The following is a 144,179-nucleotide window of genomic DNA, read 5'->3' on the forward strand; positions in this document are numbered from 1 at the left end:
AACCTCCTGAGTTTGTACTTTTTTCATTAAATACGCTTTTATTTCCTGTCACTACTTAAGCCCCATTCACACTGCCCTTTCAATGCAGGAATCATGCGCCAATGCTCCACCTCGCCCTCTGTGAAAATTACAGATGCAGAGAGGGGTAACAGTTTTGCTCCGGCTCTGATCCGCCTCCAGAGGTAGTATCAGAACCACAGCAGAGGTGAGACATAGTCCGTGTGAATGGAAAAGCCGGCAGCGCATAACGGGTGTGTTTGTCTGGTGGTGTTCACATTCTGACAACTAAACAGATCCTTCACTCATCAAATAAAAGAGAAATGTCCCACACTTCAACACACAAAGCAACGTTACAGGACCAAACAACAGTAATGTGGTAACTGGTAGTGTCTTTGGCAACTTATATGAGGAAAAAAAATACTGCATCCATACGTGGAAAAGCCTCTGTCATCCTGTCTGTCCTACTGACTCTTCATCACATTTCTGCCTGAAAAACAGAGTCTGTCTACGGCAGCAGAGCTTGGCAGCTCCTGCAGTTGAATGGCGGTGATTATGTGACGCGATTTAGAGCAAAAAACTTTAACTCACCATGTCTGTCACCTTCCACTATTGTGTTGTTGTAGTTACTGTCTCTGAAAACTTGTATTGAAAAAAAATCCCCGCAACTGTGAGCCCTCCTGACCAATACTTACTAAAACATAACTGTCACTTTCCAGGATGCATGGTGGGCGAGCCTTCTTTGCGGCGATAATGCAGAATCTGTATATATAACTATAAAAAGCTAATTATTCCTATTTATTTAGTCTTGCATAGATTCAGAGCGTCACACCAGACTGTTTATAATTCTTGATATTTTAAAAGATTACTCATTTGGTATGTTTGTCAAACTCCTTCAGAGTGCAGGACAGGACGAGGAGTCAAGGGCAGGGTATGTAGTTGCCAAGTCATAAGGAGTGTATTAACGCAGATTTTAGAGTCAGTCAGTTCTCATTATTATTTTTTTATTCTTTACATCTTCATCATTCCAAGGATTTGTCAAAAACACAGAGCCAGTGGTTCAACCACACTGAACGAGGGTCCCTGTGAACCCTGTGAAAACAATATATTATGCTATATTTGATATATACTTTGCTGTTTGTTTACTGTGTAAATTAACACAGCCTTGTCAAGCTAAACATAATGAGAGCTATAACAAGGGTGAGGAAGATGTGGTAAGGTACAGCTGAATACGTATAATATTGTTTGGTGGACATCTATTTACTTTGGCTTTCATTATCTCCTTGATCTTCTTATTCTTGGTATCCTCCTTTCTTCAGTCTTACCCTAAGTAGGGATTATAAAATTAGGGTGAGATTTGAACATAACTGTACAGTGGTTCCCATACATAGATTTATTTGTGGCAGCCCCCCACAATATCAGTATTGACCACCATGAAACTTAAAATACATTAAAAGTACAATAACAGGCTGAGTACCAATTTCTGGAGGAGGAAGTTGCAATGGTTCTGAGAAGCAGTGACACCAGGGGAATCACTTTTGAAACTGAAACATGTTTTTCAGTGGTATCTCCCTGGTTGCTTCATCAAATGGTCTCAGTGCATCGATGGAGAGACTGATGACAGACCATTCTTCCCCACTTCAGCAAAGTGAGCTCTTTCCTAGGAGACAGAAGACTGTGATAACTGCCTCCTTTTGCTCAGGTAATCTCCCCCACATGTAGAATACAGAGTTCCACCTTGTCTCAACTGCTTGAATTAGTTTTTTTTCTCTGCTGCTTCTGAATTTCTTTGAGCTTGTCTGCAGCTTTAGTGCTATGGTGAAAGAAAGCAACAATAGCACTGCTTTTCTGCTGAATCTCCAGCAAGTCAGGGTGAGCCTTGAAAGAGTCTTTCACCACCAAATTCAAAGTGTGTGCAAAACATGGGTAGTGTGTCCAACCTGCTTTGCACACAGCAGCAACCATGTTGGCGCCATTATCAGTTATTACAGCCAGAATCTTGTCCGTTATGCCCCATTCTTCCACGATTCTGGTTAATTGTGAACAAATATTGTCTGCAGTGTGTTGTCCACGAACAGAGCACGTTTCTAGCACATATGCCAGCATTTGCTAGTTTTCATCTATGATGTGGCATGAGACAGTTAAATATGCCTCTGTGGCTCTTGATGTCCACATGTCAGTTGTAAGCACAACATTGTCCACACCACTCAATGCCTTTCTGACCTTAGAGCAGCAGTCTTCATAAAGAGCTGGTAGTTTCCCCTCCATTAAAGATTTTCTGCTTGGAATTTTGTACCGTGGGTCAAGTGTCCTCACAAAATTCCTAAAGCCGTCATCTTCCACCATGGAAAGAGGGTGCAGGTCCTTCACAATCATTTCTGCCAGGCTCCTCGTAATCTCCACTGCTCTTGTGGAATCAGCTAAGTGAAATAATAAAATAATTAAGTCTGTAGCACTACTTGTAGTTTAAATATAGTAATCATAAAGTATCCCTTTCACAGTTAACACAAAAGAGTAATTATATTCAATCAAATCTGAGCCATATTATATTCAGTATATTTGTTTCAATTCCAGTAAATGTATTCATTTAAATAACACGTTTCAATGGGATAAATGTATTATATCAAGGTCTTAGCATAATTTATACTTTTTGAGTTGGCTAAAGTAACAAATGACCAGTTGCACTTTGAAAATTAATATTAACTAATGCTGAAGCTGACTAAAATATTACTTTCACCTTTTAAATCTACATGAATATTCTCTGCCAGACTGAAAGGCCTCTGCAAATGACCTCTGCCCCTGGGTTGTGGGTCTGGGTCTGTCGGGGCCAGGGGGTGGGAGATTTCTCTCCTACTCTCTCCGTTTCTGTAGCGTTTTCAAATGCGTGTACAAATTTGTTGTGTTACCACTGTATCTTAGAGCCTTTTTACAAATTATACAGCTCGCCGTTGTTTCATTTTCGGCCTGAAAATATAGCCACATAGCCTGTTCCTCTCTGACATTCTTCTGCTCCGTCTCCGTGCTGCTTGTGTGTGTGCTGCTGGCCGGGCCTGGCTGGCTGAGCCTGCTTGCTTGCTTGTTTGCCTGGCGCCGCTGAGTCACGTGACAATACAACCAGGGCCGTTTCTGTCTTATTGAGGGCCTATGCAAGATGCTGTTTGGGGGCCCCTATTTTGTCAAACTACGATGGATAGATTCCTAACCCTTTTAGGTGATCCACAAAGATGCAACAATCTATTACATTTTAAGAGGAAAACAGGCTAGAGTTGTGAAAACCTCTCTCAAATTAAAATCAAACATCTTAAGTTGACCCACCCAAGCAAGTTGAACTAATAGAAAATGATAATACAAGGTAAACAATGGGGATCCTCTATATGTCAATAAATGCTCCTGCCCCCGCCCATCCTCACTACATTCTACAGGAGCACCATAGAGAGCATCCTGACCAGCTGCATCTCCATGTGGTGTGGAAGCTGCAAAGCCTCTGACTGGAAGAATGTGAGGAGAGTGGTGAGGACAGCGGAGAAGATCATTGGGACTTCTCTCCCCTCCATTCAGGACATTGCTCCCAAGTGCTGCATGTCCCGAGTTGGGAATATTATCAGAGACTCCTCCCACCATCACCATGGACTGTTTTCCGTGCTGGCCTCTGGAAAGAGGTTCTGCAGCATTCGGTGCAGGACCACAAGGCTCTATAACAACTTTTCCCCCCATGTCATCAGACTGCTGAACTCTAAGTGAAAATTGTATTTCTTAAGTCAACTATGTCACTATCAATAATTTGCACTTTTTAGTATGTTTCTGTTTTTGATATTTATTTTCTTATTTTGGTATTTTTAATATACTTTCACTTTAATTCTATGCTGAGCCTCTGAAACGAAATTTCGTTCTGTGTTCATTTGTTGCTCACAGAATGACAATAAAATCTGTCTAAGTCTCTATCTGTCTAAATGAAACTGATGCAGTGTTCCTCAAAAATGTTTATTTTAAATTGTAAAAAAGAAGGTTTTTAAACATTAAATGTATACATGATATCAAAGAATAAAATAATATAATATATAAAATAATTCCTGGTGGTGAAGATGGCCGTGCTGCTTCCTGGTCCACGGTCAAAATATATATATATATATATATATATATATATATATATATATATTTCAGAGTTGCTCCTGCAAAGACAAAACTCCTTAGGTTACCAAGCAAAATAGATCCTAAGCAAATATTCATACTATATAATTGAGTTATGTTGCACTAATGCAGAAATTCTGTTTTTATATTAAACATTGCAATATACAGTACAGTGTCCCTTTAAAGCATGCACCCAATTTCAAAGTTGTCACTTTTAAGCAGTTTTCGACACATTGTACTTGTTAGAGTAATAAAATGAAGATAGATGACTGATGAGCACTATATGATATTGAAGGAATATTTTTGTGTATATTTCGCAGGGTATTACAAAGTGGACTACTTGTGCCTAACTGATGATATGGTCTTTACCTATATTCTGTGGGCAGAACTAACGGTCATATATAGTATAGTTTACTTTAAATTTACTTTAATTTGTGTTATTATGATTCTTTTGATTAAAACAAAGTAATACATCAAAAACATAACTAAACTATAGGAATTTAGGCAAATTTGTTCAAATTATATTGTCACAATAAATATTCTAATAAATGTGGTAAAGTAAGACTGCAACTAACTCAGTAGAGTTAACAATAATCCACTCAGAGCAATAATCCACTGCCACAATAGTCCATAATAATCCAGAGATCAAGAAAGTGTGCTTAGGGCGTAGATTCAAATAATTTAAAGGTCCCATATTATGAAAAACACGTTTTCTCTGGTCTCTACATATATAAACTGGTCCTCCCTGAGCCTACCAACTCCCAGAATGAGGAAAGCAAACGAGTCCTGCATGGTCTCTGCAGCCCACCCACTGGTAAAACGGGGCTCCTACAGGCTGTTCAGATTCAGCTCCTGTCCTTACGTAACAGGAGTGATTTGCATAGGCCGGGCTCCTCTGCGTGAAAACATTCCCCCTCTCCCTGCAAATAACAGAGAGGGGGGCGTTCATCCCCGAGGTGATGTTCGGTGTGTCCAGCGGTAAAGCCGGGCATACACTGTGGGTTATTTAAATCCTTTGATTCAGCTCCATGTCAAACTGCACGACTAGATCGCAGAGTTCAAAAGTTCGCAGCCCACGAATCATGTTCTCACACTATACGGCCCGATGCTCTGATGCGACTTGACTGCTCACACTATACGTCCATATACCACATGTCGGACTTTTGTATCCGGAACTGCAACGTCAAAAAGAAGTAGAAGGAGAAGAGGAACCCGGAAGTGGGAGAGGCAGCACCGAAGATGCTCAATAAAAACAAGCGCGCTGCCCTGGCAATTTGTGCCATTCTGTGTGGAGATAAATCTAAAAAGAAATGGCGACGGCGAACAGCTAAATTGCACTTTAGACCAATACTACCTACACATAACTTTTGACACTCCTGCTTTGTTTTGACGTAACTTCAGAGATTGCGCATGCTCTGTGCGAGAGGCAAATCGGCTCGTGGCACTGCTTCTACTGTGCGATACCTTCACGAGGAGCGACCAGGATTTCAAACAAGTTTGATTTTCTTGCGAGCACACGATTTGTGACCGGGAGCTCGTCGTGAGGTGTTAATCTCTCCTCGTTACCCCACGTATACTGCACGAAGCACGACACACGATTGAGCCGAAATTCGAAATTCGAAAAATCGTCACACAAGTGGCAAATTGGCTCAAAATGAGCCGACAATCACACAGTGTATGCCCGGCTTTAGATAGCAGTGTTTCGCAATGTCGTCGCTCAGAGCTAGACACGCAAATTGCTCTGTTGTTGGTTGTAAAAATCAACATAAGTGCCTATATTCTGTCCCAGCTACAGAAGAACAGAAGAGACAGTGGTTACGTTTCATTTTTAACGACAACGTGCCGGCTACGGTTCCTGTAAGTTTGTTTGTGTGTGCACCCGAGCCACAGGTAAGTGCAGCCACGTTTTGATAGTATTTACAGTTGCCTACGAGTATGGTGAAGTCAGCTTGAAATTGGCTAACTAGTTAGCTCCGCTTCGGTCCGCTATGCAATGGCGTTTGAAGCGAGTTTAATGTTAATAATATTAGGAGGGAGCTTGGTTGTCACAGTAAAAAGTCTGGAAACGTGCAGACTGGAGACAGAGACTATGCGAACAGTGTCCAAGAGTTTGGAGACTGTGTTGGAGACAAACACAGCTTTCGCTAGCTGTTTTTAGATGTTACCTGTTGCAGGTCAGTGGGGGATGGGAGCCGGGTGGTTGTGTTGGGGAGTGGGGAGTCTCTTATGTAATGGTGGACAACTGACAAATTCCTGAGTGTTGGCTTAGTAAGCTTATACAACCAGTTGAACGACAGCATCTCGGCGAGCCATAGCGTTACATCCACCGTAAACATTAGCGCATGCTACCGCTAGCGTAAGCGGCATCCTCTCCCTGAGAGGGGCGTGTAGCAGGCAAGGCAGGCATTGACAAATGGAGCTCATTAGCATTTAAAGGTGCAGGCACAGAAACAAATGGTAATATGACATATTACCCTCCCCCAAAACTGTGGCAGGCTGTGGCATGTTGTGGAACTGTGTAGCAACTGTTATATTAAGATATTTTTATAATTGTATTTCATATTAGATATTGTAATATAGCTTGTGTTAATAGTACCCTTTGTGCTATTGTTACATTCTGTCAGTCCAGCTGTTGCAAAGACACCCTGTCACCTTGTGGCAGGCTTTGGCACTGCGTAGCAACTGTTATGTCAAGATATTTTCATAATTGTATTTCATATTAGATATTGTAATATTTACAACACTGTCAGTGTCCATTGTCACTCTGTTGCTGCTTAAGATAAGATAAGATTTCCTTTAATAGTCCCACAACGGGGAAATTCCAGTGTCACAGCAGCACAGATGGATAGTAAAGAAGAAGCATACAAACAGTAGTTGTAAAACAAGTAATACAACCAAGGAAATATAGAAAATAAGAATAACATAAACAGAGGGAAATATAAAATATTAAATATAAGAATAAGAATAGTACAATATGTACAATATTTTACATTCACATTTACGCTATGGAACAGATATTAATATATATTTAGATAATATTAAGAAGTGCAAAACAAGGAGAAATTGTGCAAAACTTTGTACATTAAAATGTGTAAACAAGTAGCTGATTTTTCCCTTATATTTTTATTTTGTATTCATCATGACTCCATGGCGGAAGTAAATAGAAATAGCACTAAAAAGTAGAACATACTGCTAAACAATCACCTGAAAGCACAGTGACTGTCGTAACAACAACATGGACCAGTGGGTTTTCCCAGGAAATGTGGCCCCGCCCTTATTGGCAGCGAGTCAAGGGAGGCGTTTCTGAACTGCCGAGCGGGCGCCAGGAGATGTCACGGACATGCCACAGGTTGCCGCAGACTGCCCCAGACTGCCACTGCGGTGCCACTACCTGCCAATACCACTGGGAGGATCTCGGCGCTGCTGGTTTTAACACTGAAACTACGCATCAGATTTCATCTTCGTATCCAATTTTGAATCCTTATCCAACCAGGGTTTACATTAGCATTGAGGGGACAGCCCTCAGAATACTGGCATTTCCCCATTGTTGCTTTAACACTTTGTTGCCGCCCATTCAGCCCACACTAGAAGCCAGCTGCAGCTTTCACCCCTACAGTATATTCTCAAAAACATTAGGAAAAACTTGCTGCTTCAATGATATTTTTTAATGAGGAATTATTAAAACAAAAACAGGACAGTAGTCCTTAAGTTGCAAATGTTTTTCCATTTTAATAATTTTCCAAACCTGGAAACAATTCACATCAAATTCCATTTCAGTCCATACTAAAAAGGAACCTAAAGAAAGCAATACTGGAAAAATATACCAGGCAGATTCTACAAACAAATTACAACTTAAAATAGTAAAACCCTCAAGGAGACCATTCTAAACTGCAGTATACTGTTAACAACAAAGTCCAGAAGATGTGTCGACATAATTCTTGTACTAACACAAACACAGTCTGAGGTAGGAACCAGGCTGTGGTAGGAAACTAAGGTTGTACCTCAAAGAGTTCAGTCTTAAGTTCACATATGTTTTCTTCAAATTTCTTGTTTAGCAGGGTCTGTACTTTTTTTCTTGATGGCACCTTTTTGGATGGCTGCAACCCCCAGCGTTGTGCCTGAACACGTTCAGTGAACGATCATTCATGAACTCGGGTTTGGGCTTTCCACTTTACTCAAAGGCTGCAGGTCTCCGACAATATACTGCAAAACCATGTTGTCCAGCTGCGGCTGGGAGATAAAGACAACGGAGCCGCTACTGTATGCCATTAATGTGATTTGGGTGGTAGAGGATCTGTTTTGGCTCGCCGTTGCCGTGTCTTTAGATTTTTTATTCACTCGCACATACCTTGAAAGGCTAGCCGGGTGCTTTAGTTCAATGTGCCGTTTCAGGCTTGCTGTTGACATTGTTGATGTACGAAGTTGCTTCTTGAAAACCGGCGGGCAAAATTTACACAAAAAGGTAAGATTTTTCCCACCTGGATCATCACTGACCTTTTCATAAAATTGTTTAAAGTAATCATACGAAGATGCCGTATTAATGGTGGAGGCAGAGTCTGAGGTAGTGCTGCTGCCTTCATTTGTTTTTGCCTTCATGCTCCGCATTTTGATGACGCATGCGGCGGTGCAACTCTGTGGTGGCTGGTGTTGCCAGATTGGGTGTTTTTTCCGTTACATATTAAGGCCTGTTTACGGTGTGGTTTAGCCGGGTTTTCGCCTGGAAGGCTCTATGGAAATCTGGCACTCTCTTGAACAAAGTTAAACTGTGAGAGAGCGCCGTTCACAAACACCAGAATGAATGCATTCACAATAACATTCATCAGGCAGAAATACAGTACGTTCAGTTCACGTTCGCCCAAAATATGAACAAGTTCATGAACGATCGTTCACTGAACGCATTCAGGCACAACACTGACTACAGACATCCAAGGCGTAGTTTAGGTTGACTCATGTATTCTAATAACTGAAGCTACTTGTTTCCTCAAATCTTTAGGTGAAAAGGGCTGAACTATGAATGGTTTATTTTTACAAAGACAGATTTACAGTGACATATTGAGAGCCACTAACTTTTGCGTTGTAACACAATAGCAAAATCCATTGGGCCAGTCCGCAATCTGGACGTCCAGGTGACGGCCAGAATTAGTTGATAAATGACATTGGGATAAGACGTCCGGCCAGGCCAAATTCTAGACGTCTAATGACAGACAGAACTTGTTGAAAGTACACATTCCTACAGGCCATAATCTTGACATCCAGTGATGGCCAGAATCAGTTGGTAAATAACACTGAGAAAAGACGTTCAGCCAGGCCACAATGTGAACTTGTACTGACCACCGTAAATAAGCCAGTTGATAAGTGACATTAAGAACGAGGCCAACTGCAGGACATCCACTGTCGACCAGAACTAGTTAATAAATTACATTGAATAAAGACCAAATAATAGATGCCAGGTGGGGCATATGCCGGACTGACTGGTTCAACTGGCATTTTAGCCAGTCACTTTCAGACTAGCATTTGATGTATAGGGAAGTGTATAGTTTAAACCCTTTATCCAGGTAGGATTTGAAGGTCATACGATGAACATTAAAAATGCTATTCTTTGGAAGCTCCCAAAAACACAGTGAAGAAAACGCTCAGGTATTATCCCAATAACCCCTTAAACACAAATTGGGGATAACTATTGACTTGTCTGTCTGTCTCTATAGTCCAAAGCGAGTATCTGCTTATGTTATTATGTCAAGTCCAACACCAAGTCAATAAATAGCATCCTGACTGGAAACATCACAGACTGGCATGGTTGGTGCATGGCCCAGGACAGGAACCTATAAGCAACCTATCAGAAAGGTCAGAGCAGACTCCATCTGCTGAGGAAGTTCCTTTGGAGTGCAGGGGGCACTCCTGAGGACTTTCTATGACTGTGGTGGCATCAGCCATTTTCTATGGTGTAGTCTGCTGGAGCAGCAGCATCTCGGCAGCAGATAGGATGAGACTTGATAAACTTATCAAGAAGGCCAGCTCCATCCTGGGATGCCCTCTTGACCCAGTGCAGGTGGTGGGAGAAAGCAGGATGATGGACAAGCTGTCATCGCTGCTGGTGATGGAGTCCCACCCCCTGCAGGTCACTATCACAGCACTGGGCAGCTCCTTCAGCGACAGACTGATACACCCCAAGTGTGTGAAGGAGAGGTATCGCAGGTCCTTCCTTCCTGCTGCTGTTAGACTGTACAACCAGCACTGCTCCCAGTAGACCTCACTCTGCACTGTGCAATAAAAACTGTATACATAACTCATTTCTCATTTTGGTTTGCACTAACTGGGCAATTTTTATACTCATATTTATTATTTATTAATAACAATACACTGCCCACACCGTTTATAAATACACTGTCTATATTTGTACATATTATGTATATACGATTCTATTTCTATTTCTGCTCTAGCTCTTCTTCTTACCTTTTCATTATATTGTTTATTTTTTACTTTTATTATTGTTTATTGTTTTATTGAACTTTCCTTTTGCTGTTGTGACGCACAAATTCCCCCATTTGCGGGAATTTCTGATTCTGATTCTGAAGGCTCTGTAGCGGGTAATTAAATTGCCCAGATCATTGGTACCCATCACACATCAGTGATGTAGGTGAGGTGAGATGTCTGCACAGAGCCCAAAGGCTACTAAAACAACCTACCCAGCCACAGTCTGTTGATCCTGCTGCTTTCTGGAAAAAGATACATAAGTATCTGCTGCCGTACCACCAGACTAGGTAACAGCTTCATTCCTCAGGCTATGAGACTTCTCAATTCATCCTCCACACTCCACTACTGTAGACAACATTTTTTTTGTTTTTCCTATGACGTAGCACTAAAAGGACTCAAACTCGTTTTTTGGTTTTGCAACCCTGGTGTTTTAAATGATAAATAATTGAACCTTGCACCAATTGTCAAGTAATTATTCAAGAATCCACTATAATATCTCAAAGACAATCTATGTCTAACCAATATTGTTTTCATAGGATAACAACCAGTAAGAGCAGTATGACTTTGATTTTGATAAAGATTTTCAATAAAAAAGGATAAGACAACACCCACGCCAGCCACAGTCTGTCCACCCTGCTGCCATCTGGCAAAGCAGCAGTATCCATTGCCACACCACCAGACTACATATCAGCTTCTTTTCTCCGGCTGAGACTCGATCTCAATTGTCTCTTTTATTTAGCATAAAGGGACTTTATTCATTAGGGACTTGTTTCATTTTCTGGCTAAGCTTTCATGAATTTAATCATGCAGATTCAGAAAACTCTTTTAAAAGTGTGAATAGAATTTAAAATCAGTTGTCTGGTGGCCAATTTGACCACATTCAATCCAAGTCAAACACAGGATAGTCAAGGCTTTCAAGTCAAGTGTGACTCGAGTCCCCATTCACAGGTTGTTGGTCATGATCAATGTGAATTATTACTTTTGAGCTATCGTGTGTCAGCTGAACTGAACTGTCAACTGGACATTGAGAGAAGTATTACACTTGTACACTTTTCATTGATTTATTATTTTGACAGATTTAACAGATTCTTTAAAATAGTGTGAATTTAGAAATGAATATGAGGATTACTCCTATCATTCTTAGCAGCCAAATAACTTTCTAAAACCCATCTTTTTAATCTGTTTTTTAATTTGCGGTTTAGCCATATAATAGTTTAAAATAGCTTTTTCATTATTTTTGTCCCTGGTGTTCATTTTACTTTATTTTATCTATTTACTTTTATTAATTGATTTTTAACATTGTTATAATGTTTTGTCTGTGTTATTTTAATTTTGCAATGTAAAGCACTTTGGGATGCATGTTTGTATGAAAAGTGCAATATAAATAAAGTTGAGTTGAAGGAACCAATCATCTTCTTGTTACCAGGTATCCATCCGCTGTGAAAAAAAGTTTTCTGTTTTAGTAATTTGCGTGCAAGTTACATATTTGGGGGCTCGTCTAAACTGTTTTTCCCCGCACTAGGATGGTTTTGTAGGCCTGTGTGTGTGTTTTTTTAATGCTGTGAGTAGGTTAGTTGCTGATGGCTTTTTGATTTGTTCGCCTCAGCAGTGTAGCCTTGTGTCTTCCGCAGTTAATTGCTGTTGCAAGCTGTGTTAGTGCAACTGTTTCTCTCCATGTGTGATTGATAATTGGCACTGCGGGTGTTGGCGTTGATGTTTTGTGTAGTTTGCTCTCAATTTGGTAAGGTTGGCATTAGGGGTGGAACGGTTCAAAAAAGTCACGGTTCGGTGTGTATCACGGTATGAGGTCTACGGTTTACGGTTTTGTACGTTTTTTTTTTTGTTTTTTTTTTAACTTTTTATCTTGGGCCCATAATACACACCATTACACCAGTGGAACACTGTAATAATCACTGAAAAGATTTTACTACCACAGTACTACACAACTATGAAATTACAGTGCCTTGCCCTTTAGTAATATCCTTGGTCCTTGCCATTCTGGTAACAGCCAATTTATAACAGGGGTAAAGTCTCAAGTTAATTGCCATTTACCTTAACTAACCATATTTTAGGATACAGCAAAAGGGTATAAAATTATAGTTATAATGTAATAATAATGCAGAGGTTCAATTGCCTCTAAGCACACTCTTTTATTTCAGAAACTTAGTATTTTGATAGAGCAAGAAGGAAGACATGGATGATTTCAACATGTTTTACATTTATTACTCAAAAAAGTGTCAGGAATGTTTGCTGCATCTGGTGGCATCTACAGGAACAGACGAAGTCTTTTGAACAGAAGAACACACAATTGCCTGAGAACATGAGGCTGTAAACATAATGAGCCAACCATCCAACCAGCTCAACAGAAAACAAAATCAACAACTCTAATCCCTGAGAGAGAATATGTGTATTGTTTCACTTGAAATTAAAGTGCAGTGCTTTGAAACATATGGCTTAAAAAAGAAACATATGGATTAAAAACAATAAAAAATCTAAACATAAAGTGCCACTCTTATATTTAAAAAAAATCTCAACTTAAATTGCCACTCTTATATTAAAACAATACAAAAAATACAGAAAGGTTCAATTAAATATTGCAATAAACCTTAACACTGCACTGTTAATAACAGCCCTCCCCCTTTCACTTAATTCTCATATTTTTTTGCAAGAAAATCAGTTTGTCTACATTTTCTGGCAAGAGACGAGACCTACTTGCCGTGACAATGTCCCCTGCTGTAGAAAAAACCCGCTCACTTGGCACAGATGTGCCTGGGACAGCCAGGTCACGTTGTGCCAACTTCGCCACATGGGGATACTTGTGTGCATTGCTCCTCCACCATGCGAGGGGATCTTCATCTACAGAGATGCAGCCAGCTTGCTTGTAGGATGTGACCTCTTCATTTATGACATCTGACAAAGGTTTTGCACTTGTTGTTGCCTCTGTTGTAAAAAAGTCTGCAAAAACTGTTGCCATGGCCGATTTTTTGGAGGGAGGAGAGGTCTCTGGCGGGCCGGATTCTGCTCCTGAGGATGAAGTGCTTGCCTGGGCCTCAATGGCTTGTTGAGCCTAACAAGAATCAGACGATAGACATTTGGGAAATGTTAATGGCATGAAGCAGGTGACAGTAACAGTTACAGTAACTCCCACAGGGCAGTGGGAATATACATCTATTATATATCTATTATAATAGCAAAAAAAAGATTAAATGCAGTTTATAAATGATGAATAACATTTAAGCTAGGCCTATTTTATATGTACAGAACATCAGAATAGCCTACCTGCTTTTCGAGGTTCACAAGTTCTATTGTGAGGTCACCCCAGATTTTGTCAACACAGGCTTCATCTAGATGAGGCAGGGACTTGAACCTTGGGTCTAGTGCTGTGGCTCTGTGTAGATAGTCCTGAAGGCTAGGATCACTGTATCTGCTTTGGATATCCTTGCTGATGGCTGCCTTGGCGTCTTTGATGGCAGAACTGTCATCTGCACTTTGTTGTGCCATTGCTTTCAGCACCATGCGCTGCAGTGGCATGATCATTGAGACGGAGGGGGATGTTTCTGTACTCATGAGGGTGGTGACATTCTTCAGCCGTTTAAGCACTTCTATGAGGCCTTCTGCCAGCTTTGTCTCACCGTCATTCAACAGGATAAAGTCCTTGTTTTTTTTTTTCATGTCTTTGTCAGTCACGGCGGAATATATGGCCGCCTGTTGCTCCACATAGCGCTCCAACATGTCGTATGTCGAGTTCCAGCGAGTTTGCACGTCGTGAATTAACTTGTGATCTGGCAATGTCAGCAAGTCCTGTTTCGTTTTCAAGACGAATGCGGCAGTAGTGCTACGGTGGAAAAAAGTAACCACCTTTCTGACTCTCGCCAACAGTCGTGCGATTTGGGCATTGGATATTGCGCTTTTGGCTGCCAGGTTGACGGTGTGCGCAAAGCAGGAAATCTGTGGCCCAAGTCCCTCCGTCAAACCTACGGCATTCACAATGTTTTTGGCATTGTCCGTTGTAACAGGAATACTGCCGCTGCCCCTCTCCAACTTCCACTCCTCCACCACCTCTCTCAGCTTTTGGGACAGAAATTCGCTGGTATGGCTCTCGTATATCGGGCGCGTTTGTAACACGCAGCTTCTTAACTCCCACTGGGGCGTAATGTGATGGGCTGTCACTGTCAGGTAACTTTCCGTGGACCTGGAAGTCCATCCATCCGTCGTCAGCGCTACCTGGCATGCCTCCGATAGCTCTTTAACTATGTCCTGTCTTGTGTCTTCATATAAGTTTGGAATGACATTCGTGCCAAAGTATCTCCGAGTGGGTATGACATATCGCGGCTCCAACACCTTCACCATGTTTCTGAAGCCTTCACCTTCCATCACGCTATAGGGCTGCATGTCCTTCGCAATGAATAAACCAATGGCTTTTGAAATTGATTTGGCCTTGGCGGTGTCCGCAACCAGAGGTTGTTTAAATGCCGCGCTGATGGTAAAGGGCTTTTTGGCAGGCGCTCCTCTCCTCCCCTCCACTAACACACTTGGGTGATATCTGCGCAAATGGCTGGCCATGTTCGAAGTGTTTCCATCAGCGTACGGAACATGCATTCTGCAATGCTTGCATATCGTGGCCGTTCGATCCACGCTTTTTTTGCCAGCATCATCATAAGTGACGCGGAATCCGAAATGGTCCCACACACCTGACTTAAATGACGATGGTGCATCCTCTATGTCCGGCCTAGGCGGCCCGCCTTCCTCACTTCCACTTGCCATGTTTGTACACGCCGCTCCTCCTTGCTTTGGTTGATAACCACGTGGTAACATACGGGCTACAATGCGCACGTCGAACGTCTGGTCACCAAAAAAACTTAAACCGTGGACATCGTACGGTCTACACATGCCCCGTGCCGTGAGAAGCAAACCGTACGGTTCGGTTTGCCCACATAAACCGTACCATGCCTAGTTGGCATACACGTGTGTTGGACGCTCTGATTGTTGATCTGTGTCGTTGGGCAGTGATTATTTGCTTGTATGTGGTGGGCTGCGTTTTTTTTGTGCATGTCTGGTGATTGACTGCTCCAGATGGAGTTCAGCCTGGAGGAGTTTGTGGTGCAGCCCAGCCTTGATCAGTTCCACCGTTACACTAAGGAGCAATTGTGTGTAGGGGTGTCACGATTCTCCAAATCCTCGATTCGATTCAATTTTCGATTTTACGGTCACGGTTCGATTCGATTCTCGATTTGCTATGCCATTTTTAGACTAGACTTTTATGCAATATAATATCTGACCTTTGTTAGCAATGTACCACACTACATTGTCAAATTTAATACATTTATTAACAACATAATGTAACAATAGCTTCAGTCAATTGGAAACTTAAACAAAATAACCTGCCATCTAGTTTCTCTTTTGTAACTGCAGTCTTCTTCACAGAAGATGATTCAAGTTCACAACAAAACAAACAAAAAATAAAACAGCCATGTCCATAGTCTTCTCTGAACAATTAAGTGTCTTAACAAACTATTTCCGAACAGTTGAACATATACAAGGTGCGTAAGGTGTGATACAGCAAAGCTCCCTGGTATTATTTCCCGACCAGCTTAACACGTGAAAGGGGGTTCACCCCGATGGTAAACATAAACTTCGGCCCTGGAGGAAATCATCTCCCCTGTGCTTCCCGACCACGGTCCGGGAGCCGAACAGGAATGGTGTAACACCATGCTATCGTTTGACTGGCTGTAGCTAATAGCTACTGGCTTAGCTAGTAGCTAAGTTAGAGGAGGTTGACTCGCAGCACTTCAACACGTGTGTGTGTTTTTTCCCCTTGGCAAGCCGACCGGACGTGACATGGGGGCGTGGCAGCATCGACGATTCTATTTTTCAATTCGAAGTTCGAGATTGTGAATTAATTCTTATTATTATTAATTAATCGATTTTGATTTAAAATCGAAATTGTGACACCCTTAATTGTGTGTGATTGCTGATCACTTTTGATGTAGCTGTGTCTAAGCAGTCGCGGAAGCAGGGGATCAGCTGTTTTAGGAAGACTGATAGTCAGACTTACGTTGAATTTGGCCGTGAGAAGGAAGCTCTCTTTGACCGCTGGTGTTGCTTTAAAGGGGTTAATGAGAAATTGCGTGAATTGTTACTTTTGGAGGAGTTCAGAAACTGCTTACCAGATAAAATTGCTACTTCCATCAATGAGCAGAAAGTCTCCAAAGTGTCCGACGCTGCTGTTCTTGCAGATGAGTATGTTCTCACGCATTAAGATGTCTTTGTGAAGTCCGAGTCACCCTCTGAGCAAATTGTTTTTGTGACCAAGCCGCCTGTACTGCTGGCCAGGCCAAGCTCCGATGTGGAGGGGAAGTCCGGGAGTAAGGACAGTATAGGGTTTAGGGATAAACCAGTTTGTTTCCACTGTAAAAAGAGTGGTCACACCATCGATAACTGTTTTGCTTTGAACAAAAATAACGGGCCCTCTAAAGCAGTAAATCTAGTGAAAACTGAATCTGCATCCACTCAGCAGCCTTTGCCCAGTCAGTCTTTTACTGGTAATTCTGATCTTCAGATGTATGCTCCTTTTCTTATGAAGGGGTGTGTGTCTCTGGAAGACAGGGGTCCACAGGTTCCTGTTACCATTTTGCGTGACACTGCAGCCTCACAGTGTGTCATTTTGGAAGGTGTGTTGCCATTATCACACATCCTCTGTCAGCTCTGATGTTTTGGTTCGGGGATTTGGCATGCGGTTTGTGGGGTGCCCCTGCATGTCATTCACCTGGACTCTGAGTTGGTTAAGGCAGGGCTCTATGCTGACATGTTTCCCAACGAGCACATGTGCTCCTCAAGTAAAATATCTGGGAGCACAAAGATATATATGGGAGCACAAAAAATATGTATTTATCGATGCTTAACACTTCACATTTAAATAGGCAGCACAAACAAAATTTTGATTTACAGTGTTTATACAGTGTTTGATTTCATTTTTTTCATTTCAGGCAACACAAAACAATTTTTTTCAGTTTCTGGCCCCTGCAGTATTTGCAAAACAATGGTTTTGGTGTTCACTGTCTGATAACTAAACAGGTCCATCACTCAACAAAATATAGAGAAATGTCCCACAAAGCAACGTCACATGACCAAACAACTGTAACGTAGTAACTGGTCGTGTCTTTGGCAACTTATATGAGGAAAAGCCTCTGTCCGACCAACTCTTCGTCACATTTCTGCCCGAAAAGCAGCGTCTGTCCCCGTCAAAAAACTTTAACTCACCAATTGTTTGTCGCGGTGAAAAAAATCACCGCGACGGTCAGCCCTCCCGACCGAGACTTAGTGAACTTTCCCCCAGGAAACAGCATCCCTCCCCGCGAGTGAAATAGTCAGACAGCGTCCTGTTGACTGATGGCGATTATGTAATTATGTAATTTAGAGAAAAACGTAACTTTGTCACTTTCCAGGATGTTTGGTGGGTCAGGATCTCAACCACAACACATTATAACAGCATCCATATGATTATAAACAGTCAGCAGGTACATGTTTAGACAAACAGGAGGACACCGGGAAACACGTTGAAAAAAACACACACGTCATCATCATGACGTGTACCGTCACGCCTCTTTTGGAGCAGCGGCGCCGGCTTGCTGTGTGAATTATACTCTGGTTCGTCTTTTACGCCGGAGCTGCTCGGCTCTGTGTGAACAAACAACGGCGGAGAATTGGCGAACCGCCGCTGCAGCGATAATGCGGCGTCTCTGTGTGAAAAGGGCTGGTAACTTGTGGTTGTGATGTTAACTTGTGACCTTTGCTCGCACACTGTGCGCCAAAATAATTTTCCCGGTTCGCACATACATTTTTTTAGGGGCAAATGCAAGCGAAATGCTCGCACTGTAGAGCCCTGGGTTAAGGTGCCTGTAGTTGTGGGCGTTAGACCACAGTTCCTGATTGATGGAGTGTCATTCATTTTGGGCAACTACCTGCAAGGTGTTAGTTAACCCTGAGGTGACTGCTGTGCCGTCTTTTGGACGATTTGATGATTTAGAGCAGAAATACCCAGAAGCATTTTCAGTTTGTGCTGTCACTCGTGCAATGTCAGGGTGCAGAGCTCCTCTAATCAGGAAGAAGTAGACTTAACTGACAGCTTTATGGTTAGTTCTGGTGACTTGATAACCCTACCTGTGGCTTCTTCCCCGGAGCCAGTTTTTTCTTTTCCTGTGAAGGAGCCAGGTTTAAAGGTGTCTATGTTCCGAGATCAGCTTCTTATTGAGCAGAAGCGGGACATTACACTTGCTCCTCTTTTAGATGCTGCTGTGTCAGGTAGTGAGATTGAGTCCATGTCGACTGGTTATTTCTTACGGGATGGGGTGCTCATGTGTAAGTGGACGCTACCTCATGTTTCTGCACAGGATGATTGGGGTTTGGTGATGCAGGTTGTGGTTCCATGTCCATTTCGGCCTGAAATCCTCATGATAATCCTCTTGCTGGCCATCTCGGAGTTCATAAAACCTACGATCGAGTTTTACTCTGTTTCTTCTGGCCGGGGTTGAAAAAGGACGTGTGGCTGCACTGTAGAACATGCCATGTCTGCCAGGTGTCTGGAAAGCCGAACCAGACCGTTTCTCGATAACCGCTCTATCCAATCCTTGTTGTGGGGGAACCATTTAAGCATGTTGTGCTGGATTGTGTTGGTCCTTTACCCCACACGAAGTCCGGCAATATGTTTTTGTTGACTGTTATGTGCTCCACCACTCCTTTTCGAGGCCATTCCCCATGTAAAATCATGGCATCTGCCATTGTTAAGGCGCTGGTGACGTTCTTTTCCCTTTTCGGGTTGCCAAAGGTTATCCAGACAGATCAGGGATCCAACTTTATGTCACACGTTTTTGCACAGGTCACAAAACAGCTTGGAATAACACATTGTCACTCCAGAGAGTCAAGGGGCTCTGGAGCGATTCCATCAAACGCTCAAGTCTATACTGCGGACTTATTGCCTTGAATTTAGCAAGAACTGGGATGAGGGTGTCTGTCTCCTCCTCTTTGCTGCTCGCAAGGTGGTGCAGGAGTCCCTGGGTTTCATTCCGGCTGAATTGGTGTTCGCACATACGGTGCAGGGCCCTCTTAGGCTTCTGCAGGAAAGGTGGATGGGTGATAGTGCACCGAAGAATCTGCTTGATTATGTCTGTGACTTTCGTTTTAAACTTCACCGTGCTTGTGACCTTGCCAAAAAGAACATGTCTGCTGCACAGTCTAAGATGAAAAGTTGGTTTGACAGGAATGCAAAGAGTAGAAGTTTCAGTCCAGGTAATAAAGTTCTGGTGTTGTTGCCTATTCCTGGCTTTGCTCTTCAGGCACTTTACAGCGGGCCCTACGTGGTCCAAGAGAAAGTGAGTGACAGAGACTACATAGTGGCCACCCCAGAGCGTAGGCGGCGAAGTAGATTATGTCACATTAACATGCTAAACCTTACCTGGACAGACAGTCTGTTTTGCGGTGTCCTGTCAGTGAGGACAGAGCTGCTCTTGTGGCGCTGCCCGGTGCTGAAACTATTGATAAGCCGGTGGCCATGTTGTCGCTGTCCAGTGCTGATCCCACTGACACTCAGGCTTCTCCAGTGTTGTCTGAGCTGGTTGAGGATGATGTTGGTCTGTCCCCTGCAGTTGTCCATGGGAGATTAAAAACTCTGAAATATTGTCTCAACTTGATAAAAGTTCTCCACATCTATCTCACTCTCAGCGTGAGGATGTGGTTGAGTTGATTGAGTCTCACCTGTCTTTGTTCTCTGATGTGCCGACTCAGACCCACATTTTGATGCACGATATTGATGTGGGGGATTCTCCTCCAGTAAAACAACATGCATACCGTGTGTCCTGATAAACGCATCCGTTTAAAAAATCAGGTGAATTACATGCTAGAGAATGACATTGCAGAGCCTAGCTCTAGCTTGTGGAGATCCCCATGTCTCTTGACGGATAAATCCGATGGCTCAGACCAGTTCTGCACGGATTTTCGTAAAGTCAACGCTGTCACAAAGCCAGATTGTTTCCCTCTTCCCTGAGTTGATGACTGTGTTGATCATGTTGGTGCTGCCAATTATGTGACAAAGCTTGACCTGCTTAAAGGTTGTTGGCAGGTGCCACTGACTCCTTGGGCGAAGGAGATCTCTGTCTTCCTGACCCCTGGCACGTTCCTGCAGTACACAGTGATGCCATACGGCGTGCGTAATGCTCCTGCCACATTTCAGCGTCCAGTTAACACAGTCTTGTCTGGTCTGTCAGGATGTGAAGCCTATTTAGACGATACTGTAGTCTATTCATCATCTTGGGCTGATCCCATGCACCAGCTGCACGCAGTGTTTGGGAGGCTCCTGTTATTTACCATCTTAGGGTGGGGGTGTTACGTGTGGGCCTGTAGGGGCGCTGTTGCGCCCGGCTGGTTGCTTTCTCTCTCCCTCTACCTTTTCTCTCTCTCTACCTCTCTCCCTCTGTTGCTCTCTGGCGCCCTCTCTTCCTTTGTCTGTGTTTTTATCTTCCAGGAAGACACACCTGTCCAGGGTTTTGCAATCACCTGATGACAGCATTTGAGGATTGAGTAGAAGTCTCACGCTCTCTTGAGCCACTACCCAGTTCACATCTACAAGGGGGGTATTTTTCCCCTTTTCCCCCCACATGTTTTCAGTGCTGGGGTTTTGCTTTGTTAGTTAGTAATTTTAGTTTGGGTTGGAGATCAGTTTTTGGTTTTCTTTGGCCCAATTAGGTTTAGATTACTGTGTTCTTTTCCTTTTTGATAGTTTAGAGGGGATAGCTGTGTGCGACGGCCCACTGCGTGGCTGGCTCAGTGATTTCCCCTTCTTTTGTTTATTTCAGCTGCCATCCTCTTTTGGTAGGTACTTTGTTTGAGCTTCTTTGATTGATTTAAAATAAACTTTGGTTTAAACTGTTCAGGTGTCTGAGCGTCCTTTTAAATATGTTACGCCCTCTATGCAAGCCTTTATGTGGTTCAACCACAGATGATCCTCCTCAGGTCAGACTTAACAAGTGAACACACCTGTATTTAATAGGCAAGTAATGATGAAACATCACAGCAATCTCCTTATTCGCCTAAATTACTCATCTGATGTGAGACATTTTCATCTTTCATTTTCATCATCTAATCAGGAGCCGATGATTTGTCTTTTCATCACAAATGAATACAAGTCATATGTTCACTTCTTACCCAAGGTGGACCACCTGTGGTTTACATAATTGCTGTCATGTTTATATGAAATAAAAGACTTCAGGTTTTCATTATCCAAAGCTCATTTGACCATACAGTATTGTTCATGTTATATAAGATTTTAAGTCAGATCATTGGTTAAATACAAATTTGATAAACTGAAAAGCCTGGCTGCGTTCACTGTGTGAAATGAATGTTCCGGTTTGTTTTTTTAATGTCCACCTGGGGCCTGTTTCAGGAAGCAAGTTTAACAAACTGAGTCAAAACCTGAACTAGAGTTCAGGTTTTGACCAACTGTGAGCTGTCAAACTCAGAGTTTTCGTTTTCAGAACAGGTGTTAACAATTAGTTCAATCAACTCTGAGTCAAGGTTACCCTGAGTGAAGCTCGCGCATGAGGATATAAAAAGCCCTCATCAATGGAACGCAGATAACATGATCCACCATGGCAACAAGTGAAAAAAAGCCTCGATCCTCCTACTTCTCCCCAGTGGAGTTGGAAATATTAATGACCGCATATGCAGAAAATGAGCATATTTTCAAAAGAAAAAGTAATACTGGGGCAGCAGCAAAAGAGCGAGAGCTTGTGTGTGAGTATTAATTGGAGGAGAAAAAAAGAAATGTTGAGTGTTCCATTTATTCAACATTTATATTCTATATGTGTGTTTGAGCGCACAGGTGCAACCCAACAGGCACAAAACGGACTTGGCAGCAACTAAAGATGAAATATAAAAATATAGTCCAAACAGGTAAGGTATAATTTAATTACAAGCAATTGTGGTGTTGTTTAGCCTGCCCTCATTAAACAGCATTCAGTGGCTACATTCAACATGTGATAGCGATATTTAAGTAATTAGGGAAATCCCCTAAACAAAGAAAAAGCCAAATCTTCAGCCATCCCATCACTGCCAGTATTTAATATTGTCTAAATGAAAGCCACACCTAAATGCCTGTTGTACATGCATGTCTCCAAATTTGTGTTTTCTGGATATGTTCAAATTTGACCTCCAGTATAGCCAACAGAAAAAAGGCTGAGGCCCGCAAAACAGGTGGCGGTCCACCACCACCACCACTCACAGAGGCTGAAGAGATGCCCTCAGTCAGAACAGTGGGTGACCTATTGCTGAGGGCATCTCTGGGGGGAGCTCATCAGAGCCAGCCACGCCCCAGGACACAAGGGCCTACATAAGAGGTAAGTTATTCAAATGAATGGCATATGTACATTCATCCTTTTTCTACTGTTAGCTCAGTAATGGCCATCCATTCATCATAGACACAACTTGGCACACTGATTTTTCTTGTAGCAGTAGGCTACAGTTCTCTGTAATTGGCTGCTGTTGCTCTCAGATATCAATCTATTTCAAGGTGACTCAGAGTCTGAAAACATTGTGATGGGACCTGCACACTATTGTAAAGAAAAAGAAAAAAGAAATATTAAACATTAGGTGGGGCACTTTTCTGGGTAATCATCAACTGACTAATCTTCTTCTACCAGTTACTGATGGTGTAATCTGTCTCGTGGAGCCTTCTGCTATAAGAGACCTCCATGATGTTGTAAGTACTCTTAATATTCCACAGAGTTTTCATGATGGGTAGAATATAACACAATAATTCTGTTTTATTACAGGAGGATGATGAAGACATCCTATCTGCCGCCACAGAGAGGGAAGATGCAGAAAGGCCTGTTGTGGTTCACACCTCTTTAAAATAACTTTGGTTTCAGTTATGATAGTGTTGTTCCACAATGCAACTTGCAGCTTCTTTCTCTCTAACAGAGCAATGCTGGAAATTACAATGAGGAAGAGGGTCCATCAACCTCCACAGCACAGCTTACCTCAGTAAGATGTTGTTCAGCATTGACCCACAATTTACTATAATACTAAGTAGACATGGCACTGTGAAATTCAACGTCATTTGTGTTCCTATAGCCAGTGCCGGCCCTGACCAATTTGGTGCCCTAGGCAAGATTTTGGCTGGTGCCCCCTCGCTTCGCAGTCAATTTTACAATTAATTTTCATACACTCACACAGAAACTACATGTATGTATTCAAGATTTTATTTCTTTTAAGTCAAAAATATCACACCAAATAAAAACTGAAGAAAGAAACAAGTGATAAATTAAAAATACAATATAAATAACAGGACAGGAGCACCTGATGCTGTTTCACTGGTGGTGGTGGTGGTGAAATATTTTAAAAGTGCATCTGAAGAGAGAAGAGAAGTATATGTGACCACTGGATGTTACATTTTAATAAAAAACAGATGCTTGGTGTGTGCTATACATAAGACTAATATAGACTAATAATGAAAATACGATGAGATTCATTCAGCTATATCGTCATTGCAATGCAATTCAGTCTAACCTGAGTGCAAAAAGCAGTAAAGTGCAGTGACATTTTTATATATATATATATATATATATATATATATATATATGTATGTGTATGTATGTATGTATGTATGTATGTATATATATATATATATATATATATATATATATATATATATATATAATATATATGTATGTATATATATATATATAATGTATGTATATATATATATATGTATGTATATATATATGTGTATATATATATATATGTGTATATATATGTATGTATGTATGTATATATATATGTGTATATATATATATATGTGTATATATATGTATATATATGTATATATGTGTATGTATATATGTATATGTATGTATGTATATATATATATATATATATATATATATATATGTATGTATGTATGTATGTATGTATGTATGTATGTATATATATATATATATATGTATATATATATGTATATATGTATGTATGTATGTATGTATGTGTATATATATATGTGTGTGTGTGTGTATATGTATGTATATATGTGTGTGTGTGTGTGTGTGTATATGTATGTATGTGTATATATATATAGCCTATGAATGATATGGGAAAGTAGTATTAACAGTAATACACTTTAACAAACATAAACTGTGACACAATAAACCAAAGTCTTACAACTGCCCTATTACTTATAAAGTGGATGGAAAACTCAGAGCATTTTAACTGACATACAAGCAGGAAAACACAGCCAGCAGGTTAAAATAACACCTGAACAGGTGACGTTAACTTTCCAAATGTCCCTGATGAGTTTAAGGTGGAGTAACATTAACTTACATCGACTCAGCTATTTACTGATTATTAAACAATGCTACTACCGTCCGAAGTCAGCGAGCAAGCTAACACTCTGCTCCAACAACAGTAACTACGATGCATTAAACTATTAGTTTCATTCACTTCATCACATTGACGTTACTGTACCTCTTTCTTTTTCACGTTTTGCTTCCTCTGCTTTCCTGAACAGCTTTCCTGAACAGAATTACCAACCTCAGCTTTAAGGCCTTTTCAAAGATAGTGTCAAGGATGCAGTTCATATCCCCAGCGATTATGACATTTGTATGATCTCTCTCTGAACTGTGGACAGTCAAAGTTAGGGCCGTAAATGTTAACTAGGGTCACTGGTTTAGCGTTACGATGGCCTGCCACAATTAAAATATTTACAATCAGGATCCACTGTAGTTATAGTCTGAATAAATGGGATGTTCTTCATAAATAGAATTGCTACTCTCCTGACCTTTGCTCCAAAATTAGCATGATATGCCATCCACTGTGACCTTAAATCAAGCCGGATAGAGGGAGATATAGTGACGGTCGGTCGCCCTGCATCTCTTGCGGACCTCATCAAATTCCCTGCTTCGGGTAAGCACCTCAGCGGTTAGAACTTTTGCCCCGTTGTAAGGTAGTAGTGGAGCTTTCTGAGCGGCAAGCTTTATAATGATTTCACAGTTTTAGTAGCAGTGCAGTGTGACGATAAAGGGACAAGGGCGTCCGCCCTCAGCCAATTTAGGGTCAACAGAGCGATGCAACCTGTCAACCAACACTTCACCTGAGAAATGATCAGCCCCCAGCAATGATTGAATCAGTTTAGACATAAACTCGTTTGGCTTTCCTTTCTCCATCCCTTCCGCAACCCTGATAATCCTGATGTTTTGGCGTCTCGAGGTCTGCAGATTTCTTGCGCTGCTCATTACAACCGCCCCGGTGAGTCTTGCACTCCAGAGTAGCTAGCTCGTAGTCATGTGAGTTCACTTTATTCGCAATGTCGCGTATCTTCATTGTCACTGTTGACAGAGTATTTTGCATGACAGTCATAATGGCTGAAATGGCAGTGAATCAGGGCAGTGATTGCACTCATCAAATCTGCTGTAGAGGGGCTTGTCTCCATGTGCGAGGTTCCTGAGCTAGCTTCACCTGGGCTCACTGCTAGTAGCTTCTTGCTAGCCACATTTGCTAGTTTGACGTCTTCAAGTGTTTCCTCTGTCTTTTCCAGAGATTTGTTTGGTTTGGGCTTAGTCATAATGTCGCCTGACGCTTGACGAGTGGAGTAAGTGAACAGAATAAAGTTTGAGGGGGATTTTTTTAAAAAAATAAGGTTAGGGTGGAGCCACACTGAAACAAGACTACTCCATAGCATGCTAGCCACACCCCCTACATTATGAATTTCTGTGTCACAAATGGTGTTGTGGTAATGTGGTCATTTTCCTTCTTAGCTAGTGACCTTCTGTGTCTCTGAGCTCAGTGTAGCTGTCTTTGATAAGACTGAAGTAAACAAGCCCTGTGGAAACCAAAGTTTGACTGATTATTCTGTCTCAGTACAAAATGCATGTGCGTCAGCCCAAAAAGAGTACAGCATATGGTTTGACCCAGGTCACTCTTAAGTCAACATGGACATCCAGCGATAGGTTAAATGGATTACTGTCTGTAAATAAACACTGCTTCTTAAGACATTGGGTCTCCTGGCATCTTCTTCATAACCACAAGTCCACCAGCTCTACAGAATTCCCATCACAGGAACATTGGGGTAGGAATAGAGAATTAAGGGGGTGAATGCCCCCTTATTTTGCTTGAGCAAAATGTCTGTATGTCGCTGTCCAACGGAGGAAACTTTTGGCTTTGCACCTTCACCATAACACGTGTATTGCTACGGCCCACAAATGGTTGTTTGAGGGAGAGTGATTTTCACTTGAAGATACGTCATTTTCATGGATTAACAAAATCAATGTTTGCATTAGTACTATCTGTTCTCGTGGCTCTGTTTGATATTACAGTTTCAGTTTAAGGTCAGGTTCATTGAATATTTCAGTTACCTGTGAGGCATTTTGATGAGAGCGAATGCTGCATCTCTTTCAAAGCAACAGGTCAAGTGTGACTTTTTCAGAGGTTCATCATGTAACATGCACATTCTTGCAATATTGTGAAAAAACAACACAGGACCACACAGACTTTGTCAAAGTTATTATTGTAGAATACTTCGATGTATTTTTTCTTTCATACAGACAAAAGGTGTTGGACTTAATTCCCATTAAATTCTCTTAGATTTCCATACAGATTTAGTCTACAGTATACAGGTGTGTTCTTTCTCATATATAGATATTTATTCGCTTAAATAACAGGCAGGTAACTCTTTAATATATTCAATAGTCTTTATGTTTTTTTTCTTCTTTTTTTGGTCTTTTTCATATCAGCACAGTTAAGGCTGCATTTTCTGTCTGCAGAACAGCACTGCGTTGTGCAAGAAGGGGGACCATTCCACACACATTATTTACAACACTATGTATAATGAATAATGTAAAACGTCAAGTTCTTTCCATCGTAACATGGCAGTAAAAACTTGTAGATCTAAAAGAGCAGCCTAAACAATGCTTGGACGCACTGCACTTCTGCACTCTCTAGCTCTGCATCACCTTCCAGTTCTCTATCCTCCCCGGGTCCCCACTTTGTCCAGTCCTTTAGATCATAATGAGGTACATTTGTATCTCCTGTTTCCTATTTACAGAGTGGTGTCTCTGGTCTAAAGAGACTATAAGCATCTCCACACCTCTGCACACTTCAAGGGCTGTTCAGTGGACAGAAAACACAGCCCTCAGAATATGCTCAGGAGAATGTGCAACTGTCCTTTTCCATCAGTGGGAGCACCGGTGGAGAAAATCAATAATAATAATAATAATAATAATAATAATAATAATAACATACAAGCGCTTCCATTTTGTTGTTCCTCTCTTTACAAAAAACAATAGGATTAAAAGAAAGAAATAAAAAAAAACTTAAAAAAGTGTAACAGGAACATAGTACCTGTAAATTAATGATGCACATGTGCACATTTGGGCGGTCTGTACAGAAGTGGTGCAGTTGTACAATTTATAATTTTGATAAATATATTCTTTTTCACATTGTGTTTTGCCTTCTGTGAAACTGTCTCACAACATCATGATGTAACATGGCTGGACGGATGGACAGAGATGGTTGGAACTGGACAGTCAAATTTACACCACTGTAGATTAATCACCTGTTGTTTGCTGTGTATGTATACGTGTGAGTCTATGTGTTGTTGCATACCGCAGAAAGCATTTAGAGCTGTGCTAAGAGGTGCTGAAATAGAATAGGTTAGACTTGAACAGGATATGAATGTGTGTGTGTGTGTGTGTGTGTGTGTGTGTGTGTGTGTGTGTGTGAGAGAGAGAGAGAGAGAGAGAGAGAGAGAGGAAAAGAGGAGATGTGAAGAGATCATAGCACACAGTAGTGACAGTAGCCTAAATGATTTACCAACACATAAAGAGTGACAATAATGATACCAAATGCATGCTTCAAAACAGACAGACCAATACAATGTCACCACCCGCCCCCTCCCGATAGGTCGGTTAGGGTGGTGGCGATGATGATGAGCATTCAAGAAGACAGAGTTCTGTACAGGTAAGGGTGTTCCCAGAGAGCCCTGCATGCATCCTGAAACAGAACGAGCAGGACAGACAGGTTCTCATGTGTTTGCATGTGTTCTCATTTCTGTTTGTAATCCTACATCTGGGTACAGCTGTTGACATGGCAGTCTGTTGCATATTGTCTGCCCTTGCTTCTCACTGGCGGTGGAACCAGTTGACAACTCAGGGAAGTCAATAGGGGATAACTGAGGGGAGGAGGATGGAAGGGAGAGAGATGGTGGGAGGGGGGGGTCCAGGTTAGCATTGCAGTCACGCTCCGAGGCAACATGAAGTCAGCGATTCACCCACACCTAGTGCAACATGGGATACAGGAGGACACTCTCACACCCGGTCTGGAATGTGATGCAGTTGTTTGGAATGTATGTTCCATGGAATGTTGAGGTGGAGTTGGACGAGGTGACGGTGGAATGTAATATCATGAGCACTGTACCTGTCGACACATGGGTGGCTGTCCAAATGATCTTCTTTTTCTTTTGCTGGGGTGTGCTTATGCAGTGTGTTATGCTCTTTTACACTGGACAGCTTACACATGATAAAGCAAAAGCTAAATATTTGTGTACGTATTGGCTTTCTTGCAGAGAGTTAAATGATAATATTTGATTAGTGTTAACCTTTGACTGATCAAACTGAATTCAATGCGTTTTAAGACCTATGAAGACCTACACAGACCCTGTTTTAGCGCAGATGAAACAAACAAGATATAATATGTAAACTAGTGAGCTATGGAGGTGCTGGTGGATGGGGTTTTTTACATTTGAGAGAGCCAGGCTGACTATTTGCGCCTGTTTCCAGTCTGCATGCTAAGATAGTACCCCTTTGACACTGGACAAAAAACCCATACAAGACAGAAAAAAAACAAAAAAACAAAAAGCAAACTTGTCTCCTTGCAATGTGAAAGGAGTAAATCACTATTTTTAAGTTTAAAAAGGCTTCATATGCACGTTAGTTTTGGTGTAAAAGTGGTATGAGCTAACGTGCTGCAGACTGTAGTGTCTTTAGCAAACAGACATGAAATTGGCAAGAAAGCCAGTAAGTGTATTTTCCAAAATGTCAACCATTTCTTTAAGACATCCCAATCAACAAATTGCACATCGTGATGAAGGGGAATGCACAGTATTTGACACAAGCACATAACACATAAGCTCTCATTGGTCGTACCTGATAGATGTGAGCGGACTTTGGGCCTACAGCTAAAACTGAACACTGACATTAGACATGGGCCTGATTGCTTGAGTGGTTGGTTGCTTTTCAACTTCAAAAGTGTTTTCTTTGTTGTCATTCAGCAGTCCAAATGAATCAATCTCTTTGTCCACAACTCTAACGGACAGGGCACTGATACAGCAGGACACATAGCAGGTTCGTTGTGAGTGTGCATTATTGTTAAAGGGCCATCGCCTGTGCATTGTGTGTTTGATGGCATTTAAAGGGTTAATGCTTCACAAGCGTTCAGCTTTTTTTCAAAAAAGCTGACACACACACACACACACACACACACACACACACACACACACACAGACGACCATAACGGATGAGGTGAGAAGACAAAGTGAAAAAAGGAAATAAGAAAATGGACTGAGGAACAGCAGAAGAGAAGATGATGGAACATGTTACAGAAATGAAGAGACTGGAAGAGGGCGCCACCCATGAGTTTGCCTTGGGTGGTGTCCATAGATATTAACCATACATATTCATCAATTCACCAACATGGCAGGAGGCTGTAGTTTGTCCTGTATGGGGCTAATCTATGTATACATGTATACATCACAATTAATGTGAGATCCCACACACTGTATCATCTCACAGCAGGGTGACAGTATTACATATAACAGGTCATGTGGCTTATGGGGCGCCATTCAAAGACTGGGCAGGTTGGCCCGGAGAAAGAACAGTGATGAAAATAACAAGTTCTGTGTTGTCGCTTCCCAAACATTCAAATTAAATATATATATATATATATATATATATATATATATATATATATATATATATATATATATATATATATATATATATATATATATATATATATATATATATATATATCCCCCCTCCTATAGTTGTTTTTTGCAGCCATTCTGTTTACTATTAGGTTTAAATGAACAGTATCTTTGTTTGCAATTTCTGTTTTTCTTATGTTTTTGTTTGTTTTTTTCAGAAGAGACAAGACAATACACATACATACATTGAAAGAGAGAGAAGAATGAAAAAAAGAAAATATGACAAATGTGAAATTTCAGAGAGAGAAAAGAAATAAACCAATGTAGAAGAAAGAAATGAATGAGCACCATTATGTTAAGAAAGAAATGAATCAGAGGATGGAATTGATGGAAGTCTAGTTAAAGCTTTAACAAAGCGTTTCACTTATATCGCAAGCAAACTGGTGATTTCAAGTGGCCGTAGATTGTAGCCAGATCAATAATGGTGGTGGTGACTATGGTGCCATGGCAGGTAGGTGGGTAGTGACAACACTGATGATGAACACCAATAGAAACAGAGTGAGTCAACCTCTGGCCCTAACATGGCCCGCTTCTACTGAAGAATTGAGGGATGTGTTGTCTTTTTTTGTGTGTTTTTTTTATGTCCGTCTCCCCCCCTCCCTCCCCGACCCACCACCGCTCACGTCAAAGCAGCGAGAGCAGACCTGTGCGTGTGTGATGAGTGTGCATGAGGTCAGGCAGGGCAGGGTGGTTCTTCAGGGGTGGGCGACAGACGGGGTGGTGGGTTCGAGGATGGAGGCAGGCGGGGGTGGTGGTGTCAGGGGGTCAGACTGAGAGGGCAGGAGCAAGGGCAAAGGGAGGGAAAGGAGCAATGTTCTTAGGGAGTTGTGAGCAGAAGTCTCCAGCCATTGTCCACTCCCTCCTGTACCTCCCTTGTCCTTCACTCCCTCCTGTTAGCTTGTTGTAAGGAAGAGTGGATGGAAATGTTATGAGTGAGTCCTCAGCCCTCTCTTCCGCTCCCCTTTCCTCCCCCTCCCCAAGACTCTGTTCCTCTTCTCCTCTCCCCACAACCCACGTTCAGCTCAGTTATAAGGAAGTCTCCACGCAGTAGAGATGCGCCAGGTGAGGGGCAGAGGGTTTCACTGGTCTGTCCCTGCCATAATGGTTATGGTGGTGTTGGTGTTGGTGGCGGTGATGCTGATGGGGGCTCCGGTTGCTGGGGGTAAATGCGTTGGTGCTGTTTTTGTTGCAGTGGGTGACTGCTGAACTGATGCTGCTGCTGCTGCTGCTGTTGTTGTTGTTGTTTCGGTTGCACGGGGTCACAGGGAGGCTGTATTGGCGGTAGGGGCGGGTGGGGCGGGTGCGGGTCGGCTGGGTGGGAGGGGGCGGCGGCTTGCGGAGGGCCGGGTGCAGGTGCTGGTATCTGCTGAGCTCTGATTCGTCATCCACATCAGTGTCGTCGATCAGCGGGATGTTGTGGATGAGGTCGTTGATGAGGAACTCCGGGTGGGCCATGAAGTTGTGGATGGAGTTGCGGGATTCTGGTTTCTCCCGGCCCTCGTACAGTGAACTACGGAATGCTTTCACTACTCGCATCTGCCGAAAGCAAGAGAGATGAGGGAGGGACCACAAGAAAAAGAGGAGAAGGTCAAACATATAAAAGCGAAACAAGAGACAAGGGAGACCCGGAGGCAGACAGACCTGTGTCCTCGAGCAAATGAACAGAGTGACTGACACTCAGGGCCAGGTGGCTTCTGTCAAAGTTTGAACAAGATGACGTCTTTTGGTGATATATAAATAATTACTGTATGCAAAAAAAAAAACATAAATGTAAATTAATATATCAAAGTGTCTTGACTCAGAGCTGCTCTGAAAGCTTAAAATAATCTTATTGGTTGGATTTAACTGAAACGGGTGCATCCAAAGCTGAAAGGAATATTTTGGGAAATATGCTTATTCTGCAGAGAGTTAGGTTAGAAGGCGGGCAGGGGAAACAGCTAGTTTGGCTGTGTCAGAAAGTAACAAAATCCACCTGCCAGCACCTCGAAGCTAAGTAATTATCATGTTATATCTTGTTTGTTTAATCTGTACAAAAATCGAGGGGTAAAAACAGCCAGTTGAGGTTTTACAGACGTTCATGATATCAATGCAACTTGTAAACTGGGATTTTGTTGTTCTTTTCTGTACATGCGACATGTATTGTATGTCTGTTAGTCCTGGGAGAGGGATCCCTCCTCTGAGGCTCTTCCTGAGGGTCTAAGGACAGAGGATGTCATTGACTGTACAGATTGTAAAGCCCATTGAGGCAATGTAATTGTGATTTTGGGCTATATAAATAAAATTGATTTGATTTTATTTGATTTATGTACAGGGCTGAGACTAATGACTTCCTGAAGTCCTGTCATCAATAAGGGAGCATTAAGTAAGGGATAATGCCCAATGAGGTGACTATGATCGCAATAATGGACTCCAACATTATTCCGCTTATATCATGGTCATTCACCAAAGAAAAAAAAATCAAGGCCTTGAATTTTTTTTTTTTATGTGTTTTGTGATCAAAATACTGATGTACTGTCGGCTGCAGCCTATAGTACTTTCAGCTTGTGTAGTGAAGGTGGTGGTGTGGTGTTCAGAGGATGATGCACTGAAGGTTTTATTTGTTGTAAATAAAATATGCAGATTAGATACAGGCTATAGCAGACAGTCTCACTGCTCCATAGGCGTCCATATATCAGAAGTTAACTGACACCCTGCAGCCAATTGGAATCGAATTTTCACCCAGAGCATGGTCTAAGGCACTGGTACAGTCCAGCTGCCGATTTGTGTCTCAAATAAATGAAAACTACAGGTCACTCATAGAGGGTCAAAATTACAATAATTATAATATTAGTCAATCATTAATACCTGTAATGATAATTATAATATTCTTGGTCCTTTGTACGCCCAGGCAAAGCTTGCGTTCAAATTTGCGGACACCAAAGGGAGATGGCACCACAGTAGCAGCGCTTTTCTACTTCCCGTAATTCCTCTGATTGGTGTAAACTCTGTCTGAACTACTCGTCAGCTTGTTGAATAGCTTAGGAAACTCTCTGCATGAAAGCAAATACACAGCTCAGTTCATACTATTTCTTCAAGTAACTGGCAAGTCTAAATGCCAAGGAGGCAAAGTTAAGAAACACAAGTTAAAAGAAAAGTTCACCAAAAATGAAAACTTAGTCATCATCTCCTCCCTTCGTGCTGATGGAAAGTCAGGTGAAGTCTCGTAGTCCACAAAACATTTCTGGAGCTTCACAGCAAAACAGAGTTGCAGCATTCTCTGAGACAACTGAAGTAGGTGGAGACTTGTTTTAAAATGTGAAAAACAACCTTAAAAACATCAAATGGCTCCATACAGCTCGTCTTCTGTAATCCAAGTCTCCTGAAGCCCCAGACGAGCTGTGTGGAGCCATTTTATGTTTTTTTTAAGATGTTTTTCACATTTTTTAAACAAGTCTCTGCTGCTTCAGTTGTTTAGCAGAATGCTGCGACGCTGTTTTGCTGTGAAGCTCCAGAAATGTTTGGTGGACTACGAAACTTCACCTGACTTTCCATCAGCATGGGGGGAGGAGATGATGACTGAAGTTTACATTTTAGGTTGAACTGTTCCTTTAAGAGTGTATCCCTCACATTAAGGATTATATGATTAATGAACAAATTGTTGCAATCATTTTTAATGCTTTATCGTGTGAGAAAATTAACATGCACACATAGGCAAGACCACTTTGTACAAGGAAATTTATATGGTAATGGATAAACAAAACAACTTAAAAAATATATTTATAATAACATTTATGATTTTTATTTCAGAAAGAGAACACAAATATGCTGACTAATTCAGTATCAACAGAGTGCCCACCTGATCCTGTGTGTCTACAAGAGACAAAAGTTTTAAAAAAAAGAAAAAAAAAGAAGTGTTTCCAAATGACTTGGCTAATGACACATGTTTTTGTCAGTTCTCACACACCAATCAGACCTCACAAGACGAGTAGCCACATCACAAAGACTGAAAAAGCTGCACACACTTTACATCATACTCACGTGTGTGTGTGTGTGTGTGTCAGGGGATGATATAGTATGTGTGGGGAAAACACTCATACCTCAGCACACTGGATCACATGCATGCACATATACACAGATGAGGGTGGTTGTTAGGCACACATGGAAAAGAAGCAGGAATGGTGAGTGTTAGTTTCATGTTTAATAAAATAAGAAATTGCTAAGAACCTATAGCAGTGACCACACACCCACACACAAACAAACAAACACACATAAACACGCATGCAGCAGCAGAGCAACTGAGTGAAACCACAGTTGAGTTGTCTCCACATTCTGTGGCTTAGAGGTTGGTCCACATGCATCAGGCAGCTTTCAGTCATGGGTTTGTTAAAGAAATCTGGTTCACACACTCAAACACATTGACAGCTAGTGAATTAGTCTGTCAGCATCTCAATGCACACACACACGCATCCAAATGTACTGCAGCCATGCAGCAGCGAGGGACAGAGGACAGCAGAGTGATTGAAATGATGACGATGCTGATGATGAAGTTGCTGCAGGATAGAAAAAAAACAAGTCTTGCAAAACGGAAAGGTGACATCACAGAGAATCAGCAGGTTAGAACAGTATGTGATTGGTTAGATTACTGGAAACAAAAGGTGATTGGTTCAAAGGCCAGAGCGAAGCTCGGGCGTCAGCCCTGTCACACATAGAGAGGCAGCCAGGTCATGCTGAATCAGATCTTTGTCACGAACGCTCTCTTTCTGTCTCACACACACACACACACACACACACACACACACACACACACACACACACACACACACCAGAGTGAGATCTATGAGTATACTTCAAGGTGGATTATGCTATCTATGGTGTATGCGTGCGTAAACACATTCCTTTGCCATAGCAGTTGGTCCATGCACCCTTCCCCCAAGCCCAAACAGAGGAAAAGAAGCGGCATGAGCTCAAAAGAAACACAGACAGTTCAGTGCAAATATACTGACAGGCACAGGCAGGCAGAGCCCTACATAGAGACAGTTTGGCCAAATGAGATCAACGGAGAAGAAGCTTAATGTTGACTGCAGCATCCACTGGACTCCAAACTGTGAATATGGGAGGTGGATGGTCAGGCAGCTGAATGGAGATCAGGGCTGCAGTTGGCCAAACCAGAAGGAGTCTCTATATATGACTCTGGCATATGTGATAGAAGGACAGACATACAGACACACAGACAGACGGTCAAGCAGTAGGTTCAGTGCTTATCTGTTTTTCCAAAGAGCCTGTCAGACAGTAGAAAAACACCTCATGCAGACTGAGAAGGTTTCAGAATGTTACTTTCTCACTTCGTCAGCGCTTGGTTTGTTTTCATTTTGTCTCCATGAAAAAGGGTAAACCTTTGAGTATACAACGCCCACAGTGTGACCAGAGAGGCCTGGAGGTCAGGGCACTGCTGTGTTACTTATATCTCTCACCCACTTTCTCTCTCTCCCTCTCTCCCTGTCGGCTCTTTCAGCAGTGCTTGATGGAAAAACGATGATGGTTAAAGTACGAGAAGGAAATAGGCGCTGGAGGGTAGAGAGGCTGCTGTGTGCAAAACAACTGCGGATGAGAAGAAACCGCAACATAAATACAGGGAGAAGCTGTGAGGTACATGACTGGTTGATGGCTCCCATTTCCCACCACCTGGCCAAACTCTGAGCAGCAGCCACCCTATGATATGTGATGACTGAGCTCTAATCCATAGCAACATATCAGCAACACCTTCCTCAGTTCAGTGCTTATTCTCTTCATGTCTCCTACTCATAAACTATTAGAGGACTGAGGATGGAAGCTGAAATCTTCTTTCTGAACATAAAAAACTTAAGCAAAGAACTGAAGAGCTGAGGATGGATTTGAGACTTGGCCTAAACATCCTATCCCTCTTAATGTCTCCTGACCAAAATAAACTTTGGTATTGATCTGTTATCTGACTTTTACTGTAAGTGCAGTGAAACTAGCCTTGCCTGAAATGAAAACAAACTGGATCCAGAGGGATCACGGAGCATGGCTCCAGTGGATGAAAGCATAAAACAGAGGCATGTACTTGTATCATTTTTATCGCCCTGTTTAATATTTAAGATGTTTCTTTTAGAATAGATTTGGTGGTAAAAAATCAGGGAGGTTCTGGTGTCGATGTTACAACTTACGCACATCATATTGGAATGGGGCACATTGCAGAGACTGAGGGCTTGGTCCGCTTTGCAAAGAACTCTGGGTAGGGCAGTAAAGTAATGACTAGTGTAGGGGTAGAGGTCAGTGTGTCTTGATAACACATAGGCAGTCACTTGTAGTGTGTCTTTGTTGCTTGGTGATTTGCATACCAGAGCATATGATCAGACCTGAGGAAAGTACTGAACGGATAAGGCTGGTGATATTCTGTATTTGTGCTATTGTCACCAAATCCTATAAAAAGAACAGTGAAATGTTTTAGCCTAGAAGCATGGCTCTATGCATGTCAATGTCTTTCAGTCAGTCCACAACCCAAACACCTCAACACATACTGACTTTGATGATCCCCTGACCTCAGCCGACTAACCCTAGCCAGGGGATCACATCTGCTCACACTCTTTTTAAATATCTATGAGACGGTTGACACAAAATTGTGCACAGACATCTGTGGTCCCCTTTCATGCTTAGTGGTTTGGAGTGAAATGTCTAAAAATCTATTGGATGGATTATCATGACTTTTGGTAAACATTCATGTTCCCTTCAGGATGAATTTGAATAACTTTAACCTCAAATAACATCATTATCAGGTGAAAATCTTATTTTCTCTAATATGACCATATACTTGCACAACTAATGACATTCCTATCGGCTGCACTTTGTGTTTGGTTGCTAATTAGCAAATGTTAGAATGCTTACACTAAAACTCTGGACAAGCTTAAGAGCAGCTTCAGCAACAGACTCATTCAACCCTGCTGCCTTAAGGAACGGCACAGGAAATCATTCCTACCTGTTGCCATCAGGCTTTACAACGCTCACTCCAAAACACACAAATAATCTTAAATTATTACTACTGTAGTTAAATTGTTATTACTGTAAATAAAACTGCACCTTATTCTTTTGCACCTTATGTTCCACTTTACTCCTCGATACCTCAGCATTTATTTTATTTACCTCAGTATTTTATTTCATTTTATAACTGCTTAAACATTTTATTGTATATAGTACTTAATTGTTTTTTGTATATTGTATATAGTACATTTTTGTTTATTTTTTTTTTTTAAACTTGCCCTTTTATTTTGATTGTATTTGTACTTGAATGTACCTGCTGCTATGATAACCTAATTTCTATCTATCTATCTATCTATCTATCTATCTATCTATCTATCTATCTATCTATCTATCTATCTATCTATCAACTAAGATGATGAGCATGGAAAACAGAATACCTGCTTAACATCTGCATTGTGAGCATGTTCTGACGTTGGCATTTAGCTCAAAGCACTGTTGTATCTAAGTAAAGCCTCACAGAGATGTGAGCAGGGGTCTTCATCATTTTTCAGGCCAAGGACCCCTTAGTTTATAAAGAGACAGAGCAGGAACCCTCTACTACAAGGCGTACAATAATATATAGGGTGACCTATAGTGCCATGTATAAACAAGTTGTCAGCAGTTGTAGCATAGCTTATGTTAGCACGTAATGAAGTTGGTTTAGTATTTACTGATGTCCTCTTTGACAATCACCAGGATAATTGATGTTGACTTTTAAAAAAAGTGTTGGATCCTCCTTATTCCTCTCATCTTTAAAGAATTTGGGTTTTCTTTTCTTTACAACATACAGTAACAGGTCATCAATAGCCACTGTCCCAGCTACAGCTGGAATGTGCAGTACGTGTTTAATAACAGAATTAGAGAATGTTATCCTTTCTTCAGTGTGGATACTCACAAAATGATCATTATCATTAACATTATAGTGCTTGTTCTTGGTGGTCAAGGGCTTGTTAATGATTAATGGAGCTCTATGACAGAAGAATAAAAAATATTAGGGTCTAAATACACATAAGACAGTTAGTAGGATACAATCATTGCTGGTTTCGGTCTTGGAACTGGTTCATGGGATTTGTTGACAATAAGAAACTAATAGAATATCACCAGACATATCCTTTACAGTAAGTAAAATCTAGTGTGATATACTTTTCTGTGGCTGAAAGTTCATTTGACACTTTTTGCACCCCATCCTAAAAGTAAAGCAAATGGGAACACATTTTATTTGACCACAGGCTAAAGTGAGTCAGAGAAGCAATCCTGGGTCACATTAAACTCAAAGTTAATGCTTGCTCCTTCACATTCCCTCCTCGTCCCATGTGTTTGTCCAAATTCATTTGGTTTGTTATCAGGAACTGAACCACATAAGGATGACTTCAGAATGAAAGTACGTGTCATACTGCTGCTGCATGATACATTTGGACACAACCAGCTCTTCGAATTAAGGAAAAAGAATAGAAAAAGCAAGCAATGAGCTAGCAGTGGTGGGGCCATACTTTGACTGTACATCCCTCCTTCCACACCTCTGTCATATTACCTGACTTTGCTATCAGGCAGCCAATCTTAAAGCCAGCGCTGAATGTTGATATAATACATTCTATTGTATTACTATTATATTGATGCTGTAAAGTGATGGAGAGAAAGATGTGTTTCCAAAGTACTTAAAGTCCAGGTAACTTCTAGTGTCTGTTCAAGATGATCACAACAATGAGGTGTCAGCAGCAGAGCCGACTTTGGCCTCTCTGTATCTACACCTACAGGTGATGGAGGAAGGCAGCGTGAAATGAAAGGAGGGAAGGGAGCAAGGAAGGTAAGGAGAAGCAACTGAGAAGACGGATGAAGACAATCAAATGAAGAGACAGCACAATCACACGCATGCATACACACACACACAGGCACAAACACTCATACAAAAGCATACAAGCACATACAGCACTCATACACTGACAGAGAAACACACAGAAGTCAAACTTTGGCTCTCGAATATATCAGGAAATGCACACACATAAACACACTTACAAACAGACACGTGCGGAACTGACATACAAAGAAATCAAGAGGAAACATGAGGGGTGGATGCTACTCTAGTTAGGGGATGGAAGGATGACAAAAAGGGATGAGGTGAAAGATAAAGTAAGATACAAAAAAAGGGGGAAAAATGAAGAGAAACCTACTAAAGAAATCTTATCAGTATGCTACACAAGAGCCTGTATTTAGATCTGGGACAATCTAAATACCTCTACAAAAGAACAACTCTAATCGTGAAGAACAATAAGAACACATTTCACAGAATATTTCTGCAAACAGGGAACCTGTAATATCTCACAAATATAGAAAAAAGAGGAGGAGAGAACTGTGATGAGAGAGAGGGGGGAAAACAGACTGGACAGAGAGAAAAATCAGGACATCGGAGGGGGGTGGGGGGCAAACTTGTGACGTCGGAGCTGGAAATACTGTTACAAAAATAACCAGTTGACAACAATTGCAGCACCGGACAAAAGTGAGAGGAGCACAGGAAGGAGAAAGAAAGCAAGAGCGATAGAAGAGGGAACTTTTTTTACTGTCATCTTGGAAACAGCAGTGTGTTATAGGGCTTTTATACTCGAAGGTTTACAGTTTAGAGAATCGCAGAAGCCATATAAAAGCCTTTTGGTAATGAGTATGAATTCTATGGCAGTGAAATCTAATCATTGCATTTTCTACATTACAACAGGAGTCACAGAATAATTACACCATATTCTCTTGGTTTATAGAGAAAAGATATGACAACACTCCTTTACATAAGAGATGTTTACAGTGGGGGTCAACCACAGTAACCACGCTTGACCTCATTCACAGACAGGAAATAACACATGGTGCAGGAGGAGCTGCCATTTGCTCTCTGATCTTGAGGATTTGTCCTTGCCTTGTCAGAGTATATCAAACTGTTTTCATTAATTAAATTTGATTATTTTTGTTATTTTCAACATGAGTCACTTTCTGTCTTTCCAGCCAATGCTTCTCCATTTCTGTCAGGACACCTCGGACAGAGAGAGAACAGTGAGCTGCCTCCTGTACCCACCAACACTCAACAACAAAAATGAACTCTGGACTGAGACTGGGACCTGGATTTGGACCAGACCAGATCCAACCAGAACTACACAGCCGGTCAGGACTGGGTGCTGTTTGAAAGGGAGAATAAGAGAAAAAAATAAAGGAGACATTGCACACACACGAGCAGCGAGCGAGCCGGAGGGGACACAACCATAGAGAGTAAAAATACTGCAGTCCACGTGCCGTGCAGCAGTGTGTGTATTTGTGTCTTGAATGAGAGTGAGCGGGAGATAAAGTGCCTGCAAGTGTGTGTGCGTGTGCATGTGTGCGTGTGTGTGTGTGTGTGTGTGTGTGTGTGTGTGTGTGTGTGTTAATGTGTGTACATGCGTTCGGCGGACTCACTCCCGGGGGCTGGGCTGGTATTGGCTGTTGCGGTGGAGAGAGCTACGTGAGAGGGGGTAGAGATAGTGTTTACGTCGTGGAGCTGACTGAGCACGGAGGAGCGCCGTCTCACTGCTCCCTGAAACGAACCGCTTCGCTTGAACGTGCTCACTACCTCCATCTGCAGGACAGAGACAAAATAGCAGCACTCAGTGAGGGCAGAAAAGGCCGGTCTGAGTGTGCATCTGTGTGTGTGTGTGTGTGTGTGTGTGTGTGTGTGTGTGTGTGTGTGTGTATGTGTGTGTGTGTGTGGTGATCTCTTTAAACATTTCCTGTAACAGTAGAGATGATAGGAACACCATTTTAATCCCCTTTGATGGCAAATGTGCTTCAGTCACAGTCATAACCATCACTAATGAATGGTAAACGTATAGTTATTTCACTGTTAATAAACCATGAATTGATTTATAAACAACTTAGTAAGTAATTGTTGTTTTAATTTGTAAAGTTTCAACTGATATAAACTTTTACAATAGCTTAAAGTCCCCACGAAACGGTTAATAGAATGCTAGTTGCTTCGGCATAGTTACGAATTTCCTGTAAAAACACCACCTTCGAGAAGATGGAGGCTGGTTTGATAAATGGAATATCATACTGAGGTGGTGTTGCTGGAACCTGGCAACTCGGGGCTCAGTTAGCAAGGACCGCTCACTGAGCTAACGGCAGCTAACTACATTAAGCAACCGTTAGTGCTTACTTTAGCAACAAAGCTACCAGTATTTGTCTGCCAGGAAACTCCATAAATCACCTCAGTACTGTAAGTGTCCTCCATCATCGTTCTCGGAGGCCACATACGGCCATGGTCCGGAGAAGTTCATTGAGAGTAAAGCTATCTGTTCAGATAAGGCAGAGCAGCCCGAGGGCAGCAGAGAGAAAACCAGAATATAATTTCTCCATAAAACATGACCCAGTTCTAAACAAATCACTGAATGAAGTTATAAAGTTGTGTTTTTGTACTGTAATGGGTGAGGTCCGTTTATTTGATGAAAAATCAATATACACCCCCGAGTGCAGGAAGAGAGAATTTGACTTCATGGGAACTTTAAAGGTGGGAATGGTAAGATTGTAGAAACCAGCAAGTTGGATCCTTTCATTTCAGAGCCACTCCCCTGAAACACATAAACGCACACTGCCCCATAGTTCTTGCTTGTCAGCAGACAAATGTGTGCTAAGTTTGCTACGTTTAACAAGCTCCCTAAGCTGTTTTGGTCTTCAGTCTTAAAAGGCTATACAGTGCGACAGTTACTCCCTACTAGTAGCTACTCACTACTAGTGTTTTAGCCGCTAAGGGAGTGTGTTGCTGCTGCAGCAGCTCTTTTACAGGGCTCAGTGGCTGCGTGCTTTGTGTTACTCTGTAAGCGGCCGAACAACAGTCTGTCACTGCCGCTGCAGCTCACTTTGGCTCAGGGGCTGTGTGCTTAGTGCTATTGAGTTGGCAAGTTGCTGAAGAGCAGGCTCAGTGGCTGTGTACTGTGAGCTCAGCACATTGTTGTGATTACTAACACGTCCAACTACCTCATGTCTCACTCACATGTAAGAAAACACCTAACATTATCATGATGAATATAACAACTTGTGGTTATTGTTAGTACTCACCGCTGTCATGCTAGTATGTTGGCAAAGATACATTTTTGCTGCTCTTTCTCTGCCATTCTTGTACGACAAGTTTGCTAATAGCTTTAGCAATATAACCACATAGTTCTGGAATACTGCAGTCATGCGCAATCAGTGCATGGGCAGAGTGTGTGCAATCTTTTCATGCAGGCTGTATGAGATGTCTGGATGGGCTTGTTGAGGCCTGTGACAGCCACAGATACTGGATTGTGTGTTTTTCATTTGTCAGATTTATTGATTGCTGTCAGGAAGTTGTTGGGAAGAGATTTTCTACAAATATAACAAAAAATGTCTAGTTGCTGTAACGTAGGCAACTGGACATGTTTCAGTTTCTTGAAGACGTTTCACCTCTCATCCAAGAGGCTTCTTCAGTTCTAACTTACTGGAGGGGAGTTGCAGGCTTTTAAACTCTGTGTGGGAGTGTCCTTACAGAGTCGTTAAGGACACGTGTGAGCTCTGAGTTTCAGAGTCGTTAGGGCCACTGGTGGGTCGTTGACTTAATCGGCCTTCATGTGGGTTGCTAGGGCTAGGTGAGCTCAGGTGTGAATGGTTGTTAAGCTGTCTGGGGAGGGAACTCAGTACTGCATTGTAGGTGGGTGATAAGTAATGTCTTAGGCCACCTCCTCTGTTCAAAGACAGTCGTTCCAGTTTGACATAGATGGATTCCTTAACTCCTCTTTCAAACCATCTGTCTTCTCTGGCCAAGAAGTTTACATTGTTGTCCTCAAAGGAATGATTTTTCTCCTTCAGATGTAAGTGGACAGCAGAGTCTTGACCTGAGGAGTTGACAAGTACACGCCAGAGTGCAGCATATCATCACGTCAGAGAGGACGACAGGACAACCAGCAGTATCCGAGGAAGTGGAAGCAGAGGCCGTGGACGTGGGACTGCGATGGGTCAAGGAGCAGATGTTCTCAGAAAAGATGACACGTCGAGTAGAGGATCTTCAAGCTGCACATGAGCAGGATTACAGTGCTTTTTTTTCTCATAAACACCACCTACAACTTAACTATTTGTGTTTGTACAGTATATTGACCAGGCGTGTGACTTGGACACTCAAGTGCCCTAATCAGAATCACATTTTTTGCCAAGCAGTTTTTCACCATTTGAATTTGTGTTTTGGTGTATAACAATAAACACAGTAAGAAGAAACATGTAAAGAAAGATAAAGGGCTGGTACTTCAAAAAAATTTAAGTATTGACCATTGAAAGTGTATATGTTCACAGTTTGCTGAGGACAGTCAAGCTCTGTTCCATGAAAATATCTAATCATGTTGCTCATCTGTTGCTTTACAGACCAGAATTCAAGGACTACATTTGGAGCAATCTCAACAAGTGCTGAACTTTACCTGACACCTGTTTATTTGTCACTCTGTATTTACTCCTTGTTTTGCATTATCTCTAACGTTTGAATAAAGTCTTTAAATATGATAAATGCCTTTTCTTTACACTTCCAGCATAAACAACCATCCCATTACAGTTCTTACACTTTACATGATGCACTAATAATAACAACTGAATTAGGTAAGACTCTGGTTTATTCCATTTTTTGGAACACATGTAAATAAATAACACAACAAAAATAGTTGACCTTTTATCATTTAGACAATATACAGTACAATTAGCATTAACAACTATATACAGGAAGGACGTCCAGAGGTTTCTTGACTGATTATAAACACAGATCAGTGTTGGCCAACAGGTTAGGCTGTTGATGTCGGTGCGGTCTCAATCCTGTACGGTTTTTGCAGTGATTGTCCTGTAGAAAGAATAACACAATTACTTATCTGACAGTAAATACAGCTTTTCAAGGACCTTGAAATTACTTTCAATTTATTATAACACCACAACTTCGGATGCATTTCATGCAGTAACAAATATTCCTGAAAACAACCAGAAATAGCCTCTGTTACATCACAATTACACCATTTACAGTCATTTCATATTTACCAGTTCTACTTTTTTTTTTGGGGGGGGGGGGGGGGGGGGGGTTAGCAAAACTTTACTTTCAGAGTTATTTACATGGTTTCACGTTTTTATTATTTTTACTATGCATTTTGACAGTAGTGTGTACAAGCTCTACTTACTACTCTAGCTCTGGACTTTTTGTTGTAAAGACAACACAGGACTGTTGCTATGTAAAAAAAGTAACAATAGAAGTCTGTGGTTAGGTGGGTGATGCTTATGTGATGGGTGGCAAGTGATTATTTAAAGGGATTGTCAGGTGCATTGTGTATCTATTTTCTTAAAAAATGTCTTACAAATATGAAATAGTCTCAAGCAGTAGGCTAACATGTGACTGCTAGGACCAGTACTTGAAGCATTTTCCTGGTGCAGCTAATGAAATGATGCCATTCCTTTTTGTATTGTATCCCTTCTAAGGAGCACATTCATGCACATAAAGCAAACCAACTTGATATAAAGGAAGGACACATGTATATATGAAATGAATCCATCAAAGATAAATATTACATGAATAACAGTGGTCTGATCCATGTTGCTACCAGCATCAAGTTACACTCACCTGTCAGAGAGACTGCAGAAATAGTGGAAACATCAGGGCATGGTTCTGCTGTGAACTGAGGGTGGATGTTGATGTGTCCCTCTCATAACTATAGGACACAGAAACAGGATACATCAGCACATTTGTAAAACGTCTAGTTCAAAGTCAATATGAATGAACTTCATATAAATACTATCTAACGACATCTGCTTACAAATACAATGCAAACTATATTCAGAGATATATGTAATCTTCCCAGGACCTCCGAACAGTGGACTTGGCCTTTCACACGTGTAGCACACAAGAATGAGTCCGCCCCTCACATACAGCTCGTCTGGCTAATGTCCAAACAGCCCAGGGTAGCAGGGCATGTGTGAGCACTGCTGTATGGATTAGATCCACAGTACGTGTAAACGTTGGGCTGCGTGTAAACGGTGACGTTACATGTAAATATGTTTCATACGGCAGTAGTCTGTCATAGCTAGCTAGCTAACGTTAGCTACAAGCTGACAATGCTAACGTTACTAGTGTTGGGCTAATACATACGACAGCAACATAAGGAGCTAACGTTAGCTACGTTGACTACATAAAACAGAGTAATAATACATGTCCCCCGAGTCGACCAAAACAAACCAGCTCATTACCTGTCCAACAGAGACACGGCTACCATGGCGTCCGTTTTCAGGCCTTCGACTCCATCAGTTGTCTCCATCGTTGAACAGCCACTTCAATGTTGTCTCTCGTTTTACCTCTTGAGCTCTCCAACTTCTTTTTGTTTGTAGCCTTCTCCAGGTCGGTCTTTCTTTTCTTGCTCAGTTTGGCAGTACAAGCTGCTGTAGGTACAGCTGATCATGAAAAGTGTGGCTGTACTTTCTCTGCCATTCTTGTCCGTAAACAATGGCTGTGTCCAAATTCAGGGGCTGCAGCCTTCAAGGACGCGGCCTTTGCGGCCCACGAGGGCCGGGTCCTTCGGAGAGACCTTGAAGGCCACATCCACCGTTGTTAAATGGGACGGTCGAGCCTTCGGAGTATTTCCTGGTTGCGTCACCAGGTGTTCATGCATTAAAGTCTGTTTTGGTTCAAATCTATCAAACGTGTACATTTATTTGTGTGTGTACAATGTGTCAAATCTGAATTGAATTATCAACATTACAAAATAAACATTAACCCATTGGTGAAAAACAACTATGTTTACCATAGCATTACCAGCTTCACGTATTTTAACTGAAAGTTAAACTTTGGAGGTTTTATAGTCCCTTGAAGTTTAACATATCTGGCGTTGGATGTTCAAATGAGTAAAAACCGAGTATAAACCCATTACTTAAATTTGAATGTCATGTCTGCGCCACTTGATGTCGCCATTTTCTCTTGCTTCCTCTTCTGTTTCGGGACTGAGCAGCGGTGCGCAAAGGATCTTGGGATATGTGAGGCCGCGAAGGATAGTAGCGGTGCGTCCTCCTAAACGAGGGTGGGGAAGGCTGCATTTGTGGGCTGCATGTGGAGCAGCCTTCGAATTTGGACAGCCTTCGCGCAGCGTTGTGACGTAATTGGCCTTCAAATGCGCCCTTCGTGGGCTGCAGCCCCTGAATTTGGACACAGCCAATGAGCTCACCCTGCCACAGCTCCAGCAGGGCGGGGAATTGTAGTGATGTGCGAGTCATGAACGAATCGTTCAAAACTCGAGATTCTTTTTACTGACTCGGGAGTTACGAGTCATTGTTGCATTAACTCGTTCACTGACTCACCGCTGCTACCGCCAGCTAACTGCAAAGAGGAGACATGCCACACAACTGTTATTCTAACTGCAATTGCGTAAATGTATCAAGCTAATTGCTGTATTAGCTCCGTGGCTGAAGCAACGGCTCTGGTCATTATTTCAACTCAACTCCCCTGTCTCCTCTCCTTTCTGCCCCGAGCTGAGCTGTATCACAGGCTGATACAGAAAAAGAACGATTGACTGACCCAGTAGCTCACAGCTCACTCGCTCTCCCTCCCAGCTCGTGGAGCCCCTCCCTTACTCGAGAAACTCGTTGCTCCGCACCGTTCAGGACTCGGTAGCTGCAACTCGTAGCTCATAGCTAACTCGCTCTCCCTCCCAGCTCGTAGAGCCCCTCCCTTACCTGAGAAACTCACATTCCGTGGCGCACACTCTGGGTGACTGACTCAAGTGACTCGAAAACCTGATTCACTTTAGTGAGTGACTCGTACAAACTCAAGTCAGTAAAAGGAATCGAGTATACCATCACTAGTGAATTGACTCCGGTCACGTGCAGTGAGTGAGTCAGCGCAGGGTGGGCAGGTAAGGATAGATTGATGGACAGGTAGACTGTCCATACAATATTTTCAGGCTGGAAAATGGATTGGATGAAGTTATTACAGCCCTGTCGCTGCCACAGACCATGGATTTTTTCCCTTTTTTTCCAAAGCGTTTTATATTTTGATTACTGTCTGGATGTTAAGAGATTTTATACAAATATAATTAAAAAAGCTTCTGAACAGAATTACCAACCCCAGCTTAAATAAAAGGTTCATGAAGCATTCCATTGTTTGTTAACAGTGAAATAATTATTAACAAATAATAAAATAATTCATTCACTATAAATGTACCATTTATTAATGATGGTTATTGTGTTACTGCATGAGGTTGTGTGTGTATGCTTGCATGTGTATTTACTGTCTGCACACTCAGACCAAAACCCTCTTAATGAAACCTGACCACTTTACGCAAAGACAGGCACTTTAGCAGAGAGTCTGCACCGGCTCTCTCACACTGTTTAGGAGGCTGTTAGCAGATTGTTGATGCTGTTTTGCTGTCTTAATGTCCATTCCCACACAAAGCAGTGCGAGAATCAATCAATTAAAGCAATCAAGCAAGTCAACAGCCTGTCTACTTGGCATTTGCCTGTACACATTGTGTAAACACTCATACACACAAGTGCCGCTGCAGCAACACACACAAAATCACAGCATTTATCCTCTCTCATGATGCTTATAAGTGTCTAAAATACCACTTCCGAGTTAGAGAAAGCTTTAGAGAACAGAAGAGTTAGCTGTGTTGGAGAGAAAAAACTGGATCATTATGTTTGGCACAAGTCAGAAGAACAGCACAGACAGGATGAGAGAAGACTGACTGTTGAAGAGTAAGAACAAATCAGATGCAGTGATTAAACTGAACTACAATGGAAGAGTCAATAATGTCAATAAACATTCTTTCTTTCCAAACATCTCTTTAGTTGTGTTAAGGTCACAAGACTGGCAGTTTATTACCTCCGCCAAGGAGGTTACGTTTTAGCCTGTGTCTTTGGTTTGTTGGATGGTTTGTCAGCAGGATTACACAAAATGTGCCAAATGGATTTCCACCAAACTTGGATGGAGGATGCGTCTTAGCCCAGAATAGACCCCATTAGCTTTTGGTGTGGATCCAGATTAAGGGGATCCAGAATTTTTTCACTTTCTTTATCATTGTATATACAATGTCATGTAATTTGATCCCAATTTAGCAGATTTAAATATGTATTATTTGATACTGGATTGGGCTTGACTGAATTAAAGGGCACTGTTGGGCCTTGGCGGAGGTATACACTTGACTGAGTGCCATTCTAGTTTAGGCAGTGTTACTACACAATTGCAGAACAATGGAAATTGTTTTGTCCTCCAAAATAATGAGTAGTTTATCCTAAAGCATTTAATAAAAAGCTAAAGCCATTAGGCATTTATGTTCAGATTCATGTTCTTTGTGATACATAATATTGTCTTTGGTTTTCATGTATCCTATATTTATCATACTTTTGGCACATTCCCCATCTATCTGTACTTCACCTCAAACAAACTGCTTGTGTGTCATGACGACATGAAGCTTCTGGTTGAGGCATTGTGGGGTCTGGATATCTGTGTGTGTTCCTGTGAAAAGGGTTCAGTTATGGTTTGTTTTGTTGGTCCAGTTAAAAGGTACCTGGGTCTGGATGCGGTTGAGGCCTCTGAACCAGAGGATCTGTCCGCGGCGCAGCTCTCTCTCAGCACAGTCGATCTCCTCCTCATCCTCTGCCAGCTCCTCCCCTTCTTCCTCCCCCGGCTCCAGGCCCAGTCCCGCCTCCTTCAGGCAAGGCAGGCGCTCTGTCGGCACCGTGGCGATCACCTGGAAGCCAGGTTTGTTATATTGACATTTGACCAGAAGACAGTATTATGGTGTTATAGTGAGCCACTCGGAGCTATTCCAACCATTTTACATGCATGATGGACCGGATAGTAATAGATTATTTCAACTATCAATCTAAGCACACAATACATCAGAGGGTTTATCTAAGTCAGTGTGAAAATGTTTCCTTAGCTTCACCTCACAGAAAACTCTAGGTTAACCAGGCCTGCCAGCCTACACTTGCTCAGTGTGGTTTGACTCAGCAGGCTGAAGAGCGGCTTACCTGCCCCCAGAGCAGCTCTCCAACTCCCACAAACAGACACCAGAGCCACTGCTCTACGTTGAGAGGAGCACAGCTGAAGGGCTTCCCTCCCCACTGCACAATCACGATCTGCAGCAGAAACACAAGGAGGAACATCATTATTGTGTCACAGTTTTGATGGAGAAACCAGCACTGCTCCTTTTCGTGCTGCTGCACCAACCACAGTCTACACTGTAAAAAAAACCCTGATACAGTCAACACATTTATCCTCTAGTCCATCACAATTCAAAGTAAGATATACAAGATTCAAGATTCAAAGTGTTTAATGTCATATACACAGTAAGGAAACATGTTTCCCTGTACAATAAAATTCTTCCTTTGCTGTCCACAGAATGCCTATATACTGTATACATATATAATATATACAACAAAAATATACAAAATAAAAGCAATTTTAAAAGGCAGCATATGAAAAATAAAGAAAAAAGCAACAACAACAATAATAATAAAAACAGTGCAAACGTGAGCTGTGCAATTATGCATGTGCAATTTGAAAATGTAAACAAATGTAAACAGTTATACGAGGGAGACGTGATTGTAAACTCCTATACAAGGTGGCATTATGACTGTAATCGCTACTGCATCTAATGAAAGTCAAACATAACACATGCAGACATTTTATGTCTGAGTGTTGTAGTTTGTTATTCATGAGGTACATATAAAGCCTCTTAAAACTTCCCGTTCCTCCGTGACGGGGCCCTTATTGGTCCATGACAGGTCCGTGCTTGGACCTGGAAGAGTCCGTGACTGAAATGAGATCCCCTTCGATGACGTAGTGAACGTGGGGTCAATCGTAATGCCCATTAGCGCCATGTGTGGAAACCAGTTGCAATGGTTTATCCATCCACCAGGAGGAGCAGTGATGATGGAAAAATAAAGCATTACTTCAGCGTGAAGTCAGCTGCTCTTACTGTATCATAGGCATACAGTATTTTACGTGTGTGAGAGAGTGTGATTCTCACACAGAGGCTGCCATATCATGAGGTCATCAATATTTTGCTTCAGCTTTTCGTTTTTCAACAGTACTGCAAGAAAGTGAAAGTAATATGGTCGGTCCGTGATCATATTTGTATTTGAAGTATTTGGTTTGAATATTTCACTGGGTGTGGGTGGTTACAAGACACATGACTATTACGCTATTAGGTGACATATTTTCAGCAGAAATGATTGTCTTTGCGCTGTATAATTTTTTCTGATAATCAGAAATTCCTCACGCAGTGGCAGATGATAAAAGAGCTGCAATCAGTGTATAAAAGTGTGTTCACAAACATCCTCTGCGTATTTTGGGAGGGGACAGAGGCCAAACACATTATTAGCATTAGTGCATCTCTTTGTTCTTATTTAATGGCAATCCCAACAGGTTTCCCAGCCCCCCACACTCATCTGGCAGCTGCAGGGTTGTTGAATCAACTAGAGAATTTTGTCAGTGTGCGTCCACAGACACAAAGAGCACAGATAGATCTCAAGGGCGAGAGTCGCCTCTCTAAATCTCAATCAAACTGTCTAAACCTGCCTGTGCTGATAACACATAAAGCAAGAATCTCTTACTACACTGCCTATTCATCCCCTAATATGCTACGAAGAACATTTTTCATCTAGTACTTAGCTAAAATAGAGGAAGGTCATGAACCGGAAGTCCCCACCATTTTATTTATGTACTATGAAAGTGGAGGCTTAAAAAAACAGCAGGCTGGCACCCGATGGTAGGGGAAATTCGAGGCGGCTGTAACTGTATAGTTAACTCTTAGTTAACCAAAATTTGACTTCGCTAACATCAGGTCATGAAAATCTGTTTGTGTATGTAATTTACCTTGCAAGACAGCTGGATTAGCAAGATCAAATGATCATGTAATCTTGTAAATCCATCTTGCCTGGCTTCAAGCTATGAGCTAAACACACAGTGGTTGGCACCAATCAGCATCCTATGAGGAGCTCTTGGAAGCTGTGGTTTAGGTGTGAAGACCAGAGAGATGAGCAAAATATTGTGCAGATTTCCCTCATGTTGCCAAAACAGCTCTGACCCATCAAGGCATACACATAGGACTTCTGAGGGTGTCCTGTGATGTCTGCCACCAGGCCCTTGGTGGAGGATTCTTTCAGTCCTGTGGGTTGCAAGTGGTGCCTCCATGCATCAGACTTGTTCTGGCAAGTCCCACAGATGCTCGATCAGATTGAGATCTGAGAAATCTAGAGGCTGCGTTGACACATTGTCAATGTTATGGGAGTGCAAAGAATCACACTTAGAATTTGATCAATGTTACCCTGTCTTCTCAAAGAACATGTATATCATTTCTACAGCTCTCATGTTTCTGTGATGAATGAGTGGAACACAAACTACTTTGTCACAAAAAAATTTCATGAAGTTTGGTTCAGTAATGAATTTATTATAGGTCTTCTGACAATGTGACCAAATTTGCTGGATCAAAAATAAACATACAGTAACTTGAATGATCAATTTAGGTGATTATAGAAAGTTGTGTGAATTAAGTTCTTCGTAGCATCTTAACTTCTTCTGAGTGATTCTGATTGATAACAGCTACTGACATTTCTGGACCCATTTCAATAGGGCTTGTTGATACACCCATTAGACTCAGCCACAAACACTACAATGTGAAAGTCTAAAGAGCTCAGCATTGATCTGAAAGAGCACATTATTGATTTGAACAAGTCAGGAAAGTCACTTGGAGCCATTTCAAAGCAGTTACAGGTCCCAAGATCAACTGTACAAACAACAGTTTGTAAGTATAAAGCTCATGGCACAGTTGTGTCACTGCCACCATCAGGAAGAAAACACAAACTATCACCTGCTGCTGACAGAAAACTGGTCAGGATGGTCAAGAGTCAACCAAAAACCACCAAAAAGCAGGTCTGCAATGAATTAGAAGCTACTGGAAGACAGGTGTCAGTGTCCACAGTCAAGTGTGTTTTACATCAACATGAGCTGAGAGGCTGCCATGTTAGAAAGAAGCCCTTGATCCAGACACAGCACCTTAAAGCTGGACTGAAGTTTGCTGCTGATCACATGGACAAAGAAAAAACCTTCTGGAGGAAAACTCTGTGGTCACATGAAACAAAAACTGAGTTGTTTGACCACAATGAGCAGCAATATGTCTGGAGGAGAGAAGGTGAGGCCTTTAACCCCAACAACACCACACCTACTGTCAAGCATGGTGCTGGTAGTATTATGCTGTGGGGCTGTTTTGCTGCCAGTGGATCTGCTGCTCTAAAGAAAGTAAATGGAATAATGAAGAAGGAGGATTATCTCCAAATTCTTCAGGAAAACCTCAAACCATCAGCAGAAGATTGGCTCTTGGGTGCAGTCGGGTGTTCCAACAGGACAATGATCCCAAACACACATCAGGAGTGGTAAAGGAATGGATCAATCAGGGTAGAATTGAGGTTTTTGAATGGACTTCCCAAAGTCCTGACTTGAACCCATCAGAACATGTGGACTGTGCTGAAGAAACAAGTCCTACCAGGAAGCTATCACAATTAAGTTGAACTTCACCAATTCTGTCAAGAGGAGTGGTTAAAATTCAGCTGAGGACGACCAGAAGCTTGTGGATGGCTATCAAAAGCAGCTAACTGAGGTGAAAATGGCTGAAAGTAATATAAGAATTACTCTATGTTTATTTTTGATCCAGCAGATTTTGTCATATTTTCAGAAGACCTATAATAAGTTAAATTACAGAACCAAACTTTGTAAATGTTTTTGTGATAAAGTAGTTTTTGTTCCACTCATCATCACAGAGAAATGAGAGCTGTAGAAATCATTGGAACTGAAGACTGCCATGATATACATTTTCTTTCAAGTGGATGGAAACTAAGTAAAAAGTGTTTTACTTAGAATTTTTAGACTTATAAATCAGAGTTTAGGACTATTCTCAAGACCATGATATTGATTTAACCCACTTAACAGGAAATACAGCAAAACTTGCATTATAATGTGGTGTTACTGTAATGCCTTAAAATGGGATAAAGTTAAAAATGGGGCTCCTATAGGCTTACTTGCCTCAGAGGATGTAGAGACAGAATTTTATATAGCAACATGATCATTTACAGCAGGAACAAGGCTCATCAGAGTGACACTATCATCTTGAAACCAAACTGCACAGTCATAAATCTCACTGGGAGTATGATACACTGTATCATATACAGTAATCATTACTTTGTGCAAGGAGGAGAGATCCTTCATTCTTACTTATTTCTCCCTTTTACCTCTGTCAAGTTGTCTCCAGTCTTCAGCTCTGTCATCTCTTCTTTTCCCAATCCTTCTCAAATGTCGCTGTCACTCTCCACCTCCTGATCACTACCATCGCCCTCAAGCTCTCTGTCTTCTCTCATTTCTCCACATGTACCACATGTACATGTACATGTACAGTACCACAGAGAACTGAAAAGCTTCGGAAAATATCCCTCTTCCCTTCCCTCCATCTCTCACTCTGTCTTTGTTTGCTTCTCAGTGTTTTTGTAAACTTACAATTCCCGCTCAGTGAATTTCTTCTGCATTGACTGCGAGTTCATTGGACAAACAGTTCTTCTGAGGGTTCTTTAGTTTGGAATCCTAAATCTGGACATGTATTTGGGGTAAAATTGGGTTATACTGTGAAAGACAATAGCGGGCGAAGTCTCTCCACTTCCTACTCCCCTCATGGGACTTGATTTTTGATCCGACTTGAATTGAGCCATAATCACACATACGATGTTTGTCAATTTAAAAGATAGTTTTGCAAATCGAGACAGTGACAGTTTGTTGTAAAGATGGTAAAATATGACTTAGTTTGTGTGAAAGCACTCAGTGAACATCGCCTCACTCAAAATACGTCACCAACAGGTGAAAATCAGCCAAAACTCTGGCCTCAATTACAGCAGCATTCATTGTAAAGAGAGTTAGTCAGTTCTATGAGCTAGCTTATATTATTATTTATATACTATTACTATAATAATATTTTCAAACTCAATTCAATTCAAACGGAATCAAAAAATAATTTGTCTCTCTCCTCTCACTACCATCCATATTTGTTCAGCAATAAGGTCCCATGGTGGTCCACCTCTCTAACAACCTGTCTGGGCCTTAAGATTATCGCATTAATTTTCTGTACTGTAACAAACTATGAAGTTGGCCAAGACAGCACAGGTCATCACCAAAGCGCAGCACCCTTCTGTTGAAGATGAGAAAGCCCACAGTTCGGATGCAGGGAAAACTGGCGACTCAGACACTGAGGTGGTGAACTGAAGCCAGATCACAGAAATGAAATGTGACAGGCCTTATTCTTTGCATAATTGTTCATCTCACATTTTTATTCACTTAATATCAAACGTTTATTATAGATCCATGTTATCATAATAATTTAAACCATAGTGTCATATCTATCTATAATATATATATATACTAATCTATAAACACCTTTCAATTGTAAAAGAAATAAGCCAACTTAAATCTTAAATGATGTCCCATGGTGGGGCATGAATGAATGCCTAGATCATTTTGGCGAGTAAAGCAGTCAGTCAAATCGCTGTAAAGATATAAAAAGTGCAGTGCCACTAACATACTGCTGCATGCAAAGACTTTTACTGACTTCACGCTGCTAGAGGACAATGTGAATGGAAGAATTCACAGAGGGTGGGGTTTGAGGCTGATCCATGTGCTGATACCAAGTTGATTTGGGATTTACAAAAGGAAATTGCACACTGGCAGGTGTAGTCCAGGCTTAATTTCTTTTGAATATTTTTTGGCACACGCACAGACCTCATTTGTATGACCACAAACATTTGGTAGTTTAATTCATTGATGGAGTACGTTTTCAAACAGTTATTACAAACAGACTTTTTCAGGGGTAAGTATTTACATGATTCCATTCAGTCACTCTGCTGGACCCAAGCAACAATAAAATACCATAAACATACCATATTCCAAGGATCATTTTGTTGCCCATAGAAGTCACCTCCTAAAGAAGTCTGGTCCAGTGTCTGAACCTAACATTCTTCAACTGAGCATTAGAGAGGCTCAGTCAGGTTAAGTTAAGTACAACTAATTTATAACAAAATTTCAGTCAGGGACCTGTGTTGCATGTAATCGCACTCTCTCTTTTACCATCCCCCCCGTCCTTTTCCTCTCCATATCTTTACTGTCACTATCAAATAAATAAGCGAGCCAAAAAAATAAATGATCTAAAGCCAGCGTTAATAATAATAATAATAATAATAATAATATATTGTACTTCTATAGTGCTTTTCTGAATACTCAAAGACTTAAAGAACAACAACAAAACAAAGAAAACAATACAGAGATTAAATGGGTTAACCTTACCTGCACGGCAAAGGTCCCAAGAACGATGGAGCAGAAGATGGGGTTGGCAAATATTCCGTCAAAGACGTTTCTCTCTCCGTGGATCTTGCGAGCGTTGATCTCGTTGAAAAGTTGCATGAGGACAAAGGTGTTAAAAATGATGGTGTAGTGCTCAGAGGGAGGGGAGTGGAGCGGTGCATTGCGGCCACTGTCGATGTTAAACATGCGCTCGCCTAGAGGGTAAAGAAAGGAGTAGATGAGGTGTGAAAAATGGAAAATCTGCTGTGTTGTTTATTACCAGCTGCAACTGCGTCGGCTGGTAATGTTTTTGATTTTTGAGTCTGTGTGTGTCATCATGGGAAAATGTGGTCCTGGAGACACCTTTTGTAGCAGGAACTTCCACAGAAGCAGTTTTGAGTACTTTGCCAGGTCTCACTATGTGTGTCCGTGGATAGATTTTGTCAGCGTGATATTATCACACCTGTGCAAGGTACAGTCATGAAACTGTACAGGTGTGTAGTTGAATCAAAATGAAGGTCAAGTTCAAAGATGGGCATGGTCTGACCATTGAGTACTAATGTAATTATGTAGTAGTGACCACTGAGTGACAGGCGTTGCAACAGGTGTGATCCCATTGCAGGATGGCCTCTAGTTAGGAACTGCATTTGATATGCTGTGGGACACATACTACTTGCTAATGTAGCCGTGTATTTGTGTGTGTGTGGATATGTCTCCACCACCAAGGCATCATTTTTTTTTGTTTTTGGTTAAAAGCACATTAAGGGTTGGGTTTAGGCAAACGGTGTTCTAGTAATCTATTGATCAAAGCCAGCTATTTGAGGCTAGTTGACTAGTAGTGTAATTGCTTGCTGGATTGTGTGTGTAAGTGTGTGTGTGCACCTATGAACAGCAGGGTGAAGATGATGACCAGCTGGTACACTCCATGACCCAGGATGTTCTTCATCATGGTTAGTGAGATGAGCGGGTTGTTCCGGCCGTACGGTTTCCGTAGCAACAGGTCCTCAGTGGGGGGCTCGGTGGCCAGGGCCAAAGAAGCGAATGTGTCCATGATCAGATTCACCCACAGCATCTGCACCGCCTTCAGAGGAGAGTCCTGCAAGGAGATTTGCAACCAGAGGCCTGTGTCACAAATCATGGTCCTATGAATTTGGCTACACTAACCAACTGCTGGTGATTGTGGCCTTTTCATACGGCCCAGATTCCCAATATTAACAGTTGTTCTTGTGTTAAAACAATAGTGTTTAAGACTTTTAATCTATCAGTATGATCATATAGTTTGTTTAATTTGTGTAGTTTTAGGGCCTGTGTCCACATAGTCCACAAGGGAGCTTTGGGAAGAAGTGTTGGCGCACTGAGAGAAAAAACAATGCACACGGGTTTTGTTTCTATGACAACATATCACGACTCTGACTGCTGTTGTATGATAGACTAGCATCACCCCTTTGCTTATTTGCATACTTGTATCTGTTTGTTTGACATTGTTGTTTACCATGAGCTTGTGCTCATACTTTGTATGGATGAGCTTAATTATGGTGTCTCCGCTGTCAAGGTTTTGAGGTAATTTTTTTGTCATTATACCACACAGGGTTACATAACAAAATTGAAAGTTTGTAGTTAACAACCTTTTTTATGGGGCCATCATATTGCAGCATGTAAGTCTTACACTGAGTTCACATCTTTCACAGATCCCATTTTAATGGTAAATGGACTTTTCCAGTCTACTGACCACTCAAAGCACTTTACAACACTTGTCAGATTCACACACACACATTCATACACTGATGGTAGAGGCTGCCATGCAATGTGCCAACTGCTCATCAGGAGCAATTTTGGGTTCAGTATCTTGCTCAAGGACACTTGACATGTAGCTAGGGGAGCCAGGAATTTGAACCAGCAACCTTCCGATTACTAGATGACCCACTCTACCTCCTGAGCTACAGCCGACCCAAATATTAATTATAGGTCTAGGTCTTGTTAATTGTTTGCAATATAAACCTAACACTGTCTTATTGCTAGCTAAAATGCCTTTTTCATGTTAGAAAAGCTAACATGAAAAAGCTAACATCAACTTACAAAAGTTTGAGACTGTGGGTGTCCAATCGAAGGATGGGACAGCACTACTGTCTATTTTTTCTCCACCCAAAGTCTCAAATATCAACTTGGCATTGGCAAGTATCGAGCAGTTGAAGCTCGTGGGGAGGTTGAGCTCGCATTTGTCACACTAATGTTCGCTGGACCGCATATATGCACGCGGATACTGTTCTGTGCGCCCCATTAGCTTCTCACACGTCTGTTTTTTATGTGCGCAGTGTTTTGAGAATATCTAAATGCTATAGTGGACCAAGGCATTGAGTGTGCAGAGGGCAGTGGCCTACAGTGATGCAAAAATACTCTATTGCAAAAAAAAGTCTTGCATTTACAATCTTATTTAAGAAAAAGTACATAAGTATTGTCAGCTTAAATTATCAAAGTACTCTTTATGCAGAAAAATGACCCCTGGGACTAATATATTATTACATATAATCGTAGAGCTAATTTGAATGACTAAATATACTGTGTATACAGTGGGGTTGTGAGATAAAAGAAGAGAAAATTAAGTTCTGTTACGAAAATTTATATTTTGATTTCGGAGATTAATCTAATCTTTGCTTTTTATGAAATTTGAGATATGACAAGAATTATTTTAATCAAACCATCTACAAGGTTTGAAGGAGAGCCCCTAAATAGACACTCTTTTTATGTGTTTACTTTCCACGTTTGTGTTGCTGGAGTTGGCATTAGTGAGGAAAACGGATAATGAATGAAACTTAAGTTCTATGAGTATGTGTTTAGCCCTTTACCTGCATGTTATGACAGGCACATTATTTTTTAACATGCTAAGACATTTGTGATGGTAATGAAGATGTTGCAAAATCCGCTGTAGCAGAACGTTACACCGTTGATGAAACGGGGATACCGCTGACTCCTTAAGGTTTGTAAAGATATCAGTTTTCGCACTTCTGTTCTTAAGTTTGACTTCAATGTATCTGCATTTTTTTTCCCATGCAGACAGGATTTTTTCTCAGCTGTTTGAGCAGGGTTCTCAGTTCTCTTATGTGTTTCAATTGAGAGGCCTGACCAGAAACTGTTCCTTACAGGTTTGTTCTGCAGCATGAATTACCATGACAAAAGAGCTTGGTTTTAGCTCAAGTTATTATTGCAATGCCAGAAAAAATAGAATTATTCCAAGTAATTGTATGCTGTAATACTATAAATGTAATAATAGTAGTGATAATAAAAGTAGTACTTGCCGCTGATTATTCTCTCAAATAACATATTTTTTCAAAATAAAATATCAGAAAGTATATAGATCACTGTGACACCTTCCACTCTTCTGGTGGTCTTGTCCTCTTTTTCTTTTTGCCTTTTCATCATTGTTAATACACATGAGGGACTATGATGTTAAGATCAGAACAGGGATCAGATCAGTGTGGGTTAGACAGAAATGTGTGTCAGTTTTATATTTTGTCTGACAGTGTTCTTGTTGTGGAGGAGATCCTTCGGGTCTAAGGTCATTCACAGGAGTCATTCACTGTACAGATTGTAAAGCCCACTGAGGCAATTGGATCTGTGATTTTGGGCTACATAAATAAAATAGACGTGACTTATGTATTTAACTCTTTCAGTGCATTGCAAACAATATTATTATAATGTTAGAAGGTATTCCTTGCATATTAAACATATGTAATTGTTTCCATGTGTGTCAGCTTGTCTCTGCTTATATTAGCTTAGAGCAAAGATGTGTGTCTGTTTTGTGTGTGTGTGTGTGTGTGTGTGTGTGTGTGTGCAGTAATGCATGTGTGTCAGCATATATGTTTATTAATAAATCTGTCTACCTGAGTGATGCAGGCCCCAGTGAAGGCCACGATGACAGCCACTACGTTGACTGTGAGCTGGAACTGCAGGAACTTGGAGATGCTGTCGTAGACATTTCGTCCCCACATCACCGCCTTGACAATGCTGCTGAAGTTGTCATCAGTCAGGATGATGTCAGATGCCTCTTTAGCCACATCTGTCCCCGCAATACCCTGACATAGATTGAGACAGTTAGGAGAAGAGAAAGACGCATAACATGATTCATGCAAGCATTCAAACATCCACAATATCATAGCGTGCTACTGTCTCAGTATTGCGTTGGCCTGCCTCAAGTGCTGCCACTCACAGTGAGTAAGAGCTGTGGCCAAAATTATACGTATCCACACTATTAAAAACATGTGTAGCAGACACAGCTCAGCCCAGTTACATTAGGTAGGTAATTTTAGGTCTGTTTCCAACAAACTGATTCCTCCCCACTTAACAGCCACAAAACTATCATAGTGATGCTATCCAGATTGGGGAGGTTGACCACTCCAAAAGAAGGACGAACGTCTCAAAGGATTTACAATAAAGGCCTGGTGAGATTATCACGGCCAAAAGGACAAATGACACCCCCACATGGTGGAGATGGGGTCTGTTCTACAGTTTGGGAATAATCAGACCTCATCTTTGATTGGTACCGACTTGTTTGCTTTAATAGCTGTGGACATCAACATCAAATGGACTGTAAGTAACACTACAGTGTGAAGCACCCTTTCTGTCACATCCCTGACACAAACACACATGATTTTGAAAAAAACCCTTTCCCCAAGTGGGGAGCCTGGCAGATAACAGCAGGGATCATAAATCTGCCTGGATACCAATTTGACTGAGCATTAAATGCTACTACCTTTGCAGCACCCTTTAAAATCAATACAAAGTAACTGTTTTATTCATTCGCCATCAAAATTCTTGTTCAAGGTAAAGAAAAATTCTATTACTTTTACACTTTCCAAGCCTGAGTTATTCATTTAAGATTTACACCGAATCTCTAACGTGTGACAATACTGCCATCTACCGATCATGTATGGGTTATTTCTTCTACATTAATACGTATCTAGACTAAGCAACAACAATTACAAATAGTGAAGGAAATGGTGCAGAATCTCCATCTTCAGCAGGACTGAGAATTACTGTTCAGAGGAACGTGTGAAACAATGAACTGCAGTTTAATGTGGCAACACTATGAGTTTACACTACATTTACATTTAGGGCATTTAGCAGACGCTTTTGTCCAAAGCGATAATACATTTGTCACAAGAAAGAAACCACAACATATCACCGTCGATTAAGTAGAAAAGAAAAGATAGAAACAATTTTTAAGCCCTCATCCGAGCAAAGTAGCTGCTATTTATCAAGGATACCATAATTACAAAAGTGCTATGATGTAAGTGCTTAGGGTGAGAACATACAAGTGCATATAATTTTTAAATTTTTATTTTTTTGGGGGTGGGGGGGTTGGGAGGGAGTCATGCTATGCGGGGTCGAGGTGAAGTCTGAACAAGTGAGTCTTGAGTCTTTTGCAGAAGATGGCGAGTGATTGGTGACATTGGTAAGGAGGAAAGACCGGATCCTGCAGATGTTGTAGAGGGCAAATCTGCAGGATCGGGCCACCGCGGTGATGTTGGAAGCGCAGGATAGTCCGTTGTCGAGGATTACGCCGAGGTTCCTCGCAGTCGATGAAAGCGATACCGTGACGTCTTCAACAGTGACTGACTGGTCCATGTGAGGGCAGTCTTTACCCGGGATGAAGAGGAGTTCAGTTTTACTAAGGTTGAGCTTGAGATGATGCGTAGTTGTCCAAGCGGAGATGTCTGCCAGACATTCCGAGATGCGCGTGGCAACGTGGGTATTGGAGGATGGGGGAAAAGAGAGGAACAGTTGGGTTCCATCAGAATAACACTAAATAAATGTACTGAAGTACTTCAGCTGAGTATAGTTTAAAGGTAAAAGTACTTAGAGTTTGAGGTTTCAGACTCTTTAAATCAGTGTACATTTTTCAATGTTCTGTCAGCGATGAAAGTAACCAGGTACAAGCAGTGACCAGGTGGTGGAGTAGTTTTTTCAGGTCACAAGACCTCAGTACAAGGACTGAGACAACTTTGCCTGGGACATAGATTTTTTTTGTTTCCAATAGTTTTTCTTAATGCTGTTTTTATAGTTTATAACCTATTTATTTAAATCAATGTAAATATTTGTACATATTACTATGCCACTAATAACCAACAACTATAGATGTCAATAAAGTAAAGAAACATCATTTCCATGCCAACTCACAAAATCCAGAACTTTTCCCAGTTCATGTCATGGATTTTCTCAAAAAGACTCAAGTTGAAACTTCCATTTAATTCATGAGACATTACAAAATTTAAAGTTATGAATTTTTCAAGTTTTGCCCCAGAGCCAAATTTCAGCGTGATTCTTTGTATGTGTATTCTCAGCCTCACTTATCACTAATTTTCACTGGATTAGGAATAAATTTGTCCTGAACATTCAAGAGACCCCATGGAAACCTGGTATTCTGTATTCATTTAAATAGTTGTTGAAGATAATATGATAGATAATATGTAGAAGAGTGCAGAGTTTTCAGCAGTATTTACATTAAAAAACAGTGGCAGACTTTCCAACAGTATTTAAATAAAAAAAAACTGTGCAGAATTTTCAACAGTATGTACACTGAACAAAAATATAAACACAACACTTTTGTTTTTGCTCCCATTTTTCATGAGCTGAACTCAAAGATCTAAAACATTTTCTATATACACAAAAGACCATTTCCCACAAATAATTTTCTCAAATCTGTCTAAATCTGTGTTAGTGAGCACTTCTCCTTTGCCGAGATAATCCATCCCACCTCACAGGTGTGGCATATCAAGATGCTGATTAGACAGCAGGTGATTAGTGTGCCTTAGGCTGGCCACAATAAAAGGCCACTCTGAAATGTGCAGTTTTGCTCATTGGGGGGGTCTGGGGGGGTCAGAAAACCAGTCAGTATCTGGTGTGACCACCATTTGCCGCATAGAGTTGATCAGGTTGTTGATTGTGGCCTGTGGAATGTTGGTCCACTCCTCTTCAATGGCTGTGCGAAGTTGCTGGATATTGGCAGGAACTGGAACACGCTGTCGTATACGCCGATCCAGAGCATCCCAAACATGCTCAATGGGTGACATGTCCGGTGAGTATGCTGGCCATGCAAGAACTGGGATGTTTTCAGCTTCCAGGAATTGTGTACAGATCCTTGCAACATGGGGCCGTGCATTATCATGCTGCAACATGAGGTGATGGTCGTGGATGAATGGCACAACAATGGGCCTCAGGATCTCGTCACGGTATCTCTGTGCATTCACAATGCCATCAATAAAATGTACCTGTGTTCGTTGTCCATAACATACGCCTGCCCATACCATAACCCCACCGCCACCATGGGCCACTCGATCCACAACGTTGACCGTGAAGAGAACACCTCTCCAACGTGCCAGACACCATCGAATGTGAGCATTTGCCCACTCAAGTCGGTTACGACAACGAACTGCAGTCAGGTCGAGACCCCGATGAGGACGACGAGCATGCAGATGAGCTTCCCTGAGACGGTTTCTGACAGTTTGTGCAGAAATTCTTTGGTTATGCAAACCGATTGTTGCAGCAGCTGTCCGGGTGGCTGGTCTCAGACGATCTTGGAGGTGAACATGCTGGATGTGGAGGTCCTGGGCTGGTGTGGTTACACGTGGTCTGCGGTTGTGAGGCTGGTTGGATGTACTGCCAAATTGTCTGAAACGCCTTTGGAGACGGCTTATGGTAGAGAAATGATCATTCAATTCACGGGCAACAGCTCTGGTGGACATTCCTGCAGTCAGCATGCCAATCGCACGCTCCCTCAAAACTTGCGACATCTGTGGCATTGTGCTGTGTGATAAAACTGAACATTTCAGAGTGGCCTTTTATTGTGGCCAGCCTAAGGCGCACCTGTGCAATAATCATGCTGTCTAATCAGCATCTTGATATGCCACACCTGTGAGGTGGGATGGATTATCTCGGCAAAGGAGAAGTGCTAACTAACACAGATTTAGACAGATTTGTGAACAATATTTGTGGGAAATGGTCTTTTGTGTTGCAGAAAATGTTTTAGATCTTTGAGTTCAGCTCATGAAAAATGGCAGCAAAAACAAAAGTGTTGCGTTTATATTTTTGTTCAGTGTACATAAGAAAAATAAATTTGTCAAAAGATGCATGGAGATCAGGGGGTATTGCACAGTGGTTTTTCTGACAGTGATGAGTGAGCCTGTCAGAGGGGAGGAGCTTGAACAGTTCCTGTCAGGGGTGAGAGGGGTCTGCAGAGATTTTACCTGCCAGTTTCCTGACCCTTGACCGGTACAAGTCCCGTACTGAGGGCAGGTCGGCTCAAATATTTTTTTCTGCAGACCAAATTGTCCGTAGCAGTGTGTTCCTGTCCAGTTTGGTTGCAGATCCAAACCAGACAGTGATGGAAGTGCAGAGAACAGAATGTATGATCCCAATGTAGAACTGGATCAACAGCTCCTGAGGTAAGTTGAACTTCCTGAGCTGTTGCATGATGTACAACCTGTGCTGGGCCATTTTCCAGACAGTGTCTATGTGGGAGGACCACTTCAGGTCCCGGGAGATTGTCATCTGCAAATTTCAGGAGTTTCACAGAAGTGTCCCCTGAGGTGACAGTCATTCATGAAGAAGGAGAAGAGCATTGGAGAGAGGACACACCCCTGGGGGGCGCCCGCACTGATAGTCCAGGTAGTCCCACTTCTCTCCAGAAAGGTATAATGTATGGACAAGACCAGAAAAAATTAACAGAATCTGCAGAAACCACACCACACTCTGTGAACCACTTAATTAAGACTTCTGATTCAGAGTAATAAAAAAGAATGTGTTTGATTCTTCCAGCAGCAATCTCGCCAGAAACAGAATTTGTGGAAGTGGATTGATTTTTAATTGTTAGGAGAACATCGTCTGTGAATAGAGAGATTTTGTTTTCAGCGCCTCTTATGATTATACCCTCCAGAGCAGTCTCCTCTCTGATAGCTTAGGCAACTGGCTCGATAAAAAAAATTAAAAGAAGTGGGCTTAATGGGCAGCCTTGCCTACATTCTCGTTGTAGCATTATGTGATCTGAGAGACACCCATTAACTTTTATCCTCGCTGTTGGAGAGTAATAGAGCGTGCTTAGGCATTATATAAATATATCACTAAAACCAAATCTTTCCATAAGTTGAAATAAGAAATCTCATCCTACAGAATCAAACGCCTTCTCAGCATCAAGGCTGAGAAGGCCTACACCTGATGTTCCTTCAGAAATGTAATTATAATAAGATATTGTGTTATTGTGCATTTGCCTATTACTTACAAAAACTGTCTGGTCCTCATCTATCAAGGAAGGAATTTTTTGTTTTAGTCACTTATTAACTACTGAAATATAAAATGGAAATAGACATTGATGGTGAATAATATGTCAGGTTACCATGGCAAAGCCCACATCAGCTTTCTTCAAAGCTGGCCCGTCATTGGTTCCATCTCCTGTTACTGCAACAACCTGCCTCTGTTCTATGACGCTGCTGTCGATGATTCCTGGATACAAATAGGCAAAAAACAGGCTATAAGTGTATGTGAATGAATGTGTGTGTGCATGTGTTTAGGTTATTAAACTCGAGACTCACCTTTGACCAGCGTGTGTTTGTCTGTTGGCGAGGACCGAGCCAACACGCGGAGTTTGGGCCAGATTTTGTCAATACGTTCCTGTTCAATCTGTCAGCCAGATGAAAAGCAAGAGGGAGAAAAATTGTGTGATGATGAATAACACAATAGTGGACCTTTTTAACTATTTTCTCCATGCACTAGAAGTCACTCTTTATCCAGAGTGTCACATCCAGAGTTTAACTTAACATATGATGGAGGTAAAAAGCATCAAAGCCGCACTGTTAAACTGGCTCTTACATAGTGCTATCTTGAAATTAACCGCACTACACTCTTACCATTTGGATACACTGGACAATAATGTATGTTTGTGAAGTGCATGTGCTATTTACAGCATGTATCTTTTTACTGGCTGCACCTGCAGGGCACATACGGCATACCCTTGTGTCGGTCACATGCAACACAAGACAGTGAGCTTTTGTTTTAGGATTTTGTCTTAGTTTTTGAGTCCAGCACAGCACTGTGAAACTTAAACTTTATTTCACCGAGTTTGTGTCATATCAGTAGGTTAACATCTACAAACTTGAATAGGCTATTGTCGTTTAACCACTAGCACTTTTGGCCACGGCAAGTCAAACCAAGCCACGCAGTTTTGCTTTTCCATCACCAGTTTTACTGTGGCGAGTTGAGCCAAGCCGCACCAGCGATGGACCTGCTCCGGACCAGGGCCAAGCCATGGATCGGACTTGTTCTGGCACATCCAACAGATGCTCAATCAAATTGGGATCTGGGGAATTTGGAGGCCACGTCAACACCTTGGGCCACACCCCAAAAACTGTTGGCCTGGCCTCTCAATTCCCCAGATCCCAATCTGATTGAGCATCAGTTGGATGTGCCAGAACAAGTCCGATCCATGGCATCCAACATACAAGGCCCAAAGGATCTACCACAAACTTCCTGTTGTCTGACACCACAGGACACCCCCAGAGGTCTTGACCATGTCTTGACAGGTCAGAGCTGTTTTGGCTGCACAAGGGGAACCTGCTCAATACTAAGTAGGCTGTTGTAATGTTGTGGCGCATCAGTGTATATATATGTACATATACATATACGTACGTATACATATGTACACACACAAACAGATTTTTTTATTTCTTAATTTATGACACAATTTCAGTATTTTAGATAATTAGAAGATACTCCAAGAAATTACATTGCAATAGGCAAAAATACCTTTGAAGGCACTGGCGGACCATCTCTATTGCAAAGTTCAAACGGTTAACTGTATACATTAATCCAAGTGACAGTAGATATTAGAAGCTAAATGAAAGCAATGTGTCAGTGGGCTCCTTCCACCAATTTTATTTGGTAGCCTCCAAAACATCATAGACCAAAAAACATTTTTAAAAATGAGTGAGTTCCTAACCCAACTCACCTCTCCTTTCTCATTCCTGATTCGTCGGTTGAAGTCTTTGCCCTCTAAACAGATAAAGTCATCCCCAGGGTGGATGATGCCACATTTAGCAGCAATGGCCCGGGCTGTGTTAATGTTATCGCCAGTCACCATTCGCACTGTAATGCCTGCACGCTGACACTTACGAATGGCCTCAGGTACCTTAGAGGGACAGGGACATTTTTTCACAGAAAGACACAATGTCAAGTTCTTTTAAAATACAGGTTCTAGTCACATATTGTGGATTGCACAGTTCCAGCTGAAACTCAAGCTACAGACACACATACACTCCACGGTACCCTACCTCAGGCCGCACAGGGTCCTCTATCCCAACCACGGTTATGCAGGTCAACTCTGTCACTATTTCTGCCTCGTTGTCCCACTCTGGCTCTGGATTGGACGGTAGGTCCCGATATGCAATGCAGATGGTCCTCAACCCCTCACATGCCATTGGCTCAATCACCTGTTTATCAATCATTAGCACAACTGCGGTCAGGAGGAAGAACACATCACCACCCATCACACTACAGACTCATTAACTTGGTGTATACAAAAATGTTATTTACATTACTATCCCACCATCTGGTGGACAAAAGTTATGTCTGATGACCTTTAGAATGCCTTGGTGGGAACGCTCTCTTAAAAAGCTGAAGGGAAAAGAACCCCACCCTGCTGCAGACAGCATAGGGAAGAGTATTTCCATTTATGCTACTTTATACTGCTACTCCACTACATTTCAGAAAGAAATGTTGTAGTTTTACTCCACAGCTATTATTGCTTGTTATTTTTCAGGTTAAGACTTTATGGAAGAAACAACACAACATTGGATTGTTTTGGGCTTATGACCCCATGTCTGGCTGGGGCCCCCTTGTCATATACAGTATGTTTTTTTTTTTTAATTATTTTTTTGGCCTTTTCATGGCTTTATTGACAGAACAGCTGAAGATAGACAGGAATCAGGGTGAGAGAGAGATGGGGAGTGACACGCAGCAAAGAGCCCCAGGCCGGGACTCGAACCCAGGGCTGCTGCAGCGAGGGCAAAGCCTCTGTACATGGGACGCCTGCTCTACCAACTGAGCTAAACAGCGCCCCATATACAGTATGTTTTTAGCAGTTCCACTTAAGAGACATTTCCTCTCTAAGAGAGTACATTTGTGTACATTTTGCTACAAATACTTAAGTACTTTTAGTGGGATTTTGAATGCAAGGTATTTACTTTTAATGGAATGTTTTTACATTGTGTATTGGTACTTTTACGTATCTAAATGTTCTGAATCCTACATCCACCACCGACCTTGATAAGAGTTTTCAAATGCAATTAGTATACAATGATAGCTGAAGGATGGGAAATGACTTGTATGACAAAGATCCATTGCTCAGGAGATATTGCAATGACATGATCAGCATTTTAACCCCTATTTCACCAGGCTGATCCACCTAAATTAATTCTAGAATGATAAAGTGAAGATACCATTATGCATATCAGAGCTTAAAGTCGCCAAGTCTCACCTGTTTGACCATCTCATCTCTGTCACGTGGGCGGAAACTGCGCGCTTCTCCATTGGCATCTAGGATGCTGGAGCACCTGGAGAGAGATGGAAGGACATAAAATGGTGACAGGACTGATGAGTAGAACCTATTTTGTTTCTTACATTCAAACACAGTCCCCTCTGTTTATTTGCATCAGACCACCTCTGCCTCCCTCATCCTCCTCCGTCACTCACTTCTTCAGCATGATCTCGGAGGCTCCTTTGCTGTAGAGACGGAAGGAACCGTCAGGCAGCTTGATCACCGTACTCATGGATTTACGCACTGAGTTGAATGTATACACCTGAGAGAGCGAGGGAGAGCAAGATGTATGATTCAGGAGAGTAAAAGATGAGGCAGGCAGACATATCCCTTACTGGAAAACCAGCTCTGAGTGTGTTGGATTGTGTACTGAAGGGTTCACATCTGCATCAGTGTAAAAGAGATGATGCTGGCTGGTCAAGCTTGCTGGATGTCAAATCAGTGTAAAGCAATTGATTTAAAGATTAACTGTTTTGTATTCCAATGAATCTGTACTGTATTGCAGCTTTGTTGTAATGTTGTCCCCTTCCCTATTTGTTATGGATTTTTCTCTCGGAGGGTAAAGACAGCGTTTATGAGCAAGAGACCCTGTAAATGATCTGTTTCAGTACAATTACAGGGAAGCTGGTGCGGCCTGTATTGCTTTGAAATAAATTGCTAAAAGTTCAGCTTACACATGCACATATGAAGATGTACAAAAACATGAGGCAAACTAGATGATAAAAATCAAAAAGGCAACACAATTGATAGTCTATTGACGATGATTCAGTTGTATACATTAAGTTTAAATAAACTGTAATAGAACCTCCTGTCAAAGCTGCAGTTGTCACTTTTATAGTGCTATAAATAAGCTGAAAGTTGTGAAGGATTAGTGGTACATGGTTTCCTACCTTATATAGTCTCTCCTCAGGGATCTGCTCTCTGACAGGGGTGTAGTCCTGCTGTAGGTCTAATACAAATCCCAGCAGGCCACACTCTGTCTTGTTGCCCACCTGCTTAGCCAGACCCCCCTCCACATCTGGTGGCTGATAGAGAGTATGATTGAAGCAAGTTAGTGTCACAAAATGACTTTCTGTATTACAGTGGCATGGCAAGGCATGTCTATGCATGACTCACTAAGATCTTGGAGGTGTAGGCGCTGTTGATAGCAATAGCATTGACTAACAGATCCAGTGTCCGGGGGTTGAGCTGTCCAGGGTCCGGGATCACACGGTGGTGTGTGTCACCTGGGAAAACAATCTCACGTTAATGTGTATACATTATAATCTCTCAAGTGCCTCAAACTGCCGCCCAAGTGCCACTTCCAGCACCCCCTCAGACTGTGGGAGAAATGAACAAGACAGAGCTGTTTGATGAAGACCTGCAGGCAACATGCTGTACACCTACAACTTCTCAGTGAGGTAACGACTCCCTTTCCCTCATTAATGTTATCAGGTACCCTATTATGATTGAGGGCATACAGATGTGTACTTCTGTTTGTTGAATCTGAAGAAAATATGAGCAGAAGTGCTGCCAGGGGTCTGGCAAGAAATAAAGTACAAATGTATTTCATTTGTTAGTTGAGTGCAAAGTTTAATTTAGTTTAATTAATTGCACATACCAATATTTGCCATAAGCATTTAAAATATTTCACTGTAAAATGATTTTAGTAGATAAGTGAATCTATGTATAGACAGACATTATAAACCTTAAAAGGAGGTTATATTTCAAGCTTGAAGTACTCCATTGGTACAAAAATTTAAAATACAAGAATCTGGATTTGAGAGAGTGGTGTAGCTCCTTTAAGAACAGGGCAGTTCATAGTGAAACATAGCTCAGTGGCTGAGCTCAGAGCAGATGGCTGTTTGCCACCGGAGCAGACGCAACATTTAGCAGGTTACAGTTTGAATAAACTCTGCAGTTCCTCAATACACAAGAACACCTCATGTTGAGGGACAGCTATTGTTATCACTGCTAATATCCCTGCTATTTTTATCCATGCTAATATTCCTGCTAATGATGTTAATCATGCTGTAACGGCAGTCTGCTAGTAATGGTATAACGTTTGACTATTAACCACATGAGCATTCTGGGTTTGAGAAAGAATGTAAGTTAGACAGTTAACAGGCTGGAGTGGGACTTTTCCATTCAGTAAGCTCAGCAGCGTTTAGTCATCTGCCTCCATCATGTTTACAAGGCTGCTGTGGAGCATGAAGGGAACGTGTTCAGTGTTCGGTGCCATTAATCTGCGTTATAATTTTGAATGTATTATTAAGGCCCGAGCAGCGAGTCTTTCTTTCTTTCTTTCTTTCTTTCTTTCTGTCTTTCTTTCTTTCTTTCTTTCTTTCTTTCTTTCTGTCTGTCTGTCTGTCTGTCTTTCTTTCGTTCTTTCTATGCCAAAGTAATTCACTTTTTATAGGACCTAAACATGCTCAAAAACTCATGAAAGCTTCAAACCGATCAACTTAAAATTTTGTCAGGGCAATCTTAACAATTATGCAATTAAGTTATTGAAAGCTTGAGTTTTCACTTAAGGGCATGGCCATGACAGGGTGGCGAATATCAGCTGCCATACCACCAGACTACAGAGCAGCTTCATTCCCCAGACTGAGACTCCTTAATTAATCCTCAACACTCCATCTGTCTTGTCCATTTACGTAATTTTGTTATCGTGAGTAGTATAACTGACTACAACTATCATTTTGTTGTTCAATCCTGTGTTGTAGAATCACACATACATTGAATCTTGAACCTTAAATCTTGGTGAATTTTATTTAAATATTATGTATGATTTTTTTTGTTTTCACTCACCTAAGAAAGTCTGCACCACAGTCATGCGGTTGGTAGTGAGGGTGCCGGTCTTGTCAGAGCAGATGGCTGTGGCATTGCCCATGGTCTCACACGCGTCCAGGTGACGTACAAGGTTATTGTCCTTCATCATTTTCTACATATGAGATAGTGATGGAGAGCAGAGGGATGTGGGAGGAGTGGATGGAAGGGTGTAATGAGAATGAATGATAATGGATAGAGGAGGGACACAAGGACAGAGGCAGAGTAAAATGGATTGACTGAAAGAGGTAGAGAGGGAGGCAGCGAAAACTGGTCATTTCAATAAAAAATTCAGGAGCAGATAAAAGACTGTTTTATTTAAGATATTTTTGAAGGACCATGTACGTATGGGTAAAGAATATAAGGTACACGGTACATTTATTGTCATTTTTACAATCACAAGGGTTTGAAAAACAAAACTACGTTTGAGTCCTTTGAATCCTGCAACATATATTTCAGAAAATGAAGTGTGAAGTCTTCTGTATCTTTTGTCAGGTGGCAGCAGGGTGAACAGACTGTGGCTGGGTGGGTTTCCGTAGGAAGTAGAGGCTTTTCTGTGCTTTTTTAACCAGGGTGGTGATGTGTGATGACCAACATAGGTTCTCAGTGATGGTAATTCCAAGGAACCTAAAACTGTTCACCTGTTCCACCTCAGCTTCACTGATGTAGACAGGGGTGTGTGTCTTTGCCTCCTTCTTTCTAAAATCAACAATCAGCTCCTTGGTTTTGCTGACGTTGAGCAGTAAATTGTTCTCTCTGCACCACCCTGCAAGATTGTTGAATTCCTCCCGATATCAACTCACCATATTTATAATGCGGCTGATGATGGTGGTGTTGTCCACATACTTCACAATAGACTTCTCCTGATGTCTGGGAGTGCAGTCATGGTGTACAGTGTGAACAGGAGGGCTGAGCACACAGCCCTGGGGGGCTCCAGTGATTAGAACTAATGTAGAGGAGGTGTCATTGCCTTGTGAGGAAGTCCAATATCCAGTTGCAGAGTGTTGTACTCAAGTGTTTAGTTTTCCAATCAGCTTCATGGGTAAGATTGTGTTGAATGCTGAGCTGAAGTCAACAAACAACATTCTGATGTAGCTGTTCTTATTCTCCAGGTGCTTGAAAACTGAGTGAAGGTCAATCGATATGGCTTCCTCTGTGGATCTGTTGGTTCTGTCGGCTGAGTCTTTGAGGAGATCGAAGCGAGCATAAAATGCGTTCAGCTCATCCAGCAGCGTGGCCTCACACATGATGGGGGCACTCCTGCTTTTGTAGCCTGTGACATTTGGAATCGCCACATATTTCTAGTGCTGTTGGTGTTGAGGTCCCTCTCCAGTCTCTGCTGATGTCTCCTCTGTGCCTTCTTGATGCCAGCTTTCAGTCTTGCTCTGGCGGTGATGTATGTTTCTGTGTCACCTGACCGTAAGGATGCTTTTTGTCTCTGAACAGAGCCCTCATAGTGGATTGGTCTATCTGGAGTCAAATATCTCTGGGTCTTATTCATAGATGAGGGCAAACTGAGATGAACAGAGTTGCATCAGCAGTAATGCAGGCATTGTACCACAACATTGTGATGAAGAGAGAAAGGTGAGCCAGAAGGCAAGCTTTCACTTTACCAGTTAATCTAATTTCCAACTGTCAGGTCTGGGCACGAGCATTCGGTAGTGACCGAACACATGAGATCAAGGATACAAGCAGCTGAAATGAGTTTCCTCAGCAGGGTGGCTGGGCTCAGACATCGGCAGAGAGCCCCTGCTCCTTTGCGTCAAAAGGAGTCAGTCCAGGTGGTTCGGGCATCTGATCAGGATGTCACCTAAGCACCTCACTTTGGACATTTTCCGGGAACGTCTAACTGGGAGGAGACCAGAGCATGCTGGTAGGATTACATATGTTATCTGGCCTGAGAATGCCTCGGGATCCCCCACGAAAGCCTTGCCAAGGAGGGGGATGTTTGGAACACTCTGCTCAGTAATAGACTCAGTGCACATTGTTACATTGGTTATAGAGCCTCCTATAACACCTACATTTCTATTTGCAAAGCATTCATGAAACAGAATGTGTGGGTCTACCTTGACAGAGTAAGCCAGAGAGATGGTGACAGCAAGAGGTAAGCCCTCCGGGACAGCCACTACCAGCACAGTGACTCCAATGATAAAGAACTTGACAAAGTACTGGACGTAGACCGGTGTACACTCTGACAACCACGTATGACCTGCAATACACATCATACTATATATTAGGCCAAACAAATAGTCCACTTTAAATAGTCATTCATACTTAGCAGAATGGTAAGCATTAAATACAATGTGAAATGACTGGAATAAGTAAAATGTGCCAGGAAGTAAAAGCAAGACAGTATGTGCATTTGTTGGGAAGGTGTATAAAAAAACAAACCTTCAACGACAAAAGTGTTGATGACAAAATACAGCACCAGAATGATGACAGTGATGGCTGACATCACCAAACCTGTGGGGAGATTCAGAGAAGAAAAGACTTTATTCAAAAATCCTTTTTACATGCACCAACAGGCCTCTTACAAATGTATTACTGGATAGTGGGCTGCCCTGTTTGAGGCACCAGAAACAGTTGGGGGTTTGGTGCCTTGCTCAAGGACACCATGGCAGTGTCAGGAGGTGAACGGGCACAGTCCTTTTAGACTGGTCCGAGTGGGTCTTGACCGGCAACCCTTTGGCCCCCAAGTCAAGTCCCTGCGGACTGAGCTACTGCTGCACTGAGAAGGGACAGTTGATGAGTGTGTCACTTAGCCAGTCTGTTCTGACTTTATTCAATATTTCTGTTTTATTTAGGTCTGAAATAATGCATGTTTGGTGAACCTGATACCTGATATGCAAAGTTTACTTAACTCCCACAATTAATTTATCACTTTCTGAAAGTACTTGAACTCTACTCTATGTTCATTTAAGTGAAGAAAGTTCCTAAACGACTGCTAGAAGAGTGTAAACCCTGCCCAGATTGTGTACAACAGTTCTTGCCTGCTTTGCCAATTTGAACAGCCAGTTTGGTGAGCTTGCCCTGCAAGACACTCTTCTCTTTCTTTGGAACGTTGGTCTTCTTCTTCTCTCTGTCCTCTACCTCCCCTCCCTCTGCACTCTTCAGGGGTTGCATCTCCATAGCAACACCCCCATCCTGCTTCTTGGCTGAAACGCAAGCACACAAAAACATACACACTCTCTTCAGTACTGCACCTGCAGATGAAGAAAGATGATCTTTACACGTGCACACATGTCACAAGCTTCTACCTTTGTTCTGATTGTTCTCCACAGCTCCATCAGGTTGTTTTCCTGTAAGAAAGGGAGAGCAAGTCAGACAGAGAAAGAGACAAGTATAAGGGAATAGAAAGACAAACAGTTATGATAAAACAGTGTTCACCTGTGTCATAGTCACCAAAAGCTTATAATTTCCATCAGGAAAGCCAAACAAACACTTTCAGAAACAATAAAAACACAAAGAAACAATACCAAGGGAAGAGTAATAAAGGTAAAAACATCTTCACTCTACACTGGGTCAAGCGAGTCAGAGACATTTTTATATGTATAAGTCACTGTCACTTTCACTGCACCGTGTACTGGGGTCCATTCATTGCCTGAGGAAAGGAGCGGGGCAGGGCAGACAACTTTATGCTCACATACCATTGGTGACTGTGCTGTAACTGGCATCTGCAGAGATGAGCAACTGAGTACTGTCCTCTGTTTGGGGAATGTGTGAGGAAGGAGGGTTTTGGGGGCACATGAGAGAATTTGGCGAAAAGGGAAAACAAAAGAGAGCAAAAAGGGAAGAATAAAAAACTCTAGTAGTAAATGTGCTATTACACACAACTATACTAGTAGAATGTTTGTAGATGACTATATAGAATGAAAAAAGTGAATTGAAAATAAACTCAATCCCAAAATCAGAGACAGATCAAAGCGAAAAGTGAACAGCCCCATAGCAAACCAACATCGCATGAGGAAAAACTAACAAGTTATGGCATTTGTAGAAGTCTCATGAATTATGTATTAGCTCCAGTAAATGACTGTCTGAATGATCCAGTCCACAGAGGCTGCTACACTGAGTGCAATACATCCTGGTGCACAAATAACAGTTTGGAAACAGAATGAGGACAACAAGCGATACAAGTATTTTTTCAGATTACATCAGATAATTTGTTGCTGTCTATTTCTTCATTCCAGCTTGCCACATAGGTTTTCTCCTTTTTAAGATGTCAGCAGTACACCACAGATTCCCATGCAGTACTGAACAACAGTGGTAGAGGCATAGATGAATGCACTGGTAATGATATTAACCTTAAGTGCTTCTGAGAGTATGTTTAGCCTCTGTTGTTGTATGCAGCTCTGCTCTGACTACAGGGCCCTTCCAGAACAAATTTGAGCAAAGACTAATACTTCATGTTTTGACCAACCAACACTCCTCCCTGAATCCTTCGGCTGCCTTTCTCTCCCCTGCTCTTTCAATAATTGATTCAATCTGCAGTCTCTCTCTCTCCCAGAAGGAGAAACATGGGAGAGTGAAAGATGGCACAGGAATGGGATTAACAGAAGATGAAGGGAGAGAGAAAGATGGACAGACAGAGAGACAGGGCATGAGAACGTGAGACAGTGAGAGGGAAAGAGGGAAACGGAGTGGAGAGAGGGATTGAGAGGATGTGGGCTAAATTATCGATGAGGTTAAACTGGTGTGTTTCCTGCTGAAGCTCTTATCTGAAATCAGTTAGGCACCCAACTAACTCTACACACACACATGCTGCAATGTGTGAGACAAAGACTGTGCCGTTCTTAGCCTCTTTATGGTCATGTTTTATCTCTGTTGATGTCTTGTGTCTCTGAGATTGTTTTTCATTTCTATGTTGTCATTTCATACATCTTTGTACCAAGAATTCTCTTGCATCTCTTTGTAGTTGTTTCAGGTTTTGTGTCTCTTTCTGGTTGCTTTGTGGCCTTTTGTGGTCACTTTTGCGTCTTGCGATTGTTAATTTCTTTGTAATTGCTGTGTGTCTCTTCATGGTCATTTTTCTTCTTTATGCATTGGTCTTGCATTTATTTGAGGTTGTTTTTGGTCATGGGGCATCTCTTTGTGGTGGTTTTTCATCTCTTTGTAGCCATTTAATGGCTGTTTGTGGTCATCTTGCTTCTCTTTGTGTTTGTTTTGTGTCTATTTATGGTCATCTTGTATTCCTTTATTGTCATTTTGTCTTGTTTTTGTGGTCATTATGAGTCTCTTAGTGGTAGTATGGAGTCTCTTTGTGGTTGTTTTGAGACTGTAGTAATTTTGCATCTCTTTGTGGTTCTTGTTTGTGTCTCTTTGTTGCTGCTTTGTGTTTTTTGTGGTCACTTTGCATCTCTTTGAGATTGATTTGTGTTTCTTTATCGTTGTTTTGTGTTTCTCCATTGTCATTTTGACTCATTTCTTCATAGGCGTTTCCTGTCTCTTTGAGGTCGGACTATATTTCTTTGGGGCTGTTTTGCATTTTATTATGATCTTGTGGCCTCTGTGTGTGGTTGTTTTTGTATCTCTTTTTGGTTGTTTGGTTGACTTCAGTCATTTTGCATCTTTAATTGTTAAACTCAGTAAAAATCATCGATGCACTGTCTTTGCAATGACACTGTGGACACAGGATTTTATGTGCAAAATGGAGATAGAGAAGGACTTCCGGATGCAGCAAAGGAGTGGCAGGCCCTGAATACTGCCTTTACTTCTTCATAACTTTAAGTTACAAGCAAGAAAGAGACATTTATTGAACCTTTGTATGGCAAGCTACAGTTTTCAAAACAAAAACAAAGTAAAACTAAAGCTTCGCCCTCACGTTACTCACACACTGGACACCAGCCGGGAACAATGGTGGATGGGCAAATATAAACAGAAACATCCCTCGGTCAACTTTTGGAAGCTATCCAGGAAACTGTAGAAGAGTTAACCAAGCATATTTATAAGAAAACAGCTGACATTCACGTCAGATTGACCAAAATCGAGTCATCACTTTCCACACTGTCAGAACAGGTTCAAGGGATAGAGAGAAAAGTCGGTGCAAAGACGATATTAAAGACATGCCACTGCATTGATAAGACAGAGAGACTTGTAACACAACTCGAAGACAAAACTGATGATCTGGAAATGGGCACTAGGAGATCAAACATCAAAATACTGAACGTCCCTGAACGGTCGGAAGGTCATGATGCAGTAGGATTTTTGGAAAGACTCATACTATAGTTACTGGCCAACGATAACTTCACCTCGCCTGTCACCCTGGAAAGAGCGCACCACATCGGGAAGCAGTCGGACAGACTGTGGCTCATCATTGCCAAATTTCTAAACTTTAGAGACAAAGACAAAGTCCTTCAACTCTCTAGAAGCAAGGGAAAGATGATATATGAGAACAAGAGGATATCATTTTATCCAGATTACAGCGCAGATCTGCAGCAGAGAGATGAGTTCTTAGGAGTAAAAAGAGAGAAAGATGTTGAGTATGTTCTGCTTTACCCCGCCCAGCTCTGCATTAAGCACCATTGATCCACTCCAGCCAAAACAGAAAGTTTCCTGAAAGAACAGTCAGGTAACATTTATCAAAGTGCCTACTGCATGCTGTAAAACTTAAAGGACACATATGGAAAGAACTTTTAATACCATGAGATCCCATTTTTGGTTAATTAAAATTTAAAGGAAGGAAGAGAGACTTTGCTGTGTCATGTTAACTGTATTCCCCAGACTACTTTTTATCAAACATCCTAAGATAGCATGCTTTTTTTTTACTGAGGGAGCCCACATCGTGTAGGCCTATAAGATGATAAGTAGTTCAGCAATATAATTTGATGCCATATCTAACTCTTTTCTCTTATCCCGTTTGTTTGGTTTCTGATGTGCTTCTGATGTTGTAATATTTAGCTGTATATAAATTGTCATGATCGGCCGGTTCCAATTTCAGCAGTTGTCAGGGCCACTATTGTAGTTTAAGAAAGTTATCTAACAAAATTTTCGTTATTTTTTGGGGTCTTATTGGGCAGGTTTTTAGTTTGCCGTTTTGGGGTCTTGTATGGTCCCTCACAAAAATGAAAACATTTAATTACTCAAAAACAAAGCTGGCTTTCTGGTCCAGGCCGAGTCTTATTATATTTATATGGATTCCTTTGCCACTTCTAAATCCAGAGCAGGAACACAATCCAATCCTCTCAGAACTAGTTTTGATAAAACACATCCTGCTGAGACATTCACCTATACAATCAAGGTCATGGGTCAACTGACATGCATCTCTTGGAATAAGAGGGGTCTACTCACCTATTAAGAGGAATACATTTTTTCATACCTAAAGAGACAGAATGTAGATATCGCTTTTATTAAGAAGAGCCACCTCACTGACTCAGAACATTTGGAACTGCGTTGGGAGTGGGCAGTCAATATTTACTACTCATCATTTTCCTCAAAAGCAAGAGGAGTTTCCTTGCTCATTTATAAAAACTCCAATTCTTCATTCAATTCAGTTGAAAAGGAGAGAGATGGTAGCTGGTGATGGTATTCTTGCTTGTTGACTGCATACTAAATATGAATAGGCTAACTTTGGTAAATACAGTATATATTGGCCCAACTATATCATCTCTTAAAAATTTGATGACAGGGACATTGTATTATGGCAGGAGATTTTAATTTGGTATCAAACCCTATAATGGATCGCTCATCACCCAAATCAACTTCTCTATCAAAAGCAGCCACAGTACTGAATCAAGGCAGGAAAGATATTGGCATAACTGAAGTATGGCAAAAGATTCATCCTAAACCAAAAGGATTATTCTTATTTTTAAGGAATACGTTACACATACTTCACAATTGATACGTTGTATGGGAAATGATTCCAGTAATAAAAGATTGCTCTTACCTAGCCACCACCTGTTTGGATCATAACCCCCTAAACCTCAACTGGATGATCAATACTCCATAAACATGAAGTTAAGATATTACATGCTAAGTGACCCTGAATTTATTTTATATATGACCACTAATAAAGAAATATTTCAATTCAGATTCCTCCTCACATGCCAATATTTGGGAAGCCCTTATGGCCTATATGAGAGGTCAAGTCCTATCATACAGTGAACATAAAGTAAAAGAAAAAAAGAGAAAACTGGCTAAATTGGAAAGAGATAATAGAAAACTGGAACAGGATCACATTGCTCCTTAAAAGGAAAAACATTTCTCTAACCAAAATGTTAGTTTTCAACAAGCCGCTCATGAGTCTATGTGTGTGCGTCTACCTGAACGTATGCGTGTGTGTGTATGTGTGGTTTAGTAGAGAGAAAGGGAGAGAGAGAAAGAGGGCTAACGCTGAGAGCGCAGCAAGGAGGGAGAAACAGCCGTGGAGGGACAATACTCGCCTTTCTATCACTCAGCGGCCAGTGAACAAACTCAGGCTCGAATCACCTTCCACTGATCCTTGATAGAAACGCGGCTTATTGTACACTCACAAGGCGGCAAAGTTAACAAGTCCTCCTTCTGCAGGGATGAGAGAGGTTGTGCAGAATCTTTTCTGGATCCAGAACATGTTTGGTAAACACAGGACAGTCTTGGCTCGACCACTGAGATAAAAGACTGCGGCCTAGGCAAAGGTAAAATCCAAACTTTTGGTTGCTCCCTTTGAGTAACAGCCGCGCGGACCAAAGCTGATGCTTCTAGCAACACGTTACGATGGGACTGCCTTGAGTTGGAGCATCAGCTGTTCTTTTAAGATCTCCGGCATCCAGCTGTTGCGCAGAACCGCCATGCGTTCAGGTGCGCTCTCAGACAATGGGAGAAGGGAGTTTTCAAACCTGGGGGGACTGTGGTAACCAGGTGCCACCTACTGGGCACTAGGGTTGGTGCACTTTCCTTTTGTTTACCAGGCTTTGTTAGTGCAAGGAAGCCGCATGTTGGGCTTTGGTAGTCCATGTGGGTGGTAACCTGGGGGGTTACACAGTCCATGTTTCCTCTGAACAGGTCCATATGTTTTCCTAAAAACACTGGGCAGGTTGAAACAGTTCATGGTCAAAGGCTTTTGGGTCTGGGCACTAGAACATTCACATTGAGGCATGTCTGGACAGAAGATTTCTAACTACGTCTAGTTTCAAACATCATAACAGTCATTAGCAACCGTTACCCTTTGTTCATTCCTTTGCTGCTTTTAATCCACCAATAAAAACAAACATCAAAATGAAATGGAAAGAACCAAAGAGAGAAAGGAGGGTGGTTAGAGGAAAGGTTAGTAGGCTTCTCCTCATCCTCAAGAGGATTGGAGCTAGCCAGTGATATGGTTGCAGACTGGTGTGCAGAATGTGCGTAAGGTTGTGTTGTGAGGTGTTGATGCGCTGCCTTAAAAGAAACAAAACAAAAGCCAAACCAACACTTAACAGACTTATAGTCTGTGTACCTTCTACCTGCCTATGATTGGTGGGTTAATTCTGCAGGTTTCAGAAATTGTAACTGCACTGCCAAGACTATAGGTCAGATGTATCTGAAGATTGCCCAATAGTGGTAGTAGCAGTGGGGCAAAGGGGACCAAATGGAATCCTATTGTTCAGGTTGTTAACCTAGAAGCTAGTATTCCTTAAGTAGGTCCTGCAGAAGATCTCTAGCTACTTGTACTTAAGCTACACCTTCTCATAACTGCTGACAGGGTCTCTAAGGCATGCATAAAAGGGTTTGTCATGCTAGGGAGGAGAAATGGTGTTAGTGCATGCCAGTGGGGTGAGTTGGCATGCAGCTATCATCATGTTGGTACTGGTGGTTGCCAATGAGGAGGTCGGCCTGTCAGCTTGTGCTGACAGGCTGGGGTGACTGTTGTGGTCTAGAAACTGTTGATTACATCCACAGTCAAGAAGAGGTAGGCTGAACAAGTGTTCAGCTCAAGAAATGAGCACAAGAAAGACCTGTAGTGGTCAAAAGGGTTCTGGCTGCCAGCCTGTGGTGGCTGTGTGCTCATGGGCAGCACAGAAAGGCCAGAGCTGGAATCAGACTGTGGAGGAGACAAGAACCTTGGTGGGAGCCCTCCGGACTCCTGGATGAAGGTGACTGGTCAGTCTGGGACTAGCAGACTGATATCAAGACTCAGGGTGCTAACACACCCCCCCACCACTGCTAACACGTGTGTGTCAGGTGCTGACCTGAAGAAAAAAGGCGGTCAAGAGGGTTAGAAGAGGAGACTATGTGGAGCTAGGAGTGGAGGTGTACCCTTCCCCAACCTGCAAAGCCAAATTAGGTGGTGGAGGGGAGGGGTGCCCGATCCGGTAAGGCTGAGAGGGGACTGGTGACGGCCCTCTTAAAAGGGGTCCAAGAGCATGGGTGAGTGACTAGGCTCCTCAAGCTGTCCCACTGATCCAGTCAGACAATCGGGCTTACCTTCTTGGAGGGGAACGATTCTGCAGTCTTTGCCTTACCTGGCTCTGGGGGTGGTTTGAGTTTACACCCCCCTGGTTCTTTTGCCCACTCTGCTGGTTGAGTGGCTGGCATCCTTGGGAGCCTGCTATGGCAGCTGCCTTAGCATGAGGCATGTCATTGCCTTCAAGCACTAGGTTGGCACTCTGTGACCCTTGGATCCCTGTGATCCTGGTGTCGTTTTGTGGCTCTGTGGCCGGCAGGTACGTAAATTTTTGCAGAGCAGACACGGGCTATCCGAGTCATCTTGGGTACCATGGTCTCTCAGGTCACTATGGCGATGAAGACTGTCAACCCTCCTTCACAGTGGGATCGAAGACTGGTGAAGAGGTGGGCATGAGCCACGCTGTGCCTACAGCATGCTCGTGGATGGGAGTCCAAAACCACTTATGCTGTTCTGGACTCGGTGGTAGCCTTGCTCCCTTTGGGGTGGGGTTACGGTGTCGCAGCATACAGTGGTGCGGCTGAAACTGGCAGGCCATGAGAGGCCCTGGATAGCCATCAAGTGGTCAAGGATGGTACCACTGGGAGCTGCAGGGCTGCTGGCTGTGGCCCCTGACCCCTAGATTCCACCAGATACGTGTCCGCTGCGTTACGGCTCCGCCACGGCAGCGGAGCTGATCGGTTTCACTCTAGTCTGTGTGTTCCCAGCTGCGTCCCAGCTCCAGCGGTCCGCAGCCCTCCGGAGCAGATACGCAGGACTTCTATATCTGGCAGATGCCGAAGCACGACGCAGCAATTCAGCCGAATTCAGCACAGAGCAGACAGGAAGTCAGACACAGAGCAAAACGGCTCCGGTACGGTTTTGCACCATCGTCCGTCATCCGGCAACCCCCACCAGCTGCGTTTTGAGTCCGTCACGGCGCAGCTCTGCCGAACAGCTGGAGTTCTGAGACTGAGGAGTTCCCGCGATAATTACATAATCACCCGCGTCTACAGTTATAGGTATGTGTTATAAACACAACAACATGAAGTGTTCCCGACCAAAGGATTAGAAGAAGAGCTTGTATTTGTCTCTTTTTTGAGGTTTTTGTGCTGGCATCAACACGGAGTGTTTTATTTTGAAAATAAACCGGATGTCATGTTGTTGTTTCATGTCTGACTTTCTGTCTGCACTGTGCTGAATTGCTGCGTCGTGCTCCGGCATCCGCCAGATATAGAAGTCCTGCGTATCTGCTCCGGAGGGCTGCGGACTGCCGGAGCTGGGACGCAGCGGACCTGGTGGAAGTTAACACATAGACTAGAGTGAAACAGATCAACTCTGCTGCCATGGCGGAGCTGTAACGCAGCAGACACGCATCTGGTGGAATCTAGGGGTTAGCGTGAGTTGACTGGAGTGGCCTGGATGGGTTGGCCAAGTTGCTGGGAGTCTGTGACTGAGAGGGCTGCTTCTCTCACATGAGAGGCTCGAAACTCAGCACGCAGCGGCTCAGCTGGATCCTCTTGGAGCAGAGGTCCGCCTGCATCTGTGAAGGGGTCTGTTTCCATGTCAGGTGAATCCTGGTTCAGTTGGACAGGGGCCATACTTACATGGCTGACCTGTGTTCCATCCATCCTGGTCTCTGCCTGGTGCAAGGGGTCCTGGACTGGCATATGTTGGAGTTCATCTGTCTGTTGAACTCACACACCGTCCCGTGTGTGGCAGGTCTCATCTTTCCCGGCCCAGACTTCCTGTCGCAGGCGAGAGTTTTCACGCTGTGCGAACCAGCTGGGCAAGCCATTGCTGGTTCGCTGGGGCTTGCAGCTGGGCTTTGCACTGATACAGCAGCGCTATCTGACCAAGCACTTCCAATGGTGCATTGCGGCTTTCCAGCCGCGTCATTGACATAGCTAATTAACTCCTTTAATTTCTCATCACAGGTGCTAATATCATAGCTTTTTATTATGGAGAGGCGGAGGAGACCAGCGACCGTATCCTGCAGGGCTGGGTCCGCTCCTGTCACACTAGGGTTTTGGCAACTCATTTTACTGAAGTAGCTGCTACAGCCAGTCGTTTCAATAAACTTATGTGAGGGGCTGCTATGTTGCTGATGCTGATGCACAGGTGAGAGGCTTTACCTGTCACAATCCTCCCGGTTAGTAGGTGTTATGCTAGTTACTGTAATGCAACCTATCCTGTTAGGATGTTAATGAGGTGGCCTCAGCACCTCTGGGCGGGTAATAGCAAAGTTAATAGTGTTAGTGACCTCAGAATCTAAATAGCATGCAAACTATTTAGGGTTAAAAGAAAAATCTAACCACTAGTACACTACAGCAATCTACAAACCACAACTGAATATGTCTGGTCAATTATGAGTGCCTACTTTCCTAAAAAGATTCAGTTTCAACTCAAGTTTCAACAAAAACAATTTGAAAATTTAAAAATTAATAATTCTGCATTATTGTGCATAAATATTGCAATAAAGCAGGTTTAAGGTAGCCTCAAACGTGGCACCATTTGTTAGGGAACAAAGGTAGGGCAGGTGTGGTTATTAGCAATTAATAGTTACCAATAGTAATTATTAAAATTAATAATCAATAACACGGGGCACCACCCTGGAATCAGGGACCAATAACCAGACCAGAAAACAGTCTCAAAAGAAGTGTTCACTATAATAGTACATATCGATAAGATACTGAAGGAACAGTGAAGGAGATGAATCCGAGCACTGACCATCACAACCAGCAGTTACCACAAAGCATATGCACGAATAATCACTGAAAATGGCTCTGTACAATATAATAGAATGTATTAATGTGAGCAAATTGATCAATAATCAATAATACTTCAATCAACAAACATCTTTCAACTACAGCAGCTAAACTATGAAACTAAAACACTTAGACAAACTCATGCAACAAACAACAAACATGCATGCGGTGTGTGTGTGTGTGTGTGTGTGTGTGTGTGTGTGTGTGTGTGTGTGTGTGTGTGTGTGTGTGTGTGTGTCTGTGTCTGTGTGTGCGTCAGAGAGACAAAGAGATAGAGGGAGAGAGCCAAAATGGTGGATGTGGAGACAGAGAGAGCCAAGATGGCCGACGCGATCTCTTGGAAGATGACGTCACAGAGTGTTCAAGATGGAAATATTACATAAGCTTAGGCTTACATAAGCTTTCAATTTTTGACTCTTGAGGCCATGGACTTTAGAGAGAAATGTATTCAGTATGTTAAAATATTGTTTAATTCTCCCAAAGCCAACGTTTTAACAAATGACGTCCTCACTAGGGCTGCTGGCAACGTTGTCCAAGCTCACCCTTGCTGCCATTGAGCCATTAGCCATTTCCATCCGATCCAATCCCGCTATTTCGGGAAGCAAATTTGGTACAAGTGAGTACTAATTGCCCCTTTATGCGGATGACCTCTTGTTAAATAACTGACCCGCGCACATCAGTACCCTTATTATGGCAATGAAACAGCGCAGTTTCGTGGTGTTAATTAAATTATATTAAAAGTGAGATTCTACCACTTAATATACAGGATGATAATATAAGATCTTTCACTGACCCATTGAAATGGTGCATGAATGGTTTTAAATATCTCGGCATAAACATATGCAAATCAGATAAGCAGATATTTAAAAATAATTATATAAAATTGAACCTGATAATAATGAATACATTTGATGCTTGGCAAGAATGTCACTTCAGGAAGACTCCTTTATGGGGTAACCCCAATCTCTCAAACCACATTGCTGACACAGTATTACAAAGATGGAAAGATAAAAAACAACTCAAACTGTTCATATAATAATGATACATTTGTTAACTTTTAACAATTGAAAAATTCAACCTTCCTGCCCATATTTTTTTTAAATGTCCCAAAAATCTCAAAAGAAACCCCTTTTGAAACATTCCTGTATAACAGGGCATGTAACAACCAAGGAAGTAACATTTTCTATATAAGGCATTGTCAGTGACAACTTACCTGGCTATGATAAGGCATCCACAAAAGGAAAATGGGAAACAGATATAGATTGTGTTTTAAGTGAGGAGGATTGGCATCAACTACTGGAGTGGGCAAAGTATAGGCAAATCTAATTTAATATATTTCACATAACATATTACATCCACTACAGACTGCATAACATTGACAGCAACATTTCTCAACATGTGTCTGCGATGTAAAGTCAGTAAAGGTGATCTCCTCCATATGCTGTGGAACTGCCCAATGTTAGAGGAATTTTGGAAACATAGTATTGCCTTCACATCAAGGATAATAGATTTTCAAATTGAGAAGGATATTGGATATATACGTGGATATTGGGGGACATGAAGTTCTAACCACTACAAGAAATACTTTATTCTACTACTACTCTAAAAAATACAACCTAATCAATTGGAAATCAGAAGATATACCATCCCCAAGACATTGGGTTAACAATCTTTCTTCTTACTGGACACCTGAAAAGATACTATATAATGTAAGAAACCCTTAAACTTTTGATGCTGTACAATTTCTTGTTTGGTGATGATGATATCCTTTAGTGTATGCATTGTTGTTTTTTTTACTAATTGTCTTAAATAGTATTTTCTAATGCACAAATGGAAACATTATATATTTTTGTATCGCAATTGCACTGTAATGTAAGCATGTGTTAATAAAAACAAATATTTTCCCCCCAAAAAAATGGAGGTAGCAATAGAAAATAGCAAGGGTTGCACGAGGAGAGACAGGCCAGGTAAAGCAACAGAAAGTGTCCAGAGTTTGGAATATTTACAAGCTAAAACAAAACAAAACCCTGTACACTCTGCCTATTGTAAAACCGAACTAGCCAACCGCAATAGCACTAATATCAATGCTATAGAATCTCAGCAGAACGCATCCAGTCTACCATTATGCATCCACTTCGCAAGCATGCCCAACGCAAGGTAACATTAAGGTAAACATTCAACTGTCAAATGACTGCAGATTGAGATGAAGGCTAGTAAAGCATACTTACTTTAATTATGGCTGTATGTAATAGCTAGTCAAGAACGTAAATCATCATGGTGGCTAGTTATGACGGCACTAAGTAAACTGAGTTTGGCTCAAGGGAATAACCACAGAAAAAAAATGCTACAGTCAATTTGTAAAAGCCTGAGCTTCATTCATGCTGTTATTATAATAGTCACACATACACACACACACACACACACACACATACACACACACACACACACACACACACACACACACAGCAGCCCTTCAACATAATAAACAAATGTACAGTAGCTTGTCTAAATTAGCTACTCACTGCAGTCAATGAAAAATTGGTTGTCTCTTTAAGAGACGTGTCTTATTGTCTCTTTTGTTTATTTAATATTGCTTTTTAATAAAGCAAAAGTATTTCTTATCCAATTACTAGATTAAACATTGATACAATCGGTAGAATACTCAATTACTGAACTACTTTATACCCGCAGCCATACCGACTTTAAATGGAGGCTCTGGCCAAGGCGCCACCAGACTCAAGGGCGCCTCCACCTCTGGGTGTGAATACATGTTAACTGACTGGAGCAGTTGTAAGTATTCATCCATGGAGACCGAGGTGTATGAGAAACACTGTCTTCTTTCCTGGGTTTTGTTTACTTACTACATTTACTGGTTTGTATATTTCAAGAAGAAAAAACATCTGTACCTCTAACGTATCACTAAATATTAAGTCTTTTCATCTTGCTATATGAGCAGGTAAAACTACAAATAAACTGCAGTATATTTTCAACAAAAATATTCATCTGTCTGTCAATGCAGTCCAAAACACCTTTCTGTAAATGTTGGGTCTCTCCACTGATTTACTTACCTTTCTTCTCCTTCCCATCTTCCTCCATCTCTCCAGCACCCAGCAGGGTGAAGATGATTCCCGTCTGTGAGTTGACACCCACAGCTGTCACCAGCATCCTGCCTGAGCCCTCCATCACATGAGTACCTTCACATCCAAACAGATTACTTGTTAGAGGAAAAAACAAACAAACAAAAAAAAAACAACCTCTTGACCCTGTCTTTGGGTTGCATCAAAAGCATAAATCTGGCAAATGGGTAACACAATAAGTAATTAGGTCAAGAGTTTTGTAGAAGGTTGGTCTAGTTGGGTAATCTCAACTAGCCATTCCCAAACTCAAGAATGAGGTGGCCCACTTTAAATTGAGAAAATACACCAGGCTTCATAATTCTGATCAACACACAGAATAAGATGAATTATTTCCCAAAAAATATTTTATTTCATAAACGTAACAATTTCTTATGATTTTAAGTCAAACATTGATTCTACCTCTAGCTCTGTTTTGGTGTCCTGCAGCTCCTGAAAAAAATATGTGGCTCTTTAGCTGCTGAATCCTCCACTTCGTCCACCTGCTGTCTGCTACTTAACTAAAGGTTAATAGAGCCTTTTCATTGCCAACAACTGGTTGCTGCAACTGGAAATGAGACTGATGGGAGCAGTGATACTGAACCAAAACATGACCACAACCAGGCCCGTAGCCAGAACTTCTGAGGTCATGCATTCTATACCTGCTGAGAGGGTGCAGGGGGCATGCCCCCCCACACAAAAATTTTGAAGACCATACTGTAAATCTTTGCATTATAATGCATACTTTAAAAAAAATGTCGGTGCCAAAACAGAGAGGAAAATTGTACTAGAATTCAAGAGAAGATACGTGACAAATATGGAACATTTTACAATCACTCTTTTTCAGTTCAGTTTCTTATTGCATTGAAGTCACCTTCACTGTCAAACAAATTTAGCTGCAATGGCTGTCCAGTGCTGATTTACTGGAGCCTACTGGACATTACCAGATGTTTGTTTTTTTTATGCCTGGGTGTATGGTCGCCAAGTTAGTGGTTGTACAGGGAAGAAAGAGGAGATGGATTTTTTTGACTTAGAAAAATACAGTTTGATTTAGACTTATTTATCTGAAAAACAATTACTCCATGTTCCACAAATTCCAAGTTGTATAACATTGTTGAAAAGATACAAAGGCCTAATATGTCTTTAAATTAAGTACGCCTATATACCAATAATATGCCCTTTAGAATAATAAGTTAGTTTAATTGTAATTCTTATTTGCAGTACAATACAAAAAAATGTATCAATTAATCAATGGAATAGTTAAAAGTGAGGTCACTGTAACATTTTGGTAATAATCACTAGACAAACAACTCTCTATCTGCCTCATGTCCTGTCTACAGAGATTCAGATGCATGAAGGAGCAGCACAGAGAGCAAAAGGAATTACAAACTCTTGTCATTACAAAATCTTTAGCAGCACAATGACACAGGAGATATGGACTTGCATATGCAAACACAGAGGTGCTGTGGAGAGGCTGGGCGGTGTTTCCCCTGTGCTGGAGCTGCTGTCGTTCACACACACACACCTGCAGCGCGTTTGGGCAAATCAGCACCTGCTTAAGCACCCTGATCTTCAGCCTGCCTGCTGCCAGATGATTTTGTCAGTTTGACGTGCTATATGGTCACGTTCTCTTGTGCTAGTTCCTTCTAGCATGAGTGTTTTCTTGTGTTGCACTTTGCCAAGATCCTAATATTGCTACTCTACTCCTCTAGTGAACGCCCTCCCCGGATCAGCTCCATGCTCCACCTGTCACCCAGCCTCCAGCACCTCTGCCATCAACTCTCCCAGTGCCTCCCTATCCCCAGTGCTATCCTCCAGCCCCACCATGTGTGTTGCCTTCACTTCATCTCCAGTGCCCGCTCCACATTTCACCTGACCTACCCTCTTGTGGTACAATAGATATCTTTCATACTACTCCCTGCTCTGGTGTCCACTTCTGGATTCTAAACCAACCACCGACACATCGTAACAGAAACTCCTATCAAACTGTCCTCAGTTATACTCTAGCTGACTCTGAGTGTAAAAGTTTGGACATCACGTTTTGAATTAGTATAGATTAATAATCTGTGAGTTCAGAATTTGAATGCAGTTACTCCTTCTTCTTCAGTCCCTCTGGTGTAACTCGTAGCCTTATTACTTGTTTTGAGAGGGTAGGTCAGGTGTAGCCCCTCAGGCGTAGCACACAAAGTGAATGACAGGTTTAAGCAATTGGACACTCATTTATATATTACCAAATTTGATAAATACACGGAAGACATATCAAGGACATGACCTCAACGGTAGCTATTGGCCTGACCACAGCCAAAACCGAAAAGTTCTAATACACTGAGCTGAAAGAAGCTAAAATTCTGCATACAGCTGAGGGGAACTCTATCAGGGTATCTCCTACTATGATAAATATCCGAGCAACTTATCACTTACCCAAGATAAAAAAAATATATAAAAATTTTCTACAGGTCAACCCATGACTGTACTGAGAGTTTTTAAAATATTAATTCCCCCAGCAACACCCCACCCACCAAAAAAAAAAATGTATAAGCCGCCAAGTAAAAAACAAATTCTGAGTATTTCAAACAGCATACATTTTCATGTTTTATTCATTAATTTAAATATATTTGTTTCAAGCTTCCTGCACCAAATATCACACAACAAATACAGGCTTAAAACTATAGAGCAACAATAACCAAGAATATCCCAGGAGAAATTCAAAAGGAGACCATTTTAAAAAGCTCCACTTTACGGAGCAGAAATGTTCTCTTATGAAGGATACAGACTAATGTGTCTTAACCAGCATGAATTTTCTGTAAATCTCACAATTTGGCCTGTGATATTTTGAATCACGTGCTGCCACATATCACTATTGCCGTTGGTTTGATCTGCACGGAGCCAAAATGTTTTTTAAAAAAAAACATTTTGGAAAAATTATTCCAGGCACAGTCTGGAACCGCACTATATATCGTGATGATATTGTTACATGAGTTTTTGGTATCATTACACCCCTAGTCACTACAAATCAATACAAAGTTGTCCTGAGTGATGGTTTGAGTATAAAAATGATGAATCATGAATCATGCTATGGGCTTTGCAGTCACCAGATCTTAGCCCAGTTGAACACATCTGGCAGATTTTGGACTAACATGTCAGACAGCACTCTCCACCACAAAACTTGATAAACATATGATGTCTTCAAGAAGAGAAAAAAATAGGAGTAGACCGATATGGCTTTTTCAGGGCTGATACCAATTTTAGCGATATTCACTTGCAGTAAAAATGAAAATCTTAGTGTCAAAATGTTGAACAACCAGTGATGGAATAAACCTAAGTACAATTTACTCAAGTGCTGTTCTTAAGTACAATTTTCAGGTAGTTTACTTGAGTACTACTACTGTACTCCCTCTCTCAACCCAACCTGAGGCAGATGGCTGCCCACCATTGAGTCCCGTTCTGCTTGTTAAAAGGCAGTTTTTCTCACCACTGTCTCCAAGTACTTCCTCATGGGGAAAATGTTGGGCCTCTTTGAATAAATCGGTTAACGAGTATGGTTTACACCTGCTTAATTTGGAAAGTGTCATAAGATAACTTTTGTTGTGAATTGGCGCAATACAAATACGGTTGAGTGATTGATGATATTTCCATTTTCTGCTACATTTATTTGATCAATTTAGTTACAAGTTACTTTGCAGATTCAGATTATTCAATCAGTTTTTTTTATCGGCAATCTGAAAAATCACCAACACTGATAAATAATCAGTTATCAGGTCTGCATGGCAGAACCTTGTGACAGTGTGCATCGAATGTCTGCCCGCCTGGCCACCTGTACAAAAGACAAAAATGTGAAAACAAACCTGAGAGCAGCATGGGGTCCTTATCCACAGATTTGCGTACATGGTCAGACTCTCCTGTAAGAGAACTTTCATCTATCTTCAGGTCATTGCCTTGGACCAAGATACCATCAGTTGGCAGCAGATCCCCTGAAAACAGACAGGAGGAGATCAGTGTTTGATTCATTTTGTAGTTTATGTTCCTCTTTGATAGGGACATGTCAACACATTTATGTGTCAGTATCTCTTGTGGACATATTATGTACTATTACTATTACAGAGATAAGTAGTACAGGTATAGTAGACATAGTGAGAATGTGGAAAATAGTCTTATTTAAGTCTTTGCTGAGAGTTAGATGAGAGGATTGAGACTGCTCTGACGTCTGTGCATAAATATGAAGCAACGTACAACGAGGAGGTCATGAGTTTAGCTTAGCTTGGTTTAGTTTAGTAGAAAGATGGAAATTATTGCTAGCTTGACTGTGTGCAAAGGTAGAAAATCCACCTACCAACATCTCTCAATTTTACTAAGTAACACATTACATCTTGTTTGTTGAATCCATACACAAATAGAAAAGGAAAAAACATCGAGTTGTGGTTATAGTACAGGACTCCCATTACCACCACCCCTAACCCATTTTTCCATCTTTGTCTGTGCACAGATTAATAAACTTGTTTTTGTAAATTGTTGATTGGTAGAATGTAGAGGTAACAGACTGTTAGGCTTGCTGTTTTCCTCTGCTTCCAAGCATGATGCCTAACAGTAACATGTAGTTGAGTGTCAGCGTTAACAAACATTAATTAAGCACAAAATGGGGCACCCATTAGCTCAGTTGGTAGAGCGGGCGTCCCATGTGCAGAGGCCTTGCCCTCGCTGCAGCAGCCCAGGGTTAGAGTCTTTGCTGCATGTCACTCTCTCAACCCGTTTCCTGTCATTTCTCTGACGCTGTCCTATCAATAAAGGCCAAAAAATTATTTAAAAATAAATTAAGCACAAAATGTAGGTAGATTTTCAGTTTGGCAACTAAAGGCTGTTTCTACCACGTTTTGCTGTCATTTAATTAGTGGCGATACCCAGCTCACTTTGTTATTTTCTAATATTCTATAGGATGAACAATTAATCATTTAATTTGAAAAATATGAATAAATTACTGCCATTTTGCTACAATAATCATTTGTGATGGTCTTACCGTATTTGACCTGGGCCAAATCCCCCACAACCATGTCAGCCACAGGAATCTGGATGACATTTCCTTTTCGCACGACAGTGAACTTCTGTTCTTGCTCGATCCGACTCTGTAGACCCCGGAACTGCTTCTCTTTTTGACCAATCGTTAAATGCAGTAACCAGGACGACACACACAACAGACAGCAGAATGGCCGCACCCTCAATCCAGCCTGTGTCTGCCTCGCCTTCATCCTCTGCGCCCCCTGACACAGCCCCACACGCTGAAGAGAGGGGAAGGAGGGGATGGTTGGTTATTAGAGACATGATATCACAACTTAATCAAATATTTAACCTGTCTGAAGTACCAGCTGGTGGGTGGTATAGCTAGTTTGGATAGGTTGCTATCAGAACCACACTGTCCCATATTTCCTCCATTGTTTGTTGAGCCCACTTCCAACCTCTTACTGTTGTAAACAGACCCAGAAAGCTAATGGCAACAATGACAACATTTTATTGGACAATGAATGTTATTTCAATCATCTGAGACTGATACTGAAGCAGCATTTAAGTGTAAGTTCAGCATGCAATGTGTGCCCAGCTGAATCATATGCTTTTGTAAAACTTTGTTCCCCTCTCTCTTGACTCTCTGCACAGAGCTGTGCTACAGGAACACTACAAAGGCAGATTGCAGATATTTTGATGTGGACTCACTTACTTTCCTCACTTTACTTACCCTCAAAACTATCCTATAGTGATAATACTTATGGTGGACGATGTTAGCAAATATTGAAATATTTCAGATAGATATTGCTGTGTTACTGAAATGACTGAATCAGTCTGCTGACTTTATGACTCTACGTGTGCTTCTGTCAGGTCTCCATCATACATACCCCTTTCACACTGGCCAAAGCAACTACTTACACTCGCTAACATCTGGCTTTTGTGTGAAATATGAATGTGTACAATGAGGATTTACTCCAGGGTCATTTAACCCTACAGTAGTCACAGTTATTTATTGTCTTGTCTGTTAACACACTAATTTACTTTTCAGGTGCAATACTGAGACGTGTGTTGAAGTTGAGGATGCTGGCTTGTTATTATCTTTCCATCCGTCTCTGTCAAGCAGCGCTTGAACATTGTTCAGTTGGCACTTAGTTTGAAAGAGAGACTGTACATGTACAACTCTCTGCGTATTTATATATACGCCCTAAATTTGGTGTAAAAGTGGTAACAGAGAAAAGCCTTGGAATGGCAGATGATCAGCTGCTTGCACTATGATGTAACATTTACCATTAACACAATAATGTCAAATTAAATGTTTATTTCATATAAACCGATTTATCAATTGAATACACCAGGGTTTGGCTGCTTAAGGTTTACTTGGTTTGGTATAACGATTTATGGAGGCTAGCAAAGGCACAGCACTGGTCATTGCTATTGTTAAGAAAGTAATGGCTCTGCCGTACAGGTATAGATGTCATTGTTGTGTTACACGTCATGCCTCTTTTGCTTCCAGAATGCCAGCATGCTATCTCACAACACACACTGGGGTGGCATAATGCCAGCGTTGTTTAGTTCAGTGTAAGAAAGGTCTCCATCTATTATTTTTACTGTTGTTCAACTCCAGCTTCAGCACTGAAACATTTTGGGCATGTTCAGCCCCGACAAAGTCCAGCAAAATGTGTATTTAAAAGGAAACAGTTGCACATCGTGTTGCAACAAACGCACTGCCTTTTTAATTTGGTTTATTCATGTTGCTTATTATTGGATAACACCTCTGACCCACCCACCAAACAAGAGAAAAAGTACCTCAAAGCCTTCACACAATGTTTAACACCATTTCAGATGGAACCTGCCCTTTGGTGTTAGGGTTAGGCCTGCATTTCTGACACCCTCCAAAACCACCTCTCACAACTCTCTGCCCGTCCTTACATTCACTTTCCTTTCCCGGAGGCTGGTAGAAAGAGAGGCCGAGGGAGATGATGGCAGCAGCCTCCAAGATGATTAGTGTCACATCCTGTAAGGCCTCCCACACAAGCTCCAGAAATGTCTTGGCCTTCTTTGGAGGGATGAAGTTTTGGCCGAACGTTTGACACCGACGCTCCAGGTCTGCTGGGTCCCCACTGAGGCCTGACAAGTGGAGACACAAGATAATACAAAGAGAAAGACACAGGGAGAAAAACAAAAAAATGCATAAGCAAAATTCATATCCACTGAGAGAAAAATATCATGCACATTCACAATGCAAGTGACTTTCTGCTTTAAATAAAACGTTTGAAGGTTTATTTAATTTCAGTGAGAATTGTGTGATCAGTCACCACTTTGAGTGTTCCAGCTTCACTTTCATTCATAAGAGTGTAGAAAAAATTCCATATAGCAGTGTTAAGCATCAGCAAAACTGACTTTCTCTATCCAGTAAACTAGTTAAACCACATTCGATCTGAATTATGACTGCTAACTCTGAGATTACTTTCGTCCCTCCAAACTCTTCTCTCTCATCTCCAGCATCACCGTCCTCTCCTCCTCAACCTCACCCCTAAGTGATTGTTTCCATGGTGACCAGGATATCAGGTCCAGGGCTTCCTGTCTCTAACAAGTTTTTGCCCAACAACAGGTGATGTCATTCCTGCAGTGTGCTAGGTTTGGAGTACAGCCTTTTTTCTGATTGGCTGTTGGTGAGAGAAAAGAGCGATTTGTGTGCTGTGGTTGGCCAAGATGGGTGACTATCTTTGCATCTGTTTGCCTGTGTGTGTGTGTGTGTGTGTGTGTGTGTGTGTGTGTGTGTGTGTGTGTGTGTGTGTGTGTGTGTGTGCGTGTGCGTGTGTGTGTGTGTTTGAAGACATCCTGGTCCAATGTGCTTCCTGCATGGAGTCATATGTAGCTCCCAGTGTTGCTGAAGAGTTGTGTAGCAATATGATGCTCAACAGGGTTCAGGCCCAGGCAAGGCAGAGAGAGAGGGAGAGAGAAAATCAGTGACCTTATGCTGAGTAATCGTAGCAAGCTGTATCCTCCTTCCATTAGCCCATCCCTCCCTCTCTTCCATCCTCATCCATCCCTCCATTCCTCCTCATCCTCTTCCACAGCCTCTCTCATTGGCTCACCTCTTCTCTTTTTCTCCCTCTCTCAATCTCCCCTTGATGTGTCCTTGACAATGCGGCAAGCTGTTCTAGCTTTCCCTCCACACCCCCACCACACACACAGTCCCTTTTTCTCTTCTCATCGTTTCACCTCCTTGTCCTTTCAGTCTCTTCAATCTGGATATAATGCGCTCATACTGCAATGCTGGGGTATCCATACCTGTGTGTGTGTGTGTGTGTGTGTGTGTGTGTGTGTGTGTGTGTGTGTGTGTGTGCACGCGCACGCGTGCGTGTGTGTGTGTGTGCATAAGCGATTGTGTGAAACAAAGAGAAACATCCCACTCTGTGTTGGTTTAACCCCCATTCCTCTGCTCGGTGTATATCATATTATGGATTAAGCTCAGCATCAGCTACATCATAATGTATACACATGTGGTACATTTACCCTGAAGTTTATCCCTCGACATTATCTATTTGTGTAATACTGTAATACAAAATATGCATTTCTGTTGGCATGACTATTTCTCTCTGTATATATTTCCTATCTATCTATCTGATCTGCTAATTAATGTTGCCTCTTTGTGATTCTTTATTTCATTGTTTTATTCTAGTCATAATAAGCAGGGGCAGCAGCTTTTTGTTTTACTGTCAAATGCCTCAGATCAGGAGCAGAAAATATCTTGAAATGTGAGCTTCTCTCGTTCCCCAGTGTTTCCCACACATAGGCTCATAAAATCTGAATTTCAACAGTTTTTTTTCAATCACGGTGTGCAGTTGTAATTTCATAATGCTCACAGTCCAGCAGACCTTCATGGTCAAAGTTCTCAAATCTAAAAGTACAATTTGTAGGAAGCTGCCAAAATTCAAAGGTAACTCCAAAACTATAGGGGGCAGCAAATCCACTAACTGCTTCTGAACTATAATCTTTTAGAGTATTTTTGGCTGTAGTGACTACATGCCCTCAGCAAGTAGCTCAGCTAGCTGTTGTTGCTACCTGGGATGACAGGGTGGGGGAGTCACTGCGGGCAACTGGGCACAGTCACCTGGCCTCCCAGTGAACACAGTTGGACACCAGACTGGGACTAAATAAAGCCTCTATGACTTGGAGGATATGAAGACACAGGAGAGGTATGAAGAGGAGAGAGAACGAGTCAGGCATCAGCAGCGGGTGAAAACGGCATGTAGAGTGGGATTATTTCCACATCTACTGAGGATTTATTTGGACCAAACCAGAGGTGATGTTGAAAGGCAAACAAACACCGTTCTGGTGAGTTTTAGTTTGTTAATGTCCAGTTTGATAATGGGGACAATTAAGTTCTGTCTGTCTGTGCGTGTGTGCGTGTGTGTGTGTGTGTGTGTGTGTGTGTGTAGTCCAACATCACAAAAATGAATAGAAATAAAGGGATGGTAGTTAAATAAGTGAAATAGCTACTGAAACACGGTGTATTGTGTTCAGAGAAGAGAAGAGAAGAGAAGAGAAGAGAAGAGAAGAGAAGAGAAGAGAAGAGAAGAGAAGAGAAGAGAAGAGAATTGTGTTGTTCATGCAACATTACTACGGCTCTTCCTGCATCCTTCACAGCAGAGTTGGTCCACACTGTGAAAAGTTAGTTACCAGGTAAAAGACAGGCTGAAGTTAGAATAGCTTTTATCCCGATTCGAGTTGCAGATCTGGAAAGGTTCTCTACTCGTGGATAAAAAAAGAGAAAATAATAGTTCATCTAAAATGGAAATAATCAGTAGACCCAGCAAAGTTGTCTTAATAATGAGTAAAATATATTTCTTTTAAAAAGAAATCTATGAATGTAACTTGTGAATGTGATAACAACACAACTCATTCCTAAGTTACTGTGAGCTGACTAAGGATTTATTTATTTTCCCCACATATGAGCATGTCACATCCAGGAATTCATATCATAAACTCATTTCACACCTTGACCAGACATGGTCCAGCCATACACTAGGCTTTGAGCTAGTCTTGTTTCTCACTTTCTTTAAAAATTGTGAGATTTCGACATTTTTGTTAATTTCTCAGGGAATAATGCATGGATCTTGATGAAAAAAAACAGGTGTATTTTGGTGGCTGGTATCTATGAGTGGATACTAGATCTGGTGATCTTAAATGATGGTTGAGCAGTTATGAGTGGTTTAAAAGTTACAGGGCTATCAAGTTTGATATTAGATTAGGCTTGACTGAATGTAAGGGGACTGTTGGGCCTTGCCAGAGGTATGCGCACAACTGACAGCCATTCTAGTTTTCTGAATGTTTAAAACTACAATTCTGGCCATATCTTATAGTTTGCTCCCTCAATGTGGATCGATTGTTTCATGAGGTCAAATCATGCATTGGGTAACATGCATAAAAACAGTTGCTGTTTGTGTTGCCAGGATTGTGGATGCCTGGGAGAAGGAGAGTCCGAATAATGGTGATACAGCTTGGTTTTAACGCTGCTGCCGGCTAATGTCTTGTCACAGGGAAAGGAAATGGATAAATAGGACTCAGGCTGGCCAAACAACAGGAAATCAGATACTGGTGAGCCCACATATTTACAGAGACCTGTCTCTACCACACCATCCTGGGTCAAGCAGTTGCATATGACAGGCAGACTGCGTTCCGAGCCGACAGAGTTAAGGACTGCAGCAGGACAAAGAGAGGTGGACTCTATGTTTCTAACGTTGATGCTTGATGCTCACACGCAGTCAAAGTGGATGGACAGTGGTTACCTGATGTTGAACTTTTAATATGAGGATACCGACCACATTATCATCACCATCTTGTTGCTGCTGTTTACATTCACTCCAACAAAGATTCACAAGATGCACTACGTGTTTATGTATATTTGTATAACAATAACTGTATATATGTTCTGTGTTTTGTTTAGCATGAAGGAGTTTAAAAAAGTTTAATTTCGTGATGCAACTTATACTTGTTGTATAATGACCAATAAATTACCTTTTACCGTGTAGCAAATAAAAGCTTGCTTAGCTACTTTGACTGAATCACAATGTTTATTTACAATGTCTTCTGGATAGAAACCCATTGGAGGGTATTTGACGACCTGAGAATAACAAATGTAATAGTCCACTTTAATGCATGCACACTGGCTGCCTCTCCTTTCTGTTTCTCTCTATCAGCAATGTTTTGTTCTTGCTTCGTCAGCAGTTTGTTTAATAAAGTCGACCAAAAAGCACACCTCTTGTGTAGAATTTTTTTAACTTGTGATTCCATTGTCTTTACAGCAGGTGAGCCGTACATGGAGGAAGCTTGTTAATTATGTAGCGGATCAAAACCAACGTGCACCAAACGACATCTCAACAGTCAGGTGTACTTACAAGTTTGCACAGAACAACGGCATGAGTAGGCCTACATTAAATAGGAGAGGTCACATCACAATCAGTACATTTACAGGATGGATGTAATACCAGAGAGCGTGTCTCTCTCTGTAGAGCCTGTCTGACTCACAGTAAGTGGGAGAGCGAGGGCAGATTGTCTGCTGGTTAATCAATCGTGTTTTTCTCTAGGACAGATTAAAAGAATAAGTAAAAAAAAAGAAAAAAAGAAAGTATAAGATAAGTATGAAAGGCTAAAATGGGTCGCCAACTATACATGGCCTGATATAATTGTACTATTGTAATCCCACAAGGGAAATTCTTTTTTTTGACTCACATTACACACACACACACACACACACACACACACACACACACACACAAACAATGTATAGAGGAGATAAGTGAAGGGGCTGCCATATGCACGGCGCCTAACGAGCAGTGTTAGGGGTCAGTGCCTTGCTCAAGGGCACCTTAGCAATGCCCAGGATGTGAACTAGCATTCTCCACTACTAGTCCACATCATACTTTTTTTTGTTTGTTTTTATTTAGTCTTTATTTAACCAGTTTAGTCCCATTGAGATCATAGATCTCTTTTACAAGGGAGACCTGGCCAAGAATGGCAGCAACGCTGAGTAACAACAGCAAATTAACAGAAAAAGCTCACTCCAATAATCAGATTAAACATTTGCACACAGACAACCTGGACTCAATGGATTTCACCATAGTTTTAAAGCTGCTCAGTGGTACAATATCCTGAAGTTTAAGTTCAGTCTGTAGATTGTTCTATGCAGCGGATGCCGAAAACCTAAAAGCTTTCTTTCTCAATTCAGTTTGGATTTTGTGAACAACAAATTGCAAAACGTCAAGAGAACAAAGACTGTGATTTTCATATTTCAAGTTTAAAAGAGAAGATAAGTAAACAGAAAGTTTGTCAAGAATGGCTCTGTAAATAAAAACATAACAGTGGAGGAGGCAGCGTGCACCTAAAGCTGACCATTTTAATTTTGAGTACAGCACAAATGATGAGTATGAGAACCAGTTTCTAATGAATCTCGGAGCCCTGTGATACACTCTATATAATAATATAATAAACTTTATTTATAGGACAACTTTAAAAACAGAGTTTACAAAGTGCTTTAACAAACAAGCAAAAGAAGGAAACTCAATATTACAGAATAAACACTTAACAGTCGAGCCAAACACAAAACTAAAGTGGTTTAAAACAAGAAGGCAGAACAGAAGATGTAAAACCACAGGACAATATGAGTCATTACGAGTAAAAGGAATAAAAGCTACAAAACAGGCAAGATTACAGAAAAAAAAGGGGGGGGGGGGGGGGGAGTAATGCAAAAATAGAGGTCAATAAAACAATAAAATCAATAAAGGGCGATAAGAGGACAACATCACATCAGCGGAATTAAGAACAGATCAGAAATAAAAGATCGAAAATAATCACAATTGTGCTCTCTCTCCTCCGTCAGCTGCTAAAAAGAGGGTTGCTGTACTGTGTAATGCTCTAAAACCTGACTGGAACTTCTCAAAAATGTTATTGTCACACATAAAAGCTCAAAGCTGGGTTGAAACCATTTTCTCTAAAACTTTGGATAAAAATGGAAGTTAGGGAATTGGCCTTAAATTATTATCAAAGTAAAATAATACAAATAATACAAATAATTATTATCAAAGTGTAGTTTCTTTAAAAGAGGTTGGACCACTGCATGTTTAAAAATAGATTGAAAATGACCATTTTCAAGTGAGCTGCTAATAATCAATAAAAAACTGGGCCCAGCTGTGTCAAAAACCTCTTTGAGAAGTTTGGTGGCGATAGTGCCTTGGCTGCACATGGTTGATTTCATGTGTAAAATGATTTCTGATAAAAATGACAACAATACAGGTTTAAAATCACTAAGATAACTTTGAATGTGCCTACTGGCATATAAATCATGGTCGGGGGGATAATCTGTTGTCTCTGTGATGATAAAAAAAAAAATCTAACTAATTGAAAGAAATAAAATCATGACATAAAAATGTTTTTTAAGAGAGTGGATGTTTAAAAGACCAAAATTAACAGGAATACAATTGAGAGCAGATGGTGACACAGAATGTAGAGGAACTTGAATTCAATTGTAATGGTTAGCTGCAGAGGGTTGTGAATTTGAACGTGCTGGTGTTGGTCTACAGGAGGAGATGATGGTTATAGAAGAACCACCATCATCTCCTGTATGGGGTGACAGTAGAGATAGCCAGGGAGAGCAGGCCATGGATGCCTCCCAGAGGGCAGCCGCAGCCGCAGCCGGCGAGCAGGCGGAGCACCTACCCCTGGGACGAGCAGGTGGCAGGTAGAAGGCAGCAGGTTAAATGTGTGGTCCTCAGCAAAGGAGGAGCCCCCAAGTAGCTCAGGAGTGGAGGCCTGGACAGAGGAAAGAGGGTCATCCAGCTGGATCCCTTGAAGGAACTTGGGGCAGGATCAAGAAATAAGACTCAATAGTGACACGACAGCCGTTGTGGCCGTTAGGGTAACTGCAGCCATCAGCCAAGCTGGCGCGGGAGCGCGCATTAACTCTTCACAGCAGTGCAGCTGATGTCTTATCACCCACACCAATGAAGCAGCCGGGAAGCCGGCTCGCTGTGTGTAGCGACACACAAGCGTGGCGATTTACCGTTACGGTTGATGCAGTCTGAAGGCACAGGCGAAAGCAAAGACGGCAAATTGGGGGACAAAATATCGTCTCTGATACGGGATTGCTGTGTGTAAGCAGCTAATGTTACTACACAGACGCAATCAAACTGTTAGCCTGTGGCTACATCCAGCTGCTAACATCACCGCCCAGATAACAGGTTGGGCTTTAGGTCCCATATATAAAGGGACATATTTCTAACTATTTGGTTTCAGAGTAAAGGACCGTGGAAAATGCGCAGTCTGTAACTATTCAGTGTAACACAGCGGTGGACCAAGTTACATGTTTGCAGCTAACGCTACTTTGCACGTTAGGTCACTCCGAGTTCCGTGATCTCATATGATTTTCAAATCAAGCTCTAAACATGACCTGTAATGTTTTCTTACCTGGTTACTAGGAAATGAGCCATGTCAGCATCTGTTTTCAGTCCCAATTCCAGTTGAAGATGCCTCCATGAGCTGAACACGTATCCCAGGTGTATTCGGGTGCCAGCCCGGTTTTGCTCGTAATTTTGTTTCGACTCACGACATGCCGCTGATAAAACCTTCGTTTTCTTCTTAGTATGACTTTTTAGTGGACTTTGTGTGGTGGTGGGGTGTTTGCTGGCCGAAGCAGAATCCATTACTACCCAAACACTAGTTTGGGTCCACCGCGCTTTTCTTCTTCCTGTATCCGAGGATGCGCATTCAGCGTCATCAGACGTCACATCCGCAAGACTGCACGGGAAATTCGGACCATGAATTGCAGTACATTATGCAGCACACAGCCTGTTCAAGGCAATGGAGAGATACGTGGGTGGGCTCATTCTTTTTGGTTTTGAACGCTTCATCACCCATTAGCATTAAAAAACTTAAAATGCATGTTTATTTTTTCACAAATCCTGCCCCAAGCTCCTTTAATGTAGAGCTTGGTCCATCCCCACTCTCCACAGTTTAGGAACTTGTTGCTCAGCAAAAGAGTGTCAGATGAAAGCAGGTCTTGACATGGACCCACAGCTCCAGAATGCAGGGAGTGGAGTAAGCTTGGGACTTGCTGTCCAAACAAAAATCAGCATCTTCACATTGAAAGTTTGACAAACAAACCCTGTCCATCCGCTTTGACTGTGTGTGAGCACCAAGTATTATGTCAAAAGTTGGTTTTCCTTTTCTCTTCCACATGTCACAAAACCAAACATGTCCTGCCTTATGGCAACTCTAAGAGGCCACACTAGTTTTTTGTGCAATCTGGTGGAGGGCCTTTTAAACCACAATGTTGCAAGGGTACAGGGCTCAAAAGTCAATGACTTTCAGCCATCTGCGATGAACAATGGCATCGTCCATCAGCCAAATCCTATACTAAACACCTCTTTCAGAAACAAAGCTAAAAAACAGTTAAGACAACAAAAAAGTAGTAAAATCTGAAGGAGCTACATGCTAAAGCTAAAGCTTCAGCGAAATTCACTCAAAATCCAGCAATGTTACACCTTCCTGCAGGGTTTTGCAGAGGTGTGCATGTGTTTATTTGTGCATTCTAGTTATAAAGGTGCACAATGTAGTTTTGAAGAAGAAATTTTATGAGAATAGAAATATCTTAATTGATTTTCATGACTGAATTAACTGAATAAACAAACTGTCCTCAAAGGACAAGGCAATGTCATACTGATTTACTTTGTGTTAGCATGACCCTTCTAAGTAGCTACCTTTCTAGCATCAAACTGTCCTCTGAGGGCCTTATTCCCCTCGATGACAGCTTGATTATATGGAATATATCAAATAACCATTTCTGAGTTTGTATCATTACCTTGTTAATATTGTAAACATTAACTTTCTGAGTTAGATTTCTTTCCCCAAAACTATATAGTGCACCTTTAATGTGACATTAGCTGTTTATTTCCTCATGGTTATTTGTGTTGACATATAGATGGATATTTATTTTGAGTAGTTATTTGTTTGCAATATACAGAGTTATTCATACACCTTTGTTTGGATAGTTTATTACTGAACCTGCCCGTCACACATTGCACCACCCACCACCACAAGTACATTCTCAACCTGTGGAAAACACTGTTTTCCATCAGTGTTGGCACTTTGGGGCTTTGGCTGGTGTCTCACACTAGACAACACCATATATAATATGTAACAGTCAACACAGTGCAAAAGAAGCCCATCCAAGTGTGTGTTGAGCATTGTTTGGTCGTGTTTGTGTGTGTTGTTTGCCAACTATGCTTTGTAGGGACAACTGCAGATACATGACTCTATGTGTGTGTGTGTGTGTGTGTGTGTGTGTGTGTGTGTGTGTGTGTGTGTGTGTATATGTTGGGTTTGTTGAGACCTGCTGCACTGATTCCTGACCAGCACACAGTGTCAAATTAGCACACAACACTCCACACGAACGTAACGTAACTTAACACCCACCGACACCCTCTTTCACCCACAAAGACAGTAACACACACAAACACACACACACACACAAACATCCCATATACTTTGCTAACATTTGAACCCACACACTCTTCCATTTCTCTTCTCCTCCATTCACCCCCCTCTGTTCCACACATCTCCATCTCACAGTTCTCAGTCATCTTTATCTCCTTCTGACTTTCCCAGCCAACTTCTCTCTGCTGTTGTGTTGCTAGGTTACAAACTAGATCAAAGAGTGGGCATAGTGTGGTACCACACCCCTGTTAGAACATACAAGCATGTGCAGGCACGTACACACTTAAGACATTGTGTGTGTGTGTGTGTGTGTGTGTGTGTGTGTGTGTGTGTGTGTGTGTGTGTGCGTGTGTGTGCGTTCACCAGATCAGTCCAACTTTGGAACTTTCCTAAATGTCTTTTTTTTTGTTACCTTAGCCACCATGACTTGCTAATTACTGACAAAGACAACTTCATAATAATAGAATCAAGTGACTAATTTCCCATTTTAAAAGTTTTATTTATTAATTGCCAATTTACACCTAATATTATGTAATGGGTGAGATGGTAAATGGTTAAAAATTTTATTTAAATTTACTGGCCTGCAGAAGTAGAAACCAGTTGGAAATAAAGCTGCGACAACTCACTGCAGTTTAGTCGCATGCTGAGGGGAAGTTACACAGAACTAGTTGGAAATTTGAAAGTCATGATCAGCAGAAGTTAAGCAAAAAGCAGTTGGAAGTTTCCTGCAAATGTATTAAAAGAATTAGCAGCCATTTATTAAGTGCTTGTTGAAAAATAGCACAATATTATTATTTCATAATAATTTGATCATTTTCAATGGGGTGATTTTCAAAATTTGAGGTAATTATTGTGGTAATGGGGGGAATTCAAAGAAATTTTAAATAAGCTACTTATCATGACATTTGCAGACCTATAAAATGAAGTGTTACCAAAATGATAGGTTGTTTAATTAGTCAAATGACATTATACATCAAGCTAAAGTGATTGAATGGAATTATTTATTTAGAGTGCTTAACAATTTTGGGGTAGGAGAGTAGTTTATTAAATGGATAGGAGAGTAGTTTATTAAATAGATACAGTTGCTGTACTCTGCACCAAGGGCAAGGGTTATTACAAACAGGATACACACGAGAGAGGAACCCGTCAAGGCTGTCCCCAATCCCCAATATTGTTTGCCCTGACTATCGATGACATTCATGGTATATAGCTGGCCAAAAATACATTGTATGCAGATGACATATTATTTATATCGAGCCCACAAACCTTTTTACCTGCTTCCCTGGAGGTTATACAATATTTTTGTTGCTTTTCAGGTTATAAGATAAATGTCAGAAAATCTGAAATGATGCCTCTTGGCTCATATGGAGATAGTGCTAGTCTTAAAAAAAAATTCCATTCAAGCTATCTTTTCAGTGGTTCTTCTAACCTGGGCATTAATGTCTCTCCCACTGTATGTGAAATGTGAAATGCGAAATATGAACCCTCTTTTAAAGCTGTGACAGCAGACTTGGAGTGCCGGTCTATTCGTCCTATTTCTTAGATGAGTAGGAACAAACATTTTAGTTTCTAGTTCATAGTCTTATGTCATTTCATCAGATTCAGTCCATTTATGGAACATCTTCATATCACTTTTTTGCCTTTCTTCAAATTTGCAGTTTTATAATGACCGATCTTCCAGATTTGAGCAATATGACATCTTGACATGAGATGGAGGAAATCCTGATAATGAAAAGGAAGAGTAACTACTTTCTTTCTGAGTGTTAGAAATTGCTTTGCTGCCTTACAACAGAAACTATTTAAAAGACCAAATCTGGATTGCAAAGAGACTTGGAAATGAATTTGAATGAAGATGATTGGAATAAAGTCATAAACTCAATTAATTCCTCATTAATCTGTAATCGGATACATGAAACACAGTTTAAAATTTCTCATTGGATCTACTTTACATCTTCAATATTAACAATATTTAATTCACGCCATTATGCAAAATTTTTATCATACAGCTTCCTAAATACAATGTTTTCGGCCTTGTCCTGTACTCAAATCTTTCTGAGATGGCAAATTCAGCAGGAAGTCACTTAATTTTCCATCAAAATATAAATGTTCATCCATATTTCTTCTTAATGTTCTCAAGGGGGTTGACTTTTATTTCGAAGTAGACTAGTCACAGGGAATGCAAAGTGTTCAGTTAGCACCGCTGTTGTTCATCAAAAATGTGTCTACAGCACAAAACAGCGGTCATGTTCTGCATTTGAAGACAGTGGATCCAATATGTCAGGGAGTAGAGTTAGAGTGTTAGAGTTTAAATCTGAAAAACAGACACTTTTGCTTTTTGCTTTGACAACAAACCTGCCACAGTTGTCGTCAGTCAGCTCTGCTAACTCTCTCCACTCTAAAAGTTAAATGTGACTCCTGTTACATGCTGTGACTCTGCTACTGGCCCCGCTGCTGCACAGAGTAGATGCTTTAGGCAGTTTGTTATCGTAGCATCCGCTGTCAGACTATCGATAAAACTACAGTGGGGGCGGTGGGCAAATAATGTAATCGGACCACCATGGTACAACAGGAAGACCGACTACCACAGCAAGCCAAGTGCAAGGTTTAAATAAGTTAACCGAGATTATCAAGATCGTCAATTCCTTTTTTTTTTTTTTTTTTTTGGGCTGTGTTTTAGCATTAGGGTGATCTTTTGTCTTGCATGGAACTTGCTTTTTTTGTTATAGAGCATTGACTGGCCTTGTTATTTGTTTGTGTTTATTTGTAATTGTTTTGTTTTTTGTATGGATGTATGTATTTTGGTTTTGTCTTATATGTATTATGTGCGTGGTTTCACAACTAAATCATCAAAATGTATGTGAATCAGTCAGTTTATTTGTCAACTCGTTCACCAAGCAATTGCTATTATTAGATCTGCAGCTAATGATTGTTTTCATTATAAATTAAAAGGTAAGTTCAGCCAAAAATGAAAATTCAGTCATCATCTTCTCACCTCCATGCCAATAGAGAACATTTCTGGAGCTTCACAGCAAAAAAGCGTAGCAGCATTCTCCTAAACAACTGAAGTAGCCCTAAAGCTCTGAGCTTCGCAGCTACATTGAAAATTTTTGCTTAAAAAATCATATTGCTTGCTTTTATCAATTTAAATGTACATTTAAAACACAAAGAAATTCCAATTACAAAAGAAGAAAACTGTTGCTTATTATTGTAAAAAAAATCTTTTAATCAATCGTTTCAGTTCTATTTATTGTTCTTTATTTGTCATTAAAATGACTCAATTATTTAGCGCTGAAACAATTAATACATGAATTGATTAGCTGATCATAAAAAAAATAATTGCCAATGTTATGTATATTTGCTAAATAATCAGCAGATTGTTCAACAACAAGAATGACTGTTAGTTGAAACAACTCTAAGCACAAGCTACACTGTGTCTGCAATAATTAGAGGTGCACTAACAGAGATTCTAGTTCATTCTTGCACCATTCTTCTTCATTCTCCTCCAGTCATCCATTTATTGATTTACTCTTCACTTTCCATCCATTCATCCACCATAATCCCTTCATCCACCCATTTTTTCTTTGCATCCAGCTCCACCAACAACTGCTTTCTATAGCCGGGATTACACTCCTGTGAGTATAATGTGTTTTTTTCTGTTTGATGAAGTGCTTTCATTTCATCATGCATCCTGTTTGGGATGTGTTGTGCTGCACTGAAATTGTTGCATTTCAGCATCCAGTCTACGTGTGTATTATTAATGCATAAGTAAAATAAGATGAGCCTCGTCTTGGTGAGCTTTTGTCAGCATGTTAGTGTTGCAAGAATAACAGGTACCGTTATTGAATGATTGGTGACCACATATTCTGTTTGAGAAAATGATGATACTGTAGAATTAAGACAGTGCACAGTTTGCAGCAACACCACTAATGCAGTGGTGTTAATATGTGACTCTAACCAAGAGTATAATGCCAGGGATCCTTCCACTTCATCCTTCTTCTCATGTCAGTGTACCAATTCATGTCCCTGCTAACCCATGTCCATTCATTCTCTACAAATCCATCCATCCACCCAGCCAGCCAACAATCTGTTCACCCATTGATTTATCTACTCATCCACCCAAATTTTTCCTCCATCAGTCTATTTATACAATTGGGCTTTCACCCATTCATCCATCCATCATGTACATCTCCATTATTAATTCACCCATCCATCCACCAATCTACTTTTTTCACAGTTTAAGCATTCGTGAATCCATGCCTGCTCACCATCAGTGGGGCTGGTCTGTAGTCTCTGGCAGAGCCCCTCTGTGTCTCCATAGCTGTCCTGGACCTTCTGCAGGGCGTCGGTCCCTCTGAGCTCCATCAGCTCCCTGAGCTCCGTCACCGTGACCACGAAGTCTCCCCCTGCATGGCTGCCATCTGTCCTTCCTCCTCCTCCGCCCCCACCTCGAGTCCCTTTGGGATAAAACTCCACCGCGCTATTTGCCATTTCACCCATCGTGGCTGTTGTTGACATGTCAGGAAGGGATTTTTTCTTTTGGTCCTCCTTTCTCTGCGTAGTGTGTCCTCAACTCAGTTCCCCTTTCGTTTGGTTGGTGGAGGGTTGTTCATGTGCTCAATAGAATCTTGGTACGGTCTTGATTTCTTACTTAAAAATGTGCAATTATAATATACCACACCTAAACCCTCAGGTAATTTTATTTAAGGGCAATGAAGGGGCGTTGGCTGTTAATTATTTTTTTTTTTCTCCCAACAAGCTTGGCCTAGCCTCCCACTGCTCCTTTAATTCTTCATAACAAGAGGAGGAGGAGGAAGGTGAGGGGGATCAAGGACAGCGAGCAGGGGCACTTCAGAAGCGTAATGTCTGAATGAATCCAGCTTTCTTTTACTTTGTCTCCTCTGCAACTCCGCTCTTTCCTCGTTTCTGTCCCCCTCCCTCCAGGGTCACGGCCAGTCCATGGACGGATGGATGGACGGGCTGACAGACTCACAGACCAGGATGGATGGATGATGGACAGATGGAGAGAGGGGCGAGCAGGGCAAAGGCGGCTGATAAATCAGAGAGAGGAAGTGGATCCAGTTCAGAGGTAGCTACTGCTGCACCACCAGGACCTAAGAGAGAGCCAGGAAGAGATAACACATTACCACTCCGTTCTATTGATCCGACTGACTATCATTGCATCAAGTCATTTCTGAGGTGAGACGAGGCCAGCTCACACTGGTTTCAGTTCGGAAACTCGTATCTATGAAGCAGGAGGTTATACATGTACAACTCATAAAGTACATTTGTTTTTATCTAAATAAAGTCACAATTATCACCTGATATATACACACAGTAATTTTAGAAAATGGGTGCAAACATGACACATTTGACAGCATAGCAAGTAGAAGTGTGAACATTTCTCAATTATAAGATGCATTGCAATGTGGACATAGAAGATTCTGCATCAATGCAGACACAGCATAATTGAGAGATTGCAGCTTATGTTGGGTGTTGATTGTCCGGCTTTGGCTGGATAATAAAGTTGTAAACACAACATTGCTCTCATGCGTTGAATTGTGGGCGAACATTAGGCTAATGTTACTCATGTTAGGAGATATGTTGTAGGGAGGCAGAAATCAGCAGCGAGCGATTAAAAATAAAAACACACAGAGCCGTGTGTAACTTCTGACTCACAACAATTTCTGAAAACTAAAAACCAACGTCTGCAGCCATAACGAATAACTGTCACAGCGAGCACAGCTAATCAGCCAAGAATTGAGGAGGCGTTGTCAACTTTGCCATCCAGCTCCGAGAGAGGTGTGTGCAGCAGTCATGTTTGTGATGTTTGCCACATTCAATAATTGCCCTGTCTTAGAGCTGTTATGGGAAAACAATATTTTTGTAGATTACAGCACACATGCAATACACTGCAGACAGATTTAAGTTTTGTTTATGTACTGAGGTGAGGGCTCACACAGATACTGCTACTGAAAAGATGCAGATTCTATATTGCAGACTGTTTCTAAATAATTTAAAATTAGAATTTAAATTATGAAAAAGTAGCCGTGTGCAGTAATATAAATCATGGCGGATGCCATATATTGAGAATTGTTGACAGCTGAACTGTAATCGAATCCAGTTGTGAGGCCACTGTAAATTCACCCCTCTAACAACAAACTGAAACCAATACTGTCATAATATTATCTCACAAAGTGGATATGGCTTGTTTACAAGTCCAGCAGATACTGAGCAGAATTGGCATTCATTTGGAGTTGTGTTTTTGGCCACCTGATAAGTCCAATATTCACTCCGACTCTGAGGAAGAAAATGTTGCTCTTTGGCTGCTAAATGCTTCTCTCTGTTCACCAGCTGGTCGATCACTGTGTCTGTCTGCTGTTTGGTGCCATGCAGGTCCTGTAGCATTACTAGTGTACATGTTTGAACTTTCTGAGCTGCCTGCTGCTTTTTTATTGGTCATATGTGAGTGGATTGTAATGTGATGTGAAAAATGAGACCTTCCCCATCTCTCTCTGTTGTATAAACAAGCCTGTGGACGATTGGTTGAAGTTGAAGCCCCATTCAAACTGCCTTTTCAAGGCGGAATGGGGGGACAGTTTCGTTCCACCTCTGATCTGTCAGCAACAGTAACAGAGCCGCAGCAGAGGCAAGAAGACCTCTGTGTTAAAGGGTAAGCCAGCAGCACAGATCAGGGGTGTGTCAGTCTGATGGTGTTCACAGTCTGACAGCTAAACAGGTCCTTCACTCATCAAATAAAAGAAAAAATATCCCACACTTCAACCCACAAAGCAACGTTACAGGACCAAACAACAGTAATGTGGTAGCAGGTCGTGTATTTGGCAACTAATATGAGGAGAAAGAATATTGCATTTATACGTGGAAAAGTGCAAGCTCATGCAGTTGAATGGCGGTGATTATGTGACGCGATTCAGAGCCAAAAACTTTAAGTCACTATGTCTTTGTCGCCTTTCACTATTGTGTTGTTGTAGTTACTGTCTCTGGAAACTTGTATAGAAAAAAAATCACTGCGACAGTCAGCCCTCCTGACCAAGACTTCCGTGAACTTTCCCCCAATAAACAGCATCCCTCCTCGCAAGTCAGAGTCAGACAGGGTCCTCTTACTGATGGTGATTATGTGATGTCATTTTGAGCAAAAATCACTTTCCACGATGCATGGTGGGTCAGGATCTCAATCACAACACATTATAACTGCATCCATATGATTATAAACAGTTGGTGTGAAACCATTGGAAACACACAAAAAAAAAAAAAAAAAGACACAGAGATCTCAACGTTATGATGTATGCCGCGACATCTCTTTTGGTTCCGCAGTGCCGGCATGCTGTGTTTAATGTGAACACACAAAGGCGGTGTAAAGGCCTTTGTTGCAGCGATATTGCAGAATCTGTGTGAAAATATTTCAAATATCAAATATTACTGGGGTATTATACAATCCATCAAAGCTGCTGTTAGTAGTCTTTTCTTATTAAAGTTAAAGTGTGTCTATATTCCTACAGTCATCACTGTTACAGTGTTTGGTCACTAACCCATGTCTCTCCTCCCTCGCTCATGCAGGGAAAGAGAAACGAAATGTTCTGGTATCCCTGCCCACTTTATCCAATCAGAACAGACAACTCCAGAAAGAGGCAGTCCTGTCTGCTTGTGAACACGCAGAGAGCAGGATCCTCCAGTTTGCTGTTGTCTGGCGATTACCACTCAGGGTTTTTGTAGTGATGTAGAGAGGAGGGAGGGGACTGCTAACTGTAAAACAGACAGGTCGTAAGCTAAAATAACGACAATGCTTATAGCAGCTTTAATTGAGCTAAAAGTTGGAACTTAGTGTTAAAACTACATGCTATAGTGCTCGCGTTGTGTCTCACACATGCACACGCAGACATGCACGACACGAGCAAGTGGTACATAAAATCCATGCTGAGAAAATAATCTACAGAAAATGTGTTTACAGGTTAATATTTATTCAAATAAAGCTGTGGATACACCCATCTGGTTGGTGTGTGTTAAAAACTTCTTTTATAGGCTTTTCTTTTTTGTATTTGACCTGCTGAATATCAAGCACACTGATGAAATGAATGGAATGGAAATGTCACTTTTGACAGATTTTTGGGGTTGACAAAAATAGTCACAAACTGCAGTCCTGTTCACAAATATGTAGTATCATATATATAAAAATTGCGCAGTCATTTCCTACACTGCAGTTTTTATCAAGTGTTATTCAAACAGGAGGACATTATGCCTTGGGCGAGGACTACTTTCAGCTGCGGACTAATAAGTATTTGTGGCAGCAGGTAGGCGTATGTAGGATTGAGTCCAAAAAAAAAACTACAGCGTGTGCGTTCTAATGACGGAACGTGTCTCCCAGTGCAACAGTGTGGCTCACTGATGTGTTTTAATAGATTTTGAACAATGGGGCTTGTGGGATTGGTTGATTTTACAAAAAATAAAGATTATCAGTTTGTTTTTCTGGGTTAGCCCAGATAAATTTCTTCAGTCCAGGTATGTCCAGTGCATCCACTGTGACACAAACCACGTCATGCCTGGACACATCTACATGCCTGACAGGTGTGATTATAATTCATGTTCAAGTTGTTCAGTCTAATAAAAAGCTTGTGAGACCTGAAAGACAGAAATTTCCTGAAGCGGGCTGCTCTTGTTGAATCTACTGAAAAATAATTTCCTAATCACTGAATTAACATTTCAACCCATCTATGGAACTGATTTAATTAGAATAAATCTGACACCGATAGCGTTCAGGACTGCCGAGTAGAACAGCGACTTGCTTTCCTTCAGCCACACTGATTGAGCCCAAGCTTCTTCCCACATGAGCAATTAGTGCTGCCTGTAACTAAACATTTTCAGCATCACACATGACAACATATTCAGATTTCCCTATCACAGTATTTCACATAAGGATGAGCATGAAAAAACAGAAGTAAAGCTCATCATTAATTCCTTTTCTCCTCCCTCCTCTCCACTCTTCACTCTCCCTCAGCTCCCTCTTCCTCTTGCATTTCTTCCCTCCCTTTTTTCCTCTCTTCCCTGCCATGCCTCAATCCTGACTGAGAGTGTTAGTTTATGTCTGAGTCACCCTGCTTTGCCTTTGAAGCTTCCTCTCGCTCTCCATCTTCTCTTATTTGCCTGCTTTGCTATCTATCTATCTATCTATCTATCTATCTATCTATAGGTGCTCTGTCAGTTTTTTGCTTCCCTTGTCTTGTGGTGTCTCATTGCTTGTTATTATTTTACCTTCCTCTTTTTGCCCACTCCTGACTCTCTCATTTTGTCACGCTCCCTGTCTATCTGCTTCCTGCTACTGCAATCATTTATTTACTCAGCCAGTCGCACATTTTCTTCTCAGCCTGATCTCTTACTCACTGGTTCTGTCTGATTTTATAACACTCACGTAGAAAAAGCTCTTCTGTTCAGCCTCCGAACTACTGCAACTAACTCCGACTGTGTCTCTCTGTTTGTCCCATAGCTTTGATGTGTACAGTGCACACGTGTTTGTGTGTGCGTCTGAGAGTCTGTTACATAAATTGCAAGAAACAAAAAAACACTTTGTTTTCCAATTTGTCACGCCTTCCTAACTCTTACATACATACACACACAAAAAAAAAATGTTCCGCTGTCACAGGATGCGAGCATCACAATGTACAGCAGACACACAAAGACACTAACACTCATGCCCATAGACATCACCTATATGATGTCTGTCATGACACACACAAATGTGTCATACACCACAGTCCTTTCAAAATAAAAGTGAGAGCGGGAGAGACAGGTCTGTCCTGGCTGAAAATGTGTTTGAACATGAAAAGAGTCACATAAAAGGTCACCACAGTCCTCAGCAGCCTGCCCATTTATCCTAAATGCTAGCCGTGCTCCTCCACTGTCCCTCAGAGGGTCGCAGCAATGTGATTGTTTTTTTGTTGTTGTTGTTGTTTCGTTTTGTTTTTTGTAAGGAACATGGCTGCTCTTTCCCCTTGGGTATTTTCTCTTTATTGATGAGGAAAGTAGGTTGAGAAAGGCACAGAGTGGAGAAGATATGGGAGAGAAGGTCCTCGTGGGATCTGATTCTAGACCAGCAGGTCCTTGTATGCTTTGTGTCTGCATGCGTGTGTCTGAGTGATTGTGTGTGTCTGTGTGTATGCACTTGATGGGGCAATCCAAGCTACATGAACACACACACACTCACGTGTTCCTGTCTGCACTTCTGGTGCACACAATTGTCATCCTAGGTGACCATGTTCACATTACTTGTGTGTGTGTGTGTGTGTGTGCGTGCGTGTGTGTGTGTGTGTGTGTGTGTGAACTTGTCAGTATTTCATCTCTCCTCCTACACAGGCTAGTCTGTGGTCCACCTGTGCACCTGCACTCCTACTTTCTGACAGGCATCTGAAGGGTCACCTTTAGCAGAGCCCTTGTGTTATCTGGGCTGCTGCCGGCCGTCACTGGCTCGGCGCCAGTCACACATTTCTGTAATGCCCAGTGGAAATAGCACACTTAGAATTCGACACAGTCAGTGGCTGGAGCCATTAAAGGTGAGCAGCCAACAGGGCACAGATATCTGCATTACTATAGAGCATATTAAGAAAACTGGTTGGTACTGGTGATGGAGAGTAGATGATGGCGACATGATGATGGGGGTGGGTGGGGGGGGGGTTGGAAAGAAAAAAAGTCCTGGCAAACACTGATCCATGTCCACTCTGATGTCTATCCATCTCTCTTAAAGACATGCACAGACACACAATCTCACTCAACAGTGTCCCATGTCCCTCCCAAATGAGCTACTATCCACCTCCACCCAAAGCTACACACACTCACACATTTCATTCAAGGAATGGCCCCATTCAACAGAGTGTTTCCCACACAAAACGACCTTTCCTGGTCACCTTCAGACGTGCCTGAGCTTCATCCCACTGCTCATCCTCGTCCTCAACACATACATGGCAACAAGAGGAGGTCCTGGTTAACGCTGAGAACTGCACCGAACGCCTACTAATAATGCAAGGAGAAACTGAGTGTGGTGCGCCACTTGCCTACCCTGTGTCCCTCCGCAAGGTTACCGGCCCGGCCACCGCCGGCCCGCTCTACTCTGCCCGGCTCACATCCACCCTGCGCCGGGCGGCTTGTGAAGGTCCCTCCGGCCAGAGATCATTCCCAGATCAAACCGACAAAGCCGCAGCTCAGCGCTGCAGGTGCGACGCGCCGTAACAGAGACAAACAACGCAACTGACAGCCGGCAGCCTACAGCCTGGTGCATACTAGCGCCCGGGAACACCAAGAGGCAAGCGACAGCCCTCCATCAAGTGACAGGACACGGGGACGGACAGATATGTATCATTAGCTCTACACGCGCGCCCAAGCACATTCACGCGTGCACGCGCACACACATACTCCCTCATAATGTAATAGCGCTGTTTGCCAGGGTATTATGGTATGCCCTCCTGTGTAGGCTATCATTACAGCTGTGTCAGGCCTGTGCTGAGAAATGCCACCTTAGGCCTGTTTTACATTCTGCCAGTCCGTTCGAAACCTCCCTACACGCTATTAATGAAGCGACACATCCCCCCTAATAAAACTGCACCCGGGCACCCGGGGTAAATAACAGTCACGCACGCAGGCGCGCACGGACTCACCGACTCACCGTGCAGGCCGAGCTCAAGGACATCAGCATCAGCGCGCGGGCGGGGAGGCAGAATCCCCGTTAATCTGCGTGTGCGTGGAGCAGAGAATGTCCCAGACCGGATGAGAGGATACAGGAGGGACCGGGGCTGCGGCAGCAGCCTGGAGTCCGAGGGAGTGAAGGGATGAAAGACGACGACGTTGCTGATGAATATTCCGCTCCGCGCGGTCACCTGACGGCTGGTCGGCGGAGTTCTGCGGCGTTTGCGGGGAAAGAGAGAGAGAGACAGAGACAGGGAGAGAGAGAGCGAGCTAGAGAGAGAGAGAGAGAGTGAGAGAGAGAGGATGCGCCGGGTTGGGGGTCTAAACACCTCCGTTGTGGGGAGGAGGGGCAGTCCGTGTACCTAGAAGAGGGCGAGCTGCTCCCGGCGGTGAGAGTTGCTAATTTGACCGAACTCGGTGAACTATTTATGGCACTGGGAGATAACGAAAAGAAGGAAAAGAAAAGAAACGCTGCGGTGAGAGGAGAACCTCATGCGACATCTTTGAGGGAGGAGGAGGAGGAGGAGGAGGAGGAGGGAGTTGAGCTCGGTCGCAGCATCCGCGAGAGGAACCGAGAGAGGGAGGGGGAGAGGAGTGGAGGACTGCTGCATACGTCACCCCCCACCTACTCGGCGGCGTGATGACGATATCAGACACGCCACAGTGTACGCTTTTTATATTGGGTACTATCAGTTAGTATTAAGAGCCATCTTTTAAAAATACGACACCGAGACGGAGATGATTCCAAACAAGACATTTTCCCCAACCATGAGGCCTACTGTCACACATTTAACATCATTCTGTTCTACTTTAATATTGTGCCGGAGAAATGAGGTTAAAATTAATTGAGGTTAACATACCCACAGTAAGCCAAATCACATTGTTATCATAGGATACTAATGAAGATATTTATTATTAAAATGTATCAAGATTATAAACCAATGCTAGACCATTAAAAAATATTCAAATACAGTGTTTATCATGCAAACACAACTTTGCACAACATAAAACAAACCCTGAACAAATACGCTGTTTCAAATACAGTTACATTTAATGAACATAACTAACCTAAATCCATTTCTTTTCATCTCCAAACACATTCCAACATACAACACAATACAATCCATCTTTATATAGTATGGAACAATAATCTACCAACTTGTTTGGCACTAACGGCACACTGTAGGTTTCCTGGAAAAGTTATTTTAAAAGGTGTATTTTGAAATTATGCACATTTTATACAGAAAACAAGAATGGGAAGCAAATAATTCAATAGAATTAAAAGATTTGTGACTCTAGTGGAGGAAAATTATGACAGAAAGAGCAAAAAACACACAAAAAACTGGCACATCCTACCCAAAAAAAGGAAATATAGAATGAAAAAAGGAAAATCAATGTGTTGATGAAGGTTCTCAGTCATCCAGGTCATGGTAATTCTAAGTGTTGTATCGTAGGCAACTGGATGTGTTTCAGTTTCTTGAAGTCATCCAAGAGGCATCTTCAGTTCTAACTAACTAGCGGGGAGCTGCAGGTTTTTAAACCCTGTGTGGGAGTGTCCTTACAGAGTCGTTAAGGTGTGAACAGGGCCATTTTGGTGCCCTGGGCGAGATTAGGATTTGATGCCCCCCTGGACAGTTATAGAGTAGATTAGCCTATTACTGTACAAGCAAAAACATGTAGCTGCAGCAGACAAAGAAGGACAAACAACTGCTGCAGCCTGCACACTACTACTTGCGTCAGTAGTTCAACATAACAAATTATTATCTATTCGTGATTATGTTGATGAAGGTTCTCAGTCATCCAGGTCATGGTAATTATATGTGCTGCATCGTAGACAACTGGAACACGTTCAGTTGCCTACAATACAGCACTTAGAATACAGCACTTAGAATTCCTTTGAGGACAACAGTGTAAACATCTTGGCCAGAGAAGACAGATGGTTTGAAAGAGGAGTAAAGGAATCCATCTATGTCAAACTGGAAAAACCGTCTTTGAACAGAAGAGGTGGCCTAAGACATTACTTATCACCCATCTACAATGCAGTACTGAGTTCCCTCCCCAGACAGCTTAACAACCATTCACACCTGGGCTCACCTAGCCCTAGCAACCCACATGAAGGCCGGTTAAGTCAACGACCCACACATGTCCTTAACAACTCTGTAAGGACACTTCCACACAGAGTTTAAAAGCCTGCAACTCCCCTCCAGTTAGTTAGAACTAATGAAGCCTCTTGGATGAGAGGTGAAACGTCTTCAAGAAACTCAAACAAGTCCAGTTACCTACGATACAGCACTTAGAATTACCATGACCAGGATGACTGAGAACCTTCATCAACATTCCAGATTTAATAAAAAAATTTCTGCATTCAAAGCTACAGAGAAGTTCAGCATACCATCAGCATGTGATGGATGACACTAGAACAGAGGTCGACAAAGAGGTCTTCAGTGACATCATGGAGGAAAAAGGAAAACTCGTATGGACCATTGTTGATGCACCAACACCTCGTCACTATCATCACTCTCATCAGAAAGTGATGCTTCTCTGATGTTCCCCAAAAAATCAGCATATGGATAACAGTTCTTCACAGGCCAAAGAGGTGATTTTTTTTTTTTGTAGAACATTTCTCCTTATGTTGTAAATATTGTTAAAAACTGTTTTTCATGTCAAGGTTAAGGCCTTGTTAGGCTATCTGAAAAGCAGCAAGCAGGGATTCTGGTCACAGAGCTGTTAAATGCGAGTTGCTTGCCTTTTGACCAATGTATTTTCTGGGTTGGATCAGGTAGCAAGTAGCAACTGATTAGATGTCATTATCTAAATAAGTAAAACTGATTTTTGATGGAGGAAAAAAATCAAACATTGTTGAATATAAAACAGGTTTCTTTGTGGGCATGGCCTCATCCCGATGGTTTAGGGTTCTGATGACCCCCAGCTTGTGCTCCATCTGGTGATGAGAGTCGAACAGCAAGTATTGATCTGTGTGTGTAGGTTTTCTTTACACCTCAATGTTGAGGCTTCTGTCTTCTTCAATGTGTATTGCACATTCCAAGAAGGGCAGACTGTCTCCTCTGACATCTTCCCACGTGAACTTGATGTTATTGTCCATAGCATTTATATGTTCTGTGAAGGCTTCCACTTCCCTTGCTCTGATTTTGACCTCTGATTTTGGCTCACATAGCCCTAGCAACCCACATGAAGGCGACTCTGTAAGGACATTCCCACATAGAGTTTAAAAGCCTGCAACTCCCCTCCAGTTAGTTAAAACTGAAGAAGCCTCTTGGATGAGAGGTGCAACGCCTTCAAGAAACTGAAACAAGTCCTTTTGCCTACGATAAAGCACTTAGAAGAAAATCAATGTCAAAGTCCTAAAACTTCATGATGAAGGTTAATATTGAATTCAACCCTCTACTCTTCAAAAGGTGAAAATGTACTTGCAGCCAGTATGGGATATAACAAGGTCCCTTTACTTAAAGTAGCTACTGTACAAATTTGAAGCACTTGCACTTTATTTGAGTTTTTCCATTATCTGCAACTTTATACCTTTACTCCACTACATCTCAGATGCAAATTAGGTACTTCCTACTTCACTTCATTTGTCTGACAGTTACTTGTTACTTTTCAGATTACAATTTTTCATACTAGCCAGTGAAAAGCATGTATCTCCAAATTTGTTGATTTCTAATTGTAATTTTTCAGATAAAATGAAGGATGAAGTGCTCCTTTATGATTTGAGTAAAGTCTCCTACTTATTAAACTAAATAGACTCTTGGATCAGCTGGAAAATGCATCGTCACAAAGCTGAAAACAGGGCTGTTTTTCGTAATTAGTGGTAGTAATTAACTTATTACAAATGCGAGGTTCTCACAGGATAGCAACACTACAAGCATATGATGTTCTTATGGATCATATGCATTGCTGATTACGTTATCCAACAGCAGCCAAGCTACTGAAGTAATTCAAATCAGCAGAACCTTAAACACCGACAGCAGTATAATGTAACATACACATTAATTCAGCACTAATATTAATCCAAAAACATCAATATACAGAAAGTAAACCACTGAGTATTAAAGGAAAAGTACATTTTATAAGGAAACCCTTTTCCTTATAAAATGTACTTTTCCTTTAATACTTAGAGTAAGTTTTGTTCAGAATGCTTACACTCTTATACCAAAGCAAGGTTTAGAATGCAAGACTTAAACTTGTAGTGGAGTATTATCACAGTTTGGTATTAGTACCTTTACTTAATTAAAGGATCTAAATACGTCTTGATTATAGTACTTTTAGTACACTAAAATGTATTGCAGAAAACATTTGCTATGGGGTAATAGAACCTTTGATCTGAATTTCATAAACAGTCACTGTAAAGAGGGATTAAGGTTTTAGCTACCTCAGCTCATTTTCTTAAGTGAGTTCAACTAAAATGTTGGGTGTACTTATTATAACAAGTGTAACTTTACCCTACTCAGTTCAGTCAGAGTAGTTTAGACAACATATATTTCTTAGTTGACTCAAATACGTTTGTGTCGTGTTATGCACAGACAACTCCATCCATTTTCCATCAGAGTTCTCAAGGTAAGCACAATGTTTTGCCCTTATCAAAATGCTTGTTAAGTTAAATGTTGAACAGGTACCCTATGTTATCAGTGGTGTTGGCCAGAAAAGCATTACTCAGTAATATATTATTGTAATATTATTACCTTTCCGAGTTCGGTAGTGTAAGGGATTACAATTTCAAAATCAGTATTAATATTACAGTTAATATATTAAGTAACACATTGTTACTGCATTGCCAGAATGCAATTTGTTTTATGCCCCTATGTTGATGAAGGTTCTCAGTCATCCAGGTCATGGCAAATCTAGGTGCTGTACTGAGGCAACTGGACGTGTTTGAGTTTCTTGAAGACGTTTCACCTCTCATCCAAGAGGCTTCTTCAGTTCTAACATCAGCGCATCAGGGGAGCACTTAAAACCTGTGGCTACCCAAACTGGACCTTTGTCAAAACCGCTAAAAGATCCAGAGCAAACAGAGAGGAGAAGACGAGAAAACGTAACAACATCGTCATACCCTATGTCACAGGAACATCTGAGAAACTCAGGAGGATCTTTATGAAACATCAGAATCAGATAATCAGAATCAGAAATTCCTTTATTAGTCCCGCAAATGGGGACATTTGTGCATCACAGCAGCAAAGGACAGTTCAATATAACAATGAACAATAATAAAAGTAAAAAATAAACAATAAAATGAAAAGGTAAGAAGAAGAGCTAGAGCAGAAATAGAAATAGAATCGTATATACATAATATGTACAAATATAGACAGTGTATTTATAAACGGTGTGGGCAGTGTATTGTTATTAATAAATAATAAATATGAGTATGAAAATTGCCCAGTTAGTGCAAACCAAAATGAGAAATGAGTTATGTATACAGTTTTTATTGCACAGTGCACAGTGAGGTCTACTGGGAGCAGTGCTGATTGTAGAGTCTGACAGCAGCAGGAAGGAAGGACCTGTGCTACCTCTTCTTCACAAACTTGGGGTGTATCAGTCTATCGCTGAAGGAGCTGCCCAGTGCTGTGATAGTGACCTGCAGGGGGTGGGACTCCATCATTCTGCTCTCTCCCACCACCTGCACTGGGTCAAGAGGGCATCCTAGGATGGAGCTGGCCTTCTTGATGAGTTTATCAAGTCTCTTCCTATCTGCTGCCGAGATGCTGCTGTTCCAGCAGACTACTCCATAGAAAATGGCTGATGCCACCACAGAGTCATAGAAAGTCCTCAGGAGTGCCCCTTGCACTCCAAAGTAGCTGAGCTTCCTCAGCAGATGGAGTCTGCTCTGACCTTTCTTATAGGTTGCTGCAGTGTGATCAGTCCAGTCCAGTTTTTTGTTCAGGTGAACTCCCAGGTACTTGTAAGATGTCACCATCTCAATGTCCGTTCCCTGGATGTTCACCTGTGTGCAGGGTTGTCTGTGCCTGCGGAAATCCACCACCAGCTCTTTGGTCTTCCCGGCGCTGAGTTGGAGGTGTTTCCGCTGGCACCAGCCCACTAAGTCCTTAATAAGTTCTCTGTAGGCCCTGTCGTCCCTGTCCCTAATGAGGCCGACGATAGCAGAGTCATCAGAGAACGTTTGTAGATGGCAGTGGGGTGATTGGTGGGAGAAGTCTGCAGTGTACAGGGTGAACAGGAAAGGGGCCAGGACTGTTCCCCATGGGGTCCCCGTACTGCAGACAACTGTGTCCGACGAGTCCTCACATACTGTGGCCAGTTGATGAGGTAGTCGAGGATCCAAGACATGAGGTGTTGGTTCGCTCCCGTGAGCTCCAGCTTGTCCCCCAGAAGTGCATATCCCAGTTCACTTTAAACCTACCAACACACTGAGGCAGAAACTTGTCCATCCTAAGGACAAAACACCCAGGCATGAACAGAGTAATGTAGCTTATGCTGTTCAATGCAGCCAGGAATGCACAGATTTGTACGATGGGGAGACAAAACAACCTATCCATAAATGAATGGCACAACACAGGAGGGCCAACTCCTCAGGTCAAGACTCGGCAGTCCACTTACATCTGAAGGTCGGGGGGGAGACCAGGAGGTCAGGGTGAGGGGCAGTGGCCAATCAGGAGGCCTGCAAGGAAGGCGGAAACCCTCTGGAGGCTGTAGGTGAAGGTGGAAACCCTCTGGAGGCCATAGACGATGGCGGAAGCCCTCTGGAGGCAGGAGGCAATGGCTGGGACCCTCTGGAGGCCAACGACGATAGCGGAAGCCCTCTGAAGGCCGGCGACGATGGCTGGAACCCTCTGGAGGTCAGCGGCGAAGGCTAAAACCCTCAGGATGCCGGCAGCGAGGACAGAAACCCTCTGGAGGCTGGCGGTGAAGGCTGAAACCCTCAGGATGCTGGCCGAGGGACAGGAACTGGTGTCAGTCAGGCCGCTGACGGAGAACCACTGGCGGGAGTCGGTCAGACCTCCAACCGAGGGACAGGAACTGATGTCGGTCAGGCTGCCGACTGGGAACTAGGGGTGTTAAAATTAATCGTTTTTACGATGCATTGCGATACAGACATGGACGATTATGCATCAATGCAGTGACACACTATAATCGATTATAGTCTACTAACGTTACTTCTTGATTTTCGGGCTGCACCAGTACAAGTCCTACTCCGTTTCAACCCTCTCTCTGTTCTACACTCTTTCCCGCCGGTGCCACGATATAAGCTCCCGTCATGCAGCCACTTCACAGAAAAGGTTATACCTGCACTTTACCACGAAACCAAAGCCCAGGTAATGTCATCAATGAGCCAAGGTAGTTGAGTAGCAATAACATGTGATTCCTGGACTTCACGACAGAATCTTATTTAACAGTAACGGTACATTACATTAGCAAGGATTGGCAGATTTTGTCGCTTGTGCTGCAAACAAGAGCTGTTAGTGAGTCTCACACTGGTGCTCATCTGGCAGAGCTACTGTCTCGTGTCGTGGAAGAATGGCAGCTATCAGATAAAGATGTGGCACTTATGAAGGACAACGCATCAAACATGATTGTTGCAGCTCAAGTCAGAAAATTCCCTCATGTGAAATGCTTCCGCCCATACACTAAATCTCGCATCCCAGCGGGCTCTTAAAGTGCCCACTGTCTCCAGGCTTCTGGGCAGAGTCCAAAGAATATCAACGTTCTTCCACCGCAGCACTACAGCGAGCCATCTTCTGAAAGTGAAACAGAAATGTCTTGACCTTAAGAATCATAAGCTGATAACTGATGTTGCAACAAGGTGGAACAGCGCATATGACATGGTCAAGAGGTTCTTGGAACAACAGCCTGCAATCTGTGCCACCTTGCTGTCTCCAGAAATCAGAAAAGGAGAGTCAGACCTCTGCACTCTCAACGAAACAGATGTGTCAAATGCAGAGGACATTTTGAGTGCATTAAAGCCTACGAAGGATGCGACTTTACTGATGTCTGAAGAGAGCAGTCCAACAGTATGTCTTTGTGCTCCACAACTCCTCCAGAACATGACAGATACCATCTGAGACTCGCCCCTGGTCCATGAGGTCAAGAATGCCATCAAAACAGATCTCCGGAAGAGGTACAGCAGTGAGGCAGGGAAGATGATCCTTCATAAAGCCTCTACCCTGGATCCCCGTTTTAAGGGACTGCGTTTTCTCACAGAAGAGGAGAGGTTGGAGATATACAGAGAAGTGGCTGAGGAGGCTGCAGCCTTGGAGGTAATTTCATCATGTCCTGTAAAACTTATAAAATTAAAACAATATGAAAATATTAAATATATTTTAAATATTTAAGTAATTCAATAGTATTTAAGTAACTTAATATTAAATATATTTAATATTAATATATTAAAATATTGCTCATAACAATATTAAAAGTAGCTACAATATGTTAAAGGAACTTGGGGCAGGATCAAGTAATAAGACTCAATAGTGACACGACGGCCGTTGTGGCCGTTGGGGTAACTGCAGCCATCAGCCAAGCTGGCGTGGGAGCACGCATTAACTCTTCACAGCAGTGCAGATGATGCCTTATCCCCTACATACACGAAGCAGCCGGGAAGCTGGCTCGCTGTGTGTAGCGACACACAAGCGCGGCGATTTACCGTTACGGTTGATGCAGTCTGAAAGGCACAGGCGAAAGCAAAGACGGCAAATTGGGGGACAAAAATATCGTCTCTGATACGGGATTGCTGTGTGTAAGCGGCTAATGTTGCTACACAGACACAAACAAACCGTTAGCCTGTGGCTACATCCAGCTGCTAACATCACCGCCCAGATAACAGGTTGGGCTTTAGGGCCCATATATAAAGGGACATATTTCTAACTATTCGGTTTCAGAGTAAAGGACCGTGGAAAATGCGCAGTCTGTAACTATTCAGTGTTACACAGCGGTGGACCAAGTTACATGTTTGCAGCTAACGCTACTTTGCACGTTAGGTCACCCCGAGTCCTCTGTGATCTCATATGATTTTCAAATCAAGCTCTAAACATGACCTGTAATGTTTTTTTAACTGGTTACTAGGAAATGAGCCATGTCAACATCTGTTTTCAGTCCCAATTCCAGTTGAAGCTGCCTCCATGAACGCGCATCCGATGTGTATTCGGGTGCCAGCCTGGCTTTGCTCGTAATTTCGTTTCGACTCACGACATGCCGCTGATAAAACCTTCTTTTTCTTCTTAGTATGACTTTTTAGTGGACTTTGTGTGGTGGTGGGGTGTTTGCTGGCCGTAGCAGAATCCATTACTACCCATGCTTGTCTTCTTCCCGTATCCAAGGAAGCGCATTCAGCGTCATCTCACGTCACATCCGCAAGACTGCGCGGGGAATACGGACCACGAATTGCAGTACATTATGCAGCACACAGCCTGTTCAAGGCAATGGAGAGATATGTGGGTGGGCTCATTCTTTTTGGTTTTGAATGCTTCATCACCCATTAGCATTAAAAAACTTAAAATGCATGTTTATTTTTTCACAAATCCTGCCCCAAGCTCCTTTAAAGTTTTGTCTGAAAAAAAAAGTTATAATAAAAATAGTTATCCTGATAGATGTGAGCTGTTGCATTGACTGACTGAGTACACTATCTATAAGCCATTTTCTAATATTTTGTTCAAACATAGACCCAGTGCACACCTAGGAGGACAGAAGTGGATGAAGAGCCTGGGGGAACAGGAACTCTGGAAGATGAAACATCCATGGAGGACAGCCCCTCTGCTCCCAAAAGAAAGAAATCACTGCTTGTGACTTTGCTAGGACAGTCTTTCACTGACCCTGAAGGTACACTGCAAAAAGAAGCACTCTCAAACCAGAGCATGTGGATCAGCTAGTGTTCTTACAGAAAAACTTGCATATTCCCAAATGCTGAGCAGTTATTCATGTTTGTGATGTATGGCACACATGTACGGCACATTCAGGAAGTGCTCTGGCTGTTACTGTTACTTTTATGTTTGTTATAGCATGTTACTACAAAATGTTGAAGATTTACAATATTCATACAACAGGCTTAGGCTAGGCCTATGCTATTTATTTTTGTTTACTTTCACATTTGTTATGGCTTTTATTTTGTATATTTCAGAACTGCAGAATGTTTTGTTTTTTGAAGATTTATTCACACAACAGGTAGGCTCGGCCTATCTCAGTTATTTCTGTTTATAATTAAGGCAATGGTAAAAATTTAAATCAGTATAACATATTTCATATGTCAGTTAACATATTGTTAACAAGTAAACAGCACTACATAAACTCGTGGTTCTAGTTTTTGTGATGTTTGTGCTTTCTCAGAGCACATAAAATAAAAAGGGAGTTCATATATCTGACTGCTTGTATTTATTTTTTATTTTTTTTCAATTACGGTTTTTATTGTTTCCTTGACAGGCATTACAAAAGGCCATCATTTGTGTTTTCCAAACATGCATTTACAAATGAAAACAAATAGAGTCAAACCTCAGCAGGTACAAATAAATAAAAACAAAACTAGTAAGACGTTGGCATACATGTTTGAAGTACAAACAAAAGGGAGATAAATAAATAAATAAATAAGATAAATAAATAAAAATAAAAAAGACACAAAAATACCAAAAAATCATAAAAATTATATCAGTACATATACCACACATATGCACACATCTCGTATTGTACCTGCATGCACATACACACCCATCCTGTAAACAACCATACATGTACAACATATGTAGTGAACTATTGACCTGGAAGGAAACTATTTTCTCCCCTTCCCCTTAATCCCCTCCCTGTGACGCCAGTCGAACATGGTGCACTGTAGGCTTGGTTTTAAATTATGTGTACATCAGATTTACCTTACATTACCCTGATCTGTGTTAGAAAAGGCTCCCAGATTTTTGTATAGATGTCCATTTTCCCATTTATTTTATATATTAGTCGTTCATAAGAGGCAGTTTCTAATAAGGCTGTATACCATTCAGAGTAAGTAGGATTGTTCTCCCCTGCCCAGTGCCTAAGTATCACCCTCTTAGCTGTAGTGATAGCAACCTTTAGCCACCAAGCCTTTTTCCCACCTACTCTCTCATTTCCTTTTAGACTATTCAGAAGGCAAAGAGCAGGAGTAAGATCAACACCCACACACCCAGGCTGTCAATAATCTTTTCTATAACCCTCTGCCAATAGGTGGCTAGGCTGAGGCACTTGAGAAACATATGGACAAAGTTCCCTTGTTCAGCTTGGCATCGCCAGCAGATATCTGAATAACTCAGTCCTGCCCTATACTTCCTCACAGGTGTCCAATAGAGTCTGTTGAGTATTTTAAATTGAATAAGTTTAGACCTGGCATCTCTTATTGGGTTTAACATCTCCTTAACTAGTATATTCCATTCCTCACCTTCATACCTTACCCCTAAATCCCTTTCCCAAGCAGCTTTTAGTCCTATAGTAGTGCCGTTGAATCCATCAATGAGATAATTATAAATTTGACCTGCCAGATGTGGAAGCTCACCGAACAACTTCAATGTAGTGCATATGGAAGACTGAGTACCCAACCCAGTACCTGCTGGGCTCGCCCTAGACAAGCACTCCCTGAGCTGGAGAAATTTCCAGAAATCTTTTCTCTGTAGGTTGTAAAGTTCTCTCAATTCATCAAATGGTCTTAAAGTATTGTTGTGATAAAGACATCTAATGTGAGTCACTCCCTTGGTGTACCAGTCCCTCTAGAAGAACACCTTCACTCCTTTTTTCAATTTTGGATTGTTCCATAATGAGGCTGACTCTACCAGGAAGGGGGACACTCCCTCCTTTTTTTGTAAATGAAGCCAGGTATTCCTAGTGTGAGAGATTAAAGGATTCTGGATAGCTTCTACTGGACACTGACTCATGTAATCTGCTGCCCTGAATGGGGCATTCAATTCTTCCTCTAGATCTACCCATGTGGGTCTGTCCTCCCTACGTGAGAGGAGGGAGGCTATCTGAGCTCCCATGAATGCTTCCTGGTAAAGACTCATGTTAGGAAGTCGCAGCCCCCCATATTGTGTTTTAGCCTGCAGTCTAATTAGCTTCATCCTGGGCCTTTTCCCAGCCCAAATAAATTGACTAAACATTTTATCTATAGTCTGAAATATAGTCCGTTGAACACCAAGAGGTAACATACTTAGAAGATAGTTCATAGTGAAATCTGCAATTTGTCCCAGCCTTTGAGAGTGAGTTGTATCTTGTCCAAGGCAGGGCCAAAATGATCAGATATCATGTTCTCAAGTCCTGGGTTGAGAAGTATCCCCAAATATTTAAGATTTTTTGGTACACACTGAAATTTCCAATTTTGAAAGTGACTTCTGTAACAGCATCTGGATAGCTGCATCATCTCAGACTTGGTCCAGTGTATTTTGTACCCTGAGATCTCTGAAAACAAGTTAACGAGATCTAACATAGGTGGTACAGATGTCTGCAGGTCTGTCATCAGAAACAAAATGTCATCAGTAAAAATCAACATTTTATGTTCACGACCACCCATCGTGATACTCCTAACAGATTCATTTATTCTTATAGCCGCTGCAAGGGGCTCCAACGCAATAGTAAACAAAAGCGGTGAGAGTGGGTCGCCCTGCTTTGTTCCACGTCCTACAGGAAAAGCAGATGATCTCAGACCATTAGTTGTTATCATAGATTTAGGCTGATTGTATATAAGTTTTACAATATTCTGAAATACTGGTCCAAATCCAAATTCTTTCAGTGTGAAAATAAGATAACTCCAGCTGACACAATCAAATGCTTTGTCCGCGTCTGAAGACAAAACAGCTGTCAGAAGAGGTCCTGCCCTTCACAAACCCAGCCTGGTCTGGATGTATGATTGTCCTTATTACTTTGTTTACTCTCAGTGCAAAAATCTTTGTAAACAGTTTTCCATCACAACACAAAAGGCTAATGGGACGGTAACTTCCACACTCTAGGGGGTCTTTACCTCTTTTCAATATAAGAGTGATTCTTGATTCTGTCATTGAGGTTGGGAGTTTCCCTTTATCGATAGTGGCATTGAATGTTTTTAAAATTTCAGGACTAAGTTCTTCTGCGAACTTTTTATAGAATTCACTGGGTATTCCATCTATACCTGGGGTCTTCCCACTAGGCAACAATTTAATTGTTTTATTCAGCTCAAGATCCCTCATGTTTTCCTCTGAGAGTTTAGGAAGATTTAGATTTTCAAAAAAAGCTCTTCCTTTTTTTACATCCATCTGGCCCTCAGACCTATAGAGCCCCTCTTAGAACTCCTTAAACACATTGATGATTTGTTTGTGATTAGTGACCAGATTTCCATTTTTATCTTGAATCCCCCCAATTTGGCGAGCCGCTTCTCGGGCTTTCAGTTGGCTGGCCAGCAGTTTACCAGCTTTGTCACCTGACTCATACCATTTTTGTTTCAGTCTATATAGAGAGTATTCTGCCTTTTCTGTGAAAATAGTATTTAATACATATTTGGCCTTAACTAGCCTGTCTAGGCATAAGTTGTTAGGGTTTTCCCTGTATTCCTTTTCTAGTCTTTTAATTTTTTCTTCACATTTAGAGATTTGTAATTTGTCCTGTTTTTTTGTTAATGCTGTTTGTTGTATCATTATTCCCCGTATGTATGCTTTGAAGGAATCCCATACGTTAACCTGTTCTGCGCCCCCATTATTGATTTCAAAAAATGGGTTAATGTGGTTTCGAAGATCTACACAGAATCCCTTATTCTGTAGAATTCTGGTATTCATCCGCCAGCCTTTAGATCTTTCTTGTGTCACTCCAAGAATTATGACGAGGTCAATTGGAGCGTGATCTGTAACAGCTATTGTGCCAATACCGCATGTTTCAATGCTTTCAATCAGAGAATGTGAGATCAAAAAATAATCAATGCAGAAAAAAAAGTGTAATCCCGGGCAGATGGATTTAAAACTCCATGCATCATATAGTCCCATATCATCACATAAGGCCTTTATAGCGTCCTGAGTCCTAGAAGGTCTAACAATTCCAGATCCTGATCTATCTAAGAACACATCCAGCACTTGGTTGTAATCACCTCCTAAGACCACAGGGAAGTCACCAAAGTCTAAAATGATTTTCCTGAGTTGTAGAAAGAAGTCTGGATCCTCCACATTAGGTGCATACAGATTTCCTAATATTATATTTTGTCCTGATAGATTAACTAAAAGTATTATTATTCATCCATCTTTGTCTCTAAATTCTCTTTCTACCTTAAGATTAAGTTTCTTGGAAAATAGTATCTTTTTTTGGTTAAAAGTGTTGTGGTGGGCCCAGCCAATCCATTTCTCATGAATTCTAGCGGCATCTTTTTCCAAAAGGTGAGTCTCCTGAAGCATCACCACATCCGAGTTCCTTTGTTTCAGGTAGGTTAGCACCTTTCGCCTCTTAACATATGAGTCCAGACCATTAACATTCCAAGATGAAATCTTAATTATACTAGTTCCCATGACTGCTTAACTGTGTATGATTTTCTGACATGTGAATCCAGAACAGGTCAATTTTAAACCATACAGCTCCTATACAGTTCACAATAGAACAAAAACAAGAGTAACAATAACATGACTGGCGTTCTCTCCCTTTGCAAATACCCATAAACCCTGCATAACAAACCCCCCACTTATGTCCCCTTCCCACCTCAACCAACGAAGCTTTGGTCCACGTGACGTATCTCGAGTAGAGGTCTTCAAAGAGACGTCTCCAACTGAGTTATAGGGCTATATTAACCGCCATATTAATGGCCTAAAAGAAATAAAAATGTAACTTCTATTTAAATGCCCTAGTAAATAACCTTGTAGTATAATCAATTAAAAAATCGTTTAAGAAAAAAAAATAGGGCATACATTTCAGCAGCATAGGGAGCTGCCTCAACAACTATGTATTTACATATAAATCACACCATGTTCATATGTGTGTAGCCAAATGCAATGAGCAGTACTTTCATAGTGTCCCTTTTTTCTTTTAGTACTTTAAGTAGCAAGGGCTACAGTGTGTGGTACTTTCGTGTTAGTTCAAGTCTGTTCAGCTTCTTCAGCCGGGTGGTGGTTATCAACCCACCTCTTTGCCACTGCTGCGTCCTCAAAACAATGCTTCGTTCCATCCACTGTAACCCAAAACACTGCTGAGATACTGCATTGAGTATTGTAGTCCCCGCTTCATGCATATGCGCCTGACCTCCGTGAATTTGTGTCTCTTGTTCTGCACATCTTTAGTGAAGTCCGGGAAGAAGTCCACTTTAGTACCACTCCACTGAAATGTTCCAAGTTCCTTTGCTCTGAGTCGTACTTTTTCTCTATTGGTAAACCGTAGAAATCTCACCAGAATGTGACGAGGAGCGGCGGTGCGGCGGTCCTGTGGGTTGCGGTTTACAGCTGTGGGGATCCAGTGTGCCCTCTCGATGATGATGTCGTCCACATTTTCTGAAGCACCTGTAAACAAACACCGGATCATGTCCTTCACACAGTCCTTCACTTTGTGTCCGTTTTCTGTGCCTTCTGGCACTCCTTTAATCCGAATGTTGTTTCTTCTGCTGTAGTTCTCCTGATATTCAAGACGAGCCTCGAGCTGTGTAATTTTACCATCCATGCTCTGTGTCAAATTTACCAGGCGAGCGTTTTCATCCTCCAGGTGGGATATTCTTCCTTCAGCCTCGCTGGTTCTGGAGCCTAGTTTGGTCACGTCTGATTTCAGTGAGTCCAGGTTGTCTTTAATTGCTGCCACATTGTCTCCCACCTTCTGTATTTTCGGTTGGAGACCTTGATTCATGTTGCGAATTTCGTTCAATATCTCAGAGTTGTCTCCCTCCATCCTGCTCGCCACATCTGCCTTGCTAGCTTCGATGCTAGGTGCTATGCTAGCTGGGTGCCGTGCCAAGAGCAACTTGTTGATTTTCGGGCCAGGAGTGTTTCTTGTTCTCGGGGTTTTTGTTTTACGCATGAGTTCTATCTCTTAGGCAACTTTTTAAGTATAAAATAACAGGTTTGGCAGATATTATTTAACAAATATAGTTGAAGCGTCTCTGCCTCTTCAACAGGCGGCTGCTCCTCTCCACATCGTCACCGGAAGTCCCTGCTTGTATCTTTTGATGAAAACATAGCCATGTGCAGTAATCCTGATGCAACGTGATGCATTGTGGAATCAAATCGAAGACAGGATAATCATAATCGAATCAAATCATGAGACCCACTGGGAACCACTGGCAAGAGTTGGCCAGACCTCTGACCGAGAAACAGGAACTGGTGTTGGTTGGGCCGCCAACCAAGGGACAGGATCAGGTGTCGGTCGGGCCGCCGACTGGGAACCACTGCCAGGAGTCAGCCGGACCGCCGACAGAGGAGCAGGAAGAGGTGTAAGCTGGGCTGCTGACAGAGAACCACTGCCAGGTATCGGCCAGGCTGCCAACAGAGGAGCAGGAACAGGTGTCAGCCGCGCTGGGCAGCAGCGAAGACGAAGCCCAGGGGGTGAGGCATGGGCTTAGGCTGTTAGCCGGGCTGGAGCTGAGGCATGGGCTTGGGCTGGAGTGCTGGCAGCTATCTGGGAGCTACTGCCTTTTAGTTCTTCTATTAAAGCCCTTTTGAGCTTCTCCACCTTGGAAATTAGTTCCGCGGCGCCTAGAGCCTCCCACAACCAGGGCCTAAAAAACAGGAGGAGCAGGAACAGGTGTCGGCCAGGCTGCCGACGGAGAACCACTGGTAGGTGTCAGCCAGACCGCCGACTGGGAACCACTGCCAGGAGTCAGCCGGACCGCTGACAAAGGAGCAGGAGTCCGCTGGGCCGCCGACGAAGGAGCAGGAACAGGTGCCGGTCGGGCCGCCAACAGAGGAGCAGGAACAGGAGTTGGCCAAGCCACTGACAGAGAACCACTGGCAGGTGTCAGTCGGACCCCCAACTGGGAACCACTGCCAGGAGTCGGCCAGGGTGTCAGCCATGCCGCTAATGGAGAACACCAAGCTGGTATCGGCTGGGCCGCCATGACTGGAGCTGGAGCTCTGGGCAGGCACGGCTCCAGGGAGCTGGGCAGCAGCAAAGACGAAGCCCCGGGCAGCGGTGAGGAACCGCAGAACAGGGAGCAGGACCTCAGGGAGCCAGGACGCGGCTGGGAACGTCGCCTTACTGTGGGGAGGCACCCTGTAGGCCAGGCAGGTTCCTAAAAATGGGTCCACTTGGGGCTTCTCTGGGGCTGGGCCTGAAGCATGGGCTTGGGCTGGAACAATGGCAGCTATCTGGGAGCTACTGCCATTTAGTTCTTCTATTAAAGCCCTTTCGAGCATCTCCACCTTGGAAATTAGTTCCGCGGTGCCTGGGGCCTCCTGCAACCAGGGCCTAAAAAACAGCTTTCCCTTGAAAGCGAATACATCCGTAACATTACCACCACATCCCTCCTGCCATTTAAAGCAACCCACAAATTGTTCCACAAGTCAAAACTGTGTGTTGATGTTGTCTGCTGGGTCCATATGGTCAGTTCGTTCTGTTATGTTGTGGTTTTTAGCAAGGTGAGGATCCAAGTGCAGACACACACAGGAGGCAGGAAATAGGGGAACCAAAGGTGAGCTTTAATTAACAAAGCTGAATTACAAAAACCAAGAGAACAAGGAAAAACAAAACAAGTCACAAGGACAAAAACAAAGTAGCAACTAAAGGCTAAAACAAAGTGCAAACAAGAGCAAAGTGCAAATCAATGAGAATCAAGAGAAACAAAAACCAGAAACACACCCAGGTGAGACATGAGGAGACACTGGAGATGACACGACGGAGGAAGACACAGGTGTACACAGGCGGACATGGGTGGACACGGAAGAACCCGGAACCGGACTCAGAGTCACATGGAACAACACGGATGGAAACGGACCAAGACGGAACCACATGGATGGGAAACGAAACAAACTGACAAAGACATGAGGGAGAACAAAGACTATATACAGACACACTAATGACAGGATGAGGAACAGGTGGAGTGAGGAGGGAAAAGGACAGGTGAGGGAAGGAACGGAAAAACACTGGAAGGAGGGAAAAACACAGGAGGAACTGAAAAGCACGATGCGACACACAAAGGTACAATTTCAAAATAAAACAGGAAACAAGAACAACAAGACACTGAACCATGAAAAGCCTGGTATGTTCGTATTGGTTGAGTCTGCAGGACACAATTTATGTCTCCATTTTCTAAAATAGATATAGTATCGTCCATGGTCACTGCCTCCACTTCCTCGGACACTGCTGGTTGCCCTCCTGTCGTCCTCTCTGATGTGATGATGTGCTTCACTCTGGCGTGTACTCGTCATCAGAGTCAACAAGGCTCTCAACGTGGAAGCTCTAACATGCAAAACATTGTATCATCATGAGTCCAATACAATATTCACGTTTGTCTGTGAATCACTGAGGGAAACAGAAAAATAAACATGCAGCAGGCCCACCACTCATCTTGATGTTTTAGCTTTGCCATAACTAACAATAGCCAGCTGTTGCTAGCTCAACATCAAAATACACTCAAAACAATTTCTGAATGCTAACAAAGCTAGCTTGACAGCTAACAGCACTAACACTGGCTATGTTCGTTGTTGACATTCAATATGATCATATGAGGTGTTTACTTACAGGTGAATGAGACATGAGGAGTTACTTGTAGTTAGATGTTGTGATGAAAACGGTGTAACATTACACTCTTCTTCCTACCGCTGGTGAGGACTCGAACTCCATCGGCAGTATTCGGCAGTTTTCGGAAAGTGCTCATTCATGGTTTGGGGGAGTGGCTTTGGAGAGAGGCAGGGGGCGGGGTTTACTGTCTGGATACTTTGAAAATCGAGCCTGGGCTTGACAATTTTTCCATCTTACTGACCCCAGCTTTAACTGTAGCAGCAGAATACTGATCAACAGCAAATACTAACATACTGTTAGTGATGTGTCCATCAAGTTTTTTTCATTCATTGATAGTAGATAGCGTTCAGTTTTACACATTTTTATTTTACACCTGTACTTGTGCTTGCCATTTTACAATCAATCAAGGGATATTTTGAGTCTACTATTGATGGTGTAATAATTCTCACCAGACATTTGGGTATCACTACTAAATGCTCACCACATTGTAAGTGTACTTTACGGTTAATAATAAGTGATAATAGACTCAGCACAAATCTTTAATTATAAATGATTAACACTGTTAATATTGTTTTTAAAATTAATCATATTTTAACATAATGTGTTGTTTTGTCCCAATAACTTATTTCAACAGGAGTTACTTCATACTTATTTTATTGTTATATTTACTATATTTAGTTACTTTATATAAGGAGGGCAGGCCTTATAATGCAATAATGTAGTCGCAGTGCTGTCAGAAATAAGTAACGTAGCAGGCTTGATTGCTACAGTTATCACAGTTTGTCTTCTGTTGGTGTTCTCGTGTGTTGAAAAGTCAAACCAGAAGGATGAGCAGCTGCTTTGCTTGGCCTGAAGGAGCATCCTAACACTTTGATCTGTATCTGTGAGGTGTGAGTTACATTCAGTGTGAAACTCTAATCACAGTTAAAAACAATATATTGATTAATGTAAGACAGACAGCTAAATAACTGTCATTTTATCATTGTTTTCATTTAATATTGACACTGCAAATGCACTTACCACTGAATTGTAGAGCTTCAACATTTAATTGAATGATTGATTGGTTGTCAACTGTGAAATTAATTTCCAACTTTTGATAATTGATCAATTGGTTTGAGTGAATTTCTTTTTTTCTTTTTTAGAAAAATATACTCAAAGAGCTGTGATTCCAGCTTCTTAAATGTGAATATTTTCTGGCTTTCCTCCTCTTTGACAGCAATTGAATATCTATGAGTTGTGGACAAAGTGAGACATTTGAAGACATTATCTTGGGCTTTGGGAAACACTGATCGACATTTTTCACCATTTTCTGACATTTTATAGAACAAATCGCCAGTCACTTAATCAAGAAAATAATCAACGAATTAATTGACATTGAAAATTAGCGTTGTGAACTGAGTTGATATATCTATATATGTTAAAAAGCTTGATTCATAAATGAAAAAGCAAATTTCTAATTATAATTGAAAGCATATAGCATACAGTAGGCTATATACTATATAGTATAAGCCTGTTTTCGTGCTGTCTTTACAAACATGATATTAACGTACTACTACAAATCAGAACCTACATTTAATTAAACCTGCAAGCAGTGATGAACGGGCCCTCATCCCCCCACATGTGTCGGGGTGTGCTGCAGCTGCCACCCAGCAGCTTTGGCTGTTCGACAGGCCTCTGAAATGTCATGTGTTTTTGACACTTTGCGTAAAACAGGTCAATGTGACATCCTGTCACCACTATGTGGCGCCAGAAAAAAACCTTACTAATAACACATTAAGTCAAAGTATATCAAGACTGGAGCACACCATGAAAATGTTCTGTATATCAAAGAACGATTGTCATAAAGGGTTTACTTCCTGTTGACAGAAGATGGCGCAATGACTACAGCTTCTGTTTAGCATGCGGAAGTGTTATGGGTGGGACTCTGATCAAACGTGAAATTTGGGAAAGATTGGATCATTTACACAATTATAACAACTTCCTGTTTCATGGTGAATAATTGAGGTGGATTTGGTCAACCCTCTAGCAGGAGTACATAGAAGACTGTTCCTCTTGAGATCTCATCCTGTGAGTTAACTGTTCAATATCATATATTTCAGTCACCATTTTCAGCCATTTTTTCTTGTGTTGGTGGTTCAGCATTACACCATCTCTTTGTAAAGCTATCTATCTTGATATAATCACGAGACAGTTTGGAGTGCCGGACCTGGGTCTGTTCATACATCAGAGAAGCTATCAACCAACTAGCTTACCGGACACCCAACCACCTCACCGGGCCCAGTATTTGGGCCCGTGCTGGTAAGTCTCGCCTCCTCTCACCATCTAAACAGTCTGCTATATGTGCCTCTTCAACGCCGTGGACTCCAACTGGAGTCCTCGTGTGTAAGTCTCCACTGCCTAACCCTAACCCATCCACCACCACCCCCTGTGATGATTGCTGGAAAGCAGAAAAACACATCACTCACCTCACCAAAAACATCAGACAACTCTCAGACGAACTCCAGAAAAAAGACTCTCTCCTCACCGACTTCATTGACACTGCAGCCACACAGTCCAAAATCATCTCCTCCATGAACTCAGCCATCGCCGACACTATCCTCTGGGACCCTTCTTTATCACCCTGTCACCGGCCCTCCTCGTGCTCAACCCTAAGCTCACAGGCCCTCTGGTCAGTGGTAGTGGGCAAAGATAGGAGTGGGCGTCCTTGCACTGCCTCGCCTCCATCCCTCAATCTCACTAACCGCTTTGCCATGCTACCACCTGATGTCCCTGTTAGCCCTGCTGATGTCCCCATGGCCGATGCTGTCCCAGGGTCCTTCCCCTCATATGGAACCGGACTTCGTCCCAGTTGTGGCAGCAGTAGCAGCGGCGGCAGCGGTGGAAGCTTCTCCACCAGACGTGTCAACTCCTCTGGCGGCAGCTGCGGCGACGGCGCTCTCATCTCCGGCCGCTACGTGGTTCAGGTCTGGAGCCAGACCTAAGGACTCAGCCGATTTTCCACCAAACCAGTCAACCCACCTTCCGCTCTGGACGGATGTGGTCCGTGGCGAACATTCGGCTTCTTCTCGGCAGAACAAACAGCTGGGGAAGTCCTCCTCCTCCTGCCGCAGGTTGCTGAGGGAGGCTGTCAATAGGTGCTCTGGTGGTCTTCCCCGCCCTCAGCTACCGGAAGAGCTGTTTCCAAAACCGGATCGCAGCCCCACATCTGGAGCTCTGGCAGCCACTGTGGATCTCCCATCCTCCTCCTCCTCCACCACCGCTGCTGCTGCTACTCCTGTCCCCTCTCACACTGCTGTGAACCAGGAACCCACTCCTCTCTGCCCCCCTACTGCCCTGATCGTCGGTGACTCCATCGTTCGGCACATCCGTTTTGTGAATGCGGTCACTCACTGCTTCCCCGGTGCCACCACCGTCGACATCCTGGAAAAACTTCCTGGTATCCTGGAGTCAGCGCCCTTAACAATTACAAAAGTAACCGTTCACTGCAGCACGAACAACACCACCCACACGCCATCGGAGATGACAAAAGTTCACTTTTCTCAACTTTTTAATCTTCATAATAACTGAAAAGTCTGCATTTATCTCTGGCCCACTCCCCACAATGGGCCGTGGCGATGTTCATTTTAGCAGGATTCTCTATCTCAACACCTGGCTCCAATCAATTTGCGCAGCACGTGACATCTGCTTTATCCACAACTTTGACATGTTCTGGGAGTGTCCCTCCTTTTTTGGGCGAGATGGTCTACACCTGAGCATGTTGGGATGCCGCACACTGTGCGTTACGCACGTGATTGACTATTTACCTATGTGCACACCTGTCCATCCGCTCTCTCCTTTTCTCTTTCTCCCACACTCAAAGCAAATCACCAAACAATCACTCCTCGTTCTGGTGATGACAGCAGCTGCGCCATTCATTTGGACGCTGAGATTACGTGAGCCAAACCGAGTTAGGAGGTCGGTTGACCACTCTGTGTTAATCCCTGTGTTGCGGACTCAGAAACTTTCCAACGTCACTCTCAAGCTCTCCCTCTTCAATATCAGGTCTCTCACGAACAAAGCAACGTTTCTCTCTGAAAAGGCGGTGGCCTCGCCCTGATCTATCACGAGAGTTTGAAAATAGTCCCCATTCCCGTGAAAGATTCACCATCATTTGAAGTGCTGGCTGTGCAGTTAAAGGGACCTGTACCCACCATTATTTTGTCTGTCTATCGTCCACCTAAGGCCTCTTCCACCTTCATCACTGAACTCTCATCTATTTTAGCAGATCTATGTGCCATCACTCCAAATATCATTTTAACTGGGGATTTCAATATTCATGTTGACAATCCCAATGACATTTTTTCCATAGACTTTATCTCCACACTGGATAGTTTTGACCTCACTACTAGTATGTTACATTTCCAACACACAATAAGGGCCATATTTTAGACCTGATCTGCTGCTCTGGTGTTGTCCCATTTAATCTTTCCGGTACAGAACTTTCATTGTCAGATCACAAATTCTTAACTTTTGATGTCAACCTTCCTATCTGCAAATGCCGCCAAGACCATATCATGTCCTTCCGTAATATTAAGAACATCAACATCACAGAACTTAACAGTCTAATTTCTATGTCAATTTCTCATCCACATCTTTTCTCTGTTACTGAACTTGTCGACCATTACAACAGCACACTACTTACTGCACTGGACACTGTGGCTCCATCAAAAACCTGCACAGTGACTTTTTCTAGGACTGCTCCATGGTTCACCTCAGAACTCTGCCAACTTAAAACACAAGGTTCGCGCCTTGAGCGCCTTGCCAAGAAAACTGGACTCACTGTTCACTCTCAAATGTACTCGCACCACATCACCTCTTACAAGACTGCTCTAAATGCTGCCAAATCTGCCTTCTACTCCAACATCATCCACCGCGACAGAAACAATACCAGGATTCTATTCTCCACAGTAAATAAACTACTCAAGCCCAAAGAAACTGCCACCCGCTTCACATCAGCCCTTCAGTGTCAGCAATTCCTGGACTTCATCAATCACAAAGTTTATTCCATACATCACCATCTCACCCCCTGCCTGTCTTCTCAGTCAAACACTCCTTGGCTCAATGCTACTGTCCGGCCCACCAGTACCCTGTCTGCCTTCCATCTTCCCTCGAATCAACAGATATCTCAACTGATCATATCTTCCAGGTCTACTACTTGTCTACTCAATCCACCTCCTACCACATTGGTCAAGGCTTGTCTCCCCACACTCTCCTCACACGTCACACAAATTGTGCACTCCTCCCTGTCAAATGGTATTGTTCCCTCCCTACTCAAAACTGCTTCAGTCACACCCATATTAAAGGAACTTGGGGCGGGATCTGTGAAATTATAAATATGCATTTTAAGTTTTTTAATGCTAATGGGTGATGAAGCGTTCAAAACCAAAAAAAATGAGCCCACCCACGTATCTCTCCATTGCCTTGAACAGGCTATGTGCTGCATAATGTACTGCAATTTGGGCGCGAATTTCCCGCGCAGTCCTGCGGACGTGACGTCAGATGACACTGAATGCGCGTCCTCGACCGGCTTTCGAACTGGATACAGAAGGTAAACAAACGCGGCGGACCCAAACTAGTGTTTGGGTAGTAATGGATTCTGCTACAGCCAGCAAACGACCCACCATCACACAAAGTCCACTAAAAAGTCATACTAAGAAGAAAACATAGGTTTTTATCAGCGGCATGTCGTGAGTCGAAACAAAATTACGAGCAAAGCGGGCTGGCACCTGAATATACATCGGATATGTGTTGGACTCATGGAGGCAGCTTCAACTTGAATTGGGACTGAAAACAGGTGCTGACATGGCTCATTTTCTAGTAACCAGGTAAGAAAACAGTACAGGTCATGTTTAGAGCTTGATTTGAAAATCATATGAGATCACCGAGGACTCAAGTGACCTAACGTGAGAAGTAGCGTTAGCTGCAAACATGTAACTTAGTCCACCGCTGTGTAACACTGAATAGTTACAGACTGCACATTTTCCACGGTCCTTTAGTCTGAAACCGAATAGTTAGAAATATGTCCCTTTATATATGGGACCGAAAGCCCAACCTGTTATCCAGGGGATGACGTTAGCAGCTGGCTGTAGCCACAGGCTAACGGTTTGTTTGTGTCTGTGTAGTAACATTAGCCGCTCACACACAGCAATCCCGTATCAGAGACGATATTTCTGTCCCCCGATATGCCGTCTTTGCTTTCGCCCGTGCCTTTCAGACCTAACCGTAACTGTAAATCGCTACGCTTGTGTGTCGCTACACACAGCGAGCAGCTTCCCGGCTGCTTCATGTGTAGCGGATAAGACCAACGCAAAGGGGTAGCCTCCTGCGTCAGGTATTGACGCGAGGGGCACTTGACCAAGCGTCAAGCATCTGACGAATAGGGATGAGACGGCATCAGCTGCACTGTTGTTAAGAGCTCATGCGCGCTCCCACGCCGGCTTGGCTGATGGCTGCAGTTACCCTAACGGCCGCAACGGCCGGCGAGTCACTATTGAGTCTTATTTCTTGATCCTGCCCCAAGTCACTTTAAAGAAACCTGGCCTAGACCCGAATGAATTCAATAACTATCGCCCTATCTCAAACCTCCCATTCATCTCAAAAGTTATTGAACATACAGTAGCTTGCCAACTTCAAGACCATCTATCAAACAATAACCTCTTTGAGCCTTTCCAGTCTGGTTTCCGTCCCAATCACAGCACAGAAACAGCTCTCACTCAAATTACAAATGACCTTCTTTTAGCAGCGGATTCTGGCCTACTCACCATCCTCATACTCCTAGACCTCAGTGCCGCCTTCAACACAATATCTCACATCATCCTCTTAGATCGTTTGGCCGGCACTGGGGTCTCTGGCATTCCTCTTCAGTGGTTCCATTCTTACCTGTATGACCGTTCACAGTTTATCCAAGGAGAAAATACCAGATCATCACCCTCACCACTCCCCAACGGTGTTCCACAAGGTTCTGTCCTCGGTCCCCTACTCTTTATCATCTATATCCTCCCTCTTGGCAATATCTTTGACGGCTGTTTGGTCCCCACTTCAACTGAAGTTAAAAGTCTTGGCGTTATTTTGGACAGTACCCTCTCATTCACATCCCACATCAATAACATCTCACGCACAGCCTTTTTCCATCTCCGCAATATCTCCAGACTCCGCCCCTCCCTCACTCCACTGGCTCCCTGTCCATCAATGTATACATTACAAGCTCCTTCTGCTAACATTCAAAGCTCTCCATAACCAGGCCCCCCCATATCTCTCTAATATGCTACACCCTTATATCCCACCCCGTTCACTCCATTCCTCATCTGCCACCCTGCTTTCCACCCCTTCATTTTCACTCACCTCACTGGGCGCTCGGGCTTTTAGCTGTTCTGCACCTAGACTCTGGAACTCACTCCCACTACACATACGCACTCTGGACTCCATCGACACCTTCAAATCCTACCTCAAAACACACCTTTTTAAGTTGTCCTACTCCCTATAATACTCTGTCCCCCAACCATTTTATCCACCTTATCTATTTATCTAGCCACATTGTATTTTCTTTGTATGTATTTATATTATGTGCTATTGTATTTCATATCTGTTTTATTTTTTGTTTTGTTTCTTACATGTAAGGTGACCTTGGGTGTTAGAAAGGCACCAACAAATGAAATTTATTATTATTATTATTATTAAGTAGAGAAACATGTAATTTCCTGTTGCCACCAGGGGGTGCTATGACTGTAACTGAATATTGGCATGTTAATGTGTCCAGGTTGGGTCTGTTATCAAATGTGTGAAGTGTGGGGCAGATTTGATGACAGATTTGACATGTACAGCGGAGTGACAGTAATTTCTGTTTCATGACGACACATTGACCTTCGTCGCGCCGCCACGGCTTTGCTCTTCCACGAAAAATCAAGCTTTAAATAACTTTTCATTGAACACGTGTTGACATTAGCCTGTGAAAAATTGTAAGTTGTTCAGGTTAAAGCTCTAGGAGGAGTACAACATTTGCAAAACGCCAAAATTGAGTCCAAAATCCAAAATGGCCAACTTCTTGTTCGGTTTAGGTAGGCCATGGCACCAAGAGACTCTTTTGCAGGTCTAGATGTGATACACATGTGCACCGAATTTCATACATATAGGTGAAAGCAGTCCCAGGGGCTGCATTTTGGGAGGTGCTGATGAGCCATTTTTTCCTGCCCATGACCAAAATTTAGTGTCATGAGTTTTTGAGCATGTTAAAGCCCCCAAAATAGCCATTTATTTGCATAAATAATAATCGGAGCAATTCCAATAGGGCCTTCGCACAGGCCACAATTATTGTACAGTGTTAATCCAGCTATTGAAAGTGCTGTCAGTCTGTTTGATACTGATTGCGGGTCCAAATTTGTGTTTTAGTATTTAGTTAGCCATTTGGTTTGTTTTTTTTCAAACACTATGATCACATGTTGTATGTTTATGAATTGTATGTCTGTCTCAGGCTGTATGATGTTTACACCAAGACTCCAGTTTTTAAATATATTCTAAAATGCATTTTACGCACATCTATTCCAAATTCAGTTTGTGATATTTGGTGTTTTGGAAACTTTTAAGATTACCACTAGAATACATTGTATATATATAGTGTAGTGACCTTATGGGCTGTGACGCAATGGCTTGTGGGTATTTTGTTGGCGTTGTAATTACTGTTCGTAAATGTGTTTGTAAATAAGACAATGTGGAAATAGTTGTGATAGTGTGTTAATTAATGTCCTTTGTTATGTGGTTAAATTGTGTGAGTGTATAAAGTTGATGAAAATGTGGGCACCGGGAGTGAAAGGGAGAGACTTCAGGTCTGTTCAGCTGTTTGGGAATGTGAAAATAAACTGATGTTTCAGACACAGCACTCTAACGCATCTCCTTGACAACGGAAGTTGTCACATTGGTGTCAGAAGTGGGATTGCCGTGATGACGACTTGGAATGACGTTGACGCCCTTGTCGCCCAGATGGAAGAGAGCGGACTGTTGTGGGAGACTGGCAGAGTGAAAAGTTCCGCCGGGAGGCCAGACGGGCGGAGTAATCCCTGGTGCGAACCGTGTACGGACCGGCCGTATGCTCGTCAGAGCCAGCGGTGATGCTCACTGGCGGCTCATCCTCACCCCGCCCCCAGTAGCGACTGCTACCTCCAGTGACGCTGGAATAGAGAGGACAGCAGAGCAGACTGAAAATCACCGGTGCGCGGCGCTGAAACTGCCGCGCTACAATGGAGAAAAGCGGGCCGACACCTACCTGATCCAGGTCCAGTTAGCAGCACAGATCAACGCCTGGACAGCTGAAGAAGTTGCGGGCCACGTTGCCCTCTCCTTGGAGGGCAGGGCTTTGCAGATACTCACCGACCTCAGACCTGAAGAGCTAAGAGACTGGCTGGTGCTTAAGACAGCAATTCAATGTCGATTTGGACGCTGCACCCACGCCGATGATGCCAGAGATCTGCTCACCAAACACAGGAGAGGAGTTGGTGAAAGCCTGGGGGCCTACGCCGCAGACCTACGCACCTACGCCTGGCGGGGACACCCCAACTTCAGTGAGGCTGTGCAGGAAGAGCTTGCTTTTCAGGCTTTCATCAGGGGCATCCAGCCTGAACGTCTGAAGGAACATCTCCGACTGCAAGCCCCCAGCACCCTGACAGCAGCTCTTGAAGAGGCAGAGCGAGTGGAACACGTCCTATGCCCTGAAGGACATTGCCGCAGTGACACCTACAGGGTGAGCCAGGCCACCTGTGAGAACAGTGATGAGGAGGAAGCCGTGCGACAAGCCACAACCTCTCCACGACAAGAGGGGGC

At 42.2% G+C, this 144,179-nt stretch overlaps 1 protein-coding gene and 1 long non-coding RNA gene across 2 annotated transcripts; both read right to left on the bottom strand.

Annotated features, from left to right (window-relative positions):
• Positions 1-31,645: 31,645 nt before the first annotated feature.
• Positions 31,646-108,584, bottom strand: atp2b3b (ATPase plasma membrane Ca2+ transporting 3b). Its single transcript, XM_073470051.1, is given in 25 exon segments — positions 31,646-32,155; positions 49,171-49,353; positions 49,637-49,744; positions 55,986-56,197; positions 56,865-57,078; positions 59,861-60,052; positions 65,368-65,474; positions 65,564-65,651; positions 66,976-67,155; positions 67,298-67,456; positions 68,503-68,578; positions 68,718-68,824; positions 69,453-69,587; positions 69,679-69,788; positions 71,353-71,485; positions 73,437-73,579; positions 73,762-73,833; positions 74,361-74,525; positions 74,628-74,669; positions 87,537-87,662; positions 91,427-91,552; positions 92,593-92,725; positions 92,727-92,851; positions 94,503-94,700; positions 108,335-108,584. Coding segments are annotated over 25 exon segments (3,894 nt in total).
• LOC141000279 (uncharacterized) lies at positions 44,389-46,114 on the bottom strand. The gene is made up of 3 exons (XR_012179525.1): positions 45,863-46,114; positions 45,240-45,327; positions 44,389-44,474 (listed from the first exon to the last, which is right to left on the bottom strand). It is a non-coding gene; the product is annotated as an uncharacterized lncRNA (long non-coding RNA).
• Positions 108,585-144,179: the final 35,595 nt, after the last annotated feature.

Source organism: Pagrus major, chromosome 7 (genome assembly GCF_040436345.1).
Source record: "Pagrus major chromosome 7, Pma_NU_1.0".
Taxonomy (NCBI): Eukaryota; Metazoa; Chordata; class Actinopteri; order Spariformes; family Sparidae; genus Pagrus; species Pagrus major.